At 42.8% G+C, this 144179-nt stretch overlaps 2 protein-coding genes and 1 long non-coding RNA gene across 43 annotated transcripts in view; 2 read left to right on the plus strand and 1 right to left on the minus strand.

The window, feature by feature from the left end:
* Nucleotides 1-28208: 28208 nt before the first annotated feature.
* On the minus strand, nucleotides 28209-69318 carry LOC122459446 (moesin-like). Its single transcript, XM_043511496.1, is given in 5 exon segments — nucleotides 28209-28865; nucleotides 28868-29124; nucleotides 29127-29553; nucleotides 67154-67306; nucleotides 69154-69318. Coding segments are annotated over 5 exon segments (1314 nt in total). The 3' UTR covers nucleotides 28209-28553.
* A 2873-nt stretch (nucleotides 69319-72191) lies between these two features.
* On the plus strand, nucleotides 72192-83339 carry LOC122459144. The gene is made up of 3 exons (XR_006279641.1): nucleotides 72192-72421; nucleotides 76248-76250; nucleotides 83328-83339. It is a non-coding gene; the product is annotated as an uncharacterized LOC122459144 (long non-coding RNA).
* A 30377-nt stretch (nucleotides 83340-113716) lies between these two features.
* NRXN1 (neurexin 1) overlaps nucleotides 113717-144179 on the plus strand; it is a 1286326-nt gene continuing 1255863 nt past the window's right edge. For 38 of the 41 annotated variants that reach the window (XM_038395424.2, XM_043511917.1, XM_043511928.1 and 35 more), the window contains exons 1-2: nucleotides 113717-113853; nucleotides 118501-120045. In XM_038395424.2, the coding sequence (XP_038251352.1) occupies nucleotides 119307-120045 (739 nt within the window). In that variant the 5' untranslated portion in view covers nucleotides 113717-113853; nucleotides 118501-119306. Of the gene's footprint in view, nucleotides 113854-116891; nucleotides 117310-118500; nucleotides 120046-144179 lie in introns of those variants that run through there. The other 3 variants (XM_043511931.1, XM_043511926.1, XM_043511915.1) reach the window with 3 other exon arrangements.

The following is a 144179-nucleotide window of genomic DNA, read 5'->3' on the forward strand; positions in this document are numbered from 1 at the left end:
AATATATAGATGTATCTGGAAAATTCCATGTAGCTGGAAAATATAGTGAAATAATAGCCTGACACTGGAGTCAAACCTTTCTGCAGTATCATCAGCTGAGAATGCAAAGGTCATTCTCTTTTAGTATTGAGGCAGGTTTTTTATTGATTGTTTCTATGCCAAAAAAAAATCAGATTAAAATAAAAAGAGTTTTTTACTCCCAGACAGAAATGAAAAATAGCTCTTGGGGAGAACAAAAGGAAGGCAGTCAAAATTACTGTATTTTGCCAAACGCAGTCAATTTCAACCTGTCTTGAAAGACACATTCACATAATTGTAAAAGAAGATCTTAAAACAATGGCACAATTATAGTAATTGTTCTTTTTTGTCTAAAAATAGATCATTAATATGAATATTAGATGAGATTAACATTGCCACATAATTGTTTTGTCCTAGTTTAGCTTATTTTCTACATATGTCCGCTTCCAGAAATAATTCCAAACAATAAGAAAGAAGCTAGAATGCAACAAAATAATCAGAGGGAAGGTTAAAACTCTTTCATTGTGTCTAGACATTTCACGGGTGCTCTACTGCCCTTTTCATGCCAAAAAGTGCATACAAGAAAATCATTTGGCAAAAAGCTGTGAACTGTAAGGGAAAGATACATTTAAATCTATCTTTCCCTTTTGGGGACTGTTCCACATGTGAAGAACTAGCTACTCGCAGTGTTATTCTTCTGGAAATATGGGCCTCAATGTTGCAAGCTATTCCATGTGACTGCTGTGACTGGAAAAAAACAAACAACAATATCAAAGTCTCCATGACACAAAATAGGAACCCTAGCTCTAGGGCAGCCTGCCTGATGGGCTGCTGAGGAGTCAAGAGCCTGGAAGCCCAGGCTGCTAAGCCCTGGCAAGTTTAGGAGTCAGGACTCCCAAGGCTTCTTGGCTCTCCATCAGCATACCAGGAGGGCTGTGAACAAGGCCAGTGGCTGGCAGGAAACCAGTCAGGTTTCTGAGGAGTTTTGTTGTAATGGAACAGTCTCCATGGAACATATCAATTTTGACAAGTTGAGAAATTCTGATGAAAAAATGTTTCATTCAATTTTTTTTGTCCAGTACTAGCAATAATAATATCCATAAGTTACTTGCGTGTTGAGACATTACATATAAAGGTCCAGCCTGAAGATATGCTTTGTGGCTATGTTATAAACTCCTGATAAAACCTTAACTAGTGGGCACCACTATAGGAATTAAGCACCTATATCTGCCAAGCTAACACAGTAGCTGAATAAATTTATTCTTCAGTGTGTTTATCCTGCTGCACTTCAATGACTGCAGGTTTTTGCCTGACAGCACCAGCTGGGTTGGAAATCATAACCACTGTTTATACTGTAGTTCAGAATGTCTAAGCTTCATTGTGCCTGATGAAATTATCGCTCTTTAGTGAAGCGATGAGAAGCTGTCTTCTCCTACCAATGTTGCTGTGCTATTGTACATTACAGCTACCAGGCATTTTTGTAATTCTCTAGTGTTGACAGGCATCATGAGAGGTTGCAGTGATGATAATCAACATCAGGATAGAATCAGAAATCAAGTTGTCTCTTACCTTCTAAAAGCCTATTCTTACCTTAAGACTCAAAATACTATAATGAAGTTGGTCACTTATAATGAACTTCACCAATATTCATAACAAGTGGGCCCAATTATTGAATGCCTTGAGCTTTGGGTAGTCATTTACACCTCTGCAAAATGGGTATCAAATGCTGCCGTTCTGCTCTGGTAGCCTTTTGCTGACAGTATGCATTTACTTTGCCCATGTGAACATGGCAGCACAAGGTGCAAGGCAGTGGAGAATCAGTCTCACTATCTTTGCAAGGCTACATATTACTATAAATTATTTTTTGTAGTACCTTAACTGTGCATGATGCTTCAGAGACACATAAAATATGAAAGATGCTGTTCTGGGGAGCTCAAAATTGAAGGCACTGCTCCCAACCCTATTGAAGGCATTGGACGGGAATTCAATCCTGTGCTAAAGCTAGGCCAGCACAGGAACCAAGAAGAGACAGGCTTGTGTCCCCCTATTTCAGAGCTGCTGAGGGATGGTCATCCCCTGACACAGGCAAGGGCAACCTTTTTGAGTCACCAGTTGCTAAAACTCTGTGCAGCTTCCAGAGGCAGAGACTTGCTGGGGCTTAGGGGGTGCCTTGGCCAAGCCTCTTCCAGCCATACTCTGGCCCATCCCAGAATGCTCCTGACATGCCCTGTGCACTGAAAGCTCCCACAGAAAACCCGCTTCTGAGGCTGGCTCTGTAACTGGCAGAAAAGACTCCTGCTCCTGTGTTATTCACCGGGGGCCCTTTATGTTGCCATTGCAGTGGGGTGACAGAACAACATTAAATCTTGCCTATTGACTTCAATAGGAACAGGTCCTAAATTAGATATGATTTAAGAAGTCATTGATCTAAGAAATTAACACCACTGTCTGTCAGGAGTAACTCCACTCAAATGAATGGAGTCACAAGTCACACAGGTGTAAAAGCCACAGAGCTGTAAGTGAGATCAGAATAAGGCCTAGAGGGTTAGAGTGAGAAATCACCACATACTTATACCTTTGCAATACTAACATCTTAAACTGACTCAGACTTCCCCCTGAAATGTCTTTCTGGAGGTAGTGGGGGGAGGAAGCAAACTACACATCAGTCTCCTGAAATGGTTTAGGATAGGTTACCATTTTTGTTTTTTTGCGGCAATAATCTCTTTTCTTTCCGCTGAACAAATGTGTGGAAACTCTGAATTTTAAAAAGCCTTGATTTTTTTGTGTGGTTTGGAAAAATATATCTGAAGCTCAGATAAATCATAACCATATAAAACTATTTTTCTTGAGCAAATATATATCAGGACTACTGAGGCAAGAGACAGTCACTCATACTCTTGGTTTAGCCATCTGCTTCACTGTTTTCAGACTAGAAATGACTGTTGCTTAATTCATTTTATGCAAATACATATACTTTACAAGGAATGACCTATAACTATTCATGTATAATTGTCTGATGAAGAAATTAGTCAGTCTATTAATGCCGATAAAATATCATTAATGATCTTGACCAGCCCAAGAGTGTAGGCAGGGTACATTCTCTCTGGCACCAGAGGTATAGGGCAGGGCACATACATCTAGTCTCTAATGGCCCATTCCTGTAGTGGACTGAGCACATTCTATGAGCTGCTATATTCTCCCCTAGGGAGTTGAGGGCACTCAAGACTTTGCAGGATCAAATTTGCAGATAGTGCTACATAAGAATTATGCTCTGTGTTTAGTGTGGGAAGGCTTTTTGGCTTTAAAGAACTAATGCAAACTGGCACAGTGGGGCCAGATTGTGACACAAGCTTATGTGGGCTCAAAGCAGGTTGTGTAGAGCTGTGGCTCTCAACCTTTCCAGACTACTGTACCCCTTTCAGGAGTCTGATTTGTCTTGCCAACTCCCAAGTTTCACCTCACTTAAAAACTACTTGCTTACAACATCAGATATAGAAATTCAAAAGTGTCACAGCACACTAGTACTGAAAAATTGCTTACTTTTTCATTTTTTACCACATAATTATAAAATAAATCAATTGGAATATAAATATTATACTTACATTTCAGTGTATAGTATAGAGAGCAGTATAAACAAGTAATTGTATGTATGAAATTTTAGTAAGTTTGCTAGTTTTTATGTAGTCTGTTGTAAAACTAGATAAATATTGATGTAGCTCCTGGAAGACCTCTGCGTACTCCCGTGGTACACATACTCGTGGTTGAGAACCACTGGTATAGAGCACTCAAGAGGCATCCTTTCCCCATCACACAACCCATACAGAGGCTGTTGCAACTCCAGTCCTGGCATTCAGTGGAGCACAGGGACTACTCCCTCTGTTCTTTCAGGGATACACAGAGCCCCAAAGGGGTCAAAGATGTGTGGGGAAATGGAAGAGATTTTACTCCCTCACCAACAAACATTCAGTGGGAATAAATCTCAGCCCCTCCCAAAGGAAAGTGCAGACTGTGCAGTCCATGAGCAATGGGTTGTTCAGAGAGGGAGAGTATAAATATTCCATCTGTGAAAAAGAGGAGAACAGGATGCAAGAGAAGGCAAGGAAAGGGGAGTAGGAGGTATCATTAATGACATAATTTCAGTAACTTCTAAATCATTATGATCAGCTCAATATTTGTTGCTCCTGTGAGAAGGATCAGCTAATAAAAGATATTAATTCACCCACTTTGTCTCTCTAATCAGCTATTTAATCATTCACCAGTCTTTACTGTGCAGATGTAAAGGCCTAGATTCTTCACTCTGCCCATTGTCCTGCCTCAGCGTGGGAGAATGGATTAGATGATCTTTTAAGGTCCCTTCCAGCACAACTTTTCTATGATTCCATATCCAGTTTTAGCTCCCTGATTCTGGGGCTGGTTTTAGGTCAGTGCCAGCATAGTTCAGAACAAATTTGGGGTGCTGTAGCATACATTGGCTGGCTACAGTACCCATGGGATTGGCTTTGCCATCAAAAATAAGATTGCCAGTCAGCTTTTTGGAGCTTCCCGTAAGGATCAGTGAGCGTCTCATGACTGTTCATTTCAAGCTCAGCAACAACCAATATGCCACACTCATCTGTGCATGTGCCCCAATGTTTGATGATCAGGAAGACAACAAGGAGCATTTTACAGCACTCTCGATGCAGTCCTCATAGCCACATCTAAGGCAGACAAACTCATCCTCCTGGGAGATTCACAACTCTAGAGCAGCATGATAGGCAAAGAAGGGGTGGGAAATGTAAACCCAAATGGTATTCTCCTCCTCAGCAAATGTGTGGAGCATGACCTGCTTATCACAAATACCATCTTTAGGCAGAGTAACAAATTTAAGACAACCTGGAAGCATCCTAGGTCCAAACACTGGCACCTCCTTTTTATGTTATAGTCAGAGCCCAAAATTATGCGAACTTTCGTATAACACAAGTCATGAGAAGTACAGATCATTGTTAGACAGACCATCGATTAGTAAGATCAATCATGTACTTGCAGCTTGCTCCACCTCACTGCAAACACCCAAAGACTAATCGAAACCATACAACATCAAAGTACTTCAAGACCAAGCCAGCTGCAAGACTTTCCAGCAGCACCTGTCTGAGAAACTCTCTAACTTGCCTGATAATATCATTGACATTCAAGAGCACTGGGATCAACTTAAAAATACCATTCAGTGCATGTGCTGAAACCATAGGATATTTCAATCATCGGCACCAAGACTGTTTTGATGAAAACAACAAGGAAATCCTAATTCAACAGAAAAGAAATGCATTCTGTAACGGGCAAATGATTCCTATAACCAACAAAACCAGGAGTCGCATCACCTGCTCAAATCTGAAGTCCAAAGGAGGCTATGTGACATCAAAAACAAGTGTTGGCAAGAGAAGGCCTCTGAAATCCAGGGTTTCATAGACCAGGATGACATGAGAAGTTCCTTTCAAGCAATGAAAGCTATATATGGGCCAAGCTCCAAAAGTCCAACCCCCTTATGTTTCCAAGATGGCTCCATCCTTCTCAAGGACAATGCAGCCATTAAACAATGCAGGTAGGAGCACTTTGAGAGCCTGCTAAACCGTGAATCCATGGTCTCAGAAGACACCAACAAGTCTATTCCACAATGCTCAGCAATGGAACACTTTGCTGATCCCCCTTCTTCTGAGGAAGCTTGGCGTGCTATCACCCTGACAAAAAGTCACAACTTGTCAGGCTCAGATGGCATCCCAGCTGAGGTTTTTAAAGCTGATGGAACAATGCTCCAGCACAAACTTTGCCAACTCCTTGACAAAATCTGCATCTCCAAAGAAATTCCACCTGATTTCAAGAATGCCAACATTGTTACAGTATTCAACAAAGGGGACAAATCATTGTACAGGAACTACAACTCCTCTCTATCACAGGGAAGATCCTTGCCCAGAAGCAACTAAACTGCCTCCTCTCCCTTGCTGAGGAACTCCTCCCCAAATTGTAGTGTGGCTTCAGACCATCCCGATACACAACTGACATGATCTTTGTGGCACGAAAGATTCAGGAAAAGTGCAGAGAGCAATACAGGAACTATTCATGGCATTCATCAACCTAACCAAGGCCTTTGACTCTATTGTGATGCCCTATGAAAGGAGTTGTGTGGGTTTGGCTATCAACAGAAATTAATTTCTTCATCAGACTACTCTATGATGGGATGACTGCCACCATTCTTTGCAATGGCTCAAAGTCTGAACCATTCATCATTCGCATTGTTGTCAAGCAGGGCTGTGCCATTGCTCCAACACTCTTCTCTATTTACCTTGCCGTGATCCTGATTCTCATCTGCAACCGCCTTCCTGAAAGATGGAATCGGGATTGTGTATCATATGGATGGCCAACTCCTCAATCTCCGATGTCTCCAAACAAAATCTAAAATCATAAGAAATGGCATCACTGACCTTCAGTATGAAGATGATTGTATCATTCTTGCATACACAGAAGCCAACCTGCAAAACACCCTAAATCTTTTTTACAGATGACTCTTACAGCCTGGGTCTCTCTCTCAACATCGGGAAAACCAAAGTACTCTACCAGTCCTCACCTGCACAAACTACTCTTCATACTCCACAAATCATCGTCAGCGGAGAACCCCTGGAAAATGCAGGCCATTTTCCATACCTTGGCATCCACCTCTCCCAAACACCCAACATTGACACAGAAATTGAACACAGGATCCGCTGTGCCAGCACATCCTTGGAAGACTACTCAATGAGTCTTCAATGATAGGGATCTGCAAACAGGCACCAAAATATTGATTTACAAGGCAGTTGTCATCCCCACCCTTGTTTATGGATGTGAGACCTGGGTAACCTACAGATGACATCTCAAGTGGCTGGAATGGTTCCAGCAGCACTGTCTCAGGAGGATTCTCAGGATCATCTGGGAAGATCAATACACTAACATCAATGTTTTCTCTGCGGCCAACATCAGCAGTATAGAAGCTCTGCCGGGCTGTTCACTGTGTACGTATGCCTGACACTTGCCTCCCGAAGCAAGTACTCTTCTCTCAGTTAAGTCAAGGAAGAAGGGCTCATGGCAGGCAGGAGAAGCACTTCAAAGACATATTGAAAGTACATCTTAAAAAGGGAGTCATTGACCCAACAAACTGGGATGACTTGTTGCAGAACAGAACACAGTGGCCCCACACCATACACCAAGCCACAGCTCAGTTTGTGGGGAATAGACATGCTCATGAGACAGAGAAGCAACAAAGGAGGAAAGAAAGAGCACAAAAGTCCAGCCAACAACTATGTCTCCTCCAGGATTACACCTGTCACTTCTGTGGGAAAATCTGCAGGGCATGAATTGGGCTCCTCAGCCACTTTAAAAGCCACCAATGAACCCCCTTGGCAGACAACATCCTTGCATCGAGGGATAGCTGAAGAAGAAGAAGACCATGACTGGGCTGCAACTCCTAGGCTCTGCCCCCTGCCAGTTCAGGGTAAGAGCTGCATGGGCAGCTGTGGGCAACCATGGCACAGACTCTCCAACTACCCTGGGTGGGGGGTTCCAGGGGCAGGGACATGGGCAGTGCCCCACCACACTCTGGCTTCTGGATTGGCTGGGAGTGGGGCCTCCAGGGGAAGAGAGGGTGGTATGACAGGACGGGTGGGGATTTGGGGGGGAAGAGAAGAGGTTTCAGAAGAAGAGGAAGGGTGGAGCCTTGGGGCAAGTGGAGAGGCAGGGCCTCAGAAAGGCAGGGGCCCCTGGCCCCTCACTTCTGTGAAGACTCTGCCACCCCTACTTCCAGGGTCCTTTATATCTTTTTCCATGTGGAGGGAATACTCTGAGTCTTAGTTTGTGGAAAATTACAGGCACAGGATGGAGTCCAGGGTCATATGACCTTGTCACATGCCCTTGGATGCTTTGATATTAGGATACACTATTTCACTAGGAGGATGGTGAAGCACTGGAATGGTTACTTAGGGAAGTGGTGGAATCTCCATCCTTAGAGGTATTTAAGGCATGGCTTGACAAAGCCTTGGCTGGGAAGATTTAATTGGTGCTGGTCCTGCTTTGAGCAGGGCATTGGACTAGATGACTTCCTGAGGTTTCTTCCAACCCTATTATTCTATGATTCTATGATAACTCACTTGAGTAGCCATTACCTGTATTATGGCTAAAGTGTCCACAGGAAGACTTGCTGGGCAGTATGAGTTTCTTTGATGATCCATTGTGAGATCCAAGTGTTCTTTGATGGGCCATCAACTTGAATAGCTCATTCGCAATGTGCTGTCTGGCATCAATATAGATTTTACCTGTTGGGTGTTACTCAGGAATACAGTATATAGAAAGGATGGCAGCACATAGTCGAAATCTATAACTTCAGATACAAAAATTATACATGCAAATAAACAGGATAATCATACTCACAAATCATAACTTTTCCATTGACTCCTTGAATGATATACTTTGTAAAAGATTTGTTGCAATTATCTAATAGTGGCAATATAAATTAGATATATAGTCATGTTTCAATCATACAGCATCACAACCCTTCACTAATATATTATATCCTAGAAATTTCAAGACTGTAAGCATTTCTTTATAATGTTTTAAATGCCACTAACATAGAATCATAGAATCACAGGATATCACGGTTGGAAGGGACCTCAGGAGGTCATCTAGTCCAACACTCTGCTCAGAGCAGGACCAATCCCCAACTAAATCATCGCAGACAGGGCTTTGTCAAGCCTGACCTTAAAAACCTCACAGGAAGGAGATTCCACCACCTCCCTAGGTAATGCATTCCAGTGCTTCACCACCCTCCTAGTGAAAAAGTTTTTCCTAATATCTAACCTAAACCTCCCCCACTGCAACTTGAGACCATTACTCCTTGTTCTGTCATCTGCTGCCACTGAGAACAGTCTAGATCCAGCCTCTTTGAAACCTTCTTTCAGGTAGTTGAAAGCATCTATCAAATCCTTCCTCATTCTTCTTTTCTGCAGACTAAACAATCCCAGTTCCCACAGCCTCTCCTCAAAAAGTCATGCGTTACAGTCCCCAGCCTTCTGCTGCATGCTTTCCAATTTTTCCACATCCTTCTTGTAGTGTGGGGCCCAAAACTGGACACTGTACTCCAGATGAGGCCTCACCAATGTCGAATAGAGGGGAATGATCACGTCCCTCGATCTGATGGCAATGCCCCTACTTATACAGCCCAAAATGCCATTAGCCTTCTTGGCAACAAGGGCACGCTGTTAAGTCATATCCAGCTTCTCGTCCACTGTAATCCCTAGGTCCTTTTCTGCAGAACTGCTGCCAAGCCATTCAGTCCCTAGTCTGTAGCAGTGCATGGGATTCTTCTATTGTAATTACTGGCAGTGCAAAGACAATATCACAATATCATTCAAATACTGTTTTATGGAACAGGAGAGAAAATAATCTATTTTTTTCTCATCTTGTCAGATAAAGGAAAAATATATTTTATGTGAGAAACAATACTTTTCCAATTCATCTTTAACTTTCCTGCTTTAAAACCACATCTATAGTGATCTTTGCAATGTTCACCTTTTATTGTGCTGTGCTGCTTTAGTAAATTTCAGCAAGAAAACATCAAATTCTTTGCATCGAATTATGATTCTTATGTTAAAGTTCAAGTCAGTTACAAGCCCAATGGACTTGCAGAGGTGTTTTAAAATATTTTCCAGTAAAAACTAGAGTGCTTTGACAATTAATGGCCCAGCTAAAATATTATCCAATGATCATATAAAACTCAGAGGATTAATTTACTTTTAGATTCCATGGTCCCTGAAGGGTTCATTTGCTAACTAGCTCTTGGAAATAACTAATGCCAGAGGTCATGTGATCATTACATTAAAATGTCAGAGAAAAAAAAATTCCTTTAGCACAACACAAAATAGCATGCAATGCAATCTATACTTTCTCACATTTTGCACCATGTTTTTTTACTAAATATCTTTCATTTAACTCAGGTCGTTTGGGTATATATCAAAACATGAATTAATATTTAATTTTACAAGGCATTTCATAATTATAGCTGCAGTTGATTTTATAGAAAAACAAGTAGATAATGCAAGTATTTGTGAACATGTAAATCCTGATGCTCCCCTGCCCTAGTGCACAAAGAGATGGGGGAAAAGCTTTGTTTCACTTGCATAAGAAATAGGACAGGATTTCTCCAAAGCCCTCTGGAGAGTGCTGGGTAGATGCCTAATTAATGCAACTTCAGTTTGGGTGGACTCAAACCAAAAATGTTTTGAAATTTTCAGTGAATTGAAATGTCAAAAAAAGTTTTGTTTTGATTTTCCAGATTTATTAACATTTGTAAATGTTTTTTAAAATAAAATATAGGGAAAATCCTAAACAAACTGTCTTTCTAAAATAAAAATTCAAAATATTTTATTAGAAATGCCAAATGAAACATTTTCACATTCCTGGAAAAAATGTTTTTTGTTTTTTTAACTGAAAAAATTAGCCGATATTGGATTGATTTCATTACTTGAACATTCAACCAAAATCTGCATTTTTGGCACAGAAAGAAAGAAAGAAAGAAAGAAAGAAAGAAAGAAAGAAAGAAAGAAAGAAAGAAAGAAACGGTTTTGCACTTGTTCAAATAGGCAACCTTAATTCTAGTATTTCCTAACTTTTGAGTGCTTGACTTTATAACTTTAAGAATCTTTTAACATATGGGTTTTGTTTTTTCCTTTTTTTTTTTTTTGGATGTGTAATTTCCTAGAGTTTTACTAAAAGCAAACTGAAGAAGCAGAAATTCCATCATGTGGCAACATATTCACATCCAGATGGGTCATCAGCAGGGCTGGTACATTTAGATTCAACACACAAACCTCTGCCTCCTGAACTAACAAAGAAACTGATAGCAGCATTCATTTGTATTCCTTTCTGTGGAGCAGCAGTAAATGGGGATGAGATTTGCCAGTGGATTTCACAGATATTTGCTGACAGCAGAGGAATGGTGAATCTTGGGTTCCATTCCAAACTCTGGAGGGAAGTGTTCTCTAGTTGTACAGACTCTTCTGAACATTTCCTCCAAACTTGACTTCCTCTTCTCTGTCCCTACAATCTGTCCTGTCCCTTCCCTATCCCAGCTCCTCATTTTAAGTTATGTCTGAATTATGAGCTAGGGATGGAAATATCCTGCCTTTGTAAACATACTCATGCTAGCTCTCATCAAGTTAGCACAAATATAAATTGTGGTGTAGCCAGTGTAGCATGGGTAGGAGCAGCAGAAGCACAGTTTAGCCTTGCTGAGAATGTACACCCCAGTTTCATGTGGTTTTTTACTCGGCAGAGCTGAGCCATGCCTCCGCTGCCTTTACACACACTACTGCAGCTACACTACTATTTACGCTCATGCCAGCGCGATGAAACCTAGTGCGACTATGTGTACATGAGGAGGTGGAACATTCCCTTGGTCTCATTCTCCTTACCTAGCCTACCTCCTCAGGCTTCTCATCCCAGTTCCAGTCTCCTTTCCCAGCATGTTCTATTCTCAGCCTATCCCCATTCCAGTCACAGTCTTCCCCTCCACTCCCAGGCCCATTCTCCTTGCTCACCCATTCACAGTTCCCCTTTCCTGTCTCCACATCCAATCTGTCTCTTTGACCCCCAGCTTTTTAGTTGCCCCCTCTCCACCCGCATTCCCCATCACCACTGGTTCCTAGTTCCAATCACCCTCTGCAACTCCCCATCCAAGCTAGTCCCCCTCATCCTATCCCTGGATCCTTGAACAACCTGGGTACTCAATAAAGCTGTCTCCTTTCCCCCACCTTCCAAGTCTCACTGGTTCCAAGTCCCATTCTCCTTGCCTATCCAGTCTCAATGTCCCCCAGCTCCCCATCCAATCTCAGTTTCTCCCAACCCCGCATTTCCCTCCCTGGATCTCTCTCCCAGTCTCCTTGCCCAGCTAATTCTATTCTCCTCTGCTCCCCCTGGGCTTGTAGTCTTCCCTACATACCAACTCCCAGTCCTAGTTTCCCTCTACCACAACCCCAGCCTCTATAGACCCAGTTCTCTCTTCCCAGGCTCATCTCCATGCCCTTCCTCCAATTCAGCTCTTCTCCCCTCTGCATTCAATTCATGTAGCTTTCTCCTCCAAGCTGCCTCGGCCCCAGGAGCTCTAACAAGTCTCTGTTTAGCATCTGTAAACTGAGATTTTTGCAAGGCTTATAACTTGGGCAGATTTTTTTGCAGAAATGGCAAATAGCTCCTTCTTGATAAGAAGTCCACCCTTCTGCTAAACTGAAGTCTCTGCTCCAAAGCATGTGGGTGCTAATGCTTTTCAAAGTAATGGTCACCAGAATTTTTAACAGTTTTTTAAATCTGACCCTAAACTTCTCCTGTTTCTCTCATCCATAGTGACTGCAGTCATTTCCTCTTCACTGCTAAAAATGCACTCCTACTATACAGAAAAAAAGCTATTTTATTCACTGTTCTGGTGTCTTAGAATGATGTATTCTTCTTCCCGGTGAAAAGGAATCACAAAAGGAAATTAACCAAATGGATTAGGGCACCCACTATCTCCAACAAGACAAAAATAGAGACATAAATTGATGCAATATGCTACACTTGCAATACTCACAAAATTAGAGTGATTGCTTTAATCAAAAACAACAAAATGCTTATGTTAATGAGAAACTCTCCTGCTCCCTCAGGGAAAGGGCATGATGATCAGCTGAGCTAAATGAGCAGGGAGGTTTATATTTAAACACACCCACATAGGGAGGGAGAGAGAGAGAAAATAAGTGAGAAGTAGCGTTTCCAGTGAAAGGCAAATGTACTGATTTCATACAATTGCACATTCATGTTGTGATAATCATATCTGTTTGAGGAAAGCTTTTTGTTTTAAGAGATTATGGAAATCATATGTATGTAGTTAATGGTCCCATTTCATTTGGGAGCATGTGGAAGTCTCCAATAACTGCTGCAAGCAGAGTGAGAAGTTTGTCTGAATGATACCATAGGGATTACCTGTCATTTTCTGAAAGGCTATAAGAGACAGGGCTATGTTTCTTCCGGAATGATGGTAGTGTGACTTCTTTTGCTGATAAAGCCTAGCTTTCTGTAAAATAGGTGACACAGACCTAAGATGGTTCCTATCTTAAATGCACCAGCACTTATCCATGATGTGAATGATGCCAACAATAAAAATTGCTCACAGGGATGGCATTGGCAGCTGCCTCAATCTTGCAGGGGATGCTTGGTTTGAACTTATTAATGCCCCTTCTCCCAGCTGTAGAGTCTTGTACCACAAAGCAGCCTAGTTAACAGTTCTGAAAATTTCTAGTGGAATAACTTGCATAATTAAATATAATGATATAAGGCACCTTTGATGAACTATGAAATTCACTTACATGGATTCCAAAGACCAAATTCAGATCTAATTTAAGGAGGTGCAATTCCCTCTGAAGTCAATGGGAATTGTGCTTGCTTATATGAAGGTTGAATTTAGTCTTTTGTCTCTGTCACTCGTTCTCACTAACTTAAACAAATACCAATAGGTTAATAGGGTCTCTATTCCTGCAATTCATAGTAGGGAAAATGACCATTGAAGTGAATGGAAGTTTTACCAGAATGACTATAGGTTATGGCCCATATTAGACACATATGTGACTAGGGTGACCAGACGTCCCCTTTTTAAAGGGGCAGTCCTGTATTTAAGCCCTCCTCCAGATGTCCCAACTTTTCTTAAAAATGGGCAAATTGTCCCGTATTTTCTGTCCCCCCCCCATCAGGACTGGTGGTTCCTGCTGCTGGCCAGATCCTTGCTTGCCAACCGCCCGCCCACAAGCAGTGAGTAGGGTGGAGGGGGTCCATTGGCTGAAGATAGGGGGTGGGTGTGCAAGGCTGGTGGCACGGTGAAGATGAAGTCTTCATTTTCCCTCCTGCTGGTCTGTCAGTGCAGCCCTTGCTGTGTGCCAGCTCTAGGTGCAGGGCCCCGCCCCCCGTCCCGTTTCCAGCCAGTGCTGGCTGCATGCTGCAAGCTGCAGTGGCTGGTGAGTGTGGGCAGGCGGCCAGTTACACGTCGTCTCTGCTGCCCACCCATTGGACCTTTACGTCCTCCCCCTCTTGCTGTTCTCTCTCTGCTTTGCCCCTTTGCCCCTCTGCATCTCCCCTGGTGGGGCACATCCCACTCCCAGTGCTGATCGGAGCACTCAACTTACCAGCAGCCTGGCTAGCAGGCTCCTTCCTTCTCTCACTGCCTCTGGCTGGGCCAGTGACCTAGGAAAGCCCAATACTGACAGCCAGGAGGAGCTGAGCCCTGTGTGTGCCAAATCTCTGCACAGCGCTGGCATGGGGAAGCCTCTCCACCCCTCAGCTAAGCTCTGGAGTGGCAGGGGGAGGAGGAGCGATTTCCAGCCTGTTCGCGCCCCGACCCTGCAGCCTCTACAGCAGCCCCCAGGGCAGAGGCTTAGTAACCTTTTCAACCCCGGTCCTGGGTCCTGTCTCCAGGGAGTGCAGAGCTGCTCCATCTTCTAGGCATCCTCCACTGCTGAGCCACTTCTCTGCCCAGGTTTGCTGAAGCCTCTACAGTCAGGTTCCATGGGTCCTGGTGCACAATGTATCCTTAGGGCTTAACCCCTTCCTGCCGCACTGTAACCAGAGGTAGCTGGGTTATGTCGGTGGCCAGCAGTAGCCTTGAGGTATTAGCTGCCTTTCGATACTGTGCAGGCAGGAAGGGACAAGCTGCTTCCAGCCACACAGAGGGGGAGGGGGAGCGGGAGGGAGGGAAGGGGAAGAAGAGATGACACAGGTAGATCATCCCTACCCCCCTGATGTCTGATAATGCTTGTACTTCTCAGTCTTCCAATAGTATGCCTTCTCACTCTCAGTTTCTTGCGCCTCTTGCTCTCAGCTCCTCACACACACCACAAACTGAAGTGAGATCTTTTTTAAACCCAGGTGCCCTGATTAGCCTGCCTTAATTGATTCTAGCAGCTTCTTGATTGGTTGCAGGTGTTCTAATCAGCCTGTCTGCCTTAATTGTTTCCAGAAAGATCCTGATTGTTCTGGAACCTTCCCTGTTATGTTACCCAGGGAAAAGGGATCTACTTAACCTGGGGCTAATATATCTGCCTTCTGTCACTTTCCTGTAGCCATCGGGCCCGACCCTGTCACACTTGGTATTGTCTGCAAACTTTATACCCTCTATACCATTATCTAAATCATTGATGAAGATATTGAACAGAATAGAACCCAGAACTAATCCCTGCAGGACCCCACTCATATGCTCTTCCAGTATGACTGTGAACCACTGATAACTACTCTCTGGGAATGGTTTTCCAACCAGTTTTACACCCACCTTATAGTAGCTCCATCTATGTTGCATTTCCCTAGTTTGTTTATGAGAAGGTCATGTGAGACAGTATCAAAAGCTTTACTAAAGTCAAGATATATCACATCTACCGCTTTCCCCCCCATCCACAAGGCTTGTTACCCTGTCAAAGAAAGCTATCAGGTTGGTTTGACATGATTTGTTCTTGACAAATCCATGCTAACTGTTACTTATCACCATATTATCTTCTAGATGTTTGCAAATTGATTTCTTTATTATTTGCTCCATTATCTTTTTGGGTACAGAAGTTAATCTGACTGGTTTGTAATTCCTCAGGTTGTCCTTATTTCCTTTTTTTATAGACTGGCACTATATTTGCCCTTTTTCGGTCTTCTGGAATCTCTCCCATCTTCCATGACTTTTCAAAGATAATCTCTAATGTCTCAGATATCTCCTCAGTCAGCTCCTTGAGTATTCTAGGATGCATTTCTTCAGGCCTTGGTGACTTAAAGACATATAACTTGTCTATGTAATTTTTAACTTGTTCTTTTCCTATTTTAGCCTCTGATCCTACCTCATTTTCATTGACATTCACTATGTGAGACTTCCAATCACCACCTATCTTCTTTTTGAAAACCGAAACAAAGAAATCATTAAGCACTTCTGCCATGTCCAATTTTTTTTATATTATTTTTCACCCCTCATTAGGTAACAGGCATACCCTGTCTTTGGTCTTCCTCTTGCTTCTAATGTGTTTGTAGAATGTTTTCTTGTTCGCTTTATGTCTCTAGATAGTTTGATCTCGTTTTGTGCTTTGGCCTTTCTAATTTTGTCCCTACATACTTTTTGCTATTTGTTTATATTCATCCTTTGTAATTTGACCTAGTTTCCACTTTTTGTAGAACTCTTTTTTTTTATTTTTAGGTTTTTGAAGATCTCCTAGTTAAGCCAGGGTGTGCTCTTGCCATACTTCTTATCTTTCCTGTGCGGTAGGATAGTTTGCTTTTGTACCCTTAATAATGTCTCTGCCAACTGTCTTCAGTTGTTTTTCCCCTTAGACTTGCTTCCCATTGGATCTTACCTACCAACTCCCTAAGTCTGCTAAAGTCTGCCTTCTTGAAATCCATTGTCTTTATTTTGCTGTTCTCCATCCTACCATTCCTTAGAATCATGAACTCTATCATTTCATGATCACTTTTACCCAAGCTGCCTTCCACTTTTAAATTCTCAGCCAGTTCCTCCCTATTTGTCAAAATCAAATCTAGAACAGCCTCTCCCCTAGTAGCTTTCTCCACCTTCTGAAATAAAAAACGGTCTCCAATACATTCCAATAACTTGTTGGATAATCTGTGCCCTGCTGTGTTATTTTCCCAACAGATGTCTGAATAGTTGAAGTCCCCCATCACCAACAAGTCCTATGCTGTGGATAATTTTGTTAGTTGTTTAAAAAAAGCCTCATCCACCTCTTATTCCTGGTTAGGTGGTCTGTCATAGATCCCTACCTTGACATCACCCTTGTTTTTTACCCCTTTTATCTTTACCCAGAGACTTTCAACAAGTTTGTCTCCTATTTCCATCTCAACCTTAGTCCAAGTGTATACATTTTTTATATATATGGCAACAGATAATGGGTCCTTTGGACTTAAAAGTTAAGAATCTATGATACATTTAACAGAATTATTGTGTTGGCTGAATGAGTGAGTGTTTCTTATCACTCCCAAGCACAACCCCTAAAGGATGTGGTTCCTCCAAGATGCTTGGAAGGACACCTGTCTCTGGAAATAACTCTGAGAGAAAGCTGAGAGTGGGGTGTGCTTCCTGCCTGCGGAGAAAGCAAAACTGTTTGCACAGCAACACCAGCAGAAAGAGGGGAGCTGCCTTTGTACCCTCTGCCACTAATAAATATGGTGCTAATTTCAACTAATTTCAAAGCCTGATAAAGGACAACAGCTTCCCACCTGCAGGATGAGGAGCTGAGGACCTTGTGAATCATTTCCATTCTACACTGGCCTCAGCAATTGACACGCTAGCCCCTAAATGGCCCTTTTTTGACATCACCCACACAGAGCTCCTTGATTTACTGACACCCTGCACTGGATGAAGAGAGGGAAGTGGAGGCTCAAGAACTGATGGCAGTAACAAAGGGCTGAATCAAACAAGATGAAACATAGCAAATTCCTCAAAGTATATTCTGTCTATACTCATGAACCAACAGTGTTCCCAGAGTTCAGTATATTCATTCATCAAGAAGTTCTGAACATGCTAAAAGAATCTCAACCCAACACTTGTGAATCTGAGCTATGCCCTTTCTGGCTTATGAAAGAGAATCATGAACAACTGGTGCCACTTCTGATCAAAATATCTAGTTCCTCATTCAGAGAAGGAATCTTCCCTTGTTCCTTCAAACATTCATTAGTGCAACCAATACTGAAGAAAACCTCCCTGGATACTTCAGTCCTCGCCAAGTACCACCCAGGGTCAAACCTTCCATTCCTGAGCAAGCTCAAAGAGAAGCTAACAAAGAAGCTCATTTAACTGAAGCTAACATTCTAGATCCAGCACATTCTGGATTCCAGCCAGCACATGGAACTTAAATGATCTTAGTGGCACTGATGGATGGTCTCCTCCTGTCAAAAGATAGAGGACAAACATACATTCTCATCCTTCTAGACTCTCTACAGAATTTGACACTGTTGACCATAACATACTGCTGTCTCACCTGAGAGAGGTGGCAGTGATCCAGGGTAATGCATTAAAATGGGTTGATTGAGTCCTTCCTGGAGGGATTCACCCAACAAGTAGTGACAGGAAACTGTACCTCCATCACTAGACCCCTCATTTGTGGAGTTCCACAAAGATCAGTTCTCTCTCTGATCATTTTCAACATATATATGTAACTATTAGGGGAACAGGTCAGACAACATGGAAGCAAGTGCCAGCACTATGCTGATGATACACATATCTACCTTTCCTTCACCACATACAGACACACCTTTACTACCAATATGGCCCAGTGTTTGGATGAGATCAGCTCATGGATGAAGAACAGCTGAAACTGAACCCACGCAAAACAGAGGTGATGCTGGTGTACAGAGGAAAGCATTTTAAAGTGTTTGGAGCTACAGTGAAGCCTCCATTGGCTAAATATACATAATTGGTCAATTCAGTTCATAGTCCAGGAGTGCTCTTGGATTCCTCATTAATGCTGAGCTCTCAAAATACAGCATCCATAAGTAACACATTTTACCATCTCCTCTTGGCTAGAAACCCTGTTCCAGTCTAGCAGTTGAAGATTTGACCTTAGTTATTCATGCCTTCATCACTTGTTGACTATGTGATAGCAATGCAATATAAATGGCATGAAACCTTCAGCACTTAGGAAACTCCAAATAGTTCAGAATGATACAGCATGTCTCCTCAACAATACAGGCTACCATGAATATATCAGATCTGCTTCCCATACACTAGCTTCCCATAGAATTTCAAATCTTGTTCAATGCTTCCATCCTTATCCTCAAATACTGCATATTCTAGGCACAGAATATCTAAGGCCTGGTCTACACTGGGGGGTGAGGTGCCGAGGGGGGGGGGAATCGATCTAAGTGAATAACATAGCCAAAGTCAACATACTTAGATCTACTTACCACAGTGTCTTCACTGTGGTAAGTTAACAGCTGATGCTCCCACGTCAACTCCGCCTACACCTCTCACTCCAGTGGAGTATCAGAGTCGGCGGGAGAGTGCTCGGCAGTTGATTTATTGCGTCTAGACTAGAATTAGCTCACACAGGAACTAAGGACTAGCACAAACCTCACTACTTTCTGCTCAAAGTGTGAGGCACACTTCTTTGACCTTGCTTTCTCTAATATAAACACACAGCAACAGGTATATTTACATATATATATATATATATTTTTTTTTTAAAAGACATACACTATCAAAACAAGACACTCCACTGCACAAACGTCTTTGTCTGGGGAGAGGATGAGAAAACAAACAACATGTGACAGATGAGTAGTCACTTTGTTTAATGTACTTCTGGAAGGGGCTCAGATACTGTGGTAATGAGTGCAGTATAAAAACTATATAGCAGGGACCGGCAACCTTTGGCACACAGCTGGGATGGTTTGTTTACCTGCAGCATCCGCAGGTTCAGCTGATTGCAGCTACCACTGACTGCGGTTCGCCATTCCAGGCCAATCTGGGCTGCGGGAAGCAGTATAGGCCAAGTATTGCTTCCCACAGTCTGAATTGGCCTGGAACAGTGAACCACAACCAGTGGGAGCTGTGATCGGCTGAACCTGCAGATGCTGCAGGTAAACAAACCATCCTGGCCCGCCAGTGGATTTCCCTGATGGGCTACGTGCCAAAGGTTGGTGATCCCTGCTATATAGAATAGATTAGAATCTTTTAAAGTCTAAGGAAAATTAACTAATTTGGACAACATTGTTTGGTGTTCCAGATTGTGCCCATTTGTTATTTCCTTCCTGCCCATTTGTCCCAGTACTGAAGAAAGCGCAGACACAGCCACCTTGTGATACATAGTTCTTGTAAATATTCCCAGACATAAACCTAGCTTAATCAAGAGAAGTGTGAAATCACAGCAAGCCAGTATTTCCTGTTTTGCAGATGGTGAGCTGCCAGAAAGGATCAGCACAGACTTAATTACAAGAATGATCAGAAAAATCAGGAAGGATGGGAAGCTATGTGTTATAATGTAGGCGAACTATTACATAACAGCAAGGCTGTTACCCATGCAGTGCCATATGAATCAGAGCAGAAAAAATGACACCATACTGTTTTTTTTCCCCTCTCCCAAAGTGATGATATAAAATAATCTTATCATGTGCTGTAAGGCAGTCAGGTACTGAACAGGAAGATGCAGTTTCCTCTTCTGGGTCTCGTTCATGGCTCCCCGCCTGTTCATTATTCTCAGATAGCAGAGAAACCATTAATAGGTACTGTGCTTGTGGGATAACTTGGCTGAGTCACAACAGTAAATGCAGTGCACAAACTCCTTTACAATCTTAGAAAATACTGGAAAAGGAGGCAACGTTCTACTTGCCTCTATACAAACTGCTTTATATTCAGAGGGCTAAATTCTACTATTGCAGCAATCATGCTCTGTTTGCTATCAGTGGAACCACACTGCATTTATACTGGGGTAACAGTTGAGTTTGGTCCAGAATGAGTTTTTGGTACTAAGTGGATATAAGTACAGTCTTAAAATCAAGCTTACTTTAAAAAAATAAGCTTCTCTCTTGTAGGACTAGATTATGTCACAAGACACTGATTGAAATAAGGGAAAACATTGTTGTATCACCTTAGGAACATCTCAGAGAAGGAACTGTGGCTCCGAGAACTGTGTATTCCTGCCCCTGTTCTTACTCCCCCTTTGTCTTCTATATGGGCATGTAGTCACAACATGACATTTAATTGTAAACTCCTTGGGGCAGAGGCCTCTCTATCTCTGTGTTTTGTAAAGCAATAAGTACAATGCTGGCACTAAATAAATAATAAAAATGCTGAGTGCATGAAATTTATTCAAACAAAGAAAGAAAGAAATGAAGTCAAGATCAGCAAATATCTGGCCAAAGTGTAATACCTTTTTGGTAAGGATATCAAGCAATTAAAAAAATTAATCATGATTAATTGTGCGATTAAAAAAATATTCTTGATTAATCTTGCTGTTAAACAATAGAATACAATTTATTTAAATATTTTTGGACGTTTTCTACATTTTCAAATATATTGATTTCAATTACAACACAGAATACAAAGTGTACAGTGCTCACTTTATATATATATTTGATTACAAATATTTGCACTGTAAAAAAGAAACCAAAGAAATAGTATTTTTCAATTCACCTAATACAAGTACAGTAGTGCAATCTCTTTATCATGAAAGTTGAACTTACAAATGTAGAATTATGTACAAAAAATAACTGCATTCAAAAATAAAAAAATATAAAATTTTAGAGCCTACAAGTCCACTCAGTCCTACTCCTTGTTCAGCCAATCACTCAGACAAACAAGTTTGCTTACAGTTGCAGGAGATACTGCTGCCTATTTCTTGTTTATAATGTCACCTGAAAGTGAGAACAGGCATTTGCATGGCACTGTTGTAGCCTACGTCACAAGATATTTATGTGCCAGATACAATAAAGATTCATATGCCCCTTCGTGCTTCAACCCCCATTCCAGAAGACATGCATCAACACATCTCCAAATATTCTTCATTACAATCTATCACAAGCTTTCAAAAAACAGATGAAATTCTCCAGGCCACAAGAAATCTTTAGCAAGTAGTCTATAAAGGTGCCAAAGTATTTATATCCCTCTTGGTCCTGAGCTAAACTATCCATCACAAAGGAAAGCATTTGAATGAGTAAAGTGAAAAGTGCAGTACTTGGACCAATGTTTTACTTGGCTCTTTCCAGCCAGCTTGAAAATGGGAGAGAGTGTGGTCTAAAGGTTAGAAGAGGGGTTTGTGTCAGAATACCTAGGTTCTCTAATTGCATTATATCCACTGATTTGATCTGTGGCTGAGGGTAAATCACAGAAGACCTCTGTCTCAGACTAGTTCTCTGTACAGTAGATATAATACTTACTATACCAACACCACAGGAGTCTTATGAGATTTAATGTTTGCAATATGCTTTGAAATCCTTAAATGAAGAACATTGCATTAGTGACCAGTATTATATAACAGAAAAGGGGGATATCATTTCTGCTTCCAAACATGTGAAATATATTTTAAAATGTACACAGTATAAAATGAGAAAATTTTAATTTTGTGGATAACAGTGAGGAACCCACAAAGTGGATAATTGGCATTTCTATATATTAGAAGCTGGTTGGCCTTTTTATTCATGATATTGGACTTGACTTCAATGGTAGAATAGAAGATGAATTTAGGAAATTATGATTAATCAGTGTTTCCAGTTTTATTAAAATTACACTTTTCTTAATTTTATTTTTTCCATTAAAAGCACAGATGGGCCAATGGATAATTATCTGGCTAGATTTCATTATAAAAATATATAATTGATGTATCGTTCAGTAAACTACTCATATCTTAGTTCTTCTTCCTTCTCCTCAGGAAGGCAAAAGTGGCTTACGGTGGTATTTTTATACCCATTGATTATATTTTTGGAGTATTTCTTTGATTTATACTTAACTCTTCTGTGATTATTAGTTTACATTGATTTTTAATTTATAAATCAGCAAATACAAAGTTTTAAACTATGCTCATCAGAATTTTTTTTATGAATGGAGCAAAACATCAGGCACTGGGATTGAAAGAGAAAGATATCAGATTTTATCCGCTATTTCTGAAATGGATGAGAAGAGGGAGGCTTCTTCAGCTAAAAGTTGTAATTTCAGCTGAACGTTTTTGTAATGGACAGTCTTTCTTTTGCCACAAGTGTATTCTCAGGTATACCTATAGCCTAATATTATAAAATTAATCTAATCCATTTATTCTGATGAACTTTTTCTACTTCCCTAAGCAACAATATTTCATTTTGTAAATCCCTGTAAGAATACTATAAGAATGCTCTTACACCATAGGCTTTGATACTTTCAGAACCAAGGAGGTCATTAATCTCATTCCTCACATGAGAAATAAGAATCTGGTATATTTAGCTTCTCCTTTCTCTAATATGCTGACTGCCTTGAACTATAGTTCTGTCAGAGTACTCGCTCCTGAGGACCCTAGAAGTGAGTTCTAACTTCCAAAGTATTCAGGAGGAGTATTCTCTGAACTAATTGAACCTAACTGAACCACCAAACTAACTTCTCAAATGCTACAGTAATGGTGGAGTTATAATATAGATAGATCTGAGTAAAGAGTAAATATGTTAAGAATTCACACGGGAAAGTATAAAATAGAGACAAAAAATACTAGCAAAGCTTTTTAATGCCAACTAAAGAATACTGTGAGTTAATATAGTGAAACAAATGTAAAATATTATTCAAATGGAATATTACTAGTGTGATTTGTCAACCGTTCAAGATACTATTTATCAGTATGTGACAGGAAATCTGACCCTTATGGGCAATATTGCCTAATAATGGTCAGTCCAACCCACCATCTGGCATGGCTCTTTAAGAACTGAAAGGTCCAATTGTAGGTAAAAGGATCTGGGAGGTATTAAGAGAGAGGAAGTGATCCCAAGAGTAAGAAGTGTTAGGAGGAAGTCTAGCTACCATATCTTTAAGGGCCAGCAGCCCTGCAGAGAGGTGAGGGCAAGGTTCCCCTCCCCTCTCATCTAACCAGTTAGAAATGTGCTGGGAGAAGGCCCAGCATAAATGACGCCAGCAGGAAGAGGCTCACAAATGCTTTGAGGACTTAGTGAGCCAGCTGTGGAAGAAGATGACTAAGGACCTACTGAAGGCTGAAGGACACCCAGGAGAGCTAGGGACTTCTTGTTTGAGGGAGTGACCAGTTGAAATAGGAAGGGGGCTGGGGGACTCTCATGAGCAGGTGACACTGACCATGACTCATATATGATCCCTGAGTAGGGTGACCTGAGGCCATTAATAAAGTAAGTTATATTTTACAGAAAAACTCAATAAATCAGACCCTAAGATGTGGGTACATGTTTGAACCAATAATTGATTGGGAAGGACTTAAGTGAGAGTAATGCAGCTACAGGGCCATGAGGGGACACAACAGGGTGTACTGGAGAGGCTCACCCCATGACTCAATATAATACACATAATTATAAAGAATAAAAGTTGGATTATCTGAATATTTCTGTCTTAAGCAATGTGGAAGTGGTAGTAACAATCATAATAGTCCAGCTGAGAGGATTGAAGCTAGGGTACCCAGTAATCCCAATTTTCCATAAACTGTCTCAGTCTTGATAGAGCAGTCCAATATCTTATTATGTGTTGATACAGTGCTTAATGCTGGAGAGGACTCAAAATAAAGATAGTCCCTGCCATCAAGAGCTTTACAAATGAAAATGCCTGATAATTAAGACTTTCAAAACATTCAAAAAGACACAAAACATCTGTGAAGATGATGAAATGTCATGACCTGCTTTTTCATCATTGCATGTGTGTTATCACATTGCAGAGCAACAGCTCCTGAAAGAAACAAATAATAATCAAAGCTTCATAATGTTGTAATTCAACAGTATGTCCCAGAAGAAAACATTTTAGAAATGCTTGTAGCAGGTAGGCCACTGAAGATAGTCAGAAATAACCAGGCAGGGCCTCTAAGGAGAGAGATTTCTTTAGTCCCTGGCCTACAAAGCTTACAAAATATAATATATAAACCCAGGCCAGAATAGTCCTATGGGCTAAAAAGTGCATTTGCAGTACACTCCTGAAAGCAACAGTTATAAGCTAGAGAAGACAGAGAAAACCACTGAAAGATGTGTTTTCAATGTCCAGGAATAAGCATCTAAAATTAGATGGAGGTATGTGGAGATGAACCCACCCCAGGGGATTAGCTCCAACAAACCCCAAACTTCTACATGCTTTTTCATCCCCTAAAATGTTAAGGAATAAACAGTTTAATAAAAATAGAGTAGGAAAGGAGAGACAGAATGGTGCCATTGCAAGAAAAAGCTGGTAGTCAATGACAGCAATCAGTCAGAAGGATCACTCTAATAGTGATTTAACAAAGAACTTTAGAACAATTGTTTTTGTCCTCAATTAATGATATAGTGGCCCCTGGTTATCCTCTTACAGAGCCCCTTTCTTATAGATAACCATGGTTTACAGATGGCCTGTGACAAGATAAGCAGGAGGAAAGACAATTTGAGTATTGGGATAAACCTGACCAGTTGTAAAAAGAAAAGGAGTACTTATGGCACCTTAGAGACTAACAAATTTATTAGAGCATAAGCTTTCGTGAGCTACAGCTCACTTCATCAGATGAGCTGTAGCTCACGAAAGCTTATGCTCTAATACATTTGTTAGTCTCTAAGGTGCCACAAGTACTCCTTTTCTTTTTGCGAATACAGACTAACATGGCTGCTACTCTGAAACCTGACCAGTTGTGTCATTGACTTTTTCAAATCATATGCCATGGATAGTCAAACTCTTCTTTGCCTCCTCAGTAACATCCACAGAATCTCAATCAGCAGATTTGACAGACTGATTAATCCTGGCTATTTTAGCATCGTTGATGATTTGTGTACCTCCTACTGTGAGGAAATCTTCTGTCATTTTGAACAGATAATTGTTTGGATTCAGACTGATCTCTCTGTGTCTGTGACTACACAGCAGTATTTTGAAGGCACAAAAACTAAGCCTTCTATGCTTCATTTTTGGCTTGTTATTCAGGTACTGGAATTGTTGGGTGGACTTTGGACTACACCCTCTAATTTAGACCCATGACCTCTTCTGGCTGGTGAAGACCAGTGGAGAAGTGCTGGGTCAGTCATTAGTTGCGATTATTATTGTCCCCTTTAAGGAGGGCAGAATCCATGTGCTCTGAAAGAAGTCTGTATACAGCATGCACTCAAGAAACCACGGCTTAATGTTAACAATATGACCAATTATCAACCTATTTCAACTCTTTCCCTTTTGAGTAAAATCACTTACAAAGTTGTGATTAGACAACTTGCATAGTATTATGTTGCCTTGGGTATCCTTGATCATGCCAATCTGTTATCATTTCTGAATATGACACAAAAACTGAACTTATTGCTTTGGTTGATGTTCCCTAATTAGTGAAGGAGAAAGAGCTAAAATCAGGATGGATACATAATCAATCAGCCTCCTTCAAAACCACTCATCATGAGGTATTGTTGAGTTGCCTGCAGTTATATGTGGGAATGATCACAGCTGCTTTTCACTGACAGTGCAAAATTTTCATAACACAATATATCTTTGCCAAACTAACCTCTTCTGAAAATCTCTAAAAATCATTTTGGAGATTACCAGGGTCCCAATCCCAAAAAGTGGTGAACATCTCCCTGAATCATTCTAGTGGGACTTAGTTTATGCAAGGAGGTGCTCAGCATCTTGCAAGATGATAACCTTTAAAAGAGTATCCAGGATGGCAGAGGCAGTGAACTAAACTGCAGCAGTTTGTCATATTGACTGAAAGCATTGGCATCGGAATGAGGGGATCAGGGAGCCATGGCCTTCCCACTTTTTGAAAGTGGATGGGTCTGACCCATCAACTCTTCAGCAGGGGCCCCACCCCACTTCTCCTCTCCCGTCACAAGGACCTGCTCCTACCCTTACCCCTCCTGGCCAGGTCAGCAAGGAGATCCTGGGCAGCTGTGATGCACTGCAAACCCTTCACCTACCTGGGATGGAGGGGTTGAGAGTAGCCCCCAGTCCGTGTCCCCACCCCATGGGCATCTGCCCCCCCACTCAGGGCAGGAGGATCCATGGCTCCCTACAGCTGCTGCACGTCGCAGCCCAGCCCTGGTAAGATCCGTGTGGGCAGCTGTGGGGAACCACACTTGAGCCATCCACCTACTCTGGGCAGGGGGCCTGCGGATAGGAACATGGGCCTGGGGCTCCTCTCGAACCCACCACTCCCAGGCAGGTGGAGGGTCCATGGCTCCCAGCCCACTCTGGTTTACATTCTGGCTTGGCCAGAGGTGGGGCCTGTGGTGGAAGAGGAAGGGCGGAGGGCCCTGACCCATGACACACAAACACACACTTTTGGACAGGCTCTGCTGCCCATGACAGACAGTCTTTGGAACCAAGTAGGACACTGTGCTTTGGTGAATTTGATTGACACAAAGATGGAGAGGATATATTTGAGAAGCAAGTTTGTTCACTGCACTGTTGGTATAAATACCTAATTTTACATATATACTAGCAGTACGCTAGCAAAGTGTTTGCATGACAGAGTTTATAGGGGAGCATTTACTGCAACTGATACATTATAAAATACTCACTAGCTTATTATGAACATACTCACCGAAAAAGAAAATGTTACCTTCTTGCATTGATACTGACTTGTTATGAAATTACATTCTAGCAACAGGGGAAAATTATGCCTTATTGTGTTAAAATCTTTATTGTAATAAGAAAATAATATTTATTTTAATGTAAACCACAGTCTTCTGAACATTCCAACTACCTTTCTTCCACACACTTCTGGTCTGATGCTTTCATTTCAAATCCTTCAAACTAAATTAGAGAATTTGTTTTGATAAGAGCTGCTGTGCAAGGGGTGCTCTTGAATTTTACCGTCAATGCACTAATTAAATTGTATATAATAGTGACAGCCTATTGACATTGCTGAAGTAAATGACTAAATCTGTTTGGCGTCAAAAAACATAGTGAGCTGACTTAATTTCATTAAACTTGACCAATCTGAGCAGTATGAAGTCCATTTTTTCAGAATGTCCTGAAGCAGCACTGTAGTAATTTTTTTTTTCTGGACAGGTTTTATGTGTTAAGGATGTTCTATTTGGAAAAATCAGATATTACACACTTAGACAAACATTTTACCAAATACCAAATCTTTACTATTTGCATTGTGGTAGCAGCCAAAGGCTCTAATTAAAATAGGGACTCTATTAAACTAGTCATGGACAAGCATGTAGGCCAGCATGTAGGCCTGCCCTGGAAAGTTTACAGTCTAATCTAGGATGTGTCAAGGGAGTGTGATAAACAACAGGAAGGAAGCAAGAGAAAGGATGAGGGTAACAGTACCCATTTTCACATCATCGCATAGACTAACAGTTTGTTGGATGGATCATTTAAAAGATCTGAGGGGTTTGCTTGTTTGTTTCTGACATAACTATATAACTGGTTGGCTAATTTATTGCAGGCATCATGGTAAAAGTGGCTCTTAATTATAAAGATGAGTGGGCAATACAGACTAATTCAGAGAACTTGTTCCATGCATAATACTGAAATACTGTTATAAGGCATGTGTGTCAGACTGCTGTCTTTTACCATATGTAGCTCAGTGGAAGTATCTGGTTGCATCTCCTCCCAGTGGACCCAGGGAGCAATGCAATTATTTCAGTGAACAGTACAAAGCCATGTGCAATTGAGACTTTACCCAGCTAAGCAAAAATAATTTCAGATTTGGAGTTCTGCCCCCCGCCCCCAAGACAACATGGATATTTTGTTTGTTCCTCTGTTGCTGAACTGCAGACACTGCACGAACTCGATAAATAAAGACCATGGTCACTCTTCTGTAGTGGTTCCAGCGTAGCACAATTACATGTGAATGATGAGAGAGGACAAGAAAGAGGGCAAAGTACAGGGACAGCAGGTGCAGGAGAGTTTACATGGACTCAAACTCATCAATGCGCTGCTTAGTATTGCCCTGCCGGATCTGGCAGAGGGTCTTGTACTTGTCATGGCCCTGCCGCATGTTCTCAGTGTAGATCATGTCATTGGCTGTCTTCTTGGTTTCATCCCTCGCAGTTGCCAGCTCTGCGGTAAGAGCCTTCAAGTGTTTCTGAATCCGTTTGTTCTTCTCCGTCTCAGTGGTGCGATCCTCCTCGCTGTGGTCCTTGATGGTGGTATCTGCCTTCAGTTCAGCACTGGCCTCTGCAGCATTCTCATCCTGTTCATCATCATGCTCGTTCTCAGACTGCTCTCACTGGGTTCAGTGACATGAGGGGTGCTCATGGACATCTTCAGTTCCTCTTTGGTCTTCTCTAGGTCTTCCTGCATGGTCTGAGCCTTCTGTTGCCACTCCATGGCTTCACTCTCCTTCTTCTGCCTGGCTATTTCCAGCTGTGAGATTTTGGATGTGAGTTCTGACATCTCAGCTGCCAGCTGCTCCTGGGTCTTTTTCTGATCATGGGATGCTTTCAGCAGGGCTTCCTTTGCCTCCTCTGCCCTTTGCATTCCTTAGCCAGCTTCTCTGCTTCTTCCTGGGCTCGTTTCCTTTCCTGCTCTAGCTCCAATGCCCTGCGGGTCCGTTCTTCTAATTCTAGTTGAGTTTTCTTGGTTTGCTCCTCAGTTTGTCTCAGTCGTTCCATCAGCTCTTCCTTCTCACACTCAATCTTTTCTTTCTCCTTTTCTGCCAGTTCCCTCTTTTTCTTCTCATTCTCCAGCTGAGCTCTCTCCATCTGTTTCTGATGCTTCTCTTCCCGAGCCTGTGCCTTCATCTGCTGCACCTCAATGATGTCTGGTTTACATCTGCACATATAGAGCTCATGGTTCCCCATGCACAGAACCAGGATTCGTTTGGAAAGCCCAAATACAGGGATAGGAGAAATGGCCAAAAGGATGTTCAGGACTGGCCTCAGAGTCAGAGCAAAGGAGGGTTGAGGCTAGGAAATACCAAACATGAGTGGATGAGTAGAGCTTTAAAGGTGAGATGCTATGTAAAACAGGAAGCCCACTAGGGGGGCCGGGTGGGGGGTGTTTAGCATTGTGGAGTGATGTTGTCAGAGTGACAGAGAAAGGAGATGATCTTATCAGTTGTGCTTTGTAAGGCCTGGAGAAAAGAAGTATTGATGGTTGGGAAGAACAGAGAGCGGAACATTACAGTAGTCAAGGCAGAAGATGTGGATGTGGGCCTCAAAGAGCATTTTAGTGATGTGGAAAGACAGAAAGGGTTAGATTTGGAAATGTCATAAATTAGAAAAGAGGAAAATGCAGTCAGGAGTCAAAGATACTCCCTAGGTTGCAGATCTGGGTGACAGGGAGGATGGTAGTATATTCACAGTGACAGGGCATGGAAGTGTGGGGGTCTTGAAATAGCATGAACACCAGCTGATTCTCCTCCACGGCTGTCACTTAACTGCCGTCTGCCACTGCAGTAATCCTGAAGGCGCTGGGTTGGGGGGAGGGGCAGCTGAGTGTTAGTGAAGAGGAAGAGGCCCATGTGGTTTTCATGAGTACTGCTGGTTTAGGGGACTAACTTAGCTGCCAAGTTCTGTGAGATTCTGTACATATACTATATAACCTAAACTTCAGCTCTCAAAAATCATGCCTACTTACTGCTGGTGAGAGGCAGCTCTGGTGAATGAAATCCCCCATGTCTCTATGCGGCTGCAGCTGTGCAAACCTTCCACTCATGCTGTCCTGACAGCATGTCTCAAACCTGATCTGGGAGGACCTCTTACAAGGGTGACAGGGAGGTCATTCTCCATGGCCTATGCAGTTCTTAACATCTGCACTAAGTCTGCCAACTGATACAGTGTGTAACGGTGAGTTTGAGATTTCGGAACTGAACTGACACTGAACAAACTCAGACTGGGGAGGGGGTGCTTGGGGGAAAGGAAGGGTTGCAGGCACCTACCACACTGTCCCTGCTTCCCTTTAGCCTCCTGCATTCAGTCAGCCAAATTCTGCCCCCTCTCTCCTATCCTATATCCTATACCTTTATTAGATCCATTCCCCATTCTGTTCTCCCCCTATCCCACTGGCTCCAATGTATACTCTGGCTCCTGTATTCCCCTGCTGGGATGCTGACACAGATGTTGCTGCTGCTGCCACCTGCTTCCCTCTCTCTTTGATTTCTTGCTAGCTGGAAACTGGCAGGAATAGTCCCCAGAGAGGAGGGAAAGAGCAGACAGGCTGCCTGACTATGCTCAGCAGGGGGCCACATGGGGGGTGCGGGAGGATCAACTGCATCCCAAGTCCTTCTGCTTCCCAAAGCCAAGCTGAATGCATGATATCACTTGGATTGGGAAAATGCATGAGCAAGGGTAGACCTCCAGATGTTAGTCTGATGCAGGATGCCTGACATTTGGCAGGACTGGAACAAACCAACTGTCCGAACTGTTCCCACACAAACATTGGAATGATGAGCAAGAAATTCTACAGGATAAAAACCTCATTATGCAGGTATGGAAATATGGCCCATTCTCTCTATATCTCCCCCAGCTCTCACTCATAATTCTTAATCATTTTTCCAAAGCTTGAAACTGAAATCTGTTTCTGGCTGAAATATTTGTTTGCATGAGAAAATAGATTTACTATAGGGTTTAATTGGGTTCTTTGGGGCTGTGGTGGTGATATTTTGGGTAAGACTGTTTTGTTTTTAGGTATGCAAACATTTTGTAAATACATATAAGAAATTTGCATAGACCACATTCCATGATGTCATGCTAGTGCTTTCTTCTTCTCTGCTTCCCCTGCACTTCACTGAGGTATGTGAGCACTGTTTAAGGGATAACCTCAAGTTGGAGGCACCATGGAGTTGCACTGTCCTAACAGGGGCCCTAGGAGGCAGTATATTCGAGCAGGCATCTGGAGCTCCCGGAGCTTCCAAAGTGTGCAGGAGGAGGGCTCACACTAAAGGCTCTTCCCATTCTTACTCCACAGGTTTAGGTGCATGGCAGGCATGGCTAGAGCCCTGATTCCCCTGCCCTACCCATATTTAGGGTATGTCTACATTGCAGCTTAGAGGTGTGATTCCCAGTTTGGGTGGACATGCCCACGCTAGATCTCCTCAAGCTAGTGTGCTAAAAACAGCAGTGTAGCAGGATAGCATAGGTGGTAGCTTGGGCTACCTGCTTGAGTACATACCCAGGAGATTAGGTGGGTTTGTATTTGTGTGGCTAGTATCAGCTGCTGCCTGTGTTACCCTGGCTACACTGCTATTTCTAGCACACTAGCTCAACCAGAGTTGGCATCGGTATGACTACATGAGCTGGGAATACCACCTTCCATTATACACATTATTGGGCCATAATCTGGTGTAAATCATCACAGCTCCATTAATTTCAGTGGAACTATGCCAATTTATAATTTCTATAGATTTGGTCATGTTATATTTACCAGGTACCTAGCACATTAACACTCAAAATAAATATTATAAAGAACTGGAAAAAGAATTAGACAAAAGGGGAACTGCTAGAAGGATTTTTTTTTCATCTTTTCATGTCACATCTAAGTGCAAATGAAAATATTTCACTTTCCTCCAAATATTCTTCATAATAAATAGCTCACAGAAATGTGAGTATATGCAGCAAGTAGGAACCATTTACTGCCTCAGAAATGCACAACCAAGTGAAACTGTCACTTAGAAGAACAATTAATTTTTTTTTCTGTTCCATAAGAAGGTATAAGGCATTTCTGAAAACTATAAACTTGCACTAAAGGAAAGTTGATCATATGTTTAATACAAATGTTAAAACTTCATTAATGTTGAGGCTACCTTGCAAACCTTTAAATTGCCTAGATTTTTCTGTTCCTTGTAGTTTGTGATCTAATTACCATATCTCGCTATGTGTACTAGTGAAAGACAGAATAAACAAATAATAATAATAAACAAATGAGCATTTTCATAACTAATTTGTCACCTGGGTGCAACCTATACAGTCAAAGTCTTGTTAAGAGGCTATTGCTGGAGCTGGTAGAGGAATGAAGAAAAAAAGTTACAATTAAGGTGCTCTAAATAGCATGTCATTAACTTGAAGGGGAAGAAGTAAGAAAACACCTTTGAACCCTGCAGAAATCTGACAACAAAGGATCCTATAAAAATTGCTGCCACAACCACAATATTATCAAAATGGATGATGTAGCACTAGGTCTGTTTCTTTAATCCTTTTCATGCTATTCCCCAGGACATTGTCTTTTATAGACTGGTCTTTTATTTTCAGAGCAGTAGCTAGTCATATAGTGCACTCAATGGACCCGTAAAGTGTCTATTCATTGGACATATGCTTCCTGCAGAACTAAAATGATTAAACAGGCATTTGAACTGCTGTAGCTGCCATGTGGTATTGCAGCCACTTTGGTGATTATGTAGTTTTATGTGACTAGCAGAGTAGTAAACAAGCACATACAGTAAGCATATACTGTGATTGTGCAAACTATCTGCTTGTGATTTCTTTTTCTTGTACACCCTTCATATTTCCTAGCAAAAATATTTTTATATGGACAGGAGTGTATATATACACTTGTGCAAGAGAAACTTTATCAGATCTCTGGGAAATGGACAATACTGTGAACCTTAAAATCATAAAGCCAAATCCTGTAGTTCTTTCTCAGATTGTGGTTGGAACCTGTACATATGCACAAAGGAGGAATGTCATAAGCAGCCTGTCTCCCATTTGCACTCCCTATGCAAGGGCCTGCCACCAATGTAGTGGGAAGTGTGTGTTACAGGTGCCCCTCTGTGCGAAACTGCAGAAGATATGATCTCTGGCCATCTCCAGTTTCAAAGGCTTGGCTCTGTAGCTCAGACTATAGCAGCTGATGCTCTTAGCCCTGGGGGTCCCTCATTCAAGTTCCAGTGTGTCCACCAAGATGGTGGGTGTCACACAAAGACTTCATGAGATTACTGCTACTGGCACAGTGTCTTTTAGAGCACCTACTGGAATGATCCCTCTTTGTACTGTCCCCAATGCAAAGCTGTGGCTATGATGCACACAGCCATCTGTCCATACCCATGTAAATCTCTGATGGAAATAGAAGAACTAAATAACGACTGATGGAGTTAATCCATTGAACTATGAGACAAAAAAAAAACCCTATTAGGTAATTTAGTCCACTTCTCTTTTACAGCAGGGCAGTGAATATTATAGTAGGCACAGTTGTGGGGGTCTACTCTACTCTTTCCATTGATGGTAGGTAGCATGAGTGACAATGTTAGTGTCAACATAAGGGGTCTCTTTGGTCACAAGCATTTTAAGTACTGTGCTATCCCTATCAAGGCTAGTCTGTTCAATATGGCGATTAAAATGCTGGTGGCCTACACTAGCATTGCCACTTTTGCTACTATCCATGGAGCTGAATCAGAGGTAGCAATGTTGGGAAATTTTGGAGAAGTAAGGCTAGTGTAGACAAGGCCAGGAGATCCTTATTTGTGTTTTGGGAAGAGTATTAATAGGTGCATAACATATAGTGTAAAACTTCATTCTATACAAACCTTTTGAACCCTATAGAGACAGATACAAGATTCACCTGAATCACATGTCCGAGTATATGGCACGCTTTAAATCCAATTAGTGTCAGAGGGAGACATATAAATGTATCACAGGCAAGACCCTCCCCCTAATTTATTAATTATGGTTCCTAATAATTCAGTGAATAAAAAGGATTAACATGTACAATAGAAAAATATTAAGTAGCATTGTATATCAATGATGAGGTAGACTGTAAAGAAATAAGAAGTGATGGAATGGATAAGAGAGTCTGTCTGGGCAAAAATCACATTGGGGACGAAAGCTACTAGAGCATCCCCTGGGATAGTGCTTGGGGTGTGCTATAGACCTCTGGGATCTGATTTGGATATGGATAGAGACCTCTTTAATGTTTTTAATGAAGTAAATACTAATGGGAATTGTGTGATCATGGGAGATTTTAACTTCCCAGATATAGACAGAAGGATAAGTGTTAGTAATAATAACAGGGCTCAGATTTTCCTGGATGCGATAGCTGATGGATTCCTTCACCAAGTAGTTGCTGAACCAACAAGAGGGGATGCCATTTTAGATTTGGTTTTGGTGAGTAGTGAAGACTTCATAGAAGAAATGTTGTAGGGGATCATGAAATAATTGAGTTCAAACTGAATGGAAGGATAAACAAAAATAGATCTGTGACTAGGGTTTTTGATTTCAAAAGGGCTAACTTAAAAAAAATTAAGGAAATTAGTTAGGGAAGTGGATTGGACTGAAGAACTTGTTGATCTAAAAGCAGAGGAGGCCTGGAATTACTTCAAGTCAAAGTTGCAGAAACTATCAGAAGCCTGCATCCCAAGAAAGGGAAAAAATTCATAGGCAGGAGTTGTAGACCAAGCTGGATGAGCAAGCATTTTAGAGCGGAGATTAAGAAAAAGCAGAAAGCCTACAAGGAGTGGAAGATGGGAGGGATCAGCAAGCAAAGCTACCTTATTGAGGTCAGAACATGTAGGGTAAAGTGAGAAAGGCCAAAAGCCATGTAGAGTTGGGCCTTGCAAAGGGAATTAAAACCAATAGTAAAAGATTCTATAGCCATATAAATAAGAAGAAAACAAAGAAAGAAGAAGTGGGAGCACTAAACACTGAGGATGGAGTGGAGGTTAAGGATAATCTAGGCATGGCCCAATATCTAAACAAATGAGACTAAAGAGGAGCTTAGGGATAATGGCAGGATGACAAATGGGAATGAGGATATGGAGGTAGATATTACCACATCCGAGGTAGAAGGCAAACTCGAGCATCTTAATGGGACTAAATTGGGGGGCCCAGATAATCTTCATCCAAGAATATTAAAGGAACCGGCACATGAAATTGCAAGCCAATTAGCAAGAATTTTTAATGAATCTGTAAACTCAGGGGTTGTACCATATGACTAGAGAATTGCTAACATAGTTCCTATTTTTAAGAAAGGGGGAAAAAAAGTGAACCAGATAACTACAGGCTTGTTAGTTTGACCTCTGTAGTATGCAAGGTCTTGGAAAAAAAATTGAAGGAGAAAGTAGTTAAGGAGATTGAGGTCAATGGTAATTAGGACAAAATACAACATGGTTTTACAAAAGGTAGATCATGCCAAACCAACCTGATCTCCTTCTTTGAGAAGGTAACAGATTTTTTAGACAAAGGAAACACAGTGGATCAAATTTACCTCAATTTCAGTAAGGCATTTGATACGGTTCCACAAGGGGAATTATTAGTTAAATTGGAAAAGATGGGGATCAATATGAAAATTGAAAGGTAGATAAGGAACTGGTTAAAGGGGAGACTACAACGGGTCATACTGAAAGGTGAACTGTCAGGCTGGAGGGAGGTTACTAGTGGAGTTCCTCAGGGATCGGTTTTGGGACCAATCATATTTAATCTTTTTATTACTGACCTCAGCACAAAAAGTGGGAGTGTGCTAATAAAGTTTGCACATGACACAAAGCTGGGAGGTATTGCCTATACAGAGAAGGACTGGGATATCATACAGGTCTGGATGACCTTATAAACTGGAGTAATAGTAATAGGATGAAATTTAATAGTGAAAAGTGCAAGGTCATGCATTTAGGGATTAATAACAAGAATTTTTGTTATAAACTGGGGACTCATCATTTGGAAGAAACAGAGGAGGAGAAGGACCTTGGAGTATTGGTTGATCACAGGATGACTATGAACCGCCAATGTGATATGGCCATGAAAAAAGCTAATGCGGTCTTGGGATGCATCATGTGAGGTATCTCCAGTAGAGATAAGGAGGTGTTAGAACCATTATACAAGGCACTGGTGAGACCTCATCTGGAATATTATGTGCAGTTCTGGTCTCCCATGTTTAAGAAGGATGAATTCAAACTAGAACAGTTACAGAGAAAGGCTACTAAGGTGATCTGAGGAATGGAAAACCTGTCTTATGAAAGGAGACTCAAAGAGCTTGGCTTGTTTAGCCTAACCAAAAGAAGGCTGAGGGGAGATATGATTGCTCTCTATAAATATATCAGAGGGATAAATACCAGGGAGGGAGAGGAATTATTTAAGCTCAGTACCAATGTGGACACCAAAACAAATAGATATAAACTGGCCATCAGGAAGTTTAGACTTGAAAATAGACGAAGGTTTCTAACCGTCAGAGGAGTGAAGTTCTGGAACAGCCTTCCAAGGGGAGCAGTGGGGGAAAAAGACATATCTGGCTTCAAGACTAAGCTTGATACATTTATGGAGGAGATGGTATGATGGGATAGCCTAATTTTGGCAATTAATCAATCTTTGACTATTAGCAGTAAATATGCCCAATGGCTTGTGATGGTATGTTAGATGGCGTGGGATCTGAGTTACTACAGAGAATTCTTTCCTGGGTGTCTCGCTGGTGACACATATGCTCAGAGTTTAGCTGATCGCCATATTTGGGGTCGGGAAGGAATTTTCCTCCAGGGCAGATTGGAAGAGGCCCTGGAGGTTTTTTGCCTTCCCCTGTAGCATGGGGCACAGGTCACTTGCTGGAGGATTCTCTGCATCTGGAAGTCTTTAAACCATGATTTGAGGACTTCAATAGCTCAAACATAGGTTAGGATTTATTACAGGAGTGGGTGAGTGAGATTCTGTGGCCTGCGTTGTGAAGGAGGTCAGACTAGACAACGATCATTATGGTTCCTTCAGACCTTAAAGTCTATGAATCTATGAACCTATGAAAACATTCAAAATGCACTGTATTTCACCATGCACTGTACTTTTCTAATCTAATTTATTTTATCATAGAAATATCTTTAATTAAAATTAACCCTCTTGCCCAGTTTAGTATTTATTCTATTAATCTACAAAAAGTGTTTTATGTTTTGTTGAATGCTCTCTTCTGAGCACCATATTGATTTTTGTAGTGGAAGTAAAGAGTTCCCAGATGTTAGCTGCTCCAGTTGTTGATATTTCAGAGTTTTAAGCAAAAAGATCATAGGTCTATGATATGCCAAACTTTATTACACATGGTCAAAACCCAAGCAGTGGCAAGTTGTTATTGTGTATGGTGTGTTTTTTTTAATCCCATTGGAAATAATAGGCTCAAAGAGTATTTGTAACTTGAATGACTGTGGTTTAAAAGGTAGGATGTAACTATAGTATAGTAATAAATGGCTTAATCCAATCTCCCTGTATGAAACAAATTTCTAAAGAGATGTGCATGCAAACCCTGTTATTTCTTCACGGGTTTGTGAATACTCCTCTTCTCATGCAGTGTTACAAAATTATAACACTCCATGTCCATTATAAAGTTAAAGTATTTCACTCTTTATGCCAATTATTCTAAAAGCTTTTCTGTGCAGTACTGTTAGAATATTGTACAAACCATATTAGAAAAGATAAAGAGATTGGCTTCTAAGCACAACCTATTAAACAGATAACTATGCACAATCACAGTGAGGATCAGTAACTGCCTCTTTTTTTTTTTAAATGAAGTTTTTTTGGACAGTTTGGTTCTGTGCCATTCATTAGCATCCTGCTGCTTATCTTGCAATTAAAATATAAACAAATGGTTAAGGTTTTGGGCCCAGATCTGAAAGCAAAGTTACAGTGTACTCAGTGAAGTCATTTAGATTCCTTTAACTGAGTACAAAGTCTCTTAGATTTATCTGTGTCATTAATATAATTTGCCAGGAAGAGTCTTTTCTGTTTGAATACAGAACTTTGTTGCTGTGCTTTGCCTAGTTAAACCTGACTCTCTATTTTTTCATATTTGGTCTAAATTGTTCATCAGAAAAAGAAAAATGTCTTTCTTAGATGTCTGAACAGTGTGCTTTTAAGTTCTGAATTCTATAAAATAAATTCAAGAATATTTCAAAAACTGATTAACATGGGAGTGTAACTGCTTAATTTCAGATAAAGCAAAGAGCAGGATGCTACTATTGTATTGTTTTCACCATCCAACCCTTCCCCCATGAATAAATGTATGATCAGGTATATTAATCTGTAAAAAATAACTCTTTAACAAAGATATCCAGATGGTGCCATGGCATTCTAAATGTTCCTAATGGAATTATATGATGTCTGAGCTATTGATGTCAAGGCATTTTATCTTCTCATGGCTTCAAATAGGCTCTGTAGTCTCACAAAGTATAACTAAAATAATACTTTTGTAGCATGTCTCTTAACAGCTACTCATGACCAAGTGAAAAAGGGAAATTACAGTTTAGCTGCAACTGAAATCTGTTTTAAACTGGAACATTTCAGGTAAAATGCAATGTAAAAAATCATAGTTCTTTATATATTTCAGTATAATGTACTGTGAATCAAGTATAATAGCTATCCATGATAGTACATATACTGTGTTAATTACACAGACTGTACCACAAATAAAACTCTGTAACTTATAACACATTTTATGTTTTATAGAGGGAGAATGAACTAGTTTGATTTAAATAACACATACACTTTAATCAAAATTTTACCCATCCCTTTGACTGAATTGCACCTAAGCCTCTTGTAAAAGTAAGAGAAGTTTGGTTAATCTTTAACTTACAACTGACTCTTTACCTTTTTCATTTAGGTAGCAGTCTGCTGCTCCTGTCAAAGCCTTCCCCATTAGTGATGCCCCACAGTGCACAATGTACAGTCTGGAGCTGCCCAGCTGTTCTGTGCCATCTGTGCCCTCTCTAATAGAGAAGTCCCATAGGCATGGAATTCAAAAGGGATAACAGTGGATGGACCCAATACTGATGCCTTCTGCTACTGTGCATAGAGCAGCAGAGTCTCCTAATCAAATGTGCTGCCACTGGGGAAGCAGGGAACCATCTCCCCAAGAAAGGGCTGCTGTAGAGGAAATTATACAGATCCTTTCTCACAAAGACTGCTGCTGGAGAGTGGAAGAGAATCTCCCAAGAAGATTCCTATGGATGGCAGGGATGACTGCCAAGCCTTCCTTAAACATACTGTTCCTGCCAGCGGGAAAGAAGTGGTACAGGGAAAGGACGAGATGGAGTACTGGGTGTGGGGAGACCTCCAGTAGTTTAGATAGATTCAGAATCGCATTCAAACTGACTTCAGTGTAGCTACATGGGTTTACATAAACAGAGGTTCTGGCTCTGTGAACATCTGAATGATTATAACATGGTAAGATTTGTAAAGTGTCATACACCGAATAATGAAATTCCACACAGAATGCACAAGTTATACACACAGATTTTTGCACATGCAGTTTTACAAATCTGGCAATATTTTATATATATACTGTAAGGGACTGCGGAAGACTTTGTTACGGCCTAGCCAGGGAACTTCCGCTTTCTTGAGCCAAGAGGCTACTGTGGGACATAGATAGCTGCTTCGTTACTGTGGAATAGAGATAGTTTTTGAAGGACACAGCTGCTTTGTTATTGTAGGAGATAGTTCTTGAAGGACACAGCTGCTTTGCATGGTCCTTCACCAGGTAGTAGAAACCCCCCTTTAAGAAGCACCTAACTTTATATACATAAGCTGTTTTTGTGTAATGCTTATTAATGCTGACTGTCTGCCCCTCCGTCGGACTCCGTCCCAGGCAAAGCTCCGGTGTGCTGGGTTCCCCGCCTCCGTGACTGCAACGCTTGGAGTTCCCGTTGCGGGTGGGTCACTAACCTTCAATAAAGCCAATAACTCACAGCTGTGTGTAAACCTCATTTTTCTCAGAGTACTCCTGCCGGACCTGTGGTACTTCGAGCACCTTGGCCCAGAACATTTGGCGCAGCGAGCAGGGTACTCTGAGAAGCGATGACGCTTTGGCCAAAAGTAGGGGAAGTGGGGAAGCTGTCGCTGTCCCTACAGCGCATACCAGGATGGCCCTCGACGGAGCGCTGGGGGCCGGTAGCGCGGGTTATGGCCGGGTGGGCTGCCCCGGCGGACTGGCCGAAGTTCCAACAGGCTGCAGGGGTCACGCCCGTGCAGCTGGTAGAGGGGTTAGAACGGTTACGAGCGAACCAGCGCTCTGGGACGGAGCGGCAGGCGATGGGAGAGCTAGGGTGGTTCCTGCTGACCGCTGACTGGGCCCAGGACGAGGAGGTGCTCCACAAGTGGCAGCCGGTCACCATCACCCAAGTGCCTGCAGTGACCGCTGCCCCCTCCTGGGACCCCGAAACTTGGAATGGGAATATTTGGAACTCCTCATCCATGGACGAGGGGGGGGAGAGGAGCCCCCTGCTGTGGCTCTGGCACGCCCAGTCCGGGAGTTACAGGTGCAAGGAGGCGCCCTACAACCAGAAATTGTCCGCACGTTTAAAACAAGTGAGTTGCAGGAAATTGTGAAGACGTTCCAACAGGAGCCCGGGGAGAGCATCCTGCAGTGGCTCGTGAGGGTCTGGGACAATTCAGGTAATACGGTTTTGTTGCTTGCTTATGAATTTCAACAGTTGGGGGTCCTATCGCAAGATTCTCAGGTACATGCACAATTGGCAAACCTGCCGTGGCCGCAGGCTGGGGGACAAGACATCGAAAGCCCCTCTTTGTACCACTGGCTGGCAGTTGCAGTGGAGGCGGCCTACCCCTTGGAGTGGGAGTTGGAGGCACAGGGGCACCCCTGGAAGACCGTTCCAGAAGGGATGCAAACCTTCCGTCAACTGGGAATGGCCTGGGCTGCCTCCACGGGCGGGGAGATGGGGCCGAATGATATACCAGTGACAAAATCGATTAAAGTCACAGTGTTACGCCTGGCCCCTGATGAGTTAAAACCTTCCCTCCTCGCCGTCATCATGGCAGAAAATGGGCGCGTGGGAGACTTGGCAGCCACCCTTATGCAATTGGAAGCCACCTTGGCGGGTGCTAGGCCAAGAGCCATACGGGCTGCAAAGGGACAGCAAGGTGGGGGACAGGAGAAAAGGGAGTTGCAGGTGCCCTGGAAGACCTTGTGGCTAGATCTCTTGCAGGCTGGTGTCCCTCGTGAGGAAATCAATGGAAAGCCGACTGCGGACTTATAAAAGCAGTGGATGCAGCTGCCCCCTACCAAACGTAGTGTTGGAGGAAAAGGGGAGAAGAGTGTGGAGCAACCCAAGCCCATGGAGCCCTCTGCTCCGCCAGCCGAGTGGAAACTGACACACCCATATTGAGGGCGTGGCAGGTCCTCCATTCCGTGTGTTGCGGCGGCCACACACGGGAGGGAGGCGGGGGACCGACGCCCCTATGTACTCCTAGCGATTCGCTGGCCGAGGGGAGGAGTCCAACATGTGTTGGCGTTGATAGATACGGGCGCTGAGGTCACCATCTTGCGCTCCGCGCAGACCTAGGGCCGAGCCACTGTCATTAAAGGTCTTGGAGGAGCAGAGACCCCGGCGTATGAGGTTACTGTCACTCTGACCCTGGGGAAGGCTCCCCTGTTCCGGGCCACTGTTTTGGTGGCCACTATTGGAGAATACATACTGGGCATTGACATCCTGCGGGGTCACTCTGTGGATACCCTCTTCGCGTTGTGACATCGTATGTAAGTGCGCCTCAGGTACGGGAGGTACGGGCGTTGACAATCCTACGGAGCTCCCCTCGTTGGGAGCCCATGGTGTTGCCTCTCCCAACTGCTGTAGTATCTAAACGACAGTATCCCCTCCCTGCAGGGGAGGAGGAGATCACCCAGACAATCAGCGCACTGTTAGAGGCCAAGATTATTCGGCCCACCTTAAGCCCGTACAATAGCCCCCTTTGGCCAGTGCGGAAACCGGATGGGACTTGGAGTATAGACTTGGTAGACTATTGCGAGCTGAACAGAGTCACCCCTCCACTGACGGCGGTCATGCCAGATATGGTGACCTTGATTGAGCACATCGCGGCAGCTGTCTTGTCCTGGCATGCCATAATTGACCTCGCGAATGCCTTCTTTTCTATCGCCATCGCCCCTGAGAGTCAGGAGCAGTTTGTCTTTTCATGGCAGGCCCGCCAATATACTTTCTGTGTTCTCCCACAGGGCTGGAAGCACTCCCAAACTATTTGCCATCAGTTGGTGAGTGCTGACCTTGCCTGAATACGGCTGCCGGACATGACCAGTTGTTACCATTACATTGACGACGTGATGGTATCCAGCCCCTCCCGTGAACTGGTGGCAGATGCATTACACGCAGTTGTTACTGGCTTGGAGGTGCGCAGATGGACTCTGAACCTACAGAAAATACAGGGCCCCGCTCAGACAGTCGTCTATCTAGGTATTATGTGGGTGGGACCAGATCGGCAAATTCCTCGGAAGATGCAACAAACGGTGCAGGGTTATTCCCCACCCCAGATGAAAAAAGAGTTGCATGCTTTCCTAGGTCTACTTGGGTTCTGGCATGCCTTCATTCCTCATCTAGCCTTCCTTATGCGGCCTTTGCAGGCCTTAGTACGAAAGGCGGCACCCTGTCAATGGCAGCGGAGCCATCAAACTGCCTTTGACCTGTATAAAGAGGCCCTGCTCACTCATGCTCGGCTCCACACTCCACAGCCTGGGGTCCCCTTCGAGCTCAAGGTCACCACGGTGGAGGACGTGGCCTCTTGGGGGTTATGGCAGCAGGTAGGGGCCCAGCAAAAGGAACCGATCGGGTTCCGGTCCCGTACTTTGAAGGGGGCTGAACCCGAATACACCCCACTGGAAAAACAGATCCTGGCGGTGGTCTGGGCGTTGCAGGATACTGAGAGCATAACGGGCCCTACCCCAGTCATCGTGCGCACGCCCATTCCCCTGGGGCACTGGATACGGGCAGAATCAGCCCAAACGCAGACGGGTTGCATAGAGCGCAACCCACTTTAAGTGGAAGCATTATGTGCAACAACGTGCGCTGCTAGGCCGGCCCTCCCTTTCTACTCTACATGCCCTGTTACTGGGGGCCGTCACGTTCGAGCATGTGCCCTCCCTCATGGAGGAGCTGCCCCCCAGTGGAAGACCCCGTGCCCACCTCTCCAATAGAGGAGGCCCCCTCGGTGGACCAACTGTCCACCGAGGAGCAAGAACATGCATGGTTCACGGATGGTCAGCCTCCTATACAGCGCAGGGAGCCAGGCAATAGCGGGCCATAGCCTATGCCCCCTATGCAGATGTTGTGGCAATGGCTTGGGGAATGGCCGGCTCCAGCCAGTGGGCTCAATTGCGGGCCGCTGCCCTATTTGAGGGCACCCCACCACGGGTTTACCTTTATATGGACAGCTGGGTATTATATAAGGGCCTCCAGACCTGGATAACTGCGTGGGAGGTGAAGGGTTGGGAACTTGCAGTCCGACCCCTGTGGGGAGCGGCGCTCTGGCAGCAGCTCCTGCGCTATGCCCAACAGGCCCCTCTGGCCGTGCAGCATGTAGACACCCACACAAAAGCTAAAACCTCCGAGGCCCACTGGAATGCCGATGCCATGGCGCGGGGGAAGTCCTGCAGCTGGCGGAATGGTACCATGTGAAAGGAGGCCACCGAGGAGCCCGAGCAACGCAAATCACGTCCCTCCACCAAGGCGTCTCCCTGCCCTTGGCAGCCTGTTGGACGGTTCGTGCCAGTTGTCCGGTTTGCTCCCGCTTGGCGCCCATTGCCCTCCCGGGACCAACCGGCATAATTGCTCGGGCTGCAGGTCCCTGTCAGGATTGGCAAGTGGACTATATTGGCCCCTTGCCTCAAGAGCGGCACTGGCAGTATGCCTTTACGGCTGTGGATATATATACTGGCCTGCTGTTTGTATATCCCAGCGCCATCACGGCTGCAGCTACTACGTTGGCTGCGCTACAGCAACTGTGCTCCCGCTATCGAACTCCATGCACTCTATAGAGCAATCAGGGAACCCACTTTACGGCCCAGGCCGTATGGACCTGGGCCGCAGACGTGGCAGTGGACTGACACTACCACCTTCCATATATGCCTACAGTGAGCGGCCTTATTGAGTGCCTGAATGGGCTCTTGAAGGATCAGATCCATCGCCTCACCCCCACCCATACGCTCTGCGAGTGGTCTGGGGTGCTGGAGCAGGCTGTCTGGCTACTCAACAATCGTTCGTTGGGTAGCCAGACGCCCTTCCAGCATCTGGTCTTTCCCCCTGCTGTACATGCCCACCTATGGGTGAGTCTCATACAGGCGCCGGGTGTGATCGACCCCATGCAAGGCGTAATTACCCTTTACGCACCACACCCTTATGCCCTGCAGCCCGGACAGGAGGTGAACCCCTGGTCTGCCCAGTTGCAGCTCCAATGTGAGCCACCATGCTTATTTTTTATCACACCATTGATTTCAGGCTTACGATTTTATCCTCCACATTGGTTACGTTTGGACCGCTTGTTGGGCGCCCTCTCTTGCACCAGCACTGCAACAGAGCCACTGCAATGGGAGCAAGGGGAGGCCCTGTGTAACCTGTTTCCTTTACCTCCCGCAGGCCTAGAAACCAGAGCCCCAAGTGAGACCGAGTGGCACGTATTGGCTAATGTGTGGTGGACAGTATCACAGCGGGAATCACAAGCCGCCATAGTTCTTACCACTGGAGAAGGATGGGCATACATACTCCCGGAGGGGGAAGACTATCCTCACATGGTCTCACTCTCCCGCTTGTCGCAGCGCTCCTTATGAGCCTCACTGCTGAAGGAGCTGCCACCTCCTCCGTGAATGCCTGGTTGGTGTTAGCCCAAAGTGCTGTTAATGCAACATCATTTTGCTTACAGCGTACGTATGCCGTGGGTGCTGTGATGGAAACCTGTTTTATCGGTGTCTGCACGGACCTGATCCTTGTCCAGCACTATTCCTTACTGAAGACAATTGATAAGACTTGGATCTTAGATATGGATTTGTATGCTTTGGGTCCCGCCCAATATAATCTAGATGTATCTGAGTATTCATTTCATCTGGCCAATGTAACTGTTGCCTCCTTTTGTATGTTTTTTGTAAATGCCAGGCACATTGGGGCAAATCACACCAGTGTGGAATTAATCTGTAATGACAGCACTGAGGTTTCATTTGCATACGGGCATATGAAATTGCCCACAGGATGGTTTCTCTTATGTGGCAGGACCGCTTATTCTTTCATTCCAGCCAATAGTTCAGGGGGCCCCTGTACCCTTGGCCATGTGCCCCCCCTCATTTTTCCTCATCCTTCACAAGTCTCTGCCCGCCACCAGAGTGACACCATCCCTCTTGACTCCACCTGTACAGCCGATGTGACATTATTTTCTGAGGCTGAACCTTGCTTTTTTGTTGATTGGCATTCCTGGGTTGGTGGTGCATAATTATCATGCAGTGGAACACCTTGCGTGTGCTGTCGCAAAAGCCATCAACCTCACCTCTACAGTCCTCACACTCCTTTCGCACGCGTTAGGCGAGGTACGCCAGGGAATGCTGCAAAATAGGCTAGCTATTGATTATTTGTTAGTCCGACACGGCCATCCATGCCAGGAGTTTGCTGGTATGTGCTGCTTTAATGTGATGGACGCTGGACCCTCCATTGAGGCTGATTTACAACGACTCCATCAGTTGGTGGTAGGGATCTGCCAACAGCAAGGGGATACCTGGCTTTGGTCCTGGCTCTTCACGTTACGGGGTTGGGCCGCCCATCTTGTTCAAGGCCTACTTATTGGCCTTATTTGCCTTATTGGCTTATATTTTTGCTGCCTTTGCAGTTGTGGCCTAGTCTCCCAGCGCTGTGTGCTGTTTTTTCTCCACACTGCATCCTCATGGTCCTTAGCGTCGTTCGAGAAAGCGAGGGGAGGAGTGTAAGGGACTGTGGAAGACTTTGTTATGGCCTAGCCAGGGAACTTCCACTTTCTCGAGACGAGAGGCTACTGTGGGACATAGATAGCTGCTTCGTTACTGTGGGATAGAGATAGTTCTTGAAGGACAAGCCGCTTTGCATGGCCCTTCGCCAGGTAGTAGAAAGCCCCCCTTTAAGAAGCACCTAACTTTATATTCATGAACTGTTTTTGTGTAATGTTTATTAATGCTGACTGTCTGCCCCTCCGTCAGACTCCGTCCCAGGCAAAGCTCCGGTGTGCTAGGTTCCCCGCCTCCGTGACTGCAACGCTTGGAGTCCCCGTTGCGGGTGGGTCACTAACCTTCAATAAAGCCAATAACTCACAGCTGTGTGTAAGCCTCATTTTTCTCAGAGTACTCCTGCCTGACCTGTGGTGCTTTGAGCACTGTGGCCCAGAACATTTACATATACAGTAGAACCTCAGAGTTACAAACACCAGATTTAGGAACTGACAGGTCAACCACACACCTCATTTGGAACTGAAAGTATCCAATCAGGCAGCAGCAGAGACAAAATAAAGCAAATACAGTACAGTACTGTATTAAATGTAAACTATTAAAAAAATAAAGGGAAAGTTTTAAAAAATCATTTGACAAAATAAGGAAACTGTTTCTGTGCTTGTTTCATTTAAATTAACATGGTTAAAAGAAGCATTTTTCTTCAGCATAGTAAAGTTTTAAGCTGTATTAAAGTCAATGTTCAGTTGTAAACTTTTGAAAGAACAACCATATGTTTGTTCAGAGTTACGAACATTTCAGAGTTACGAACAAGCTCCATTCCCATTGGTAACTGTGAAGTTCTACTGTAAATATATTTTTAATATAGACACATTTTAAACTCTTGTGTATAAAATAGGCACTGTGCAGTTTTCACACTTACCCTTACAATTTAGCATAAGCTTAGGCATGGTGAGATTTACAAATTACACATATGCTAGTCAGGGATTAGACCAGCCATGCTTCTTTCAGTATGTACCAGAAGCAAAAACTCTATATAAGTAATTTTTCTTCTATTTATGGTGCTTAGCTGTGCTCAAATTAGGGTAATCGTTTCAGCTCTAGTGGCTAAACCTATTCATACTCAATTTAAGAAAGATAGCAATTCTCTTGGATAAGAATATTCATAGATGACAGAGATATTGTTCTGAGTTTCTCACCCGGTTTGTAGGCCAAACAGTGACAACCATCTATCTTCCTCTGCTCTGTTTTATTTATTTATATATGTATAAATATTCAGTTCTTTTCTTTGGATACATGACAGAGGGCTGAATCTTGCTTGCTTGAATCATGAGGTATTCCAAGGAAGCCAGTTGGATGACTTGTGAGAGTAAGGTAGTCTGGGCTAAGCCAATAATAACATATCTACTTGATAGATATTATCATTGTCAGTACTGTTTTACTTTTCATACCCTTTTGTTTATTGGTTGGATGACTATTGTACAGCTCTAGGAGCTGATCCATCTATTACAGTTTAATGATATAAACAGTGAAGATAGACAAAGATATACTACAAATCTGGATGGTTGAATGAATGAACCATAAGTAATACAAGTCATAATCAAATGTTCTTTTATGTTCAAGATAATCACAGTACCAGGAGGGAAAGCATATAAACTACACTGATATTATATTATACTGGTTACAAACAAAAGCAGTATGCTCTCTCTAAGCCACAGATACAGGAGTAGGTGAATATAACTACACTGAATGTTCCATAAATTGGTTGTCTTTCCTTAAGTTGAGTTCTGAAGTGTCCAAAATCAAATAGTATGTGCAACATTTCTTTTATTATATAAATCACAAGCACATTTATTTGAAATATTTCAGAAACATCAGAAGCATTTGGATAAACAGGGATACAAACAACTCAGGGAGTGATTTGGGGAAATGCTTCATGCCAAGGACAGGAATATGAAATTTGAATAAGAAAGAATTTTAGCTATATAAATTTTGGATAAAATAGGTCGTACTATGATAGGGCCTGGTTTGATGAGATGCTAGGTGCTTCCTGTGAAAATCCTTTAACTCCATTTAAGCTTTTTTGGAGCCAAAATTTTACGTAAGAATGTCCACACTGGGTCAGACCAATGATCCACTTAGCCCAATATCCTGTTACTAGCAGTGGCCAGATGCTTCAGAGGGAAAGGGGAACACAGCAATTTCAAGTGATCCATCCCAACCTCTGGCAGTCAGAGGTTTAGGGACACCTGCAGCATGGATTGCATCACTGATCATCTTGGCTAATATCCAATAATGGAGCTGTCCTCTATGAACCTACCTAATTCTTTTTTGAACCCAGTCATACTTTTGACCTTTACAACATCCCCTGCCAATGAGTTCCACAGGTTGACTGTGCATTGTTTGAAGAGTTATGTTTGTTTTAAACCTTCTGCCTATTAATTTCATTGGATGATCTCTCATTCTTGTGTTATGTGAAGGGATAAATAACACTTTTTTATTCACTTTCTCCACACCATTCATGATTGTATAGACCTCTATCATATTCCCTTTTCCAAGCCGAAGGAATGGAAATTACTCTATATTTCAATAGTTAGGGCACTCACCTGTGAGGTTGGAGACCCTTGGTGATGTCCTCCTGGTCCAATCACTCTTCCATTATTTATCTGCCATGGAACAGTTTAAATAGGAGAGACTGAGGGAGTCCCACATCAGGATATTCCATAGCCCAGTGGTTACAGAACTGTCCTGAAGCAAGATTTGAACAGGTAGTCTCCCTTCTCAAAATTTTGTTGGGCGGGGGGGGGAGAGGAGGGAATTGAACTTGGTTTCTCACTTCCCATGCAAGTGCCCTACAATGGGGCTAAAATAATAAAGTGGGTGTACCACCAGCAGCTGCATTTTGACTGGGACCTAATCCAGTGAGCAGCCTCTGAGCACACCTACCAGATTGGGCCCCACATGCGATTAAGGAGGATGAACACCTATGTCCCCCTGGTTTGTGAGTTGCTCTTGGGCTTAGTCAAGGGGTAGATGTCCAGAAGCCTAGGGGGAAGCAATAGTGCACATCCCAAGAGGCAGAAACATAGGTGCCTAGGGAACTTTTACTATGAAAACTTAGGTGCCAAGTCAGTTTAGGCACCTACAGGGTGCAGAGAGAGTCTTGTGCATCACAGTGATCCTGAAATTGGGACTTAGGCATCTAACTTCTTTTGGGCATCCAGTCTTAGGTGCCTAGGCACTTTCGAAAATCCCATTAAGTACCTATCTGCATCGTTATGTGTTTTAACAACCTTTGAAAATCTGGCCTTGAATACTTTGGGTCTCCAGCCAAAGCAGAAATCCTCCAATTCTAGAGTAATCAAAAATCCAAGAGTAAATAACACAGATTTTCTCCCCTCAGAGCAGGAGCTTCATGAGAGCCTTCGCCTTGCCTGGACTGAAGTGAGCTGTAGCTCACGAAAGCTTATGCTCTAATAAATTTGTTAGTCTCTAAGGTGCCACAAGTACTCCTTTTCTTTTAGCCTTCTCTCTGGTGTCTTGACTCTTTCCTCTCCGGACAGGGGCTTGTTAAAGTCCTTTGTTCCTTAATCACAAGCGTATTCATTTGCCCTCTCCAAGTGTAGCTGGAGTGTCGGGGACCCCAGTGTGAGTGTCCTTGCTGTGCACACAACAGTTCCCAACCTGATATTGGACTTGATAACTTTGATTTTGTTCTGCCTGGTTCTGGGACTAGAACCCTACAATCTCCTAGCTCTTTAAACTAGAGTTAATTGTAATTCAATAATAATCAACAACCACCAAAGAATCGGGCAACAAATGTGAAATAGGTGTTCCTTTTATTCACAAACCACTATTGCTTCACTCTTCACAAGTTCATTTCTTCCACTGCCTCTGTTAGGGGGCTTATTCCTTCACCCACTTACTTCCCTGGTCCTTCTCACATGAACAGAGAGCAACAATACCCGAAGTCCAAAGGTGCAAACAATTTGATGTTTATTGGGGTGAACTTCCAGCCAGTCTGATTCCAGTTTCCTTCCTTAGTGTAGCCCTTCCCAGCTCTGACACCACAGAGCCCCACCCCTGTCCCTGTTCCCATTCCTGACCTTAGCTAAACATGATTCCCATTCCCCCCCACCACACACTTCCTGATTGACTGCAGACTATATAGTAAAACTTGAGTTCTGCTTCGCTATACCTTAACCAATCATTTTCATGAAATTTAACCAATCCTAACATACTGTAACATGATTATTTAACCAATTATATCCCACCACCTTAATTAGTTTACACCCAGCAAAATTAATTATACAGCAGACAGGAACAATCACAGAACCAGACAGAGATTATGCAGACACAAAAATAGGGAAATGGGGACTACAGTGATAGAACAAACACAGAAATGAGGATTTTACATCCCAGCTATTGGTAAGTGAGTTCTTGCCAGACAGGATGCTATCAAACTAAGTTTCCTTTTACATCTTCTAAGCACTACCCTTTCTCTGGAGGCGATAGGCATTATCAGGACAGGATTGTATTCCTAACAGCCCAATAGCACCTTATTTCAATGTAACTAGTTTGGAATGTGAGGATGTGACCATTCGCTTCCCAACTTATGGCTGCCTCTGCTGCTTAGCGAAAGGACTTAGCCTAAGAAGAGGGCCTCAGACTGTCACAGTAAGAGAAGGCCCTTACACCGGCAGACAGGGATTTTGATTCTTTCTTTTATATCTCTATAACTAGCCAAGTGATAAAAATATACCTAAATTCTTAGAGTATAGGCCTTTACAGACAGGCCTGAATATCTATATCCTAACAGCCTCCTCTTAAGCTTTCATGCTTCTTTAGCTGAGATACATGAAGCCTCCATTACCAGCACCCTCTCAACAAGTGGGCCTGTTGGTCCACGGAGAACTGTCTGACTCACTCCCAGCAGGGAATCCTCCACCAATCCTTCAACAAAACCCTGGTCATTGAGAACCTCCCAGCACACTGCAGCTCTTTCCATCTTTCTTTCTTACCAATCAGACACACTTCCTTTTCATTCATCCTGCTTCCTTCTTCCCAAGAGGTCTTGATCCCAACCCATAATCACATCATGGGGGTGGGAATGAACTCAGGCACAGATTGAGTTGGAGTAGGAAGGATTGTCTAGTAGATTGGACTGAGAATTAGGAAAGCTGAATTCAGTCTCTGAATCAGCCAGAGACAGTCTCTGTGACATTTGGCAACTTGCTAAATCTACCCTGCCTCAGTGCCCATCTGGAAGACAGAGGCAATATTTTCTTACCTAGATATTGTGAGGATAAAATCCATTTACTGTGAGGTGCTGAAATACTATTTTGATGAGTGGTATATAAGCATCTAGATTACAGCTGTGACTTGGGCCCCTTAAAGTTCCAGCTCACACTGTGACAGAAGGGAACAAGAAATGTGTTCCACCATATTTCCCTCACCTCCATATGTTTTCTCCCCTCTCTTCACTCCTAAGCTCCTTCATGTCTGCCATCCAGAAGCCCAACAGCAGAATTCAGACATATTAGAATAATAGTGATAGAGATTGTCAAGGTTCCTTCCCCATTCTGAACTCTCGGGTACAGATGTGGGGGCCTGCATGAAAAACCCCCTAAACTTATTCTTACCAGCTTAGGTTAAAATTTCCCCAAGGTACAAACTTTTACCTTTTGTCCTTGAACCCTATACTGTCACCACCAAGCATGTTTATCATAAATATAAAGGGAAGGGTAAACGCCTTTAAAATCCCTTCTGGCCAGAGGAAAAACCCTTGCACCTCTAAAGGGTTAAGAAGCTAGGATAACCTTGCTGGCACCTGACCACAATGACCAATGAAGAGACAAGATACTTTCAAAGCTGGAGGGGAGGAGAAACAAAGGGTTTGTGTCTGTCTGTGTGATGCTTTTGCTGGGGACAGAACAGGAATGGAGTCTTAGAATTTAGTAAATAATCTAGCTAGATATGCCTTAGATTATGATTTCTTTAAATGGATAAGAAAATTAAGCTATGCTGAATAGAATGGATATTCCTGTCTTTGTGTCTTTTTGTAACTTAAGGTTTTGTCTAGAGGGATTCTCTATGTTTTGAATCTAATTACCCTGTAAGGTATTTACCATCCTGATTTTACAGAGGTGATTCTTTTTACCTTTTCTTCTATTAAAATTCTTCTTGTAAGAAATTGAATGCTTTTTTCATTGTTCTTAAGATCCAAGGGTTTGGGTCTGTGTTCACCTATGCAAAATGGTGAGGATTTTTATCAAGCCTTCCCCAGGCGGGGGGTGCAAGGTTTTGGTGATGATTTTGGGGGGAAAGATGTTTCCAAACAAGTCTTTCCCTGTAACCAGTTAAACGTTTGGTGGTAGCAGTGGAAGTCCAAGGGCAAAGGGTAAAATAGTTTGTAACTTCGGGAAGTTTTAACCTAAGCTGGTAAAAGTAATCTTAGGAGGTTTTCATGCAGGTCCCCACATCTGTACCCTAGAGTTCAGAGTGGGGAAGGAACCTTGACAATATTAAACAAAGAAAGGGAAAGAGCTCACTTGGAGATGTCTTCCCCACAAAATATCCCCCCAAGCCTTACACCCCCTTTCCTGGGGAAGGCTTGATAAAATCCTCACCAATTTGCATAGGTGAACATAGACCCAAACCCTTGGATCTTAAGAACAATGAAAAAACAATCAGATTCTTAAAAGAAGAATTTTAATTAAAGAAAAAGTAAAAGAATCACCTCTGTAAAATCAGGATGGTAAATACCTTACAGGGTAAATATATTCAAAACATAGAGAATCCCTTTAGGCAAAACCTTAAGTTACAAAAAACCAGAAATATACATTCCATTCAGCACAGCTATTTTATCAGACATTTAAACAAAACAGAATCTAATGCATATCTAGCTAGATTACTTACTGAGTTCTAAGACTCCTTTCTTTTTCTGTTCCCAGCAAAAGCATCACACAGACAGACAGACCCTTTGTTTCCCCCCATCAGCTTTGAAAGTAACTTGTCTCCTCATTGGTCATTTTGCTCAGGTGCCAGTGAGGTTATCCAAGCTTCTTAACCCTTTACAGGTGAAAGGGTTTTTTCTCTGTCCAGGAGGGATTTTATAGTTCTGTATACAGAAAGATGGTTACCCTTCCCTCTATATTTATGACAGAGATTATTTAAACATCTGTCTGACTCAAATTCCTGGTACATCCCTAAGCAGTTGCAACATATCTGGTGATAAACCTTGGCTCAACTCTGGGAACAGAGTTGAGTTGGTTGGTTTCAAGTTAGGGAAATAATATTGCTAATGAGATTGCCTTACAGAAAACTCACTGTGCTTTATAAAGGCTTCTAACTTGTGGGGGGGGGAGAACAATTAATTATCCTGATATGGGGTCAATTCCTGCAAAACAGGATAAAAAAAGTGTTCATGAGCAGAGAGCAATGAGCTCCAACAACCTATGCTGTGGTATCTACTGTAATAACTGAAGCACTGCTTGGCAATGGCTGCAATGCAAATGTGGGTATGAGCTGAAAGAATATGTGGCAAGTACTGCTCTTGCTGCTAGTTCAGGGTTTCCTGCCTGCTGTAATTGTATTTGAACTGCTGGGAAGGAGATCTGGAGGTAGGATCTTTAGGACAGTTATTATGAGCTGTACCTGATCCCTTCATCCCTTTATGGTGAGCAGAAATCTTGGGAACAAAAACAGCCTGATTCCTGTGTGAAGAGGATCCCTGTCAGCTGTGATTGTCAACACCTTGGCAGTTGCTGAGGAGTCCAGATTCATCTCTGAAACAAGGATCAATCGTGGAGTTGTCAATGCACCGTCTTTTAGTTAGCTAAGTCAGGGAAATTGTTTGGGAGACCTTCTATTCCCTGAACTGTGTCCTCCGGCCAAGGGGTAGGGATTTGGGTATTTTATTACCTACTGCCTAGTAAATCTGTGGAGGGACTTAATAGTTTATCCCATATGAGAGGTTTTTCTGGACTGTAATGAACCAAGTCAGCCAAGTTATTGCTGCAACAGAAGGTATTATCACAGGTCATCAAAGGTCCCCATGAAGTGCCCATACCAACAGGCCACTAAATTTTATTCTTGTGATATCAGGTCACGTGACTAGGGAAATTGATGGGTATTATTGACATGGACACTGGTGATATGGGCACTGGTGACTCTGAGAGTAGTGTTTTACCCTGTTATATTTACTTCCTGTTTAATATAATTACTCTGTTGAATATATTGTGTGTTTGTTATTTCTTGGGAGTCTCCAACAATCTAGCAAGTTATTCTGTGGTTAGAATTTTCCTTCCGAGCTGCCCTGATGAGTCACTGACAAATAAATTCATATGGGAAGGAAATAAGGAAGTTACACTCTGCTGAGCTGGAGGCAGAATCCAGATGAACCCAGGCCTATCCATCAAAACCAGTAAAGAATTTGGCATTAAAGGAGGTAACTGGGTGGAACGGGGCATTACACAAACATAACAAAAAGAGGGTCCCTACCCACAGAGCTTACAATTAAAGGATAAGACAAGAGACAACTGGTAGATGCAGACAGTGAGGGAAGACCAAGGAAACTAGACAATAATAGCTAGCATGATGGGAAGTGCTTTCAGCCCACCAGCTGTCTGACCATTCGCAAGGTTTTTTTTCTTCTAGGCATCATAGCAAAGAAGAATTTTAAGAAGAGATTTGAGTGAAGTGACAGGACACCCTGCAGTAGAAATTCCACCTGGAAGAAGGTTTTGGAAGATCATGGCCTGGAGCCAGCAAATGTAAGATTCTTGACACCCCACTGATAAGCTCTCTCTACAGTCTACCAGAAGAGCACCCATGGACCCAGCATGCAATTTTAAGCTTGTTGGTGGAACTTCCTGGACAGGACAGAAGTTCAAATATTATCTAATTGTTCAGGGTGGAGGGTGTAGCTGCTCCTGCTGTGTGAGCATGGGGTTGAATCAAGGCTGCTCTTTATACCTGTATTAATTGTTATTACTAATAAAGATTTATATAGTTATATAAATTTGCACAGCACTTTACAAACATTGATTTGACATTTTCTCTGCCCCAAAAATTTTATAACCTAAATAAATGTATTCCCATTAGGGAATTTATTAAACAATGGGGAAAAAACAGTATGATATGTAAACAGCTTAGTTTTAATGCAGATTGATTATAAAAGGAACTCATAAGCCCATGAACAGATTGACAAATTGTATGGTGTACATGGTTGTAGATTAGAATCCTGCTGGGTGCCACTAGATCAAGCTACTCATTTAAAGAGAAATAGTATCTTTCTTTCACCAGAAGAGGTTGTCACAGCCAGGTCATGTGCAGCCATACCTACTAGTCAGAGCCAGAGTCTCCAGTCACAAGACAGGAGTGAAGAGTTGGCTGGGTCAGGACACAGGGTTGGGGGCAGCAGACATAGTGGAGGTCAGGGACCACAAGTCAGATGCCAGGTCTGTATGTCAGGGAAGCAGGATGCACTCAGTCCAAAACATGGTGGAACCCAGTTGTTCAGATAGCTTCCTATTCCTGCTGCTAGCTTAAGCATAGCCAGTGGGCCAGTCAGCCACTCCAGGACTCCACCAATTGGACCTCAGGTGTGGAGATTCATGGGTATCAGATAAGTATTGCCAGTAGGCTACCACAAACTTTGCATGCCACAGTTTGACAGCTGTGGGTCATGATGTAGATTCTGTATCTTCTTTAACAAATGAGTAAGTGTAACTGGAGATCATATGCCTAGTAACTTTGAAAAGTGCTGGCTTTTCAATTAATGAGAAATTATAGCACCCATGAAATATCATAACAAACCAATCTATTCCAAAGCAGGAAAGCATTCAATTTTCCTTCTGATTGAAATTGTTCACAAAAATTGGTTTCAGAGTAGCAGCCATGTTAGTCTGTATTCGCAAAAAGAAAAGGAGTACTTGTGGCACCTTAGAGACTAACGAATTTATTAGAGCATAAGCTTTCGTGAGCTACAGCTCACTTCATCAGATGCATCTGATGAAGTGAGCTGTAGCTCACGAAAGCTTATGCTCTAATAAATTTGTTAGTCTCTAAGGTGCCACAAGTACTCCTCTTCTTTTCACAAAAATTGTGAGTATCGTGAAACTAAAAACATTTTTGCAACAAACAACATCTACCTATTAAGTAATGTTATTTGATAGCATGGTCTCAAATTGCTATTAGCGGTCTCAATAGCAATTAATAAGAAAAAAGGAGGGCCATTTAATTAGGAGTTTACTAAAACTAAAAACTATGTTCTTAAAACAAGGTTTCTAGTTGCTGAATAAAAATGCTGGGTTGTCCATGCACTCAATTCAGTGTTATGGAATGTCACTTTTCTGAGTTATTCAAGTGCCACCCACTAAAGAGCCAACAGAAGCTGTGGAAGGGGAATGATAAAAAAACTAAGCTTCTTCACAACTGATTGTCTCTCTCCTGATTCTCACTGTTCTCACCTGTGAACATGTTTGTTTGCTTTCCCCTGCTTCTGAAATTCAAATTAAATCCAATTAAAGCAAGATTCACTGCTATGGAAATAAAATGAAGCAATGGAGCAACAGTTAGATGCTTGTTTCTATTGCCACCTGAAATATTTTAAAATAAAGGACAAAACTGTTACTTTCCCCACACAGTCATGCGGGGGTTTAAGGAGGTATAAGCCTTTTACTCTGCTGTGCAGCATCACTACATTATTAGTCTGTGCATGAGAGCAGAGCATGCTCAGTGGTGTGGCTGCTGCCCCCAACATGAGTAGGTCTAGAGTGGGTGCAGGTGGGGCTCTCACCTACCGCCATGCACTGGCCTGTGCACCTAAGCATGCATGAGGTGGGAAAGTCATGCTACTGGTATGGGCTATTACTTTCCCACTGAGCAAAGGGGGAAGCAAGGAAGGATTGTGACTCTGGGTTAAAATTATTTCCCTGGACCTCCCCTGGGAAAGTCATTTTTATTTCTTCCACTAATAATTAACAGATAATTTTAAGCAATTTGTTTCTCTTGTACTCACCCCACAAAAAAGGGAACTTTTTTTTGGCAGGGTATGTGGGAACGAGGGAATGGTTGGCACAATTAAACCCTATGTGATATTTGTCCTTTTAAAACAAGGCCTAATGAGGTTTTACATAGAATGCAGGCAGCATAATAGGAAAATAGTTTAGCAGGTTCTGGGGCAGGAGGGCTGACGTTATGAAGAGAAAGATCTGAGTCTCCTTTGCTAGCTGGGAAGGAATTGTTGGACTGACCCATGTCTTTATGGGTCTGGTTGTGCAGGCCTGAGAGCTGCCGATGTAGGTTTGATTTGCCTGACCTGCCGATTCACCTCCCTCGAATCTCTATCTCCTTACAGGCAGCTCAGCATTCCGCATATTATTTGCTTTTCTCTTCAGTCATTTCTTTACCTTTTCCTCAGCTTTTAGGACATTTTCTGCTCAGGTACTGCTCCCTGACATTTTCTCTGTGATAGGTAGAAGTTCTGAGAATAGGAGGTCGCAAAAGAAGGGAACTGTAGTGGGCACCAAAATAATTACTGGTGTTTGATTGCTGCTGCTGCCTGTAGAGGTGATAGAAAGTACTGCAATGCAAATTTGTGTAATGAGGTTGGAGGAATGTAATATTTCTAGAGGGATTATTTGTGTAGATACCATTTTGTCTGCTTTATACCTTGAAGAGCAGTGTGTCAGAAATGCTTATTGCCATGTGAAGCCAAAACTGTAGAAACCAATTTATTTATAACAATATGAATTCTGAATTTTAATTTATCTTGGTCTTCATTTAACTATTAAAGTAATTAAAAGTTAGAAAACAAAACAACTCAACTCTCCAAGAACAATCAAATGTATTTTAGGGAATTTGGGGTAAAATGAAATGCATATGTGAGAGCCCATAGTACCATTATAAAAAGTATGAACATCTAGAATGTGAATTCATTCTGCAGTCCATAAAATATATGAACTGTGGATTCAATATCTTTTTGTCCCTAATTATGATGCATATCGTTCAGAATAAAAGGTTTATGCAATAACAAGTTATGCTACAATGGTAAAGTAATGGTGCAAATGTCATTTCTGTCTTCAGTAAATATAATTGGATATCTATTTTTCAAAAAAATAAATGTTTAAATTCTTTCTTTGTGGATACTGTCAAGCTTTTCTCTAAAGCTAGTCATGCCTTTTGTTTGAAACAACTTCCTCTACCTTTTCTTTTTTTTCCTAGACATTCTGTGGAATATTTTTAATTCATTGTTAGTGAAAGAGGGTACTTAAAATAAAGGAACTTTGCACAGAATTTATTCAGAATTCGTTTTTAATATGAACACTTCTTGTTTATCCAAGTACATGTAGAAAAGTGTGAATCCACCTCTCTGAATAGATGCCAATGAGTGACAGGTGAACCTCAAAAAGTTAAGAGGTTCACTTTGGATAGGCATCCAGTTCTAATGCTGATTTGGAATTTTTACAGCCATTTTGGTTTGGAAGGAAGGCTAGAAATATTGTAATGTCATACTCTTATGAAATTCTTGTACCTCTTGGTTTTAGCCAGCATGAACCTATCCTGAGACATTATGCCCTTCCTCTTCCAGTCAAGGGGAAAAAAACTTATATTTCAAGAAGCAGGCATAAATTAAAGACCTGAGCCAACAAGATGTTGAACACCCACCACTTCCATTGAAGTTATTTGGAACAGAAGACCAAGAGGTTCTCAGGACATTTGCAGGATAGAGTTATAAAATAAGAAAAAGGCAATTAAGCTTTTTCAAACTTCAAATTTTTGTTCCAGTTTAGGGCATTGATTTGAATTAGTTTTGTTTTACCTAAACTTCTTCACCTCTCCATATATAACCATAAGATTTAGAATTGTTAGCTATAATTAAGTATACACTTAGGACGGAAGAATCCCATGCACTGCTACAGGCCGGGGACCAACTGGCTAAGCAGCTGTTCTACAGAAAACGACCTGGAGATTACAGTGCATGAGAAGCTGGATATGAGTCAGCTGTGTGCCCTTGTTGCCAAGGCTAATGGCATATTGGGCTGCATTAGTAGAAGCATTGCCAGCAGATTGAGGGAAGTGATTATTCCCCTCTATTCAGCACTGTTGAGGTCACACCTGGAGTATTGTGTGCAGTTTTGGGCCCCCCACTACAGAAAGGATGTGAACAAATTGGAGCGAGTCCAGCGGAGGGCAACAAAAATGATCAGGGGGCTGTGGCACATGACTTACAAGGAGAGGCTGATGGAACTGGGCTTTTTTAGTCTGCAGAAGAGAAGAATGAGAGGGGATTTGATAGCAGCCTTCAACTATCTGAAGGAGGGTTCCAAAGAGGATGGAGCTAGACTGTTCTCAGTGGTGACAGATGATAGAACAAGGAGCAATGGTCTCAAGTTGCAGTGTGGGAGGTCTAGGTTGGATATTAGGAAAAACTTTTTCACTAGGAGGGTGGTGAAGCACTGGAATGGGTTACCTAGGGAGGTGGTGAAATCTCCATCCTTAGAGGTTTTTAAGGCCCAGCTTGACAAAGCCCTGGCTGGGATGATTTAGTTGGGGTTGGTCTTGCTTTGAGCAGGGGGTTGCACTAGATGATCTCCTGAGGTCTCTTCCAACCCTAATCTTCTATGATTCTATGATTAGCACTGACTACAAACTGTTGGAAAGTATTCCTCGCTCAACAATGAGTAAAAACGTTCAAATGGAGAAGTGTTTATTTGGTGTGGCTGTTCTTCTATGTATGATTAGCAGAATAAAAAAAAGTTGTGTGCCATTCAAATCCTTCTTGAGGTAACTGCTAGCTTCATAACTGCAATTCAACCACTAAAGCAGGAGGATCTTACATACAGTAAAAAATAATCAGTTTGGTTAAAATGATTAAATGGGGATTGCTTTCTGGTGTACAGTTGTCATATGTAGAGTCTATAAAGTGGATATATAATGCATGTATTAAAACAATCAGCTGATGTTAAAATGTTATGTTTCATGACATACAAATAGACAAGTTAAATAAAAACATAAATACTCTTCCTGAAAGGTTGTAACATATCTTTTTTTGCTTAGAATTCAGAATGATAACACACAAGAACCCTAAAACACAGAGAGACAAAGCAGGCTTCTCCCTAAAACAGAGAGGCACAATTCATCCCGCCTTATTCTGTGGTGACTTTCTTCAGACTGTTTCTGAATGCACATTTTCCTACAAAAACCTTTCCTAGCTCTTATAATGATAGTTTCCAATTTCAACACAGACCTTAATACACTGTACAAAACACCAGTGTTCTGATGCCAGCTTTAAGACACAACTAGAAGAGCTTCATGTGCATCTGTCTGGATTCCTAAAATAATCCTAGGATGTCCCTGACATATTTTCATTATGATCTTCTTCTTTAAAAGTCTTTAAAAAATAAAACAGGGAGAACATACAGTTCTCCAGGCCATACAGGAGAATATACATGTGACAGTGACTCACCAGCTGGCTTGGTGCCTTGTGGCTGAGCTTGGCATTATAGGGTATTCCTCTCAGTCACCCTGCTGAGCAGCCATTCAGGTCTGTTGGTGGTCATCTTACTCATGTGACTGAGTCTAATTCAATTAAAGCCCCATAACCTCATACCAGGTCTTTGTCCTGACTCTAGGCTTGACAGCTCTCTTTGACCTTGTCTGGAGTCTTCACCCCACTTTCCTTGAAAGGCCTGTAGGTGATCCCAGTCCCTCCCTTTATCTTAGGTTCCAGCTCAGGGACCCTGTAGTAGTTAAGTGCTGCATCTCCAGACCTCTTGCATCTTCCCTGGATGACTTCCTATCTCAGCCTATCTCTTGTCCTTTTTCCCAGCCACCTTTAGATCTTCGGGGAGTTGTGCCTTGTTACCTTAGGGAGCAGCCTCTTTTATCTCTCTCTGGTCTGAGAAAGAAAGTGTAGTGTGTGTTCTGAATGTGTGTAATTCTGAATTCTGAGAAAGAAAGTAGTGTTATGTTGCAACCTTCCAGCAAGAGTATTTGTGTTTATCTAATTTCTCTGTGTGTATGACATGAACATAAATGTTTTTCTCAAGTTTTTTAGTTTGGTTTGAAAGATTTTTCTTGGTTTATTAAGTTATTTATTAAGTTAATTTCTGCTGAATCTTGGAGGTAGCTGTGCAAAGAAGATACTCCAGTCAACTGGCTGACATGAAAAAAATCAGTGGATATACAAAGATGGAGTTATATTTAAAAACTACTGATGATTCATTCATTGTGGGCAGTGGAAAGGGAAGAGCTAACGTGCATGAATAGAGTGGTTCCGTACCCTCCCTCTGCAGCTTGGTATTTCATGGGGTGGGGGGAATGAAAATTGGAAAAGCTTCCCATGGACTACCTGGTTTTTTTCCCCTGAAATCTGAATAAAGGGCAAAGCTATGCTGATCTATTGGCCAAATAAGGAAAATTAAAGGGCTCAAGAATATGGCCATCCTTGGGCAACTCTTAAACTGTCAACTGCATAGCTCTGGATAAATATGGTAAACAGTGGGTGGATGTTTGCAGAAGGCAGCGAACCAGCGGAGCAGCGGGGACAGCAGAGCAGCTCACAGCAGGAGTTTGCCTGGGACTGGTAAGTATCCGAGTGTGTGTGTTTGCTTGCTGAGGAAGTATCCGAGCGTGTGTTTGCTGGGAGGGAGCCTGAGTGAGTGTCTGATTGGCTGCTAGCCTGCAGGGGGCGGGCATTAGGGTGTCTGTGTGTTTGCGTCAGGGAAGCCTGGCTGTTTAAAAATAGCCGGAGCCTCGCGAACCAGCTGAGCGGCAGCGGAGCAGCGGGGACAGCAGAGCAGCTCACAGCAGGAGTTTGCCTGGGAGTTTGCCTGGAGCGAGCCCAGTGAGGCTTACATCTTGCCAACGTCTCTGAGGAAGCTCCGTAGTAGGTAGGTGATATGGAAGGGGGGAATTCAGCTGTTGTGACCTGCACTGGATGTGCCATGTTTGTCTTTCTTCCACAGGACAGAAGCGACTTTGTCTGTACAAAGTGCAAGCTGGTCTCCATATTGGAAGAGAAGATTGAAGGTCTGGAGCAACAGGTAACGACCCTGCGTTGTATACGAGAGACTGAGGATTTTCTGGACCAAACTCAGGATAGCCTTCTAGGGGCACAAAGCTCTAAAGATGTAGAGCAGGTTGCACAGAGGAGCCAAGAGGCCAGTGAAGAAGCTTGGCAACATGTGACCTCCAGAAGAGGTAAGCGGAATGTCCGGGTTCCAGTAACACAGACACAGGTAACTAACCGCTTTCATGTTCTCTCCACAGGTACCAATGCGGAGAGTGGACCAGATGATATGTCTGGGGGGAGAAAGCGGAAGGAGACTCCGCTGGTTGGGAGGCATGAGATGCGATGTCCTGAGGTTGGAGGTTCCACGACCACCACTCCCAAGAGGAGAAGGCGGGTGGTGGTGGTCGGGGACTCTCTCCTCCGGGGGACTGAGTCATCTATCTGCCGCCCTGACCGGGAAAACCGAGAAGTCTGCTGCTTGCCAGGGGCTAAGATTCGTGATGTGACGGAGAGACTGCCGAGACTCATCAAGCCCTCGGATCGCTACCCCTTCCTGCTTCTCCACGTGGGCACCAATGATACTGCCAAGAATGACCTTGAGCGGATCACTGCGGACTATGTGGCTCTGGGAAGAAGGATAAAGGAGTTGGAGGCGCAAGTGGTGTTCTCGTCCATCCTCCCCGTGGAAGGAAAAGGCCTGGGTAGGGACCGTCGAATCGTGGAGGTCAACGAATGGCTACGCAGGTGGTGTCGGAGAGAAGGCTTTGGATTCTTTGACCATGGGATGGTGTTCCATGAAGGAGGAGTGCTGGGCAGAGACGGGCTCCATCTTACGAAGAGAGGGAAGAACATCTTTGCCAGCAGGCTGGCTAACCTAGTGAGGAGGGCTTTAAACTAGGTTCACCGGGGGAAGGAGACCAAAGCCCTGAGGTAAGTGGGAAAGCGGGATACCGGGAGGAAGCACAGGCAGGAAGGTCTGTGAGGGGAGGGCTCCTGCCTCATACTGGGAATGAGGGGCGATCAACAGGTTATCTCAAGTGCTTATATACAAATGCACAAAGCCTTGGAAACAAGCAGGGAGAACTGGAGGTCCTGGTGATGTCAAGGAATTATGACGTGATTGGAATAACAGAGACTTGGTGGGATAACTCACATGACTGGAGTACAGTCATGGATGGTTATAAACTGTTCAGGAAGGACAGGCAGGGCAGAAAAGGTGGGGGAGTAGCACTGTATGTAAGGGAGCAGTATGACTGCTCAGAGCTCCGGTACGAAACTGTGGAAAAACCTGAGTGTCTCTGGATTAAGTTTAGAAGTGTGTGCAACAAGAGTGATGTCATGGTGGGAGTCTGCTATAGACCACCGGACCAGGGGGATGAGGTGGATGAGGCTTTCTTCCGGCAACTCACGGAAGCTACTAGATCGCATGCCCTGATTCTCATGGGTGACTTTAATTTTCCTGATATCTGCTGGGAGAGCAATACAGCGGTGCATAGACAATCCAGGAAGTTTTTGGAAAGCGTAGGGGACAATTTCCTGGTGCAAGTGCTAGGGGAGCCAACTAGGGGGAGCGCTTTTCTTGACCTGCTGCTCACAAACCGGGTAGAATTAGTGGGGGAAGCAAAAGTGGATGGGAATCTGGGAGGCAGTGACCATGAGTTGGTTGAGTTCAGGATCCTGACGCAGGGAAGAAAGGTAAGCAGCAGGATACGGACCCTGGACTTCAGGAAAGCAGACTTTGACTCCCTCAGGGAACAGATGGCCAGGATCCCCTGGGGGACTAACATGAAAGGGAAGGGAGTCCAGGAGAGCTGGCTGTATTTCAAGGAATCCCTGTTGAGGTTACAGGGACAAACCATCCCGATGAGTCGAAAGAATAGTAAATATGGCAGGCGACCAGCTTGGCTTAATGGTGAAATCCTAGCGGATCTTAAACATAAAAAAGAAGCTTACAAGAAGTGGAAGCTTGGACATATGACCAGGGAAGAGTATAAAAATATTGCTCGGGCATGTAGGAAAGATATCAGGAGGGCCAAATCGCACCTGGAGCTGCAGCTAGCAAGAGATGTCAAGAGTAACAAGAAGGGTTTCTTCAGGTATGTTGGCAACAAGAAGAAAGCCAAGGAAAGTGTGGGCCCCTTACTGAATGAGGGAGGCAAGCTAGTGACAGAGGATGTGGAAAAAGCTAATGTACTCAATGCTTTTTTTGCCTCTGTTTTCACTAACAAGGTCAGCTCCCAGACTGCTGTGCTGGGCAACACAAAATGGGGAAGAGATGGCCAGCCCTCTGTAGAGATAGAGGTGGTTAGGGACTATTTAGAAAAGCTGGACGTGCACAAGTCCATGGGGCCGGACGAATTGCATCCGAGAGTGCTGAAGGAATTGGCGGCTGTGATTGCAGAGCCCTTAGCCATTATCTTTGAAAACTCGTGGCGAACGGGGGAAGTCCCGGATGACTGGAAAAAGGCTAATGTAGTGCCCATCTTTAAAAAAGGGAAGAAGGAGGATCCTGGGAACTACAGGCCGGTCAGCCTCACCTCAGTCCCTGGAAAAATCATGGAGCAGGTCCTCAAAGAATCAATCCTGAAGCACTTAGAGGAGAGGAAAGTGATCAGGAACAGTCAGCATGGATTCACCAAGGGAAGGTCATGCCTGACTAATCTAATCGCCTTTTATGATGAGATTACTGGTTCTGTGGATGAAGGGAAAGCAGTGGATGTATTGTTTCTTGACTTTAGCAAAGCTTTTGACACGGTCTCCCACAGCATTCTTGTCAGCAAGTTAAGGAAGTATGGGCTGGATGAATGCACTATAAGGTGGGTAGAAAGCTGGCTAGATTGTCGGGCTCAACGGGTAGTGATCAATGGCTCCATGTCTAGTTGGCAGCCGGTGTCAAGTGGAGTGCCCCAGGGGTCGGTCCTGGGGCCCGTTTTGTTCAATATCTTCATAAATGATCTGGAGGATGGTGTGGATTGCACTCTCAGCAAATTTGCGGATGATACTAAACTGGGAGGAGTGGTAGATACGCTGGAGGGGAGGGATAGGATACAGAAGGACCTAGACAAATTGGAGGATTGGGCCAAAAGAAATCTAATGAGGTTCAATAAGGATAAATGCAGGGTCCTGCACTTAGGATGGAAGAATCCAATGCACCGCTACAGACTAGGGACCGAATGGCTCGGCAGCAGTTCTGCGGAAAAGGACCTAGGGGTGACAGTGGACGAGAAGCTGGATATGAGTCAGCAGTGTGCCCTTGTTGCCAAGAAGGCCAATGGCATTTTGGGTTGTATAAGTAGGGGCATAGCGAGCAGATCGAGGGACGTGATCGTTCCCCTCTATTCGACACTGGTGAGGCCTCATCTGGAGTACTGTGTCCAGTTTTGGGCCCCACACTACAGGAAGGATGTGGATAAATTGGAAAGAGTACAACGAAGGGCAACGAAAATGATTAGGGGTCTAGAGCACATGACTTATGAGGAGAGGCTGAGGGAGCTGGGATTGTTTAGTCTGGAGAAGAGAAGAATGAGGGGGGATTTGATAGCTGCTTTCAACTACCTGAAAGGGGGTTTCAAAGAGGATGGCTCTAGACTGTTCTCAATGGTAGCAGATGACAGAACGAGGAGTAATGGTCTCAAGTTGCAATGGGGGAGGTTTAGATTGGATATTAGGAAAAACTTTTTCACTAAGAGGGTGGTGAAACACTGGAATGCGTTACCTAGGGAGGTGGTAGAATCTCCTTCCTTAGAGGTTTTTAAGGTCAGGCTTGACAAAGCCCTAGCTGGGATGATTTAACTGGGACTTGGTCCTGCTTTGAGCAGGGGGTTGGACTAGATGACCTTCTGGGGTCCCTTCCAACCCTGATATTCTATGATTCTATGATTCTATGATTCTAAGGTTGCAGCTTTTGGATTTCTACTGCATGCAAATGTTCTCTACTGCAGAGTCAGAATCTATAGCCTTCACAGTTTGCATGACTTGAAAGGCCACAGAGATTGTTGGGCACCCAATATTGGGCCCCAAACAATCCTATTTAGATGTTTCAACATGTAGAGCTATTTGTTTTTGTTTATTTATTTATGAGAAACCTGGAAACCCCAGGTCCAGATATTATCCTCTCAGCTATGAGAGCCTAATTAGTGTTTCCAGAAGCAAAGTATAATTATTCTAAGTAACGTGCAAGAAGTGACAAAGGAACTCCCATTAACCTCAACAACTAAGCAATTTTCCTTATGTCTTAGCTAGAATCCCAAGTTCAAAGTTTTTCCCTACTTTTTTATAGAATGTCTACAGAAAAAATGATTTTTCTAAAAACAACATTCTTTATTTAAACCACAATTATGATGTAGTACAATACTATGTAATGCAACCATTTATCAAACTGAGGAAATGGAACAAAGATGGCAGCACTTATTCAAGAGAACTTCTTTGTCACAGTCTTATTTTAATCCCTCTACTGTTCCTACATTGTGCAGTAGAATTTATACCATGGGGCTTATGTCTTGGAGTGAGTTTGTCCATTATTGTTTTTGTATTATTAAACATCTTCAGTGCTTTAATGATGGCAATGTAATAAAACCTGTTTTTAAAGGTTAATGAATTAGCATGTAATCAAAATCAAGGGTACAAAACTTTGCTGTTAAAAATAATGTTATCTGTGGCTCTATGTCTTACACATAAAGGGTTCTGCTCACTATGAGCTATGTGAGGGTGAATTTTCACTTCAGCATGTGTTTTGTATGTGGCATGAAGAGTGCACTAGAAAAGGATTTAAGAAATGTAAAATATGGACTGTGGTCCTGTTGAAGTTCATGGTGAAAGTCCCCCTGACACCACTGGGAATAGAATCAGTCTGTAATATCTGTGTATATGAATCTTGGTGGAAAGTCATCTACCATAGGCTTGGCTGTGGTGGTGAGTACTGCATCAAGAGCAGAGTAGAACTCCTCCTTTTTGTCTTCATCAGTGTCAAGTGTGGGAACATACACATTGATGACCGTGGCATACTGGTTGTTACTAAGCTTAAGAAGAAGAATGTTAATACTGATCTATTGGCCAAATAAGGAAAATTAAAGGGCTCAAGAATATGGCCATCCTTGGGCAACTCTTAAACTGTCAACTGCATAGCTCTGGGTAAATATGGTAAACAGTGGGTGGATGTTTGCAGATGGTTGCAGGTTTTGGATTTCTACTGCATACAAATGTTCTCTACTGCAGAGTCAGAATTAAGACATCGAGTTAATACCCATATGGATTTCTAAAAGCTGGCTAGCAATCTTGTTCTTGATGGCAAAACCAACCCCATGAATACACCTTTCTTCAGATGGCTTTCCTTTCCAAAAAAAGATACAGCTACCTCCATCTTCTTTCCATTGGCCTTCATCTGCCCAACAGGTCTCATTTAGGGCAGCAATATCAATATCATACCTTGCAAATTCTCTAGCTATTAAGGCACTTCTTCTTTCAGGACAGTCACTGCTTGCGGAATCCATGAAAGTGCAAATATTCCAAGTGACGAATTTCATTTCTTTGCTTCGTACATTCTGACTATAGGTAGAGTGATCCAGCTGGACGTGGCCATCAAGCCATGGGAGGAGAGGATGAGTCAGCTTATGTTTAGGGTAGCTTTTCTAGGCCCTTCCCCACTCAGGGTGAGCAGAGGTGATCCTGAAAAGGACTGCTCAGTCACGGCTGCAGCTGTCAAATTGTGCTTTTGTCTCACATGTCCAAGCACAAGATGATCAACACACAGCCACCTGCATGCAGATTTGTGACTAGAGACTCACAGGAACACTGCTTCTGTCCCCAACACCACTCATCCATCACCACAGGACTTTATTAGTGTGAGATGTTAACATCTTTGGCAAAGGCTTGAGCATGAAATCTTTTAATATGGGGGAGGTGGTGAGCAGATGACAACCTCGCTAAATTTGACAGAATGGGGCCCTGGATTTGATGGCGGGAAAGTACAACAAAGCCAGATGTCTCTGTCCTGATGCAGCCCTCATCCGCCTTCACAGCCACAGAAAATTGCAGAAATGTTCACCAAGGGTGACCCTACTAGGAGTACAAGACTCCGTACAAAATAGGGACACACAAGCCTCTCCACCACAAGATAGTGGTCCAAGGAGCCAAGGAAGACAGCCTTATCCTTATGGATTAGAATCATAGAATCATAGAATCATAGAATATCAGGGTTGGAAGGGACCCCAGAAGGTCATCTAGTCCAACCCCCTGCTCAAAGCAGGACCAAGTCCCAGTTAAATCATCCCAGCTAGGGCTTTGTCAAGCCTGACCTTAAAAACCTCTAAGGAAGGAGATTCTACCACCTCCCTAGGTAACGCATTCCAGTGTTTCACCACCCTCTTAGTGAAAAAGTTTTTCCTAATATCCAATCTAAACCTCCCCCATTGCAACTTGAGACCATTACTCCTCGTTCTGTCATCTGCTACCATTGAGAACAGTCTAGAGCCATCCTCTTTGAAACCCCCTTTCAGGTAGTTGAAAGCAGCTATCAAATCCCCCCTCATTCTTCTCTTCTGCAGACTAAACAATCCCAGCTCCCTCAGCCTCTCCTCATAAGTCATGTGCTCTAGACCCCTAATCATTTTCGTTGCCCTTCGTTGTACTCTTTCCAATTTATCCACATCCTTCCTGTAGTGTGGGGCCCAAAACTGGACACAGTACTCCAGATGAGGCCTCACCAGTGTCGAATAGAGGGGAACGATCACGTCCCTCGATCTGCTCGCTATGCCCCTACTTATACATCCCAAAATGCCATTGGCCTTCTTGGCAACAAGGGCACACTGCTGACTACTTGATTACTTCAATGCAACATCCCAAACTCTGGCGAGGCACCACTGGGAAAGAAGGGGTGGGGAAAGTTAACTCTAACAGCATTCTTCTCCTCAGCAAATGTGTGGTGCATGATTTGCTTATCACAAATACCATCTTTAGACAGTGGGACAAATATAAGACCACTTGGAAACATCCATGTTCCAAACACTGGTACCTTCTTGACTATGTCATTGTCAGAGCCCGTGATTGTACTGATGTCCATATTACATGAGCCATGAGAGGTATGGATGACTGTTGGACAGACCATCATTTAATCAGATCAATCATGAGTATACAGCTTGCACCACAACACTATAAGCAACTAAAAGGAATGCGGACAAGATTTAACATCAAGGCACTACAAAATCATGTTAGTCACAAGACTCTTTAGCAACACCTCAGTGAGACCTACCTGGCAACATGAATGACATCCATATACACTGGGAGGAGTTGCAGACGATTATTCACAAGGTGTGTGCTGAATCAACTGGATATTCCACTCATGCCATCAGGATTGGCTTAATGAGAACAATGAGATAATCTTGGTACTTATTCATCATCACTTATTCATTTGCACTTGGCAAAATGAACCCTGTAATCAACAAAAATGAAAAATGTATAGTCTTAAAACTATATAGTTCAAAGGAGACTGTGTGACATCAAAAATCATAGAATCATAGAATAACAGTGTTGGAAGGGACCTCAGGAGGTCATCTAATCCAACCCCCTGCTCAAAGCAGTACCAATCCCCAACTAAATCATCCCAGACAGGGCTTTGTCAAGCCTGACCTTAAAAACTTCTAAGGAAGGAGATTCCACCACCTCCCTAGGTAACCCATTCCAGTGCTTCACCACCCTCTTAGTGAAAAAGTTTTTCATAATATGCAACCTAAACCTCCCCCACTGCAACTTGAAACCTTTACTCCTTGTTCTGTCATCTGCTACCACTGAGAACATTCTAGATTCATCCTCTTTGGAACCCCCTTTCAGGTAATTGAAAGCAGCTATCAAATCCCCTCTCATTCCTCTCTTTTGCCGGCTAAACAATCCCAGTTCCCTCAGCCTCTCCTAATAAGTCATGTGTTCCAGTCCACTAATAATTTTTATTACCCTTCGCTGAACTCTTTCCAATTTTTCCACATCCTTCTTGTAGTGTGGGGCCCAAAACTGGACACAGTACTCCAAATGAGGCCTCACCAATGTTGAATAGAGAGGAACAATCATGTCCCTCGATCTGCTGGCAATATCCCTACTTATACAGCCCAAAATGCCATTGGCCTTCTTGGCAACAACGGCACACGGTTGACTCATATCCAGCTTCTCGTCCACTGTAACCCCTAGGTCCTTTTCTGCAGAACTGTTGCTGAGCCATTCGGTCCCTAGTCTGTAGTGGTGCATGGGATTCTTCCGTCCTAAGTGCAGGACTCTGCACTTGTCCTTGTTGAACCTCATCAGATTTCTTTTGGCCCCCAATCCTTTAATTTGTCCAGGTCCCTCTATATCCTATCCCTACCCTTCAGTGTATCTACCTCTCCTCCCAGGTTAGTGTCATCTGCAAACTTGCTGAGGGTGCAATCCACGCCATCCTCCAGATTATTAATGAAGATATTGAACAAAACCGGCCCCAGGACCGACCCTTGGGGCACTCCGCATGATTCTGGCTGCCAACTAGACATGGAACCATTGATCATCGCCATTGTGCCTGGTGATCTAGCCAGCTTTCTGTCCACGTTATAATCCATTCATCGAGCCCATACTTCTTTAACTTGCTGGCATGGGAGATCATGTCAAAAGCTTTGCTAAAGTCAAGGAATAACACATCCATCACTTTCCCCTCATCCACAGAGTCAGTTATCTCATCACAGAAGGCAATTAGATAGTCAGGCATGACTTGCCCTTGGTGAATCCATGCTGACTGTTCCTGATCACTTTCCTCTCCTCTAAGTGCTTCAGAATTGATTCCTTGAGGACCTGCTCCACGATTTTTCCAGGGACTGAGGTGAGGCTGACTGGCCTGTAGTTCCCAGGGTCCTCCTTCTTCCCTTTTTTAAAGATGGGCACTACATTAGCCTTTTTCCAGTCGTCCGGGACCTCCGCCGGCTGCCATGAGTTTTCAAAGATAATGGCCAATGGTTCTGCAATCACATCCACCAACTCCTTTAGCACTCTCGGATGCAGCACATCCGGCCCCATGGACTTGTGCTCATCCAGCTTTTCTAAATAGTCCTGAACCACTTCTTTCTCCACAGATGGCTGGTCGCCTCCCCCCCATGCTGTGCTGCCCAGTGCAGTAGTCTGGGAGCTGACCTTGTTTGTGAAAACAGAGGCCAAAAAAGGCATGCAGCTGATGAAGTGAGCTGTAGCTCACGAAAGCTTATGCTCAAATAAATTTGTTAGTCTCTAAGGTGCCACAAGTACTCCTTTTCTTTTTGCGGATACAGACTAACACGGCTGCTACTCTGAAAAAAAGCACTGAGTACATTAGCTTTTTCCACATCCTCTGTCACTAGATTCCATCCCTCATTCAAGGGACCCAAACTTTCCTTGGCATTCTTCTTGTTGCTAACATCCCTGAAGAAACCCTTCTTGTTACTCTTAAAATCTCTTGCTAGTTGCAACTCCAAGTGTGATTTGGCCTTCCTGATTTCACTCCTGCATCTTTTTTGTGTTTAAGATCAGCAAGGATTTCACTGTTAAGCCAAGCTGGTCACCTGCCTTATTTACTATTCTTTCTATACATTGGGGTAGTTTGTCCCTGTAACCTCAATAATGATTCTTTAAAAGACAGCCAGCTCTCCTGGACTCCTTTTCCCCTCATGTTATTCTCCCAGGGGATCCTGCCCATCAGTTCCCTGTGGGAGTCAAAGTCTGCTTTTCTGAAGTCCAGTGTCCGTATTCTGCTGTTCTCCTTTCTTCCTTGTGTCAGGATCCTGAACTCGACCATCTCATGGTCACTGCCTCCCAGGTTCCCATCCACTTTTGCTTCCCCTGCTAATTCTTCCTGGTTTGTGAGCAGCAGGTCAAGAAGAGCTCTGCCCCTAATTGGTTCCTTCCACTCTTGCACCAGAAAATTGTCTCCTACACTTTCCAAAATCTTCCTGGATTGTCTGTGTACTGCTGTATTGCTCTCCCAGGAGACCTCAGGGTGATTGAAGTCTCCCATGAGAACCAGGGCCTGCGATCTAGTAACTTCCGTTAATTGCCAGAAGAAAGTCTCTTCCACCTCATCCCCCTGGTCTGGTAGTCCATAGCAAACTCCCACCACGACATTACCCTTGTTCCTCACACTTCTAAACTTAATCCAGAGACTCTCAGGTTTTTCTGCAGTTTCATACCGGAGCTCTGAGCAGTCATACTGCTCTCTTACATACAGTGTAACTCCCCCTCCTTTTCTGCCCTGCCTGTCCTTCCTGAACAGTTTATGTCCCTCCATGACAGTACTCCAATTATTTGAATTATCCCACCAAGTCTCTGTTATTCCAATCACATCATAATTCCTTGACCTGCCAGGTCTTCCAGGTCTCCCTGCTTGTTTCCCAGGCTTCTTGCATTTGTGTATAGGCACTTAAGATAACTTACTGATCATCCCGCTTTCTCAGTATGAGGCAGGATCCCTCCCCTCTCACGCTGTCCTGCTCATCCATGCTGCCATGATTCCTCCCAGTATCCCACTTCTCCACTTACCTCAGGGCTTTGGTCTCCTTCCTCCAGTGAACCTAGTTTAAAGCCCTCCTCACTAGGTTAGCCAGCCTGCTTGGGAAGATGCTCTTCCCTCTCTTCATTAGGTGGAGCCCGTCTCTGCCTAGCACTCCTTCTTGGAACACCATCCCATGGTCAAAGAATCCAAAGCCTTCTCTCCGAGACCACCTGTGTAGCCATTCGTTGACTTCCACAATTCGACGGTCTCTATCCAGGCCTTTTCCTTCCACAGGGAAGATGGACAAGAACACCACTTGCACCTCAAACTCCTTTTTCCTTCTTCCCAGAGCCACATAGTCTGCAGTGATCACCTCAACATCATTCTTGGCAGTATCATTGGTGCCCACATGGAGAAGCAGGAAGGGGTAGTGATCCAAAGGCTTGATAAGTCTTGGCAGTCTCTCAGACACATTGTGAATCCTAGCTCCTGGCATGCAGCAGACTTCTCAGTTTTCCCAGCCGGGGCGGCAGATAAATGATTCAGTCACCCTGAGGAGGGAGTCCCTGACCACCACCCACCTCCTTTTCTTGGGAGCGGTGGTCGTGGAACCCCTATCCCTAGGACAGTGAATCTCATGCCTTCCAATCGGCAGAGTATCCTTCTGCTCCCTTCCCTCAGATGTGTCATCTAGTCCACTCTCCGCATTAGTACCTGTGGAGAGAACATGAAAACAGTTGCTTACCTGTATCTGCATTGCTGGTACATGGACGCTCCCCTTTCTTCTTCTGGAGGTCACATGCTGCCAAATTTCTTCACCGTCCTTCTCTCCCCACTGTGCAGCCTGCTCTGAATCTTCAGAATGTTGTGTCCATAGAAGCATATACTGATGTCTGTCCAGGAAATCTTCAGTTTCTCTTATTCAACGCAGGGTCAATATTTGTTTCTCCAGACCTTGAACCTCTTTCTCCAGACCTTGAACCTTGAGTCAATGATGGCAAGCAAAAGCTCTAGAGATCCAGAGTTTCCCTGATCAACATGTCACAAAAAGTTTTTTTCAAGCAATGAAAGCCATCTTCTGGCCAACCTGAAATGGCACAACTCCTCTGTGATGCCATAACTCCACCCTTCTTAAGGACAATGTAGCCCTCAAGCAACATTGGAAGGAATATTTTGAGACTCTATCTAACCACGAATCTGAAGTCTCAACTGCCACCATCAATTCCATTCCTCAGCATTAAGTAATAGAATCTCTTGCTGACCCCTCATTTTCTGAGAAAGTTTGGCAAGCCATCACTCAGACTAGAAACAACTAGGCACCAGACCCAGATGGCATCCTGTGGAGGTCTTCAAAGCTGATGAAATAGCACTCATGCAAAAAACTTCATCAACAACTTATTAGAATTTGGGTTAATGAGGAAATTCCACCTGATCTAAAGAATGCCAATATTGTGGCCATTTTTTAAAAAAGGGAGAAGTCAATGTACAGGAATTACATAGGCATTACCTTCCTCTCCACTTCCGGGAAAATCCTTGCTTGCATTCTTTTGAACCATCTCCTTCCACTTGCCGGAGATGTCCTTCCAGAATACCAATGTGATTTCAGACTATCTCAGGCACCACCAACATGATTTATGTTGCACAGCAGATCCAAGAAAAGTGTAGAGAACAATCCCAGACATTACTTATGGCATTTATTGACCTAACTAAGACCTTTGATTCCATCAATCATGGAGCATTATGGAAGGTGTTGTCTAGGTTTAGTTGTCCATTGAAGTTCATTTGTGTTCTCAGGCTAGTTCATGACTGAACAATCACCACCATCATCTGTAATGGGTTGGAGACAGAACCATTCATCATCTGTACTGGTGTTCAGCAAGACTGTAAAAAGAAAAGGAGTACTTGTGGCACCTTAGAGACTAACAAATTTATTAGAGCATAAGCTTTCGTGAGCTACAGCTCACTTCATCGGATGCATTTGGTGGAAAAAACAGAGGAGAGATTTATATACACACACACAGAGAACATGAAACAATGGGTTTATCATACACACTGTAAGGAGAGTGATCACTTAAGATAAGCCATCACCCACAGCAGGGGGGGAAAGGAGGAAAACCTTCCATGGTGACAAGCAGGTAGGCTAATTCCAGCAGTTAACAAGAATATCAGAGGAACAGTGGGGGGTGGGGTGGGGGGGAGAAATACCATGGGGAAATAGTTTTACTTTGTGTAATGACTCATCCATTCCCAGTCTCTATTCAAGCCTAAGTTAATTGTATCCAGTTTGCAAATTAATTCCAATTCAGCAGTCTCTCGTTGGAGTCTGTTTTTGAAGCTTTTTTGTTGAAGTATAGCCACTCTTAGGTCTGTGATCGAGTGACCAGAGAGATTGAAGTGTTCTCCAACTGGTTTTTGAATGTTATAATTCTTGACGTCTGATTTGTGTCCATTCATTCTTTTACGTAGAGACTGTCCAGTTTGGCCAATGTACATGGCAGAGGGGCATTGCTGGCACATGATGGCATATATCACATTGGTAGATGCGCAGGTGCTCCAACCCCTCAGACAGAGACAAACACCTACAAGATCTCTATCATGCATTCCTACAACTACAGTACCCACCTGCTGAAGTGAAGAAACAGATTGACAGAGCCAGAAGAGTACCCAGAAGTCACCTACTACAGGACAGGCCCAACAAAGAAAACAACAGAACGCCACTAGCCATCACCTTCAGCCCCCAACTAAAACCTCTCCAACGCATCATCAAGGATCTACAACCTATCCTGAAGGACGACCCATCGCTCTCTCAGATCTTGGGAGATAGACCAGTCCTTGCTTACAGACAGCCCCCCAATCTGAAGCAAATACTCACCAGCAACCACACACCACACAACAGAACCACTAACCCAGGAACCTATCCTTGCAACAAAGCCCGTTGCCAACTCTGTCCACATATCTAGTCAGGGGATACCATCATAGGGCCTAATCACATCAGCCACACTATCAGAGGCTCGTTCACCTGCGCATCTACCAATGTGATATATGCCATCATGTGCCAGCAATGCCCCTCTGCCATGTACATTGGCCAAACTGGACAGTCTCTACGTAAAAGAATGAATGGACACAAATCAGACGTCAAGAATTATAACATTCAAAAACCAGTTGGAGAACACTTCAATCTCTCTGGTCACTCGATCACAGACCTAAGAGTGGCTATACTTCAACAAAAAAGCTTCAAAAACAGACTCCAACGAGAGACTGCTGAATTGGAATTAATTTGCAAACTGGATACAATTAACTTAGGCTTGAATAGAGACTGGGAATGGATGAGTCATTACACAAAGTAAAACTATTTCCCCATGGTATTTCTCCCCCCCACCCCACCCCCCACTGTTCCTCTGATATTCTTGTTAACTGCTGGAATTAGCCTACCTGCTTGTCACCATGGAAGGTTTTCCTCCTTTCCCCCCCTGCTGTGGGTGATGGCTTATCTTAAGTGATCACTCTCCTTACAGTGTGTATGATAAACCCATTGTTTCATGTTCTCTGTGTGTGTGTATATAAATCTCTCCTCTGTTTTTTCCACCAAATGCATCCGATGAAGTGAGCTGTAGCTCACGAAAGCTTATGCTCTAATAAATTTGTTAGTCTCTAAGGTGCCACAAGTACTCCTTTTCTTTTTGCGAATACAGACTAACACGGCTGCTACTCTGAAACCAGCAAGACTGTGTTATTGCCTCCAACCCTTTTTTCCAAATATCTTGCCGTAATTTTGATTATTATTCATGCCCACCTTTCTTCTGGAATCGTGATTGAGTATCTCATGGACAGCCAGCTCTTCAATCTATGGCATTTTCATTCTAAAACTAAATCACTAGGACTATTATTATTGACCTTCAGTATGCTGACAACTTGCTATCCTTGCACACACCAATGCTGACTTGCAATCCACCCTAGATCTGTTCTCAGGCACCTATCATAACCTGGGACTTTCCCTCAACATTAGGAAGATCAAGATGCTCCACCAGCCTGCCCCAGCACAAGTTGTCCCCCTTCTCCCACAAATTATCATCAGTGGTGAACCTCTGAAAACATTGAGCATTTCCCTTATGTTGGTGACCACCTCTCCCAAACAGCCAATCTTGATGTGGAGATTGAACATAGGATCCGTTGTGCCAGCATATCCCTTGGAAAGTTTCTCTATTGTGTCTTTTTTAACAGATATCTGTGGATGGAAACTAAAAACCTGTCTACAATGCAGTAGTCATCCCCACTCTTCTTTAAGGGTGAGAGACATGGGTCACATACTGAAGCCATCTTAAGCATCTGGAGTGGTACCAAGAGTGCTGCCTTAGGAAGATTCTCTGTACCACACCAATGCCAGCATTCTCTCTGCAGATAACATCACCAGTTGAAGATTATGCAACTTCAACTTTGCTTGGCTACTCATTATGTGGATGGCTGATACTCATCTTTCAGAGCAAGTCCTCTTTTCTCAACTTAGTAATGGTAAGAGAACCTGGGGAGGGGACAGAGGAAACACTACAAGGGCCCCCTGAAAGTATATCTTAAGAAGGGAGGCACTGACCCCACGAATTGGGAAGAGCTGTCTGGCAATAGACTGCAATGGTGTTGCATCACACATCAAGCCTGAGTCCATTTTGAAGAGAATTGCTTTGCCCAAGAGGCTTAGAGGAAGAAGTAAAGGGTACAGCATCCTGGCCAGCAGTTGTACTCTCTCTAAGCAACCACATGTCACAAATGTGGAAAAACTTGTAAAGCATGAATTGGACTCCTCAGCCATCTTAAGACCCATCAATGACCAATCTGGATCCCAGAGAGGGATAGCCAATGATCATAGGTTTGACATGGGCTTCTGTCACCCTGGGAAGAGTTTCCCATGTTTACAATTCCTCCACTGGGTTAGGTGTATATACTGTGACTTTAAGAGCAGAGCATATTGTGATGGGTTGGACCCCTCCATTCCCGGATGCCATCTGATGTACTGGGGTCCCACTGAGCTCTCCTGTCCCACCAGCCTGTGTCCCCCACACACACATGCTGTGCTGCTGTGTCAGGTTCTCCAGCTCCTTTCCAAGCACACACATCAGTAGGAACACCCCAGCTGCAGAATCACATAAAGTCTGCAATCAGCTCTTTTTGGGAGGACTCAGCTCAGGGAATTGCCCAGCACTTTGGTGCACACCTGCTCTGGAGTGTAAACCCAAGATTATATTGTCTTGCACTGTATAAAAATGTATTCATTAAATTCACCTCCTCCTTCAATGTGGAGGAAGGTTTGCACAGCTTCTCCCCCCCCCCCACCCCCACCAGTTATGAATTGTACAAACTGATTTTGGAATAAACAAAGAACAAGTTTATTAACTACAAAAGGTAAATTTTAAGGGACTATAAGAGATAGCAAACAGAACAAAGCAGATTACTGAGCAAATAAAACAAAACGTGCAAACTAAGCTTAATACACTAAGGGATCATCATCATCACAATCATCATCACTCCCATAACCGCATTGGTCATTGGGGCACCATCACTGATAAGCAGTCAAACAGTTGTCTCCACCCCTGACAATTGTGTGTCAGTGCTTGAGTCCACAAAGTACATTCTTGTCCACTCTTTTATGTTGTCAATCCATCTCTTCTTCTGTCTACCTCTTCTTCTCTTCCCCTGTACTGTCCCTTGGAGGATGATCTTGGATAGGCTAGATGATCTTCTTACGTGGCTGCTTCTTCATGGTCATCAGGAGGTCTTCATATGACCCACCGCATTGGGTGATGATGTTGCAGACTTCTTCATTAGTGACGTGATTGAAGTAGGAAATGCCTGGGAGTTTATGGAAATATCTCACCTCTACTACCTGTATTTTCCATTCAAGTTCTGCCATAAGGGTCCAAGCCTTGCACACATACAGAAAAATGGAGATGACCAATTCATGCCACAGTTTCAGTTTGGATTCCAGAGAGATGTTCTTGTTCCTCCAAATTGGCTTTAGTTTTGCCACTGTTGCTGTTGTTTGTGCAGTTCTTGCCAGAATTTCTGCCTTTGATCCTTCATCAGTAATGATTGCCTCCAAATGCTTGAACTATTTCACTGTTTTCATCTCTTGTCCACTCACAATGATATATGAGCTGATCCCATCACGTTTGTTTGTCATCAGCTTGGTTTTCTCTGCACTGATTTCCATATCATATTTTGTGGAGGTTTCATCCAATCATTTCACAAGGTTGGCAAGTTCATCTTCACTGCCTGCCAGGCTGTCAATGTCATCAGCAATCTGAAGATTTGAGATTCTTCACCCCCTAGTGCTGACTGTGCATATGTGACCTTCCAGGGCATCAGTCATTATGTGCTCCAAGTAGATGTTGAACAGTGTGGGCGAAAGAAGGCAGCCTTGCTAGACGCCAACAGAGTACAAAACCACACTCCTATTGTGCCATTGACAAGAACTGCACTGCTGGCCTTGGCATACAGTTGTTTAATGGTAAGAATAAGCTTACAACCAACATTGTACTTCTTCATGGTTGCCCAGAGAGCTTCGTGCCATATTCTGTCAAATGCCTTCTTGAAGTCAACAAAGACGTGGAAGATGTCCTGCTGGTGTTGTAAGTACTTCTCACATAGAACACAAAGATTAAAAATCTTGTCTGTGATACATCTTCCAGCACGAAAGCCAGCCTGTTCTTCAGTGATATTCTCTGCTTGTGGCTTCAATCTGTTCAATATAACTTTCAACATCACTTTGCTGGGATGGATAATTAAGTTTGTAGTCCGGTAATTTTGACACAATTGCTGGTTGCTTTTCTTTGGCAGAGTGATCATTAGTGACTGTGTCCAAGTGGATGGCCACTCACCAGTCTGCCAGATCTCATTGCAGATCTTGGTGAATACATCTATTACTATTTCTCCTCCAAATTTCATCAGTTAAGCTGGGATGTTGTCAATACCTGTAGTCTTTCCGTTCTTGAGTGATTTCACAGCTGTCTCCACTTCTTCATGCAGTATTGGAAAGACATCCTTCTCCGTTGAATCTAGGCTGTCTAGGACACTAAGATCTCCATTTGTCTGGTGACTGTATAGATCAAAGCAATATTTTTTCCACCTATTCATGATGTCCTTGTCTTCTGTAAGACTGTTCCCTTCTTTGTCTTGAATTGCATTAGCTTTGGTCCATCATTCCTTCGTCAGATCTTTTACAATACAGAAGGCTCATTTGCTACTTTTATTATTGATATACCCTTCAATTTTAGAGCATTTTTTTCTGATCCATATCTCTTTGGCCACCTTCATTCCTTTCTTGATCTTTCTGCCAATCGCTCTGCATTTATCAGCTCCCTCAGTGCTGTTCTTGTCTCTCTTGAGTTCTCTTCTAATGTCAAACATTTGTAATATTTCATTTGTTACCCAAGGTTTTATCTTCTTACAGTGTTTCCCAAGAACATCCATTGCTGCCTCATTCATTACAGCATTGAAATTGTTGGTCATTGTTTCTATTTTCCTCTAGAGCAAGCAACAGAGCAAAGTTTCCACCGATAATTACTTGGAATGACTCTGTAATGCTTTGGTCTCTAAGTCTTTCTAAGTCAAACTTGATTCTGGTGAACTTTGGCCTAACGATTTTCCTTACCTGCAGCCAAAAGTTTAGCATCACAAGGCCATGATCACTTCCAATATCAGCACTGGGAAGCTCCTTGTTTTAGCTCTGTTGATCCCAGAATGAAATTGGTTTTGCACCATGATGTAGTCAATCTCACTGTGATGTAAACCATCAGATGCATGCAACCTTGATCATCTCAATGTTTTATGTACTCCTAATGTGTTTGCAAGAACCAAATTTTTATAGCTGGCAAACTCCAAAAGTCTCAGTCCTCTCTCATTGGGTACCACATTACAGAAAGGGCCACAATAATCTCGCCAATCTGCCTGAGTGTCAGTACCCACTTTAGCATTCCAAGCTCCCTGTACAATCAGGATATCTTTCTTGTGTACCTTATCGATGTCTTGGAGCTGATTATAAAAATCTTCAGTTTGCCCATTGTCATCGTCTGTTGTAGGGGTGTAGACTTGTACCACTGTGATATTGAACAGTACTGCCTTTAGATGGATGGAAATAAGCTTGCTGGATGTTGGGTGACATCCTAATAATGAATTATTGATATCCTTATGCACAAGAAATCCAATGTCATTGACATGTTTATCATCTCCACTGTAATAGAGTACAAGGCCTTCTTCCATTAGTGCCTCTCCAAAGTTCTTCCATCTGACCTCAGAGATACCTAGGAGATGTCAGGTATATTGCTCCATTTCGTACGAGAGTTCTTTCAACCTCCCTATTTGTCTCAATGTCCTTACATTCCATGTGGCTATGGTGATGTTATCTCTTCCATGGATCCTCTTTGTTGGGGTTACACCAGTAGTATACTTGTCGCATCCACCCTGGTGGGAGACGGTTGGCGTGGTTATTATTAACCTGGGCTGTGACCAATCCGGTATGGACATGGTTGACTTGCTCATCATATGGTGTGTCTTGGCAAATTTCTAACCTGGTGGAGCCCATCCCAATCCAGGCAGCGCCCTTTTAGTTGCCTCTAATGACATGCAGAAGGAGCAGTGGGCCCATTCTGTCCCCGATCCCATAGAGGCTAATAATAATTTCTCACCCTAAATGTTGTTTCAAGCAGGTTGCAGAGGTTCTTGAAGGTAAACTGCACTTCTTGCAGCTTAAATCGCCAGTGATTCCTTTTACAGGCTGATTTGTCTCGCCTGTACTCAGCCCCCAAACCCCACCTTAGTTCTTTTTTTTCTTCAGGTGTTTTCAGCAATCTTCCTTCTTGGGCAGGGAGGCAGTGGAGAAGAGCCTCAAGTAATTCACTCCCCAGCGTTAAATAGGATTTATATATGTTTCCCAGTCTGACCCCACCCCCTCTTTTAATGGAAAAACACTGGAAACACAAGATGGGGTCTAGTACCAGGTGACACAATCACAAGATTTTTCAATGTTAAAGCAGCAACCCAGGAAGTTTCTAAGGAAGGTGGGAGATTAGTATCTTCAAAGTCTTATTGTTCTTCCTAATAGCCCATTCAGGCTGATTGCCTACTGTATGGTGAGCATTTCCCAGATGTAAACACTTTTGTAATTGTTACATAGTCAATATTCATAACTTCAGATACAGAAATGATACATGCATACAAATTGGAAAATTACATTCAGTAAATCATAATCTTTCCAATGATACCTTACATGACTCCTCTTGCATAAAATACACCTATTTATGCCATATTCATATCATAAGCATATGTCTATGAAGAATAAGGGACATAATGTGACTCATATGTTAGAGAAAACTGGATTAGAGCTAGTGAGAACTGGTTGGAAAAAATCTAGTGGCAACTTCACCAAACACACAGCTAGGAGCTCATGACTCTTTTAACTTATGTAACTCTGTTTGTTTTAGTTCTAATAAACCCTCACTTCTTAGAGTCTAAATTGTTTCCCCTCCCTGAGAATTCACAAGACAACACAGCCTGCTCCCCCTTAGTCTGTGGAGATATTAAATTATTTCACCCTTTTTGATATGCAGCTTACTCCCTTACTCTACTGGTCAGTATGTGTGTATAACATTTAGTATGTATAGCTGTATCTTTATACTATCTGTGACAAAGCTCTGTCCTTGCCTCTGTGGGTCCCACATTTCCTGGCAGATTTTGCTAGCCTCAGAGGCTCACTGTGACCCTCCATGTAACCCTTCTTTCTCTAGAGACAAGGGTCACAGTCTACTGAGCCATTTTCATCATAAGCCCATGAGGGAGGTGAGGAGAAGTTATTTTTCCTTGCACAGTCTCTGTTGTCTCCCAGTCTCAGTGATTAAACAGGGGGAAAAGGTGGGGGGGGGAGCCCGGGCCCATTCTCTACTCCGGGCTCCAGCCCAGAGACCCTAATAGTATCAGCTATGGTAGCTGAACTTTTAGAAACATGACATGTACAATTCCCTGGGCTACTTCCCCGACAGCAGGCCTCACTTCCTCAAGCTCCACTTCACCCTTACCTCAGGGCCTCCTTCCTAGTGCCTGATATGGTGTGTACTACTCAGTCTCTCCAACCGCGCAACTTCTTCCCACAGCTCCTGACATGCACACCCACCTGACTAACTGGGAGGCTTTTAACTAGTTTCAGCCAGCCCTTGATTGGCTTCAGGTGTCCCAATCAACCTAGCCTTCTCCCTGCCTTGCGGAAAGTTCTTAATTGGCCCCAGGTGTCTTAATTGACCTGGAGCAGCTGCCATTTCACTTATCCTGGTACCAGGGATTTGTTTAGCCTGGAGCGAATCTCTCTCTCTCCCACGACTCTCCCATAGCCTTCTAGCTTGGAGGGAGGTGGGAAGCTGGTACTCCTGCTGCTGCTAGGCCCTAAGCTCTCCCTGCTGCTCCAGCTGCTCCCCTGGCTGGGCCAGACACCACCCCCCTGTTCTCTGCTACCTGGTTGCTGGACCCCCCACTCTCAGGTGCTGCTACTGCTCCAACTGCACCCCGGGGGGGGGGGGAGAGGGCTGCTAGCCCACTCCCCAGAGAGGAGGAGTGAGGGACCCCAGCCACTGCTGTTGTGGACACCACCACCACCACCACCTGAGAGGGGTCCTTTCTGCCTGCCTGGACCACCACCTGGAGTTCCTGGAGCTGCTGCTGCTGCTGTGGAGTCTGCTGGCTGGAGCTGCTGAAGCCCGAGGAGGAGAAGAAGAGGACCATCTACCAGTGGGGGAGCACCTAGAGACTTTGCAGACCACCGTGGAGGGAGTCTAAGACTGAGTAATTTTCAAACTGTGCTCTTGTGGTGGGGGTCTTGACTGTGTTTCCAGGGACACAGGGGGTGTGGCGTGGAGCTGCCCCCCGATCCATCTGTGTGTCCCCCCAACCCCCACCACTACTACCACCATCACTGCCCCGTCCACCACCCACACTGGCTGTATACCATCTGCCTCAGCTCCTGCCTCTGGACTCAGCAGCTTGCTTGGCTTGCCACGCCCCATTTCCACCCTTTGGGCCAGAAGCAGCAGCCAGCTTAAAAAGACTTGTGCAAGTGCATGTGGGTGCATGTGACCCCCCCCTGGACTGTCTACCCCCCAGCTTGCCCTTTACTACCTGCCCCATTTGCCACTTGTAGCTTTGCCCCCCCTTTTGTCCCAGCTTCCCGTACTAGCTTCAGTTTGTTTGCCTGCCCCGCCCATTTCCTTCTGCAGCCTTTGATTGTTTGCCCCGCCCCAGCCTGTGAAGCTAGCCCCTTGGTTTCCCTGTTCTACCTCCAGACCACTTAGCCCCTCGCTCCGTGTGCCCATGCCCCCTCCCATGCGCTTGTGCAATTCCCCATTTTAGTTGCAACCCTCTTCACTGCACCCCCAATGTTGTTGTATCCCCCCCTCCCCTAGTGCACCAAGAGGAGCCGGAATTCCACCTTGTGTCGGTGATTGACCCCTAACCCCTGATTGCCCCCCGTCCAGCCCACCCCTTTTGGCGCCCTCCTCCCCTGCCTGCAGCCTAGCGGGGAGGAGTGGTCGACCTGCTTCCCCTCTCCCCTCCTCCTTCTGGTGTCCCCCCTTCCCTCCTTGCTCATGATGGTGGGGGATAAAATGGGTGGGGCCCCTCCAGCAGCCCGAGCTCTCACTCCCCCGCCTACCCCTCCGTCACTCCCCCCAAGCTTCTACCTCTACTTCCGAACCATCTGCCACCACCCCCGCGGGGGCATCAGCAGCGATGGGCACCGGGGTGACCTCCACTGCTGCCACGTCTCTCACCCCCTCAGATTTGGGGGGAGCCCCCCCAGATGGTGGGAAGGGCCAGGGGAAGAAGAAAGGGAAGGGCCCTGCTAAGAAGACCAGGCCCTCCATGGCAGGGGCTGCCCCCAATACCCTGGCCCCACCAACAGCTGGGGCATCCCTCCCCACTGTTCCCTCCACCAGCTCTGCGGGTGTCCCTCCCCCGGCCCGCAGGGCGTATGCTCAGGTGGTGGCAGCCACCCTGCCTGCCGCTATGTCATCTCTCCTGCCCACCGCCTCCACTACCATCTATAGTGGCTGGGGCCCCTTTCCCACCATGACCAGGAAGCACAGCGTCCGTTGCCTCCTGGTGCCCGCCTCCCCCACGTGGAGACCTATGTGCGGGCGTTGGCGAGGGTGGTGGGGCCCACGGCCATTGTGGCGGCCTCCAAAATGTATGGCAAGGTCGTCTTCTTCTTAACATCGGAGGCTGCCGCCCAGGAGGCAGTGGAGAAGGGCCTGGCAGTAGGGGGCATCTTTGTCCCCTTAGAGCCTCTAGAGGACCTGGGCGTCTGCCTGGTCCTGACCTCCGTCCTTCCCTTTCTCCCCAATGCCGCCCTGTTACCCGCCCTTTCTACCTTGGGGAAGCCCATCTCTGTCATCAGCCCTCTCCCGTTGGGCTGCAAAGACCCCGCCCTCCGTCACGTCCTCTCGTTCCACCGGCAAGTGCAGCTTCAACTGCCGCCGGTGGCGTGTGACGGAGAGGCACTGGAGGGGTTCTTCCTAGTCCCCTACCAGGGGGCCCATTACCGGGTGCATTATTCCACGGGGGAGGCCCGGTGCTACCTCTGCCGGGCGATGGGACACATCCGGAGGGACTGCCCCTTGGCCCGGCAAGGAGGGGCATCCGGGACCCCCGAGCCCCGGCAGGGCACCGGCCCCGTCATCGCTGGTGCCCCTGGCTGCCCGGCGCCTGAAACCACCCTTCCTCCTTCCCAGTCCACCATTGCTCCCACTCGGGCCCAAGGGGCACCTCCCCAACTATGCCCAGACGAGCGGGAGAGCCCCGCCCCCGCTGCTTGCAATCTGGTGGGACCTGTGGAGGAGGGTGTGGAAGGGACACCGCTGGGCACGAGAGAGGGCCCGCCCCAAGGGGAATCTTCCCTCCCTTGTGCTGCCCCACCATTACCCCCTCGAGTCCCTGAGCCATTGCCTCTGCCCCCTGACATAACCCCTGCTAGCCAGCCCCCGGAGGATGCCATGGAGGGCTGGGCCATAGTCCAGGGGGAGCGAGGCAAGTGGAAGGCTCGAGCTCCGCTCCTTTCATCTGATGCGGAGGACCCCCGGAAGACCAGGAAGGGGGGCACCGATGCCGAGCCTTCCGCTCTACCCACGGTTGTGTTCCATCCACCAGTGCTGGCTGGGGAAGACATGGCAGCACTGGAAGGCAGTATCTCCCCTCCATGGGAGTCCCTCCCCTCCAAGACCCCCGAGGCACCATCTGAAACCCCAGTGTGCCCCGAAGCAATCATCGCGTCAGGTGCCAGCGGGGAGAATCCTGGGGTAGCGGAAAACAATTTCCCGTCTATATATGAGGAGATCGAGTCCCTGGGTCTGACTCCGGTCACGCAGGGGGAGGACGATCCTATGCCAGCGGGCCTCGATCTGGGCGACCTCACTCCAGCCCCCCTTTCCCCATGTTCCCTCCCCTTAACCGTTGCTTCCACTCCCACCTCCGAGGAGCCCCTGGACTCCTCCATCAACCTGGCTGCAGAGGGCACCCCGCTGAGAGCCGCCGAGCCTGTTGAGGCGACGGCCAGTGCCACGCGGCTGGAACCTGAGCCACCAGGGGCACCCCTTGTTGGTGAGGAGCATTCGACCTCCTTCCCGGGAGAGGGCCCTACAGAAGAGAGTCCACCTCCTGATGCCGTGGCTGCCAAATCCACCAGAGAGCTTGCGCCTGTCATCACTGAGAGCCCTTTCCCCGCCCAGACTCTCACCTCTACCCCTGTCCCTGCCCTTATCCCATCCACCTCCCGAGATGTTATTGCCACCCCTGGGACTGTCTCCTTCCCCTTTCCAACAGATGACTCCCAGGGAGTGGCCTTTGTGTTTCCCCGTCCCGACCCACCAGGGGCTGCTATCCTCCCTCCACCACCCCCTATCACCCCAGCATTCAGGTCAACCCATCAGGAGCCCCGGCGGGGTTCCGCATCCTGTCTGCCTGTCTCGGTGGGCCACGGGGCTGTACCAAGGGCCCCGTCGGGGAGTAACCAGACCGTAACCCCCGCCACTCATGCGCTGCGAGAGGAGTTGCAGGAGTTTCTAGAAGACGTCCGTGGCTCCCGCAACGAAGTCCAGCTTGCCCTCCAGCGATGGGGGGACTTTAATCAAATCCTCCGGGCCGCAAGGGCCCTCATGGGGAAGGGTAAAAGGACCGGGAGGCAGGGCGCCGCGGCCTACCAGCAGGTCTGCCTCTTCCGTGACTCCTTACTCACCTACGGGGTGGGTCACGGACTGCTGCCGCCGTCCTCCAGGAGATAGTCGAACACCACTCCCTGGTGGATGTCTGGCGCGACCACCACCCCGATGAGACTTCCACGTTCACCTTTGTCCGGGTGGAGGCCCATCGATCACGCCACTCCCGGTTAGACCGCATTTATTTATCACGCTTTCATCTTTCACGAGCCCACTCCTCCACCATCCGTCCAGCCCCATTTTCTGACCATCATTTAGCCACCGTGACAGTCTCCCTCTGCGCGGGGAGCCCAGGGATGGCCTATTGGCATTTTAACAACAGCTTGCTGGAGGATGCGGGCTTCGTGGCTTCCTTCCGGGCGTTCTGGCTAGCCTGGCAAGGGCAGCGGTGTGCCTTTCCCTCGGCGCGCCTTTCCCTCGGCGCGATGATGGTGGGACCTAGGGAAGGTGCGCGCCCGGCCCTTCTGCCGTGACTACACCTGGGCGCCAGCCGACGGAGGGATGTGGCGACAGCAGTTGGAACGGGAGGTCTTAGAGCTGGAGAGCCATCTGGCCGCCAACCCCAAGGATTCACCCCCTGTGGAGCGTGCCAAGAGAAGCCTGCCCACTTCCCGGATCCCAATAAGACTAGTCTTCCATAGCCATCTGGCCTTGTCCCGTCACATATCTCTTACTATACAGTATCCCTTAATGAAATAAAGGATTCTCTTATTCATAGTTCTATTTCTTCTTAACTATCTGAAGCATGTGAATGATAAACCTACTTCATTAGGCCAGTCTTGTTAGGTTTGTATTCCCAGATCAAATCTCTTGCTAGAAATAGAAGTGGGTGAATATTGCAAACAAAATTTACAAATATTAATTTAAATTAAAAAAAAATCCTGAATTCCCTTTTATGATGTTTATAACTCCTTTTTTGCTAACATTTATGCCCATAATTTGATGTTCACAAACATATTTGTGGAAAGAGTTGTGAATACACATACCGATATGTCTATTCATGAGAATATTTGCACAAATTTAGTTCAAGTACTAATACCGCTGAATAATTTGCATGTAAGCAATAGGTTTAAATGCATTTACATAACCAATCAGTTGAAAAACTTTAAATAACAAATACCTTTTTAAAAAACCAAGTCATTTACAGATAGTTTCTAAATAGAAAAAAGGGGCTACATTTGTTGAATAAATAGCGCATTGAATGTACTTATACCATCTTTAGCTAGGAGAGCTACTGTACCATCCACAGAGCCACTGTACCATCCATTCACAGTGGTGGCAGGGGTGTCTTGCATCACTTCCGAGTGACCCCGGTGGCTGATTAAGAATCTTCAGAGCTTTGATATGCAGAAGAGAAGGACATATCCCTCTGGGAGGGAAAGAACACATACACAATTCTCAATATTACAGGAATTGCCAGATTGAATAAGAACCAAGGGAATCAATTACCTTGTTTCTAATGGTGGCCAGAACCAGATCTGAGAGGAATCAGATTCAGAGGAAGATGTAAAATCCACCACCACCACCACCACCACAGTAGGAAGATATAGGATAATCTGTCCCTTCTCCCCACTCCACATATTAGATAGCATCATAATGTCTAAATAAGGTTTAATATTTCTTCTATTAACTATTGTAACTCTGGATAGTCTTGTTACCTGTATAAATGTCCAGTTCTGCTTTAAATCTTGCTAGGTTTTTGGCTTAAATGTCATCCTGTGGCAATGAGTTCGACAGTCTAATTACAATTGTGTTAAAAGGAAATAAATCGGTTTTGAATTGGACTCATTCAGTTTCATTGAATATCCTCTTGTGCTTGTACTATGAGAAAGAAAAATAGTAACTCCTGATGTGCTTTTCCTAGTGTGATGTTGCACTCTATATGATTTTATTAAAATAAGTTAATGAGTGTGAATATAATGTAACTGGAATATGCTTCCTGTAAAAGGTCTCTTGTAAGGTATCATTACAAAGCTTATAATCTACTGAGTGTGGTCATCCAATTTGCATAAATGTATCATTCTTGTATCTGAAACTAGAAATATGATATATAACTCTGAGGTCCTATTATAATTATGCAAAGTGTGGGCCATTAATGGTGGCTTGGAATCTTAATGGTGGCTCCCATTAACCAGGACAATAGGTTGTAAATGGCTCTGTTTACTTGCAAGTCTTCCAGTATACATGTGTGCTGGCATGTGGGTAATGAAGTCTTGCAGTGACATGTGATCATGTCACCTGAACTGGAATCCATCTTTAACCTAGTGCTTTTCCATTTAGAAGGAGGGGTAGGAACCCAGAGAGGGACAAGGATCCCGCCTTGTGCAAAAGATATATAAAGGGGTAGAACAGAACAAATGGGGATGAAGTCATGAGAAATCCCCTAGCTACCGCCTGAGCTGGAACAAGGACTGTACCAGGGGAAAGGATTGGGCCCAGACTAGAAAGGCGTATAGTCTTTGAAAGAAGCTTATTTGAACATCTCTGAGGGTGAAATGTCATCTGTATTCAGTTTCCTACTGAATTAGGCTTAGACTTGTGTGTTTTATTTTATTTTACTTGGTAACTTACTCTGTTCTGTCTGTTACTACTTCGAACCACTTAAGTCCTACTTTTTATATTGAATAAAATCACTTTTTGCTTATTAATTCACCCAGACTAAGTAATTAATACCTGAGGGAGCAAACAGCTGTGCATATCTCTCTATCAGTGTTATAGAGGGTGGACAATTTATGAGTTTACCCTGTATAAGCTTTATACAGAGTAAAACAGATTTGTTTGGATCCCGTTGGGAACTGGGTATCTGGGTGCTAGAGACGGGGCACTTCTTAAACTGTTTTCAGTTAAGTCTGCAGATTGTGGGGGATGTGATTCAGACCTGGGTCTGTGTTTGTAGCAGGCTAGTGTGTCTGGCTCAACAAAGCAGGGTACTGAATTCCCAAGCTGACAGGGAAAATGGGCTCAGAGGTAGTCTCAGCACAAGGGGGTCTCTGTGATCCAACCCGTCACACCTAGTACATCAGCTCTTATTTGTCTCCTTTCTAAGGTAAACAATCCTGATCTTTTCAATTTCCCTTCATATGAAAGCTTTTCCATACTTCTAATCATTCTCATCACCCATCTTTGAATCCTCTGTAATACTGCAATATCCTTTTTACAGTGGGGTAATCAGTAGTATGAGTCTACATCATTCACTTACATGATGGAATTGTTGCATGTCTGAGTTGATGACTGAAAATTGTAAAATAATCAAAGATTAATACAGCACTATACAGAATACAGAAAGAATAGATACATTGCCCCCTTGATATGTTAAAAGAGTTGGCTTTATATTTCTTCTTCAGTGTATCTGGTGGGATGCAGCAGTTTCACTCTCCAACTAAGTTCCAACACTAGTGTCATTATATAGGGTTTTTAAACAAAGAAACCCCCTTTTTTGGCCAAAAGAAATATGTTTTGATGTAATTTCTATACATTCTCAGTTTACTTGATTTATGTGTGAACACATAATTATTTACAGCTGAAAGGACTACAATTCATCGAGATCATATCTTTCAGTTGGTCTTTCTCTCCCCAAAATCATTCTTTCCTGTTGATTCCCTAATTGGAAACATCTGCTATAACAATAATCTCTTATCAGTTTCCCTATATACATATAGATAGATACTAGATTCATAGATTCATAGATACTAAGGTCAGAAGGGACCACTCTGATCATCTAGTCCGACCTCCTGCACAGCGCAGGCCACAGAATGTCACCCACCCACTCCTATGAGAAACCTCACCCATATCTGAGTTATTGAAGTCCTCAAATCATGGTTCAAAACTTCAAGGAGCAGAGAAGCCTCCCTCCAGTCAACCATGCCCCATGCTACAGAGGAAGGCAAAAAGACCTCCAGGGCCTCTCCAATCTGCCCTGGAGGAAAACTCCCTCCCGACCCCAAACATGGCAATGAGCCAAACCCTGAGCACATGGGCAAGATTCACCAGCCAGATACCCAGGAAAGAGTTTTCTATAGTACATCAGATCCCATCCATCTAATATCCCATCTCAGGGGATTTGGCCTATTTACCCTGAATATTTAAAGATCAATTACTTACCAAAATCCCATTATCCCATCATACCATCTCCTCCATAAACTTATCGAGTAGAATCTTAAAACCAGATAGATCTTTTGCCCCCACTGCTTCCCTTGGAAGGTTATTCCAAAACTTCACTCCTCTGATGGTTAAAAACCTTCGTCTGATTTCAAGTCTAAACTTCCTGGTGGCCAGTTTATACCCATTTGTTCTTGTGTCCACATTGGTGCTGAGCTTAAATAATTCCTCTCCCTCTCCTATATTTATCCCTCTGATATATTTATAGAGAGCAATCATATCTCCCCTCAACCTTCTTTTAGTTAGGCTAAACAAGCCCAGCTCCTTAAGTCTCCTTTCATAAGACAAGTTTTCCATTCCTCGGATCATCCTAGTAGCCCTTCTCTGTACCTGCTCCAGTTTGAATTCATCCTTTTTAAACATGGGAGACCAGAACTGCACACAGTATTCTAGGTGAATGTCTCACCAGTGCCTTGTATAACGGTACTAAAACCTCCTTATCCCTACTGGAAATGCCTCTCCTGATGCATCCCAAAACCGCATTAGCTTTTTTCACAGCCATATCACATTGGCAGCTCATAGTCATCCTATGATCAACCAATACTCCAAGGTCCTTCTCCTCTTCCGTTACTTCTAATTGATGCGTCCCCAACTTATAACTAAAATTCTTGTTATTAATCCTTAAATGCATAACCTTACACTTCTCACTATTAAATTTCATCCTATTACTATTACTCCAGTTTACAAGGTCATCCGGATCCTCCTGTATAATATCCCGATCCTTCTCCGAATTGGCAATACCTCCCAGCTTTGTATCATTTGCAAACTTTATTAGCACACTCCCACTTTTTGTGCCAAGTTCAGTAACAAAAAGATTAAATAAGATTGGTCCCAAAACCGATCCCTGAGGAACTCCACTGGTAACCTCCCTCCAACCTGACAGTTCGCCTTTCAGTAGGACCCGTTGCAGTCTCCCCTTTAACCAAATCCTTATCCACCTTCTGATGTTCATATTGATCCCCATCTTCTCCAATTTAACTAATAATTCCCCATGTGGCACGGTATCAAATGCCTTACTGAAATCTAGGTAAATTAGATCCACTGCATTTCCTTTATCTAAAAAATCTGTTACTTTTTCAAAAAAGGAGATTAGGTTGGTTTGGCGCGATCTACCTTTTGTAAAACCATGTTGTATTTTGTCCCATTTACCATTGACTTCAATGTCCTTAACTAATTTCTCCTTCAACATTTTTTCCAGGACCTTGCATACTACAGATGTCAAACTAACTGGCCTGTAGTTACCCGGATCACTTTTTTTTCCTTTCTTAAAAATAGGAACTATATTAGCAATTCTCCAATCATTCGGTACTATTCCTGAGTTTACAGATTCATTAAAAATTCTTGCTAATGGGCTTGCAATTTCAGGTGCCAATTCCTTTAATATTCTTGGATGAAGATTATCTGGGCCCCCTGATTTAGTCCCATTAAGCTGTTTCAGTTTCGCTTCTACCTCTGATATGGTAATATCTACCTCTATATCCTCCTTCCCATTTGTCATGCTACCATTATCTCCAAGATCCTCTTTAGCCTTATTAAAGACTGAGGCAAAGTATTTGTTTAGATATTGGACCATGCCTAGATTATCTTTAAACTCCGCTCCATCCTCAGTGTTAAGCGGCCCCACTTCTTCCTTCATAGTTTTCTTCTTATTCATATGGCTATAGAACCTTTTACTATTGGTTTTAATTCCCTTTGCAAGGTCCAACTCTACTCGACTTTTAGCCTCTCTCACTTTATCCCTACATCTTCTAACCTCAATTAGGTAGCTTTCCTTGCTGATCCCTCCCATCTTCCACTCCCTGTATGCTTTCTGCTTCTTCATAATCACCTCTCTAAGATGCTTGCTCCTCCAGCTTGGTCTACAACTCCTTCCTATGAATTTTTCCCCTTTCTTGGGATACAGGCTTCCGATAGCTTCTGCAGTTTTGATTTAAAGTAATCCCAGGCCTCCTCTACCTTTAGATCCATAAGTTCTTCAGTCCAATCCACTTCCCTAACTAATTTCCTTAATTTTTGAAAGTCAGCCCTTTTGAAATCAAAAACCCTAGTTGCAGATTTATTTTTGTTAATCCTTCCATTTAGTTTGAACTGAATTAGCTCATGATCACTTGAGCCAAGGTTGTCCCCTACAACCATTTCTTCTATGAGGTCCTCGCTACTCTCCAAAATTAAATCTAAAATGGCATCCCCTCTAGTCGGTTCAGCAACTACTTGATGAAGGAATCTATCAGCTATCGCATCTAGGAAAATCTGAGCCCTATTATTATTACTAGCACTGGTCCTCCAGTCTATATCTGGGAAGTTAAAGTCTCCCATGATCACGCAGTTTCCATTAGTATTTACTTGATTAAAGACATTAAAAATTAGATAGATAGATATAGATAGATTAGATAGATGATATAGACATTAAGGGGATGGTGTCCAAGAATATCTGGAGTTTTATAGACAAGAAGGCACCACACATTATTAGATACAGTCTAACACACAGAATTCCTCAATAGGGTTACTTATTAGTCAAGGACCAGTGTTCTGGGCCTTAGAAATCAACAAACGCTTTGTTAATATCATAAGATTCTAAAGGATATTGGATATATAAATGAATCAAATATACAGAAAAAAAAGGACTAAAAGGGTTAATATTTACTAACAGATACTATCAGCATTGTAATATTTTCCATATCATTCTCCATCCCATTCCTTGTGCATCCGAATATCTTATTGGCTTTTTTAAACAGATCTGCACATTGAGCAGATGTCTTCACTTATCTGTCCATAATGATAGTGATGTACCTTTCTTGGGCTAATAGTTCATCATTAAGGGTGACAGTTATTAACATAGTTCTAAATGTATTTAATAAGGTGTCTAATGTGCATATTCTCTAATATACTCCCTGCTAAGGGGATACAACTGTCTCCCTGTTCCAGTTTCAAAATATTCAAATGATATATTTTTCACATTGGAAGAATGTCTGTCTTAGGCTACCAGTCAAGAGCACATCTAGCTTCTACAATGGCTGTTGTAGACTTAACAAAATGAACTGATGAACATATGTCAGCCAAAGAAAAATCTACATATTGAAGAGGCTTACTAAAAATGGTAAACACGCACACAACTAAAAAAAAAAGTTGAAAGCCAAAATTAAGCTTGGAAAGGAATGTAACAGTGAGCATTGAGAGCAGACAAAGACATTATTAATAGCATCTGAATATTTTCACTGATCTAATTAATGGACACCCTTTACTTGACATCCTTTAGAACAGTAGTCTTCACATATGATAATGAATCTTGCAATACATGTGTTGCCAAGGTAAGTGAGCAGAGAACTTAAGCTAAAACACTTCCAAGTCCTTAACCTTTTTTAATTCAAGAACATGAGAAAAAAAATAGCATTTTGGGGAAAACCAAAAACTAAATGTGCAGATATACACTATAACACTCTCCACCTTTTATTTGTGATATTAAGGTGAACACCAGTTTATGGGTCTTTAAGCACTCATTTGCCCCTCAATCCCCAAAGAGGTCATATGCCTAATGGTAACCATGTGTAAGGATGAGAGCCAGTAGGGGGACTTTCAGTTTTCCCTTCTTTGAGCCTGCTCCATCTCCTATTGAGCTTCATTTACTTCAATGGGAGCTGGATCATACCCTTTCTGAGGATCCTTTTTATTCCCAGAACAACTTAGTCCTCCCTTCCAAAATGCAGCTTCAAATGTTCTGAACAGGTGCTTTATATCCCAGCTGCTAGTAACAACAAGCAACTGCATCCAAAGCTGCAGTGCTACAGATCCAGCCAGTCCAACTCTGGGAAGGGCTCTTCCTTGGTACCCCAAGCAGTCAGAGTGACAAAGCATTTTTTAGACTCCCATGTAGTAATTCACACTGCAAATGACTGAGCCATTGGGTTGGCTTCTCAACATTTTTCATAGTAATTTGTTTAGTTTTGACTAATTTTTTAATCGACAATTATAAAGTGGCCATGGATGCCAGCAACAGTGCTTGCAATGATAAAGAATTAAGACACTGCTACCTCCCGAGTGCTAGTGAGGTAAAATTGTGCTGAATGTTCAAACTTTATCTGAAATATATATATTCTATTTGCTACAGGTACATAATACTAATTTGCTCTTTGTGCAAACTGTGCTTAATTTGAATAATTTCAATATCCTAAAATCTGCAAACATCAGGAAAATCCATGTGTTTTTCTGCCTATAGCATTAATTCACTGAACTCCTGACAATCTAGATGAGCTCTCAGAACCAGGTGAGAAATTAGAGTGGAATCCTACATTAGTTGAAGTGCAGGATCAAAACATTGGTGCATACCACAACTTTTATTTTTTCCTGCAACCAGCATAACAATGCCAACCTCTTATTGCAAGACCCAGGGCTACTACTCTCCCACAATGGGCATTTAAATTTGGCATTTACTAGTTATCCCTCCACATGGAAGACACTTCTGTGATATCATTTAATAAATACAGTACTAAAAATAAATATTATTTTGGAAGGCAAGCTAAGGAGTAATTCTTAGTTTCTAATTTGCTGTAACAATTAATCCAGTGATTTCAGAGTAGCAGCCGTGTTAGTCTGTATTCGCAAAAAGAAAAGGAGTACTTGTGGCACCTTAGAGACTAACAAATTTATTAGAGCATAAGCTTTCGTGAGCTACAGCTCACTTCATCGGACACCAAATGCATCCGATGAAGTGAGCTGTAGCTCACGAAAGCTTATGCTCTAATAAATTCGTTAGTCTCTAAGGTGCCACAAGTACTCCTTTTCTTTTTAATTAATCCACTGTAATCCAGTAGGTAAAGCTTGAATATATATTCCATCTTGTTATCATTTATCAAATAGGGGCTTTCATTCATGTTAAATATACTTAAAACTATTTATTATTATTATTATTCCAAAACTATCTTCCCCAATCTGAGCAACCTAAAAATGTTGTGATGTTGGATATCAGAATCCAAACTGAAATGTAAATATTAATTTAATATTAATTCTCCATTGCTATCCCCCATAGCCATTGTACACAGTGCACCTGATTCTGACATCATGTACCAGGATAAATCATGAGTAATGTCTGAACACACTGAAGTTGCACCGGTGTAAAATCAAAATAAATGAGAGCAGGATCAGGCTCCTTCTCACTAGGATTTCCTCACTTATAGGTGGATTCTGATACCCTTACCTGTGTTGAGTAGCACCATAACCATGAATAGTCCAATTGACTTCAAAGAGACCACTCACGGATTAAGGCACTATTCACCATTAGAAACTGGGTTTCACAATCTCACCCTTATCTTTTCCTTTTTGGCTTTCATGTTCTTGTTTACTCCCACTATTCCTCTTCCATGTTTAAACGACATGTCATTTCCCCAGCCCCCAATTCTGGACCCAAGACCTCTGTTACTTAGTTGCTTTTTATTTCAGCATCACCTATTCTTTCTCCTCTCTAAACCCTCCAAAATCTTCATTTCATCTCTACCTCATTCTCTGCTTTTTGTTCCTCCCCATGAACATGTCAGTCCCACATCAAGTTTACACTCCATACTTATTTCTCCCGCTCCTTGTTCCATTCAACAGCCATAGGCCAGCCACATGAACTCATCTACTGCTTCTGTGCTGATATAAGAATCATGTCATAGATTCATAGATACTAAGGTCAGAAGGGACCATTATGATCTTCTAGTCCGATCTCCTGCACGACGCAGGTCACAGAATCTCACCCACCCATGTCCCTCTTGTCTTTTCCAGCTGACGCCAGTTCCTTCTTACACTCCATCGCCTCCTTCTGAATTTCAATGCTCTTCAGCTTTTATTTCCTTTATCCTTCCATAAGACCATTATCCCTCCCCCCACTCTTTCTTCCCTGATTTGATGGCTAGCTCTCCTTTCCAACTCAGCTCAACTCCCCTTTCCTACATGTCTTCAGCCTTCACTTGGGTGACTAGCTTGTCTCCTCCCTTTTTTGCTTCCTTAATCTTGTTGGGTTGCACTCTGGAGTGACTCCCACACCTGCTTTGACTTCCTTTGTCCTCCAACTCTCTCCCTCCTCTTCAACTTAGCTTCTGCTCTCTCCACTTGACAGAAAACACCTAGGAAGGACACTAAGTAATAATGTTCACATAACAAAGTCAAAGGAGATTTTCTAGTTAGCCTGTGTTGCCTTTAACCCCACTGATCATTTCCTCTTCCTCCACTTGATCTCCTTACAATTTAATTAATGTCTCTGTTTTCTCATGGTTTTTTTCTTTCTCTACTCACTACAACTTCAACATAATCTTTGGTTGATCTTCCTCCTTCCTTCTCTCCATCTTTATTAGTGTACTTGAGTATTCTATCATCAGTCTCCTCCTATTGTATTTTTTTGTTCTTTCTTCCTAGAAAATCTCATCTGCTCCCATACTTTCATTTACCATCTCAGGCTTGGAAGAATCTCAAATCTAACTCTGTACTGTTTCAGCCTCTAACTCCCTCAGACACCTTTTGGATGTCTCACTGCCATCTCTATCTTTATGGCCAGAGGAACAGTCCCAAGGGTAAAGCTTTTGGCTACCTCCAGTATGTAGCTTCCCCCATCCAAAGTATAGGGGAAACAGGAAGTTGTTTTAAAGCCTTGTCCCTCCCTCCCCCATTACCACACTGAGAATAACTTGGTTGGACAGAGAATCAGAGCCATTTTGTCTAAATTCTGTGATGACTGGGAATTCTAAGGAGCTTTTCTGCACTTCCCCCTATTGCTTAGGTATCTATAGTATTTTCACACAGATATAATTAAATGATAAACATTAACAACAGGTACTCTGGTTCAAATGGCTAGAAAGAATCAAAGAGAAAGAGCAACATAAGAGAACAATTGTGTTCATTGAACAAAGCAATGCAAGGGCTATAGCAAAAGAAACAATATGAAATGTACCAATATGACTCAAACAAATTATTTTTGCGGGGAGAGGCATATTTAAAAATCTAATTGCAACCTATGTTATGACTGGTGCATTGTTTCTGGGGAATAGGTGCACAAATGGATGCCAACTTTTGAGCTGAAAAGGGAGGCTTTTGAAAATGTGTAAGAAACAAACTCATGGCTGCAGGCATATGGCAGAAAACCTGCTGGGATATCACTCATTCTGCTGTTTACTGTTGTTTACAAATGGCTCTAAAAAAAGAAGTGAAATAAAGATAAAACATTTGAATGCAATTGTGTGTTTATGTGTGGCAAACATATTAGCATATTTAGTGCCTACTACATGGGCTTCTCTCTCATAAGATCCACTAGGCCAGGCACAAACTTACCTCTTACACTGCTTCATTAATTATTTTTGTCCATTGGCCCTGGCTCTACCATATTGTTTCATCATACCATACACATTTGCTTCCTGGAACCTGGTTTTTGTTTGTCTTTAAATTTGTTTTTCATTCTTCTCTGCTCACTCTTCCCTCACCCCATCTCCATCTGCATTTCCTTATTCCCTTCTCCCCAAATTTCTACTGCCTTCTTTCCTCCCATCATCACTTCAACTATCCCCACAAAAATTCTTTCTCTGTCTTCTTTTCTTTGTGTCTTTCAATTTCTCTTCCAATCCCAACCCCTCTTTCATATCCCTACTTTCCTCCTCTCATACTCTCTACTACTGCACTATATTGCAGGCACCTGGGAACACTGACACTCCAGAGCCTCAAGACAGGTTGTATGGACTAAACAAAAGTAAAATGAATGAAGATTTTAAAATAATCAAAATTAACATTCCACTTACAGTAAAGGACACGTCTCTCCTCCCTTATTGAAAGGTTTTTAAGTTAGACATTTTGATAACAAAGCTGCCCTGGAATGTAAAAATATTAGCCATCTGGCACACCGCAGTATTCCCTTAGTGAGTATTTCTTGAGCAGGTGCATCCTTTACAGTTTAAACACTGCTCTCAAGAACCTCACTGTATGCTTTCTAACCACAAATATTCCTCTACTTTGATGTGTTAGTAATTCTCACCAACATTAACACTTGCAGCAATTTTTGAATCAGAGTATATCTTCTGATTACTGGAAAATTATACCCTTATGAAAAGTAGTATATTTTTAGTATACTTGGCAGACTTTTAGTATAGCCACGTATCTGTAGACTGCTTGAATTATACCAAGTATACTCATTTTTCCATAAGGGTAAAGTGACACTATAAAACAAATTATTATAATCAGGGTTTTTCTTTTAGCTCTCAAAGGACTTGATCCTAAAAGGGATAAGCATTTGCTAGGACCCTCAGCTTGCATTAAGCTTCAGTGGAAGTTAAGGGTGCTCAGCACCCCACAGTGTAAGGTCCAAATATAGAATCGTGCAGCTGTGATGAGCTATGATTTCGTTGATTGCTGCTGCTTATTTGTTTACAACATCTATGAAGTGTTCACACAGCTAGTCTACACCAAAACATCTTCTTATTACTGTTACTTCTTCCTCCCTCCTCCTGCCTGTTAGTCTCACTGTTAGAGAATGAGCAGGCTGACCCAGAGGCTGATTGAGTTAAGCAGGCTTCTTTATTGTGGTACTTGTTCCCCTCGACCCAATTGTCGAGTAAGCACTGAGTTAATCACCTCACGGTCTTTTATCAAAGTTAATATGTAAATACTCACATTTATTACAATACCCCCAATATTTGGAGGTTGGAGGGGTTTGAAATATATATTTTTCTATGTTTAAGTATATTCCAGCATCTCCAATTGCCTTCATAATCTGTCCTGACAGGGTTTGAATTAGGCAAGTATACACTGTAGCCTGATCAAAGTTGGGAATATATAATTGTAATTGGAGGATTAGCAGGTTCTTGTAACAAGATCAGGCCCAGTAAGATTACTGTAAAATTATCATATAATTTGGGAACCCCGATGTGCACAGGTGCAACACTCACACTATAGGAACTCTCTCTGTATATATACAAATCTATATATTTATTAATAATTTAGCAAAGTTATACACACACTTAAACTCAACAAGGCAAATAGAGATAATACAGAAAGTACATTTGGACATCCATACTTACACCCTTATCTTTCATACATAACCATTATCTTTCTCATCACCGTCATCATCCTCATCTAACCTGGTAGCCATCATTCTGGACGCTCCCAAGGTCTACATCTTTCCAACCTATCTGCTGCCCCTGGGATGTTACTTTTATAGCAGGTTATGCTGACGCTGCCATGGCCAATGCCTATTCAATGGAGGTCCTTATTTGTATTTCCTCCCCAAAGCTGTCCGTTTTCAATAGGTTACTATATGTATGATGTTACCCTATTAGCATACATGTCAATTTGCTCTCATGGCACCTTTGCAGTTGGAGGTTCTGTCTGAAACCTTCCAGATGCTGGTGTCAGCAATGTTCTGTGCTCGGAGCCACCCAGACAGGGGGGCAAGTGGGGCAATTTGCCCCATGCCTCGGGCCCTGCAGAAGCCCTCACGAGAAAGTCTGAAGTCTGAGGTTTGAGACAGGGAAGGGGCCAGTAGCATAGCTAGCAGGGGAGCGGGGCAACGGCTGCTCTCCCACTGAGCACAAGTGGCGCCTTTTAAATTTTTTGGTGCCTTTTTAATTTTTACTCACCTGGCGGCATTCCGGGTCTTTGGCGGCATTTTGGCGGTGAGTCCTTCAGTGCCACCGAAAACCCGGAGCGAGTGAAGGACCTGCCGCCGAAGTGCTGCCGAAGACCTGGAGTACTGTTGGGTGAGTACAAGCAGCTGGCACTTTTTTTTATGTTCGCTCCACCTGGCTGCACCACTGAAAGGGGCCCCCGATATTGCTTTGCCCCAGGCCCCCTGAATCCTCTGGGTGGCCCTGTCTGTGCTGGTGTCAGTTATGTGTTCTGTGGGTGGCTGATGTCAGTATTCTGGACAAAATTCCCCACTTGCATGCTACTTTCAGTTCCCTATAACTTATGAGTTACTTAAGTTTATCTCTACCAAAGGTTATAGGCCTCAAGCCTCACACTATCTACTAAAGCCAAATCTTACAGTATAAAAGCCTGTAGGTTACTTGCATTACTACTAAATATAATAAAACAGGATAACAAAGCAATGAATATAATACAGGTAAGCTGGCCCACTGGGCTACAACACCTATACACTATGTCAGTATCTCCTTCAAATTAAATGCCATATTGCCTCTTCCCTTTCGCTGAACCTCAGTTGTGATAGGCCAGTGATGTGCCATTCAAAACTGCAGCTTACAGGATGGGGCATAAAAACCCCTGTCTCAGCCAGCTGCTGCATCACATTGCCTCATAAGCAAAGTCACAACTCAGTCTCCCAGAGGGCAGGAGAGAACCAACTACCTAGCAAGCCACCACCATTAGCCCTGCAGACCCCTCCTAACACGGCTGCTCCTGGACTAGAAGGACTTCAGTGTTCCTCTTTCCTCCCCACTATGGACTATGCTGCCTCCTTATGGTTGTTGGTGGGGGACTCCTTGGCTACTCTCTGCTTTTCATCTCCATTCTCTCTCCTGCTCTGTTTCTTCAGCTTAACTTTCCATTTCCTCCCCACACATGCTTTTTCTCTCCTCCTTTCTCCTCCTCCTCCCCACCTTAACCCCCCACCCCAAGGAATAAAGGAGGGAGTAACCACCAGATGGGATGAAGAGTGGCATGTCTAGGAAAGGAGTCATGCAAATGCTGTGAGAACAGATCATGATCAATACTGTGGATGTAGACTGGGTGAGTATTGTCACCTGGCGGTTTTTTTTCCCCAGTTTGCACCCTGATTAAAACCTTTTTAACATTATGTTCCATTCTTCCTCAGATCTCCCATAAATTAAAGAGTCATCTATATAACATTCTACTCTCTCCAGGACTTGCAGAGTCTTGTTCATTTTCCCTCAGAAGATTTCTGGATTACTTGTGAGACCTAAAAGTGAGACCGAAAAGTAGCTGACAAAAAGCACTATCTTCTGAAAGACACTATAAAAGTTGTCAGTTTGTACTGTCACTCTGAGGTGGGGCTCACCAGAATCCTCTATGAGCACCTCAGGCCTGATCAGTGCCCACTGAAGTCAACGGAAGGACTCCCAATGATTTTAGTGAGCCCTGGATTGGATCTGTAGTAAGGAGAATATTGTTACACCAATTAACTTGGAGAGTATATATTTCCTGTTGAATCCATCACTGAGTCTCTGTATGTGTATACAGATATGGACATGCTGTCAAGGTTCCTTCCCCATTCTGAACTCTAGGGTACAGATGTGGGGACCTGCATGAAAACCTCCTAAGCTTACTTTTACCAGCTTAGGTTAAAACTTCCCCAAGATACAAACTATTTTACCTTTAGCCCTGGGACTTCCACTGCCAACACCAAACATCTGGGTTTATTTTTTGAGAAAGAGTTGTTTGGAAACATCTTTCCCCCAAAAATCATCACCAAAACCTTGCACCCCCTTGCCTGGGGAAGGATTGATAAAAATCCTCACCATTTTGCATAGGTGACCACAGACCCAAACCCTTAGATCTTAAGAACAATGAAAAAAACATTCAATTTCTTACAAGAAGAATGTTAATATAAGAAAAGGTAAAAAGAATCACCTCTGTAAAAGCAGGATGGTAAATACCTTACAGGGTAAATAGATTCAAAACACAGAGAATCCCTCTAGGCAAAACCTTAAGTTACAAAAAGACACAAAGACAGGAATATCCATTCCATTCAGCACAGCTTATTTCCTCAGCCATTTAAAGAAATCATAATCTAACACATATCTGGCTAGATTACTTACTAAATTCTAAGACTCCATTCCTGTTCTGTCCCCGGCAAAAGCATCACCCAGACAGACAGACCCTTTGTTTCTCCCTTCTTCCAGCTTTGAAAGTATCTTGTCTCCTCATTGGTCATTGTGGTCAGGTGCCAGCGAGGTTATCCTAGCTTCTTAACCCTTTACAGGTGAAAGGGTTTTTTCCTCTGGCCAGGAGGAATTTTAAAGGTGTTTACCCTTCCCTTTATTTTTATGACACGCCCCCCCCAAATCATAGCTAGGGTGAAACGCTGGCTGAGATTTCCTCCTGGAGCTCTAGGAAAAAACAGAGTTAATAAGACACATGCACCTCTAAATATACTACCAAGTATATAAAGACTAACAGTATTTTCTACATCTCAAAGACAATTTTAACTAGTTGATTCTGGGAAACTTTCACGGGAGAGTGCATCAGGCACTTTGTTAGGAGCTCCTGAGATGTGTTGGATGTCGAAATCAAAATCTTGGAGAGCTAACCTCTACCCAATAGTTTTTTTCTTATTTCCCGTGGCCGTATGAAGCCTCTGTTATGCAGCATGGTCGGTTTGCAGGTGGAAATGCCTTCCCCAAACATATGGGCATAGCTTTTCCAGAGCGTAGACAATGGTGTAACATTCTTTTTTTCACTGACTGACCAGCTGCTTTCCCTCTCAGACAGTTTTTTGTTGAGAAACACTACAGGGTGGAATTCTTGATCCGGTCCTTCCTGCATTAAAACTGCTCCCACACCACGCTCGGATGTACCTGTGGTTACTAGGAACTGTTTGTCAAAGTCTGGGGCCCTAATCACAGGGTCAGACATGAGTGTCACTTTAAGATGGTTAAAGGCCTTCTGACACTCTTTGGTCCACTGAACGGCATTTGGCTGTTTCTTTTTGGTTAGGTCTGACAGTGGGGCGGCGATTTGGCTGTATTGAAGTACAAATCGTCTGTAATAACCGGCCAAGCCTAAAGAGGAATGAAGCTGTCTCTTTGACTTTGGGACAGACCACTTTTGGATAGCATCCACTTTGACCTGTAGGGGGTTGATAGTTCCTTGACCCACCTGGTGTCTAAGGTAAGTCACTCTGTTTAGGCCTATTTGACACTTCTTAGCCTTAACAGTTAGTCCTGCCTCCCTTATGCTCTCGAAGACTTTTTGTAGATGTTCCAGGTGTTCTGCCTAGGAATCTAAAAATGTGGCCACATCATCAAGGTAGACGACTGCATATTCTCCTAATCCCACTAGGAGACCATCTACAAGTCTTTGGAAGGTGGCAGATGCATTCCGCAGCCTGAAAGGAAGTACATTAAATTCATACAGCCAGATATGGGTGGTGAAGGCTGACCTTTCCTTGGCAGATTCATCTAGCGGTACCTGCCAGTACCCATTGGTTAAGTCCAAGGTAGAGATGAACTGGGCCCATCCCAGTTTGTCTAATAGTTCATCTATGCGTGGCATTGGATAGTTGTCTGCGCGAGTTACAGCATTTAGCTTACGGTAGTCCACGCAAAAATGTATCTCCCCATCTAGTTTGGGAACTAGAACCACTGGAGAGGCCCATGCACTGCCACCTGGGTGGATTACACCCATCTGTAACATATCCTGGATCTCCCGTTCTATAGCAGTTTTAGCTTGAGGAGACATCCGGTAAGGTTGGACTTTAATTGTGTCAATGGAGTGGTATGCCCGTTCAGTCAGTCCTGGGGTGGCTGAGAACGTCGGCGCATAGCTAGTGCACAGCTCCTGGATCTGCTGTTGCTGCATACACCCGAGGGTCATGGAGAGGTTCAGCTCTTCCACGCCACTAGCCCTTTTCCCTTCATAGTAGACACCTTCATGCCACTCAGCGTCATCTCCTCCCTGAACTGTAAACTGATAAACTTTTAATTCTCTGGAATAAAAAGGCTTTAGAAAATTAATATGGTATACCTTAGGCTTTCAGTTGGAGGTGGGGAATGCTATGAGGTAATTAACAGCTCCCAGGTGCTCCTGGACCATAAATGGCCCTTCTCACAACGCTTCCATTTTATGGGCCTGGAGCACCTTTAAGACCATAACCTGTCTCCTACTTTGAAGGAATGCTCTCTGGCATGTTTATCATACAAGGCTTTTTGCTCTTTTTGAGCATCCTGTAGGTTTTCTTTAGCAAGGGCTAGAGAGGTTTGGAGGGTGTTTTGTAGGTTGGTTACAAAGTCCAGAATGTTAGCTCCTGGAGAAGGTATAAATCCCTCCCATTGGTGCTTCACCAATTGTAACAGCCCCTTAACCTTGTGGCCATATACAAATTCAAATGGTGAAAACCCTAAACTAGGACGTGGTACAGCTCTGTAGGCAAAGAGCCACTGCTGCAACACTAGGTCCCAATCATTGGAGTGCTCATTTATGAATTTACGTATCATGGCCCCAAAAGTTCCATTAAACTTCTCCACCATGCCATTTCTTTGATGGTGGTAAAGAGTGGCAACCAAGTGATTTACCACATGAGCTTCCCAAAGGCTTTCCATAGTTCTTGCCAGGAAATTAGTTCCTGCATCTGTGAAGATGTCGGAGGGCCAACCTACCCTGGCAAAAATGTCTGCTAGTGCCTGGAACACACTTTTAGCCCTGGTGTTGATTAGAGCTACTGCTTCCGGCCATCGGGTGGCAAAATCCATGAAAGTCAGTATGTACTGCTTTCCTCTGGGTGTCTTTTTCGGAAAAGGACCCAGAGTATCCACATCTACTCGCTGAAATGGAACGTCAATAATGGGGAGTGGCTGGAGAGGGGCTTTGACCTGGTCTTGGGGTTTTCCCACTCTTTGGCATACTTCACAAGATCGGACATAGGTAGAAACATCCTTGCCCATTCCCTCCCAGTGGAATGACCCCCCCAAATGGTCTTTGGTCCTGTTCACCCCAGCATGGCCACTAGGATGATCATGGGCTAAGCTCAAGAGCTTGGCCTGGTACTTAGTTGGAACTACCAACTGTCTCTGAGGATGCCAGTCTTTCTGGTGTCCACCAGAAAGAGTTTCCTTGTATAAAAGTCCTCTTTCTACCACAAACCTGGATTGATTAGAAGAGCTGAGAGGCGGTGGGTTGCTCCATGCCACCATCCAAGCTCTCTGGAGGCTTTCATCTGCTTCCTGTTTGGTCTGGATCTGTTCCCTTGATGCTGGAGACATCAGTTCCTCATTGGGTTGTGGACCTATGCTTGGTCCCTCTGGAAGCGATGTAGGAGATGAGGCTGTTTCCATTGACTGTGAACCGCTCTCCGCTGGAGCACTATGTTGGGGTTCAGGCTCCAGCTGAGCCTCTTGTGTAGGGTTATGGACTGCTGCCAGTTCAGGTTCGATGGGGCTCTCTGGTGTTGGGGTTGCAAGTACTGGATTCAGTGCTGACAATGTGTCTGGTGCTGGTTGTTCCGCCAGTTCCGGTTCTGGGACTGGCTCTGTCTGGGTCTCTGGGACCGTATCCACTACTGCTGTTGCAGACATTGGCCTGGGGTCCGGGTCCATCACCTCTGACCGGGTCCTGGTAGAAGTTTCCGGAACATAGCTAGGTGTCACGACTTGTTTAGCCTGGCTGCGGGTAACCATTCCCACCCTCTTGGCTAGCTTCATATAACTGGTCAAGTCTTCCCCCAACAGCATGGGGATGGGATAATCATCATAGACTGCAAAAGTCCACGTTCCTGACCAACCCCTTTGTACTGGACAGGCAACTTGGCTGCAGGCAAATTGAAAGAGTTGGACTTGAAGGGTTGAATCGTCACTTGGATGTCTGGGTTGATTAAATTGGGGTCCGCTAAGGAAGGATGGATAGCCGACACCTGGGCTCCGGTGTCCCTCCACGCGATGACCTTCTTCCCTCCCACACTCACAGTTTCCCTGTGCTCCGAGGGTATCTGGGTGATATCTGGTCCTGAGGACCTCTGGTGTGAGTCCGCTGCAATGAACTGTAATCGGTTGGGATTCTTGGGGCAGTTGGCCTTCACATGCCCCGACTCGTTACATTTAAAACATCGTCCAGCTGACGGGTCACTGGGGCAAGGTGGGTTTCTGGAGAACGGTGTGGCTGGATGATAAGGTAGCTGGAGGGTTCCTTGGGGGGTAGGTGGGGCCGTTAGTAGGGGGTGGTCTGAGGTTGTCCCTTCTGGTATCCACTCCAACTGTGACCAGATTTTTTCTTCTCTGCCACCTCCACACATGGCACTCTGCCAGGTTCCAATCTCCCCCATCTCGATTACAGTTTTGGGCTTCCCATCTAGGATGTATCTTTCTATTTCCTCAGGAACACCCTCTAAGAACTGTTCCATTTGCATTAGAAAGGGCAAATCTGCTGGAGATTTAACACTTGCTCCTGATATCCAGGCATCCCAATGTTTCACAATGTGGTAGGCATGTTGGGTAAATGACATGTCTGGTTTCCACCTTAGGGCTCTGAACTGCCGACAGGAATGCTCGGCGGTTAGCCCCATTCTGACTCTCGCCTTGGTTTTAAACAGTTCATACTGGTTCATGCGTTCCTTAGGCATTTCAGCCACCACCTCAGCTAAGGGTCCACTGAGCTGCAGCCTCAGCTCTACCATGTATTGGTCTGTAGAGATGCTCTACCCAAGGCAGGCCCTTTGGAAGTTTTCTAAGAAGGCCTCATCATCGCCTGCCTTATAGGTGGAGAACTTTCTGGGGTGGGAAGTAGTACCTGGAGAAGGATTGCTAGGGTTTGTTGGTATATTCTGCTGAGCCTTTCCTTCTCCATCTCCAGTGCATGCTTCCTCTCTTTTTTCTTCTCCTCCTTCACATGCTTCCTCTCTTTTTCCTTCTCCTCCAGTTCTTTGGCCCTTGCCTCCATTCCCATCCACATGAGTTCTATCTGTCTTTCATGTTCCTTTTGTTTTTCCTCAGCCTCAAAACTGGCTAATTCCATCTTTTGTTGAACCATGAAGTCTGTCATCCTAACCTCTCTGTTTTTAACTAACTTTACACCCGAGAATTAGAGAGAAAACCAAAACAAAAAAAAACCCTTAGCTTGTAAAATTTTGCTGTGCTGAATATAATACCTATATTCTCTGATATTGATTGTCAACCTACAGAGAAATCCCCCCCATACACAAAAAACCTAACACCTTTGTCTCCAGGCAAATAGGCAGAAAACACCTCTAGTTGCACTTAGGAAAAAAAAAACCTTCAGGTCCCTGAAGACTTGTGAATTTCCCTGCAGGAGGTTAACTACCCTGCCTTTAGGTAGAGAAAACTCCAGCTCACAAAAGACAATTCCCTTTTGTCTCTGCTCTGGCCCCAATGCAGAGAAAGAGACACTCCAACTACTTCCAGTTGGAAACCTGCTTTCCAGCAGCCCAAAGGAAAAAAAAAATCCCCTTTAAAATCTGTGTTTCTGGTTCAAAAAATCTCAAATTGATCTTAAAATGATTTCAAGTTCATCCCACCGCTCTGCCACCATGTCAAGATTCCTTCCCCACTCTGAACTCTAGGGTACAGATGTGGGGACCTGCATGAAAGCCTCCTAAACTTACTTTTACCAGCTTAGGTTAAAACTTCCCCAAGATACAAACTATTTTACCTTTTGCCCTGGGACTTCCACTGCCAACACCAAACATCTGGGTTTATTTTTTGAGAAAGAGTTGTTTGGAAACATCTTTCCCCCAAAAATCATCACCAAAACCTTGCACCCCCTTGCCTGGGGAAGGATTGATAAAAATCCTCACCATTTTGCATAGGTGACCACAGACCCAAACCCTTAGATCTTAAGAACAATGAAAAAAACATTCAATTTCTTACAAGAAGAATGTTAATATAAGAAAAGGTAAAAAGAATCACCTCTGTAAAAGCAGGATGGTAAATACCTTACAGGGTAATTAGATCCAAAACATAGAATATCCCTCTAGGCAAAACCTTAAGTTACAAAAAGACACAAAGACAGGAATATCCATTCCATTCAGCACAGCTTATTTCCTCAGCCATTTAAAGAAATCGTAATCTAACACATATCTGGCTAGATTACTTACTAAATTCTAAGACTCCATTCCTGTTCTGTCCCCGGCAAAAGCATCACCCAGACAGACAGACCCTTTGTTTCTCCCTTCCTCCAGCTTTGAAAATATCTTGTCTCCTCATTGGTCATTGTGGTCAGGTGCCAGCGAGATTATCCTAGCTTCTTAACCCTTTACAGGTGCAAGGTTTTTTCCTCTGGCCAGGAGGAATTTTAAAGGTGTTTACCCTTCCCTTTATTTTTATGACACATGCCCTTAACAGACACTATAAATTCATATCCTCTGTTGGTTCAGTAGTACACTCTATTATATCATTTGTCTCTCTCCTGTCCAGTTCTTCCTTCACTTTGGGCTGTGCTAAGTGCAAAGAGTACTGCTCACTCTTTCAATAGAATCTGCACTGATTGTCCTGTAAACAAGCTGTTATCACTAAACACCATTCCAACTTCTTCTATACTTTTTATGAAGCCCTTTTCAATGGCTGTGGTATGGTCTAAGAGGCTAATTGTGGTTTATTGACAGAGATGTCATACAAATATTCAATGTCTTTTTAAGTAGTGCAGGCTTTGAATTTACCCAGTAAATATATCTTTCCCCTTGTGCTATTGACTACTACACAGGGCCATTTTAATTTAGAGGTAAATTTCATCTCAAGTACAAACCACAGCCACCTCAGGCCCTGAAATATCCTTTTTTCCCTTTTCATACCTTCCATATTTCCAGTGGTCTTATGATTTGTTGTTAGGTGCTTGTTTATTGCGCATGAGAATGCTTTACTTTTATACTAAGCTTCTGCTACTTCTTTGCTGGATGAGTTGCATTTTCAAAAGGTCTGATGGCCATGTCATGTACACTGCCTTTTCCAGAGTCAGCTCTGGTATTAACTGAAATTTGTCCAATTCCTTGTTTAAAATCTCAACTACTAGATGATCTTATATGTACTTCCTAATGACACCAAAGTCATAATCCTCTACATATTCCCTTTATAAAGACTTCCATATCTCTGAATCTGAGTGTTTGATAATGTTGAGACTGAAATGCTCCCCTGATTTTTCACAAATATCATTCACTCTTGATTAACTTTCATAGAGTAAGGAGAAAAGATTTATAAATATTTTCATCCTCCCTTTCCATTGCATAAATCCCTCTGCATTTCATAAATGAATGTTTTGTGTTAACTTTCATTGAGATTAGGAAGCCGGTGAAGCACTCCTTTCACTTAGGTCATTCCATAGGTTTACAGAACTGAAAGATTTGTGGAGTGATATATTTTGGCAGTTGTTTTTCCACTTATTCATATTGTTTTAAAATGAGTCAACATCTTCTGCTATGCCACGTGACTAAGGTAAAAAATCATAGATAGACACACTTTATTCTAACACTGAACAAGGATCTTCATCAGAAAAAGGAAAATAGTATTTAAATAATCTACTTTTTCTCTGACTCAGTACATTGCTTCTGCCTAGAACTTTCCCCAGCCACCTCTTGCCTGGCTTCCATTAACAGATTTAAGAAACAGTACTCATGCTTAGGCTACATTGGAAGCTGCTGCCATTCCTCAGCCCGGTAATCAAAGAATTCCTATCCTCTGCCCACATATTTCTTCAGTGTCTGGTATTTCTATGTGAGCTAGGTGTTGGCTTTGTCACCAAGCACCTGATGCTGTCTCTCTGAAGTCAGTAAAAGTTTCGCCATTGACTTGAGTAGGGTAAAAATGGGGTCAAAATTAGAAAATGCTTAACAGTGCTAAAAGAAACACACAATAACTTAAGTGTTACATAAAAGCAATTTTGATATTTTCAAAATATCCACAAGACTGTTACATTTTAAAGAAATAAAATAGTAATTCATCTCTACAAATGCCTTGTTGCAACCTACTTTTTATATGTTTTTTCCTAGCAAAGGAGAAGTTTGTTCATTGCTCTGTTCATAGAGGTCAAGCTATTAGAACTGTCTAGAGAAATTCCCACTTCCTTAATTTGAAAATAACCGGATGTGATTCTCATGTGGCTGAACAAAAGGAATGTCTGATTAAGCTGTAAGTATTGAAGATATGTTACATATCTAACAAAGCTCTCATTCACATTACTTAACATGTTGCTTGGTAACCTCCTCAAACCTGTCATCTATGAGGAAGGCTGCCTTAAATAATTACATGGATAACAGTGGGATTTAACAATGGGAATGAAATAATATTTTTCTGACATTATTTGTTTTGTGGGTTTTATCCAAACTGAGTTTTTAGTGTCCTGGAAGGCTGACAGTAGAACTGTACAAACAGTTTTCAAAGAACTCTTTCAAAGAACAAAGTGAAAAAAAGAAAAGGAGTACTTGTGGCACCTTAGAGACTAACAAATTTATTTGAACATAAGCTTTCGTGAGCTACAGCTCACTTCATCAGATGCATTCCTCATGAACTCAGTGATGGCCCAATATCAAACTGCCTTTCAGGTTCTTTTGATATTACAAATCTCAGTCTATGTTTGCAAAAGATTCCAGACCCTAGGCAGAGGTTCCCATATACAAACCACTCACAAGCACCTCATTCTTAATTCTTCAAGATCCTGTGTAATAAATCCATGGCTACAGATAATAAACATTATAGTCACCCCAAACTATGTGGCATCAGGAATAGAACCTAGGACAAGAGCTGGGTTAAATCTGGACAAATATGATGAATAGTTTCAGACAAAACATAAAATTAAAAAAAGAAGAAGAAATCAGAAATGTCTAAATATTTTGACATTTTTTAGATGAATTGTTTCAACATTTCATTTTGAAACAACACTTTGGAATCAACGTTTTGTTTCAAAATGTCATTTCAAATCAACATTTTATTTAAAAATGCACTTCAGAACAATGTTCAAAACATTTTGTTGGACTCAAATGAAATTATTTTTGTTTTTTGTTTCAGCAAGATAAAGCAACAACAACAATCCGTTTTGATTTGAAATTAACCAAATTTATGTATTTATTTTATTTTAATTTTTTGGTTCAACCACCAAACTCAAAAATCAATATATTCACTCATCTCTACCAGAACTTTCAATCCCAAACACAGTTTGAAACAAAGAACAGTCTTTAAAAGGGCATATATTTTCTGTAGACTGCAAACATTAGAGGGCAACATAGTCATACATTCTAATAGGGCTGATGTTACATCCATAAGAGGGCAGTGATACATATACAAACTAGCCAATTGATGCTTCCATCCCTTTGGATTTATATCTAACAGCTGTAACAAATCCATGACAGCAAACAGTGAACACATTTCACCACATATATTATCTGGGGCAGGAGCTTTGACTTAAAAAAACCCCGGTCTTTTACATCCAAACTAAAGTGGGAGCTCTTCTGACTGTGTTAGTAGTAGGGCTTTCATCCTGTTTAGACTACAGCCACCAAACTTGACAGTGGCATATACAGCTGTCATCCAGTAGGAGGCAAGCACTCTAGGTAGTATATTACAGTAGGATCCTCTTCTTATATTTGATGAGTTAATAGTTTCTTCCCATGTGTGATAGATTGCCACTCCACTGCTCTTCCAGGGCTCTAAGGGGTGTCATGTGATCATCCCTTTCTTCCCCCCCCCCCCAACAGTTCAAGTATATGTGGCTTGATTTAATTAGTGCAGTACAGGATGTGGCCTTATCCCTACAGTGCAGCTGGAGCAACCAACAAGCTGCTTCCATTGTCTGCTCTCCCATCTTCTTTCTTTTAGGGGTACACCGGGCAAGGTGAGGGTGACTTCAACCCCCCCAAGTTGCTGGAAGGCTTTGAAGGAACAAGCTCTCCTTTTCCTTCCTCTGCAACAGGAAAACACACAGTGCTTCAAGCAAGGCTGATGAGAGGGGGCACAAGGGGAAACAACTGTACCAGGGCCACAAGCTCTGGAACCCTCTCCCCAAATATCAGTAACATCTGAGTAAATAAAGTAAAATGGGAGGGGATGGGGGCACAGCAAACATGATGTACTGGGTCCCAAATTTCTCTCAACAAGTCTGGCTACAAGAAACAGCATCCATACCCCTCCCCACTTTGGGCAGGGTTTCCAGAGCTGGGGGAAAGTCTATGTATAGTGTGCTGCCACTCCACCAGGCTCAGAGTGAGTTAACTATTGTTACTACAGGAGGGAAAAGGGGCCAGGGGCTCATTTTCCAGAAGATTTCCTGTGGCTTTGAGGCAGCAGGCCTTACAGTGCTAGCCCCTCTAAGAAAGGAGATAGGGGAAGGGCCTCAGACTTTCCCCAAAGACCCAAGGAAAGGTCAGACTCATCAGCAGCCACCCAAACATAAGGGGAGATGAGAATAAAGGCCACTGGCCTTGTTACCCACACCTAAGATACTGCAAGTGCTGTGGGTTCTAGATACTAGGTGGGGTAGTGCCTGAATGCAAGAGCTGGGGATTAATGCAGTGTTCTGGAACTCCCTAAAGGCTAACCTTGTGGAACTTGGGGGACAAGGTGGGACTTTTGTCTCCTACAGACAGAGGCTGAGCTGTGGAGGAGCATGGCAGGCCTTGCAGCACGGGGTGGGGCTAGCCAGTGCCTATTGTGGAAAGCCTATGAAGTTGGTCTGAGAGTTCAGTTCTCTGATCCATACAAACTGAGCCCTGAAGAATTTACAGCCACCTAGGGACAGGCTCACATCTTGGTGCAACTCCCCTGATTCCGCTGTGTTTACACCTGGGAGGCATTTGGCCCGTTTGAAAAGGTGCAGGTCCTTCTGCTCAGATTGATGTGATGGCTCTGGCTAGAGTCTGTGTAGGGAGATACTGCTCCTCCCTCCTTTTGCAGACAGGCAGCACCAGGCATCATGTGACCGTCCCCTCCTTTCTGTTCACCTCCCTCCCTCCTGGAGACAGAAGCTCAAGCCTGACGCCGCTGAAAAGGCAACTGCACTTGCCTTATTCAAAGACCTAAGGAAATTCTCTTTGACCGACACATGCTTCGAGCTCTGTTACAAGCTAAAGAGAAAATCCATGCAGGTAAATGGCTGGCTCCTGGTTTGTGGGATATGGGGAAAGGAGGTTGGGGAGGAAAGCCCTCATTTAACAGAGCTTGAATCTGCCGTATGCACAAGGGGCTGGTTGATTTGCGTGCAGCGTTTTGAATAGGTAGATGGCAAGGAGATGAGATGGTGGAACTGAGGTAGTAAGTTAAAGGTTGGATGCGGTGATTTCTGATCAATTGCAAGGCAGACTAGTGGTTTGGAGACTCAAAAAATGAAATCAATCTTCTGCAATTTTTCTGTGTCTGCTGCTTTGATTAAATGTGTGAAGTCAGAGCGGCAATGGAAAAGAAGATATTTTGTAGGGGCGGGAGGTGACAGAAACAGCGGGCGTATGCAGGGAGTGCATTGATATTTTTTTGGGACGTTTTTCTTTGGGAGACAGAAAAAGAGGACACCCAGCTGCATTTATATAGGTTTGGAACTGTTAAGGTCCCTGCTGATGGCATGCGTTCTTAGAGGGGAAGAAATTATATCATAAACATATTAAAATAAATATAACTGCAGACTGTACGGTAGCAAAATCGATCATTCCAGTCGCTTAGGAAAGAATTTGGTTCTAGAAATTAGTAGAAATGAAAGAAAAAGATTAATGATGCTGTTAAGACTGCTTTTGAATTAGAGTGCTTCTCTCTTTAGCTGAAGCAAGGTTGTTTTTCAGATCCTTTTATTTCATCCTGTAATTTGTGAACTCTCTAGGTCTTCCCCGCACCAAGTGACAACCCTATGGATATTTATACAATAAGGATTCCGCCAAGGGTTATATATGCATACTGACCTGCGATTTATTAAGGATTGATTGACCTATGGGTGTCTCTCCTTTCAAAAAGCTCAGTTGGGGCATCTGTGGCTAAAACAGATTTTTTTTTTAAGAATAAAATGGTTATGAAGGGGAGGCAGGAAAGCATTTTATTTAACCGATGAGCAACAGTATCCAGTATTCTCACCTTATATTTTTATATGGGGGGGGAGGTCTTGTAACCGAGAGCCCACTTAGAACATGTATGCTAAATAATTTGCCCTCTTTTATAATAAAGCTGCCTCTCCTGCTTTCAAAATGACTAGACACACTGACTATGCTGTTTATCGATAGTATATGAAATGTATCAGTCATAATAAATAAGCAGTTAGGGTTTTTTCTACCCTTTCTCTTTCTTTCTTTCTCTCCCTCTCTCCCCTGTTGTTGTGATATGTGCGTATATGTATGAAAGAGAGAGAGAAGCAGCATAGATAGATAGGCAGAGAGAGAGAGAGAGAGAGAGAGAGAGAGAGAAAGAGAGTCATCAATTTCATCCAGAAAAGATCTTCAAGTGGGATCCCCTGGCTCTGTGGCTCTTAGCTGACAGCTGTAGGCATCGCTCTGTCATTCACTCCCAGCTCACCCTTTCCCTATGCGCGCGCGCACACACACACACACACACACCAGCTGGTCGTTTTCCCCGTCCTCCTCCTCCTGATCTCCACCTTCTCTACACGTTCACACTACACACTGAACCACTCCTGCTGTACATCCCTCCTCCCCCTCAACACACGCGCACACATACATATACAGGCTTTTTTCACACTCCCTCTGGACGTGCACCTCGCTTGGTGTCCTCACTCACACACAGGACGCCTTCCCACACAAAATCAATCCCATTCATGTGGCTCCCCCACATACACAAAATCACCCACATTTGCCCCTTCCTGAAGCCCTGTTCCTGGGCCCCCACCTGACATACATAATCATCCCCTCCCTGCACTCACTACTCCCTCCCTCCCGCTACACACAAACACACACACACAATTATCACAATTACCCTACAGTGAACCCCTGTGCCTCTCCCCACCTCCCACGCACACACCTCTCTCTCTTACGGTGTCACATGCTCACAATCTCTCCCATTCTTCACTCCTCCCCTCCATACATATGCAGACACACAACTCATCACCACGACGCCCCCAAAACAAAAAATGACTCCCCCATACACAGTTAATCCACTTCCACGTTATAACCCCCACACAGCTCCACCCGTCCCTTTCACACACATATGAAACCAATCTAAACAGTGCCCCATCAGTCGCACAGGGACCCACAATCACAATGTCACATGCACACACAAGGCTCCTCCGCTCATACATCCCTTTCGAGTCCTAAACACACATACACAAACGCATACAGTAACACACACATTCGTCCCGTTCCCTTCACTTACACATAGTAACCTCCTACTGATCTGTCTCATTCAGACACAAAATTACCCCGTTTTTCTTTCTCGCACAAAATGTCCCATACACAATGACGCTTTCATACAAGTACTGTAGTAAATTGACACCCCCAAGTGATCCCCTCTCTTACCCACACAACCCCCTCTACACAAACACACACACCGACTCCACAAAAACACACTGCTGCTATCTCTCTTTCACCCACGCACTGACCTAACAATCATACACATTTCTTCTTACCTCCCCAAATACAGATGACCCACAATCTCACATACACTGACCCTCACACATTCGCCCGCGCGCACACACACACACACACATTGCCCCCCCCCACAGACCCACAGTCTCACACACATACTGACACCCCACAGAGCCACAGTCACAAACACACCGACACCCCAACAGACCCGCGGCACAGTCACACACACTGACACCCTCCCCCCCGCCCCCCCAAGTCCCTCAGACTGGCCCAGTCACGCGCACTGTTCTCTCCCCCCCCGACTCACAGTCACATACGCACACTGCCCCCCACACGCATACAGACCCTCCAGTCACGCACACGCAGAGAGACGCCTCCCCCCTCCGAACACGAGTGGGGGGGGGGGCTGGGGGCTGCGGCCGGAGGGAGGCAGGCAGGGGATGCCGCGGCAGTAGACGGGCAGCGGCGGGACCTGCAGGGATGCGTCCCGCTTGGGCAGCCGCGGGGTGGGTAGGGGAATCTTTTCTCTGGCCCCGGCTGCAGGGAGGGGCGGGGCGGGGCGGGGCGAGCGGAGGAGGCCGGGCAGGGCTGAGCGGCCTCGGGTGCTGAAGCCCGAGCGCAGGGGCCGGTGCGCGCGGAGCAGCCGCTCAATGCGGCACGATAAATTAATGCCGGATACGAGGAAAGGGCGTTAATTGGACCCTGCGCTGCGGGGTCCGGACGCTCCGTGCCCGGGCTGGGGCAGGCACAAGCAGGGCGGACGTGGCTGGGGCTTGCCATCTCCTGGGGTGACACGTTTCCATTAGGCGCTACCCAGTGTCTCCCACGGCTGGCCCCGACTAGGGGGATAAGCCTCGCTGGTGCCCGCCTGCTCTTCACTGCGTGGTGCTCGCAGTAGGTGACCGCCGATTCGTCGCTGTCGCTGCTCTCCATGAAGTTTCCAGTCCCCCTGCTCCCCTTGGGGTGCTGGTTCCTCTGGGGAAAAACAAGCAAACATCGCTGAAGTTGAGAAGAGGCAAATAACATGTAAAGGGGGGGCGGCACGTAGCGGCTCTGCACACACCGGGCGCGTGGGGCTGCGGGGTGTGAGCGCCCCGGGGAAGGTCCGCTCGGGGAGGGTTGTGCCCCGGAGCCACACGCCCAAAAGCTACGGGGAAGGCTCAGCACCAGCCGTAGAGAGGAAATTCGCTCTGCCTGGCGGCTGCGGGCCCACAACGAGAATGGAGGTGGGCGGGGGAGGAGGGTCGCTCGTTGGCAGAGTCCTTAAAGCTGAGGGAGCGATTAGCAAATACGTATCTGCCGGGAAACATATACATAGGAGTTGGGGGCGGGGGGAGAGAGAAATATGGGGGACGCTCCTGGAATGCTTTGGCTTGAGAGAGCTCTTCGGAGGAATAGCCTGGATTGTGGCAAATACATCGTTCATTTTATTTTTTTTTTGAAAAGGGGGGGGGTTGCCCCTCTTAAATAGGGATATTTAGGTATCTATGCAAAATACTGGAGCCTAGCCCAGAGGGATTAAACACCTGATATTAGCTGAACTGTGCATAACGTCAACAGCAAAGCTGATGCCATTCGGATGTTCTCTGCCGTAACAGATAATTTAAGTAGCAAAAGAGGTCAGGTGGCAGAGAAAAATATAGTTTGAAAATTTCAGAACACCTCTAAGAAACCATTAGAATTCTGCCTCACCCTGTGAAAATAATGCCATATAAATTCAAACCAGCTGATCCCTGCAGGGAGTTTGATCTACTTTACATGTTCTTAAACATACTGGAAATAATCAGAACCAGCCTAGGTGGCATGACATGCATTAATATTGCCCTATAGTGTCACAGATGCAGATATTCTATTAAATGAATTAAGTTAAAGGGAAACTCGGGTATCAATAAGAATAATTAACACCTTTTAACAGTCCTTCCCTTTTGAGCATAACAAATTCTACAAAAATGAAATCTGGTACTAAAAGGTTTCAGTGTTTGAAACAGTAAGTAGCAATCTTTACAGAGGCAATAGCACAAAAAGCTTATTTTAGCATGAGTACAATAAGATATAACAAGATAGAAATTCTCAGTACCTCCAAATGTATTTACAAGTTTCTTTCCCCAATTTTAAGCAATGGTTCCAGTTAAGCATAAACTCAGATAAATTATTAGTCATGTGATTTAAATGTTTGTAGGATATAATTTGATATTGGTTTGTTTTAATTCTTTGCAGATTAAAAAAAACCCACAAACCCCTTGGATCATAGGTTTGGCCTTGTACAGGAGAATAGAAGAGAAGCTGTCACGCTTTGCATGTCAAGTAGCTACTGAGCTGCTTGACAGCTTCTGGATTCCAGCCCCCCGGGAATGAGGCAGCATAGGAAACCATGAGCAATGAGTCCTGTGGTCTGCTTCTCCGGCGGTAACACCATGGCAGGCAGTCCGTGATCCGACAGGAGGATCTGTCCTAGGAAGGCAGCGCTGGAATTGGTAATTTATTCCCTGAGAAAGGAGAGGAAAAACGCTTGGGAAAATACAGTTGGTGGATAACGTAAAAAAAAAAAAGTCCACACGCATTAGGATACTGATGCATTCTTGCTGGGTTTGTGGTTCCACTTGGAGAAAGGTTTTTTGACATTATTCCCCCATTCCAAAGTTGGTAATGTGGGGTTTTGGTAAAATTTCTGCTGACTCGTACATCCCTAGATACCTTTTGAGAAACCAAGTTGATCAGTGAGTAAGCCTATTGGTGCCTTCTTTTTTGCTGAAGATCTCTTGCAGTTCAGCCAGATTGACCACGCAACACGTGGGTCATTCCTTCTAGGGGATCCCAGCTCACACGTGCATCTTGGGCACTCACATCCTGAGCCTCTCAGACCAGGGAGGCATTTACAATAACCACAGTGTAAAGGGGAAATAAGAGTGAGTCAACTGTCTAGTCTGAGAGGTGACTGGAAAGATTTTACCCTGTCTGCTCCAGCCCCCCCACCACCTCTCCCCCCTCCACACACCCCTATCCCCTGCCCAACCCCACAAAGCATGGGGGCTGTGCTTCTCAAGCGTGGGGGCTGTCTCCTGCTGTGGCTGGCCCTGCTGCTGGGCTGCTGGGCTGAGCTTGGCAGTGGTCTGGAGTTCCCAGGGGCTGAGGGCCAATGGACCCGCTTTCCCAAGTGGAATGCCTGCTGTGAGAGTGAAATGAGCTTCAATATGAAGACACGCAGCTCCAGTGGGTTGGTCCTCTATTTTGACGATGAGGGGTTCTGTGACTTCCTGGAGCTGATCTTGACCCAAGGGGGAAGGCTTCAGCTCAGCTTCTCTATCTTCTGTGCTGAACCTGCCACTCTGCTGACTGACACATCTGTCAATGACAACCTCTGGCACACTGTGGTCATCCGCCGCCATTTTAAGAACACAACAGTGCTCATTGACCAGACTGAGGCAAAGTGGGTGGAAGTGAAGTCCAAACGGCGTGACATGACTGTCTTCAGTGGTCTCTTCTTGGGTGGGCTCCCACCCGAGCTGCGCTCAGCAACCCTGAAACTGACGCTGTCCTCGGTGAAGGACCGGGAGCCTTTCAAGGGCTGGATAACTGATGTCAGGGTCAACTATACACAGGTCTCACCTGTAGAAAGTCAGGAGGTGCGGCTGGATGAGGAGCAGAGCCGCCAGTGTGCCAGGGATGATGTTTGCCTCAATGGTGGCATCTGCTCGGTGCTCAATGACCAGGCTGTCTGCGACTGCTCCCAAACTGGCTTTCGGGGGAAGGACTGCAGTGAAGGTAAGACTTCACTTTAGTTTGACCTACCAACTGCTCCCTTAACGGAGGGGAAGGGTAGCAAATAAAGACTGCATGGTGTTTCCTCCATAAAAGTGAATCTCTCTCAATCTGATCTGTACTTTCTCCCTCCCCACCTCATCCCTGACCCCTCTGTTATGTCTCAGTCCTCCCTCGACCATCCTCCAAGTGTTTCCATGACAGAATATGGTGCAATTATTTTCTCCAAAATTGGGAGAGAGGAAAGTGTAATCTGGGATTCTTTTTGAGCCAGGGTGTAATCTGGGGTTCTCCTTCACGGTAAACTAGGGTTGTTCCTGTTGATGGTGACCTAGTGGTTATTTGTGGTGTGGGAGGGAGTAATATGGGGTATTCATGGTGGAGGAAAGGGCAATCTGAGTTTACTCTTAAGAAGTGGGTAATGTAGAATTATCCTTGGGTAGGAACCTTATTTGATTTTTGGTAGGTAGAGCGGAGAAATTATCTGGGTTTATTTTTTGTTGGGAGTAGGGAAGGCCTGGATTTATTCATCCTCCATACTGGTATATTTATTGATATCAGCGTCTGCTACATGCTTGAAGTACAATAGTGATTTATTTGTGAAATGCCTTAACTGATGAAATAAGTTAAACAAGGGGCTTATAGTTTCACACCAAGGGGAATGCATAGTATTGTAATATGTTTAGCAAGTCTAATGCCAATCACATAGACAGAGGGTAACAAGGGAAGTGGAAAATATTTACCCCAAAGCTGGGAAATAATTGAATATTTATAACCAGTAATAGAGCTAAGAAAAGGAGATGTTCCCTGGTTTCTTTCTTACAAATAAATCACTTAGGAAATGAGACTCATCTTCAGTGTCCATTATTATTGGGGATTTTGAAGCAATGTCAACATTTATTTTGCAAACATATCTAGAGCTTTTTAACAATACATTATTCTTAATTTTGCTAGTTCACGTGCAACTACTTTGCAGTTGTGTAAAATGAGAGAAAATTTGTGTGTGTGTATCTAGAACAGAATTTAGGGATATGTGAATGAGAATTATGAAAAATGACAGAATATATTAAAGGAAATAATAAAACTTCATATCAAAATTATAATGTAAAAACATAAAAAGAAGGTAAAATAGGCATTATGTATGCCAAATGAAGGTGGTCATTGAGCAGCTGCATGAGATTTATGGCTGAGTAATCTGTCTATCATTTTTATCAAATTAATTTACTATAGAAAAGAAGAAAATGTTATTTGTGGGTGATCTTTATTATGTAACACCTTCTGTCCTTAGTGTCAATACTTATATATACAGTCATTCTGCATCTTGTTTACTTTGTCAGGTCTGCCATTTGTTTGGGAAAAAAATTCAAGTCTTTTTACATTTGTAAATATCATTACAATGAAAGAACAATAAAGGATAGTTTCACAATGTAACCAACTTGTACTTTCACTAGCACATAATTCAAGACACTGTAGGATGAGAACATCTTTTATACCGATCTAAATAATGTTCATTTTTTTAATATGTGGTACCAGATACCACTAGGCATGTGTGAAATATTGAGGTTTCCTTGTTTCTGTAAGTTAGCTCCTCTTATAAATCATGGAGAAAATGATCAAGTATTACAGTTTGGTTACTGCAACAATGGCAATTACAGTTTGTTATAAGATTAATAGATGAGAATACTCTATAAAAACAAATTATTTGGGCACACATTGCTCTTAACACCTCAAAGCAGTTTATTGAAATATTAATATAGATAAAACAATTACATGTAGAATAAACAGAAAGTGAAAAATCTCTTCTTTAAGTTAGGGAAGTAAAATAAAATGATGGCAGGTATTTTTAAAGGCAAACCATATTACTCTATTAATATTAGAAACAAATAAGAAACAATATATATTGCAAAATGTCTGATTAACACATATAATAGAGAAACTATGTAGTAAATAGCATTTTGAAGCCCAACATTTGGGTGAAATCGTGGCCCCATTGAGGTCAATGGGAATTCTGCCATTGACTTCAAAGGGGCTAGTATTTTACACGTTATGTTTTGTAATCTCTAAGAAGCCTTATAAAATACTCAGAAGAAATATAATTTTAGCATAATACATATGTGCTCAGTACTGAATAATTATATAGAACCTAATCCTGTTTCCATTGAAGTAAAGGGCCAAAGTATCATTTATATCAGTGGGACAGGACTGGGCGTATCATTTTTATTTGTTAATTAACCATTCAGAAGCAAACCTGTCAGCTTTTGAGGAAGGAAATAGTGGCTGTTTGTATCCACTTTCAAAGATTTGAACTACTATGTAATTACCTTGTTTTTATTATGAGAAATTAGATGGCACAGAAAATGGAGAGGGAGAAGGTGATACCATTGTGCCATCAAATCCTGCTATTGATCTTTACGTTCTTTATGATCATGGCAATTATAGCAATAACTTATTCTATTACCCAATAACTTTATTAAGGGTCAGATCTGGCATTTCTTGTGCATGTGAGTTTCCCAAAGGAGTAATCTAGGAATGCAGAATTGGTACTTGGAATGGAGTGATCTAGATGGATATGTTTCAGAGTAGCAGCCGTGTTAGTCTGTATTCGCAAAAAAGAAAAGGAGTACTTGTGGCACCTTAGAGATGAACAAATTTATTTGAGCATAAGCTTTCGTGAGCTACAGCTCACGAAAGCTTATGCTCAAATAAATTTGTTAGTCTCTAAGGTGCCACAAGTACTCCTTTTCTTTTTTTCTAGATGGATGTCTTTACTTTGTTCTACATTTTCATATTTTTTTTGACTAGGGATAGTACACCCTCTTCTCATTTCCTTCGGCCTTACTCTTTTATCTGAAACTGTAACCAAACAGGTCCAGTTGCATTTTTTTCCTGAGCAGGAAAAAAGTTCAGTAAATTTATTTTTCATTATTTTTCATTTTATATACCTCTGCACCTTTTGTTCTGGCTCAGGCCAGAGTTCTAAAATACAATGAGATATTTCTAGGCCATAGGAAAATAATAGTAACATAGCTCTTTCAAAATTTCCACTGATATTTTGCAGATTTGAGAGGTCTTGATAATTGACATGATACCATCCCTGCAGTCCTTAGGATGGGATTTTCAATAGCACTTATGAGGTATAAGAACTTTAAGAAAAAAACTACTGACTTTGAATAGGTCCATTGGGAGTTAAGTGCCTAAATACCTTTGAAGATCTGGGTATTAGGCACTTTTGTAAATCCCATTTCTTTAGTCTTTACTGAGGCAAAACTCCAATATAAGTACCAAATTTCACAAAGCCTTATTTGTGTGAGAAATCTTTAGTCAAATAAGTATTCCCATTGGGTTTGACTCCTCTATTTCTTGCTGGTGTAGATCAGGAGTAGCTTCATTTAAGTCAATTGAGTTACACCAGTTTGTAAGTGAGAGAAAATTAGATACACTGGATTCAATTGAATTACCTGCTTGAGTAAAGATTACTCATGGGAGTCAAGGTTACAGACTCAAGACCTCAGTCAGTAAGAGTTTTGGGCCAAGTATGAACAAAAGAACAAGCATTTTGCCTGAGTATAGACGGTATTGGGCCCAAAGGTTAGAAAGGAATTCAAGCTTCCAGACATTTATCTGAACTGGCCCAATCCTCTATACTTTTTAAAGTTGGCCCAATATTATCTGTAACCCCCAGTTATAGCCTTAGAAACTTTGTGGCATGTTATTCCACATGTTTATGGATATTTTCAATATGGATTAGCTTTCTTATAGTGCTTTATGATATTTAGTAATATTTATGGCACTACACTCAAATAAAAAAATACTATTGTGGATTACTTCATCATGTCCCCAAATACTGCAAAGCTTCCAAAATGAAACGATGGAGTCAGTAGTAACATAAGTGTACTTGACATTAATTTTTGCTTTTATTGCATTTCATATGCATTACACCAAAAATATTAGCTTGGGATGTAATTTGCTATTGAAATAGGCAAGGGAAATTTTATTTTACATCATGGAAGTGACTTGACACAAAGAACAATGTGAAAAGTTAGTATAAAAAGTTTATCTGAGGAATATGACTCAGGGTAAAAATATTATAGTGATTCTATTCAATACTAACAGTATGCAGGTTTGCATCGAGAAAAACTGGTGCATTTTAGTTCTGGGATTGGGGAAAACTATTCATCAGAAAGACTGGTCTTTAAAATCTGATTTTTGGTAAAGTGAATTAGGATCCTGGACAGCTACAGAGGAAAGAGAATATATGTTCAAGAACTTTCATCTCTCCTTCCTATTTTGCTCCTTATTTTGGAAATTCATAACCTAGAAATAAGAAAGCTTTTTAAAATATTGAATTAGTCTAGCAAAACAGGAATTTTATTTAAATATATATGCAAAGCCAGAACAGTCAAATGTATCATTTAGTTCAGTATTCTGTCTCTGACAGTAGCCTATGCCAGATGCTCCTGAAGAAGGATGAAATAAAACAAACACATAATGCACCTAAAAACTTTGCACTGGCAGAAATTTCCTGCTCACCCCAGAAAATATGTATACCCTCATACTTTTTTAGTTATTTAATTACTAGACTGATCTTCATATATATGCCTTCTTTTTTTGAATATTGCTAATACTTTTGTCTCAGTCATATCCTGATGTGGTGAGTTCCAAACATAATTATTCTTTGGATTAAAAATTATTTCCTGTTAATATTCATTCATTTTTAATTTTGACTGTCCTCTTGTTTTTCTGTTAAGGGAAAGAATAAGGAATAACCATGTAGCCATTCACAGGAAGGGACTCCTTATGATTAAATCTTCAGCAATTGATTCCAGCTGTGGATTGTGATCTGTGGAGGTGATTTTTCAGTGATTCAAGCCCATATGGCTCAAACTAGCCAGCCTTTAGATATTTTTGTTTAGGTGGTAAAATAAGTATTTTACTAGTCTGTGTTTATATTTGCTTCTCCATATTGGCCTGTTTTTAAAGTAATCTACTATTCCAAGTCCCCATTTGAAATCCCTCATGTTCTAATTTCACTCCTGTCATGCCTTGCTTTTGAGCATAATATGGAAAACATGTCGGTATTAATAATCTTTGCAAGGTGCATGTTTGCCTGCAAAGCTGTTCCATAGTCTTTTGAGAGCCCTCAGTTTTATATTGGAGGGAATCATAGCCACCTTCGTTGCATCCTCATTGAACTCATAGGTAATATTGTGGTCTCTGAAAAACACAGCATATGACCATAAAATTTACCATGGGCAAAATTTTTCTCCTTCCTCCTTCAGATCCCTTATCTTCAGTATGCATCTCTGTTACATTATCAGTACTTTTTCCACCTGTGGAATCCCCATCACTGGCAATGGCTATCGGGTGTTCTGCATGTGAGATGAGTGCAGCATGTGCTATAGAGATCCACAGCTGACTGAGTTAAGGATAGCTTTATAGGAAGCTTGGAATTTACTTTAAATCAAAACCTTTTAATATTTTAAAATAGTTTCTTTTTTATAATTACAATAAAACATTTTTTACAAAATAAACATTTAGGAAAATAGTCCCACAAGCCCTTTTAATTAGAATTCAAAACAGTGGATCCTTTGCACTCAGTAGTATGTAAATAGAACTATTATGATACCATTTTAAGCTATGATTTTGCATGTTTTTGTAAATGCAATTTGATGCATTAGTTTGTTTGCCAGGACTTTACATAGTAAGATATTGATTTCACTGTGTTCCTCATGTAACATCACAGCAATTCAAATACTGTGTCATTGGTTACAAGAAACTGACAGGCAGTTTTATATCGTCTTGTAAGAGGGCTGCTTGTTGCACATTGCTAATCGTGTATTGTAATTCTTCCAAAGGACCCCTTACTGTATAGCATGAATCTTAGTACCCCAAAACCAATATTTTTTTATATAGTGGGGCAGATGTTCCCCTCTGTTCCAATCCCCAGTGCATGTGATATTTCACTCGAGAGTCCATATTGCAAACCTATGGAAAAGTAAGATTCTAGAAAAATATGGCAAGAAATTTCAATCCTAGTGGTTTTATATAGGAGCTTTTATTAGGCTGGTTATTCAGAAGTCCCCAGTTATATAATAGATTAGTATAATTGTCAACATATGTAACAACTGCTGATTAAAAATAGCTGTTGTGAGGTCATTAAAGGCTAACTTTAGGTATTTGGTACATTTAGGTCTTTCAGCTTTTTTGTATATATAACGAAAGTGCTGGTAATAACTTTAAAATAAAGGTCCTGATCCAGCGACCATTGAAATCAATGGGAGTATCTGAACTGACTACAATGGCAGTTGAATCAGGGCCCTGTAAACTTTGAATATGTTGTCTTTTAAAAAGTGAGCTGTTATTTACTAGGAACACATAAAAACTTTCCAGGGTGTAGAAAAACATTTTCTCTCTTTTGCTACATTCTAACTGAAAATTGTATAAACTGATTTATGAAATTTGATTTTACTGGATTGTGAAGGGTATACCAAGAATTTGTGTGCAAAATTGAAGCTGAGGGCTAATTAAGATGACTGAGTTAAAGCCTTTCAGAAATGGGGTTTATGCTAGAAATGTGACAAACCCATAACTTTTCTGCTGCTGCCAGTGCCACCATAATAAAGAAAAAACTGCCAGACAGAATCCAGAATATTTTTTTTCTTAACACTTAGATGTTATTTATTTATTACACTGAACTGGAAGCTAAGTTTTAATATTACCCCTTGAATAAAATAGTTTTGGTTCTTCCCACCAAGTTTGATCCTTTCTCCACTCCCTCCCTCCCTCCCTATGCTCCATTCATGGGATCTCAGATCATAGATAGCGCTTTTCTGGACCAACATCGCAATATGCAGCATTCAAACTTGCAGAAGTTTAAGTTTAGTTTTGTCATGCTAGAAAGCAGTACTTTTTTGAGAGTTCAAATTAATGTCTGAACCATTCTCTTGGCCACAGATGTATCCATTATAACCAGCATTCACAAAAAGTCAGTAGCTAATATAAGCATAGAAGGGTGGAGCACAAGATTTTGAGCCAGCCTTGATACTGTGTAGTACTGGACAAGCTGCATCATCTCTTTGGTTTTAATTTCCCCACTGTAAGATAAGGTATGATGAAACCTAATGATACCCAACTACCCACCTCACAGGAACACTGGGGATTTTCTGTCTGATCTTCAGCCTTTGAAGGATTAGACCTTATATTATTAACCCCCCGCTGTGAAATCAAAGGTTTGCAGCTCACTCTAACATCCTGCAACATTTTCATTCCACATAGCCAGCTCTCATCAGTTTGCTCTCCAGTTGCTCCCCATCCCCACCATCTGTATTAAACTCACCATCCAGCATGTTGCTCATCTACTGTGTATAGCATCTCTTCCACTAGGTAGGCTGGAAATATGGAATATTAGATGTGAGCTAATAGGCAGGGGAGACCCAGGTAGCAGTTGGCCAATCTGGTTTTCCTCACTGCTGTTACACTCCCATTCTGCCACCCTCTCCAATATTACTGTGCTCTAGGCTTGCCCCGTGCATCAATGAGGACCTAATAGTCAGTGTTAAGAGCACAGAGGAGAACCCAGACTCCCCGTAGTACATATATAGCATATTCTCTATGCAGGGGTGGGCAAACTTTTTGGCTCGAGGGCCACATTGGGGTTCCAAAACTGTATGGAGGGCCGGGTAGGGAAGGCTGTGCCTCCCCAAACATTCCCCCTCAATACCCCCCACCCCGCTCCTTATCCCCTGATCGTCCTCTAACCGCCCCCTAGGACTCCATCCCCTCTCCAACCCCCCTGCTCCCTGTCTCCTGACTGCCCTGACCCCTATCCACACCCCCACCCCCTGACACCCCCCAGGACTCCCACGTCCTATCCAACCCCCCTGTTCCCTGTCCTCTGCCCTGCCCCGAACCTCTGTCCCATCCAACTGCTCCCTGTCCCCTGATTGCCCCCCAAGACTCCCTGCCCCTTATTCAACCCTTGCCCCCACCCCCCGCCCCCTCACCATGCCGCTCAGAGCAGCATGTCTGGCAGCCACGCCGCCCGGCCCGAGCCAGACACACTCCCGTGCTGCCCCGCAGGAGCGTGCAGCCCCGCCGCGCAGAGCACTGCCCACGCGGCGCCATGCCTGTGGGGGAGAGGGGACTGTGGGGGAGGGGCCGGGAGCAAGCCTCCCAGGCCAGGAGCTCAGGGGCCAGGCAGGACGGGCGAGAGGCCGGGCCGGATGTGGCCCACGGACCGTAGTTTGCCGACCTCTGCTCTATGCTGTGCTCCTTTGTTTTTTTTATGGTGACATTTCATTCCCTTTGACCCTGATACTGCCCCAGGATCTGCTAGCATGGAGCTGTGTACTCGTATAGAGATCCATTGATTTCAGTGGGTCTCCACACCAGCACAGGGAATCCATGCTAGGGGATCCTCATGTAGAATCAGAACCTTTATTAGTTTCTGATTAACAGTTGGAATTTAAAAAAAAATAACCTTTAGTGTCTCTAATTTTTTGACTCCTATTAGTGTTTATCAATAACAACTTTTATTTAGCTAGATTCTTCCTATTCATGTATTATTTTCCTGTACAGTTAACCATGAGAGAGAGAGAGAGCCATCAATCAATCAGTAGTAAACATACAGAGAAATCCTTGCGTTCCTGAGTTACACCAAACATATTCAGCTAATCCAGTTTGGCTTGGATGAAGGCAATAACCTGGTATTTTACGATAAAGAGGGGTTTAGATACTAGTGTTTTAGATCACTGATTGTTCTGTGTTACTTTAGCCATGCCTTGAACCTTGAGCCATTGAGTTACACTCCAGTAAGCAAAAAGAAAAGCAGTACTTGTGGCACCTTAGAGACTAACAAATTTATTAGAGCATAAGCTTTCGTGAGCTACAGCTCACTTCATCGGATGCAAGTACTGCTTTTCTTTTTGCGAATACAGACTAACACGGCTGCTACTTTGAAACCTGTCATTATGCAAGACTCCAGTAAGCAGTGAATTCAGTAGTCCTGGTAGATAGTAGATAGGGAGCAATCCTGCAAGGAGCTGAGAGCCCTCAACTTCCATTAAAGTCAATTTGAAGTCCCATTGACTCATGTTTAGAATTATGGCAAACCCAGTAACCTGTTGATTCCGAACATAATATTCAACTGGGGACACGAAAGGAGAGGAGGTCTGGGGTGAAATAAGTAAACTGCTGATTCTGATTGTAGGTGTAGTATTCATCTGGAAACTCTATAGAGAGAAGGTCTTTCATAGATTCAAGTATTTTAAAATATTATTTTAAAAATCATGCTTACAAACCATTGCATAAACTGAAAAGTTGTGAGTAATTTTGTTTTAAATTTAAAGGACTCAATAGTTTATTGGAAAACAGGTGCTTTACCAGAAGTGAGATTTTTATAGTGGTGATAATACACGTCTAATTTGATATGGACTTGTATCCAATAAAAGCAACATGGCCATTGTTTCCCACCATCGATTGTGAATTTTGTATATTATGCTTAACTATATTATGCTGTAACCCAAATCAGACCTGTGCTTACTCTGTGGCCCATTGCATGAGATTATGAAAAGCACTACCCTGTTGATTTTGACCTCATTTTACTTAAAAGCATAAATGCTAGGTTCCTGTTATTCTTCTAAAGTCTCTCTGTAGTTAAGAATACATGTGCAGCCATTAACAAAGTGTTTGACATTACACTATGCAACTGGAGATATATATATAGCAGTTCCAAAATTTCAGAATAACTTCTTAATTTCGGGTGCATCTTGACTCTGCCTTGCTGTTTGTCTTATGTATTTTAAGTGTTTATAAAAATGACATTTATTTAGCAGAAATCTCCTTGAATATTTTCATTCTTAAAAAATTAATATTGAGGCAAGCATACTGTATGTTCCATAAAAAATAGAGATATGCTTTGCAGTTCAGGGATCTTACAAATATATAAGTCCTAAGTACTTATTATCAGCTATATCCTGAAAATCTTTGTGTGTAGAGATAATCAGATGAATCAGGGATACAGGATGAGGCCCTGTATACTTACATTCTAATTCTCTCAAAACTGAGTCCTTGATTCTGCAAACACTTATGCATGTGCTTAACTTTAAGCATGTGACTGCAGTGAAAATACCTAAATAAACTTAGCACACATGTGTAAGTATTTGCTGAGTAGTGGTTTACCCTGGGCAGTTCCAGTCTTGTACAGTAAAGGAATTGATTCAGTATGCATAAAGTTGGCAGAATCAAGTCCTAATTGATGCAAATAAGACAATGAGTAGCACACTTCAAAGAGCATTTTAAGTCAGAGAGGAATCATCATCCTAGCCTCTGAATCATGCAGAGACAATGAAAACCGCATTAATACAAGCTAAGGGCCTAATGCTGTGAACACTTCTGCATATGAATAAAACTTTATCTATGTAAGTGTTTGCAAGATTAAGTTATTAACCTGGAAAGTATGGGCACAAGAGGAGGAGGGGAAAGTGGGGAGGAATATAGCATTTTCTTTCAAGACTACAAATGCCTCTGTGCATAAACACCATGCATTTGGGACTTGGGGTTATCCGGAGGTGTGCTTGGGTAGATGAGGTCAGAAAAGGGAAAAGCTGCTCTAGATGGCATAATTCCCTGGAAAGCCAGTGGACTTTCCTCTGGAAAATCTCAAGAATGTTAATGCTGACCCTGTTGTCATTGCCTCCTCTAAAATTTGCCATCTTTCTTCATTGGACTAGAGATGGGTGAGAATGATTAAGACACTGGCACAACCTAGAAGCAAATAGCAGTGTGCCACCTGACACAGTGAGGCTGCTTGGGGAGGGCATCATGGGAGCAGTTCTGTGGTGTTAGGCTTCCACCTGGATGACCTGAAAGCTGCAGGCTTCCCTGCTACAGATCTCAGGTCATCTCTGTTTAGATGGCCATGCCCACTGCCTCTTCTGCAGACCCACAAATTCCTCTGTTGCTCAAGGAGATGATGCTTTGTGAACACAAATTTAGGTTTCCTATAGGGTTTCCTGCAGGTAGGGAGAAACTAGCATTTTTTATTTTGTAGTGTCATTAAATTGCTATATACAGATTTTCTCAGAGTTACAATGTAGAATATAATAAGGTATCAGCCTGATTCAGAAAATAATTCTTTTGTTCATAATGTTTACTGAAGATTATAATTCTGTACAAACAGATCTTATGTCACTACAGACAAAAATAAGTATTACACAACCTGTTTTATTTAAGGGGTGGTGCATAGCTGTGCTGTCCCACGAGTGCCCCAGGGACAGAGCATGACTAACTCTTTTCTTTCTTGGCCCATGTTGATTACTACCCATGTGTGCTAATTGCTGGTTTGGGTGGATGCAGAACCAAAACTCTGCCCATTCCCCCATTCCTGCTGGCCCTGAGTGTCATGGGAGGGGAGTGGAGGAAAGTTGGGCATGCAACCCTGCTTATCTCTCTGCCTCTATGCCAGTGAGGCCATTAGGAGAAGCAATGAGCAGAAGCAGTATTTGGGTTTTTTTAATTTCAGTTTTCATTGCAGAGTTCAAAAATTAGAGGGAATCCCTGCATCAGTTTCAAAGTTCTAGTATAAAAAATACTGTTCCAGTCTGTTTCTTTTTCACACTGCTGTAACTCAACAATGACTTTTTTCAGTAATTGAAAATTTTATAGGCCACAATGTAGATTTCATGATGCCATTAACACAAATCCATTCATAAAGTTTTAAATGTTCAATAATTGTTTATTGTGCAGTGGTTTTTCTTCATGTATCTATCTACCTTTTAAAAATATCCACCCTTATATCAGCATCTAATTCCCATTTTACGGTTTCAGGTAGTATTGGAGTCTGTAAAAAAAGAATGTCATGTTGCATATCCATTAAATAACAGTTGATGATTAAAACTCTTACAAAGGATTATGAGTAAATCATCAATATGCAGTCACACTTCAAAACTTCACTGACATTTACCAAGGACCCGAATCTCCCACTAAGTCCTTGTAATTGGTAGACTTTGATGGACCTTTAATCACAAGATGGAAATGGAATTGAATCCTGTTTCTTTCTAATCCTGAATCAAAACAAAAAAGAAAAAACACTAAAATTGGTTAGCATAATGTTATTGCTTTAATTTAAAAGCACAAAAGTAAAGACATTCAGAATTAAAATTCATACTAATGGCCAAATTCCATGTGTGTGATTGATACACACTGATAACAGTATGTTAGCTGTCCTAAGGGCAGAATTTGTCCCTTTGTGTTTAACTCATGCTAATATGCCTTCAAGTACTGAAGAGATCTGTAAGCAGTATATGTTGCTGTATATGTTGCAATTAGAGATGGAGCCAAGCTGAAAAGTTTGAATATGTTACTGAGATTTTACCATGATAGAAGTTGTTTTGATCTGGGATTTTGATTTGGGCCTACCTTTGTTTGCAACACCTGAGCATATGAAGGCAGACTAAGGACAGAGTTAAAGGCCCCATTTCAGAGCATTTCTCAACCTCTTTGCACTCCAATTTCTCCACCTGGAAACTGGAAACAATAATACTTTCCTATCTCTGAGGCCCAGTCCTTCAGTTCTTACACACCCAAAACTGTCACTGACTTCAAATAAATTTGGGGTTGTACAGGGAATGCAGGAATAGGACTCAGGTGTTATGAGGATTAGTTAGTTAATATTTGTGAAGCACTTTAAAGATGAAAAGTGCTTTAGAAATGCTAAGTATTATCAATATTAATAAAATAGTTCTAAAACTCTTTGCTTTTGAAGGTTTGCTATATTCAACAGCCTTTGCTAGCCAATTAATGGAGTGAAATCACTGTGCCTGATACTTATCTCCCATCAATGTAAATCAGGATTAATATCCCTGAAGTTAATAGAGCTAAATCGTTGAAAATGGGTCTGAGATCAAAATTAGGTCCACAGATATTGGATGAAATTTTACCTGCTACCTCTGGTCATAAAGAACAGTGTTACAATTGTATAACTATTAAAGCACTCAACAACCAAAGTCCAAATAGGATTAACCTTGCCTACTACTGCGTGATATTACCCTCTGATCCTTGTAGGGAGATTTTCCTTTCTCATCCAAATGCACAGCAGCATGTTAGTAGCTCAAAAATGAATGGCAAGAGGCTTTCCTGCCTTGATTCACACACGTTATCTATAATTACTTATTCCACCCTTTAATTTGCCTGTATTTGTGCAGGCATAACAAAGTGACAATGCAATTTTCAATTGAAAATTACAAAAGAATGACTATGAGAATCACATACTTTACCCCTGCCCTCGCCCTTCTGCAAATGTGTACTAGGCTGCACTAAAATACCTGCCCTTTGAAACAAACATGTCTGTTTTTTTTCCACCAGTGCATTTGAACTGATTTTCATGCGTCTTTTGCTGTTTTCAGATACCCATTTGCTGCATAGTTTTTAAAACCTAGCCCCATATGGCCAGTTAAATTCTCTCTAAATACAAACAACCTGACTGTTGCAAAGCTATTTATATATAACAAAAAAAACCCTCTGTTTAAAAACATAATTAAGGTTGCAAAGTCAAGGATGTCAGAATTAAAGTTGCTTGTGCAATCTTAATTGAACCCTCTTGTGCATAAATATTGAGATACAATCTTTAATTACATGGTCACATACTAGTTTTTCTACAGGACCCCTGCTTCATTCAGTGCAGGTCGGATGGTGCTCACTTAGTGAAGTGAACTTAATGAACTTAATGAGTCAATATTTTGTTTTCTCCTCTATTCGTTGTGTTTTCCCAAGTGTATTTGCTGCACACTATTCACGCACAGCTCTGAAGTCAGAATTATTCACTTCCTTGAGGGTTTTTTTATAGCACTCTTCACTACAGTATCTGAGTGCTACTCAAATATTAATTAATATAATTCCAAAACAGCCCTTTAAGGTGAGATGGTGGTACTATCTCTGTTTGACAGACGGGGAACTAAGTTACAGGCAGATTAAAGTCAAAAGCATCTGCTTATTTTTGGGTGCCCAATTCAAGACATGAAGGACTGATTATTTTTAAGAGAGTATTTAGCATTATATAGCACTGTATAGATTCAAAGTACAGCTCCCATTGACTTCAGTTGCAGCTATAAGTGCTCAGCCCTTCTGGAACTCAGACTCCAGGGTCTCAAGTCAAGCAACAAGAAAATGAGGAACACACAATTAGTCGCCACCTCTGCAACGTATTTGGTTCAGGTGACTTGACTAGTATCCCATAGGAACTCTATTACAGAGACAGAAATAAAATCCAGTTCTTCAAGGCAACATTTAACTGCCTTAACCATGAGAACCTCCTTTCTCTTCTTGCAATCCCTTTCCTCATTCACTACATCTTCCAACTTCTGCAAACTAATGAGGCAGGGGTCCTACAGAAAACAGCCTCCTGATTCATGCCCAGATCAAGTTTATGCTGTGTTTATGCACTTTATCAAGTGCACTGAATGGGGTTCTGTGGGAAAATAGTATGTGAGCATGTAATTAAATACATGTGGGTATCATAATATGCACAAGTGAAACAAATTAAGGTTGAAAAGGCATCCTTAATTCTGACATTTTCTAATTTATGAGTGCTTGATTTTGCAACTGTAAAAATGTTATTTTAATGTAGGTTTTGTGTGTGATTTCTAGGTTTTTCAAAAGCAAACTGAAACAAACCCAGAAATATTATGTGGCATCATTTTGATACTCGCATGTAATCATCAGGGTCGGAAACTTTACATCCACCACACAGATCTCTGACACTTGAGCTAACAGAGTAAATGACAGCAGCATCTTGTATATGCACCAGCAAGTGTGAGACTTAAGAATTTTGGGTTCCATTTCAGGCTTTTGAGGGTGGTAATTTCTAGTGCGTACAGACGTTTGACCATTTCCTTCAAGTGTGTGTTCTGGTGCCCGGTCCCAGCACACAGCAGCCCACAACTTCAGTTGCAGGGAAAATACTGTTCAGCCCTGAGCTGGAGTACAGCCAGTGTAGATGGAATCTTTGGAGAATTTAACTGTAAAGTCTAGAAAGTCTGAACCTATCATGTGTGAACTGTGATTTTTCAAATGCTTATTATTTGGCCAAATTTCATCAGATTTCTATGGAGATGGCAAAAGGCACAACTCCCACAAAAATGCCACCCCCTGCCAAATTTCAAGTCCCTGCTCAAAAATATAGGGGCACTCAAGCTTCCCACAGAAAGGTCAGTAACCACAGTTGCTAATATTTAACAGCTCATGAGAGAGTTCAAATATCTACAAAATCTTAACAAAATTCACACTAACATATATCTCTAATCTATCTGTCTATCAATAGACAGATATACAGTCCATCCAAGTCTTTGCTGTAATGCAGTGGTTTTCAAACTGCGGTACTGGATCATGGAAAGTAGGGCACTTGGTTGCGGTGGCTCTGGTCAGCACCGCCGACTGGGCAGTGAAAAGTCCTGTTGGTGGTGCTGGCCATCTAAGGCAGGTTAGTCCCTACCCGTTCTGACAGTGCTGCGCCCCAGAAGTGGCCAGCAGCAGGTCTGGCTCCTAGGTGGCGGGGCCACAGAGCTCCGTGCACTGCCCCCACCCCGAACACCAATTTTGCACTCCCATTGGCTGGGAGCTGGCCAGTGGAAGCTGGGGTGGGGGAGTGCCTGTGGATGAGAACTGCGCGGAGCCGCTTGCGCGCCTCTACCTAGGAGCTGGACCTGCTGCTGGCCGCTTCCAGGGTGCAGTGCCATCCGTGGTGACAGGACAGTCAAGAAGCCTGCCTTAGCATTCCCGTTGCACCTCTGACTGGGAGCTGCCCAAGGTAAGCCTGTGTCCCAACCTTGCACCCCAATCCTCTGCCCCATCCCTGAGCCCCCCCAAACCTGGAGCCCCTTCCTACACCCCAAGCCCCTCATCCCTGGCCCCACCCCAGAGCCCTGATCCCCTCCATCACCTCAATCCCCTGCCCCAGTCCTGAGACCCCCAAACCAGGAGCCCCCTCCTGCACCCAAACCCCTCATCCTTGGCCCCACCCTGCAGCCCTCACTCCCGCACCTCAGCCCTCTGCCCCAGTCCTGAGCCCCTCCCAAACCCCAAACCCCTCATCCCCAGCTCCACTGGGTCTCCGGCATCAACAATTTTCTTCAACTAGGTCTCCAGAAAAAAAGTTTGAAAACCACTGCTGTAATGGGTTTTTCTCTACCTCTTTGTTAAACTGATCCTTAAAACAGCCAACCTCTTTTACATGCAGAGCTGTTCCCTATAGGAAATAAATAGCACCGGACATAATCAGATCCCAGTTGTCTCCAGTGCTATTTGATATCTCTGAAAGCTGTTTTGTTTTTGTTTTTGTTCTGGCCAGTGAGGAGAGTATAAATTGAAGCAACCTGATCTTAGAGTCACTTAAAGTATGTCCCCAGCCCAACAGCACTCTGCATAAAATATTTTTTCCTTCTCAGTACAGAAATAAAAAATACTGCATGGGGGGTGAGGTACAAATTTACTAACCTGATGAGATTCTAGAATGGCAACAAACATTTGGGTTTTTGTTCTCCATCACATCCAAAAATTGATAATTGGATATTTGACCACCATTTATTCAGAACTCAAAGTACACTCATGCTCAAACAAAATCTTATTTGACATTTTTTAACATTAATACATTAAACAAGATTTGGCTTCTTAATGAGTAAAGACAAAATTGTTTCAGTTTAATAAAATATCCAGAAACAAAATGTCATGAATGGTGTTAGAAGGTTCATGCTCTTACTTGTAAAACCTAGCCAAATAAAAATTATTATTATCTTTACATAAGGTTTCTGTTAATAAACAGTGATAAAATCATTTTTTTCATTGTTAATATTGCATCTCCAATGTTTGTAAAACAATAATACTTTATACATAAACAGCTAATTATTTTTTAACAATTTACTTGACCCTACTTAACCTTGTCATTTCCAGATTAACTAACTTGTGTTTCTTTAAAGTTTATCAAAGTTGCTTAAACTTCTGTCTTTATAGCGGAGATTAATTTCTGAAGGCAATATAGCCTTTTAATAATCATTCAAAAAAGTCCTATAGAGTTTCTTTCAGACTTTTTTAAAATGAAAGATTCCACTGGTAGCACATAATCTTTATGTGAATAGGAAAATGACTTGCCTTGTTTAAAAGGGGTCTATTTGCATATGAACATTTTTTAAAGATAAACTGAGGTAAAGAAGGATCCAAAAAGAAATAGAAGTAAGAACAATAAAAAGCAGCAACATCCTTGAACCAAATTTAGGGGAAAAATGCTGGAACTCTCAGTGCTGAACATTTTGATTGCTGCCAAAAATCTTTTGGGAATTGCCTTGCTTGCATCTTTTGAAAATAGGGACCATGATATTGAGACATATTTACATTAAGTATTTGAAGTAAGGATACGTGTTGTTTGATTTTTCTTTATGGTTTTATGTAGTGTAAGGCACGGAATAGAGATTTCATTTAAGTAACAGAACAGAAGGAATAGACACACACACACACACACACACACACACAAACTTGTAACAGAAGTATCTATCTGAAAAGTTATTAAATGTCACTATAATTTATCATGATCATGCAGCGTTCAGGAAACAGGTAGATAATGTGTCTGGTGTATACTCCTTCTTACTTCTGCAGGAGGCAGAACAGTCAAACCTTATTGGGCCTAGCCCCATAGTTCCACGGATTCAAAGTCAAGTCTTAGAGTGCTCCTCTAAAATATTGGGTTCAGTATGAAAGTGAGTTGGGCTGCAATCATGGTCCTAACCAATTTTACACAACTGCCTTCAGTGCAGGAAAGCTGCTATTGTATAAGGGCTTAACATACACTTTGCAGGATTGGGCCCTAAAATTACTGTCAGGGGTGCTGGAATAATTTGTATACTGGGGTGGTGAGAGCCATTGAACCAAACTGTAAACCCTGTATATGATGGAAGCCACTTCAACACCTATGGCTGCTGTAGACCATCTTTCTATTTAGAGGCTGGTACCTTCAAAAGTCCATAGAGTCAAATGAGTAGAAGAAATCTTAAAAAAAGCAATATAAAAACATGCAAAGCAGAAGAGAGGAAGGATGGGCTTGTATTTAGGCACTGGATTAGGGACTCTAGATATCTGAGTTCAGTTCCCTTCTATGCCACAGACTTCTTGTGTGACTGCGAGCTGTTATTCTCTCTGTGCCTTTGTTCCAGATCAGATCTGTAAAAAATGGGTAATAATAACACTCACTCCCTTCTTCTTTTCCTTTGTCTGTACAGTCTATGTATCTCTTGAGTGCAGATGCTATCTCTTACTATGCGTTTGTAAAGTGTCAACACAATAGGGCCTAGGTGTTGGTTAGGGCCTCTACATGCTATTGTAATACAAATAATGATAAATAAGAGAAAGCAATGAAGAAGAAGGTGTTAGAGAAAGAGTACTAGTGATCACTGGAACAATCTTTCTTAATAGTACTACAGATTAATTTCAGACCAAAAATTGTGGGCCACCAAAGGTTCTGATGGGCTACTATAAATTCTTCTGGGTGCTCACTGGAATAACGTGTTCCATACTGACTAATGGTTCATTTCTCTCACAGCATAACATTACAGCAAAATCTGTTAAGATTAATGTGTCCTTAATAAAATTAGATTACGTTAGAAAAAGCACTTTAACAAACATCTAAAGATTCTTTATATTTTACATTTTTATATTATGTATCTTATTTACATGCAGAAAAAATGGTGTGTGTTTTTTTTAAACAAAAAGGAAAACCCTCTAAAATTTGTGTAAGATTGTATTTTCTTGAAATGAGTGTCAGTTGATTAAAAGCTTTTTCTTAGGCACATTGCACTTTAATAGTACTTGCTAATGATATGGTAAAAAGGGGGTTTTAGTGTGTTCTTGCAGAAAGTGTTTATGAAAAGTCATAAAATATAAAACTTTAGTTCTAACAAAGGGGTAAGTGGAAAAACGAGTCGTTTTTATTAATACCTGGTTATGTAAAGGTTATAACTGAATATTAATTTTGTCTGAGTAAAAAAATTAATGTAGATTCTATGCTTGATAAGTTTATTAAAAAGAAAAAACTTCTAATTTTCTAGTATTTTGTTAGCTCTCCTATGCTTTGAAATAATTTAAGATTACAAAGAGATGGTATAATTCATTAAAATTTGAGTTAAAATGAAGATTTGATTTTCAAAAAAGTGATATACTGTCCAGTATAACAATAGTAAACTGATATTTCCTACTAAAATACTTTAGCTCTGATCCAGAGCCTATTGAAGTCAATGGGAGGATTTACATAGATTTTAGTGAGTTTTAGATGATATACTTTTGTCCTGATCTTGCATTCTTTGAGTAATCAAAATTCTCACTGACGTCAGTCAGAATTGTGGGTGTGTACAAAATGTGTATTCCTGTACTTTGCTTTTGTGTGACTATTTATAAAATACAAATATTATTTGCTATTATAGAAATAATACTAATGCTGACCCAATGTTCTAAACTTTCCTGCAATTCTTATAGGCTTGAATTTTAATTTTTTTTTAAATGAGAAATAAAATGTACAATAATTAACTGCTGCAGAAGAGAACACAGAGAATGTAGAAGTACTCAGTTTTGTGTTCCTACTTTAATGTGTGTGCAAACCACTAGTTAAAGAGCAAAGAGGCTTTATATTAGTCATTTTGTCAACTTTCCGCTATTGTACTTCAGTTTCAAGGTGAAGGGAGTAGTATGTTGTAGAATTAAAATTTTCAATGAAACTTAACAATTCTAATTATTGGAAAACACACAGAACTACAATATTAAACTGAAAAATCACTCTACAACTTTAAATAGATGATGGTAGTTAGAAATGTTATAATAGCCAGTGTAAAATATTAAATTTTAACGGATCTGCTTTATGGTGTAAAATTTAAAAGTTGCAAACATTTTATATTCTGACATTTTAATCTCCCTTAAGTAGTATAGAGCAGTAGCTTTGAAGGCTTAATGTTATCCCTAACCTATGCTCTATTGCTTATGTCAGTAAGAAATCATTAGGGGAAAGTGAAGTTTTTATGTACATACTTTTCTGTTGTATGTGTACAATGACTAAATCCCTTTTTAATGTAAAGGAATCCATTCACCTGAACAGACTTTAAGAAGCACTTTCAAATTTCATAAGTACAGAACAACAAGTAAGGAAAAATTTTCAAAGGCACAAAAGAAAAAAGTGAATTCCTATTGAAAGTCAATGGGAGTTGGATGCAAAACTGTCCTTTGTGCCTTTGATAATCCACAACCTCAAAGGTATTCAGGTTCCATACTCCTACTGAAATTTTATGTAAAATCAGTTAGAATTAGGCACTTAATTACATTTGAGGAACTGAGCATGATTCCTTAGTAAAGTACTTATTATAGTTAGTACAGCAATCATATGGAATGATTGGCAATAATTTATATTGCTAATATTATTTAATGAAAATTTTAAAAAAATCTTTTAGCAAGACCTAGACAATTGCGGGCCTGACCACAGCCTGACTGTTCTGATTCTGTATCATCTCTTATTTTTCTACCCTTTGTCTCATTGTGTATTTTAGATGGAAAGTTTTTTGGGACAGGACCATATTTCCTTGTGCATTTTGTACAGCACCTAACACAGGTACTACCTAAAGCAAATAAAATAATATTTTAAATATACCACAATGGTAATGGAAAATATTGTATCTAGAAGTGTGAACTTTATACATCTTTAATCATTAATGAGATTTGGGATTTCAGTAGAAGTATGTTAAATTATCCACAGATGCCCAAAGTCCAGTGCTAATTGTATCATTCTTCTTCTGTGCTTTAACAGAAGCAAATGTGTTCAATAATATTAAGACTTAAAAAAAGAAAGGAAACCCCTCTCATTTCACTTGAAAAGCAGGTGCACTTGGATGTCAGCTGACCTGAGATATTAGTCTAACTCCATCTTAGATATTTCAATATACCGTCTATACTCATTCATTAGCCCATTCGTTTATAAGCCGCCCCCCAAAGATGGATAGGTAAAAATAGTAAAAACCGTATGACCCTTTCATAAGCTGATCCTATATTTCAGGGGTTGGCAAACTTTGGCTCCCAGCCCATCAGGGTAAGCCGCCTGAGGGTCGGGACATTTTGTTTACCTGGAGTGTTCACGGGAACAGAGTCCCCCAGCTCCCAGTGACCGTGGTTTGCTGTTCCCAGCCAATGGGAACTGCAGGAAGTGGTGCACCACTTCCCGCAGCTCCCATTGGCTGGGAACGTTAAACTGCAGCCACAAGGAACTGAGGGGCTCCATGCCTGCAGATAAACAGGTAAACAAAATGTCAATGCATTAGATATTCAATTCAATGATTTCATAGAGTTTAAAATCATCAAATTTGGTGTAGACCCGTTTATAAGCTGACCACCGCTCTTTGATGCATCACCTTTTTACCAAAAATATTCTGCTTATAAACGAGTATATACGGTATAAATGAAGCTTCAGCAAGTGCCTGCTTCAAAGATTATGACTATTTCGAAATTCCCTAAAGCAGAGCTACAATTTTTCCAAGCCCTCTAGAGAAATGGTGTTTTCTTTGTCTGATGTAAGATCAGCTGGTTTTCTGCTTATTGTCTACAGTGTATTTTGTAGTACATTAGAATCCTGCTACCTACTGGCAAATGTGTCTAAATGATGGGGTACTCTGAGGTAATATCTTGGCTCTGTTGAAGTCAATGGAGGTTTTGCATGAATTTGGAGTCTATGAGTTACTGTGTTCTGACCAGCTAGAATGGTCTGGGGTAAAATAAACATGCAAATTGTTTAACTCCTATCTAAATTTTTGTACTTCATGATCTAGTTAGAGTTTTGCTGTGAGCTCCATTTGGGAGCTTGCTAGTTTGTGGTCGTGATCTGTATCACTCAGTGTGGATTTTTGGGTGAGAGTTAAATAAAAGTTAACTGATATATTAAGGAAACCGAAGCTAGCGTTTTTAATTCTTCAGTAGACAGGTTGGATCCAGAGAGAAGATCTGAGGATTTCCTTTTTCATTTCCTGAAGAATATCAGAGAATAGAATCCTCTAAAGAGAACAGACTGTTTTCAGAACGAACAATTAGTAGTACAGCGTTTAGTGTAGCCAGAGTCTTTAGCTTTAATGAAACTTTAGTGCTTGCTATATACTGAATTTTTAACGATTGTCTTGCTAATAGTAAAGCAGTGAAATAAGAAAAGAAAGACAGCATTTTTAATGCATCTGTGGAGAAGTAACTAATATAACTGACATATCCGCATAATCGCTCTCATTATATATACATATACACACACACACACACACACACACACACACACACACACACAGAGAGAGAAAGTAAGTTCATGTGCGGTTAAAAACTTAAGTGACATTTTAGGGAAATACTGTGTTCCAGAAACAATCTTTATTGAAAAAATTTGCAAACTGTGCATGCCAAACCACTTAGAGAGGAACGTCTTGCCAAGTACTTGGTGAATTTGAATAAAATGTCAGGGATAAATCTTTTTGGACCATTCCTGGAAGAAATATTGCATAACACATTTGTGGTACCTGAAGGCCAAAACTGACACAGACCATTTGTTGCAAGCTGCACATAGAGAAAAAAAAACATTAAGCTCTGGCTATGGAGATAAGCCACTTTTCTGAAATGAAAAACACAAGTATGCAATAGTTTAGAAGTTTTCAACTCATTCAGTTAAAAGTCAATGTATCAACAGAGGAAAATGAATGTGTCTGTGCCTCAGATACCATCTTGGAAGCACCAAAGTGATTTGTGCCCCTGCAAGGGCCTAGACTGCTGGAACTGTGGATGACGGGAACATGATGCAAGAGCATGACCTTCACACTAGTTGCACAACAAAATGTGACTACAGAACCTGAAGAGGTGGAAAAGCCAGCACCAAAGTGATAGGACATGGAGGAACTGCATATTGTTCAACTTAGGGAAGATGCTTTATCATTTTACTAGGTACTGATCAAGTACTGATAAATGATTACTAAGTTAAAATCAAAACTGACACTGGGGCTGCAATCTATTTCATTTCAGAGGCTGGGTTATATGATAAGATTCAGAAAGGTTATCCTAAAACAAGCAGAGTGTATATTTAAATCTTAAACAAAAGAAAAAAATAAGGTTTGAGGCACAATGAAAGTAAGGGGCTTGCCTGTGTACTCTGATTGATAAAACATGCACAGTACAAACTAACAGAAGTTATTTTGGTGGCCTAGTTTAGATCCCATATGGCAGGAATTCCCAACCTACGGCCCAGCAGAGAATTTCATAAGGCTCGCACCCGCTTCAACAGAATATACTAATGGCTGATTCATTAGTGTTGTCATGTTTACACCATTTTAGTTTACATGTGTGTAAATAGACAATACTATACATGGAAACAATATCAAAATACATACAAAACAAGCTGAAAATAAAATAAAGGTGACTTCAAGTCTTATTAAAATATGTACAATCTGTTTGATCCACACAAGGTTCTGCTAACATTTACATGGGGCTCCTATGTTATAAATTTGAGCACCACTGCCATTTAGAGTTAGGGAATGCCTGCCCTGAACTCTGTAGTATGCTTCAGATTGCTTCCTGCTCCCCTTGGAAATGGCTTTCAGATGTTAGTATGAATCCTCAGCCTTCACTTTTCAAAAAATGACTCTCTTCCCCAAAGAGCAGCTCCCATTAGTACCACTTTTGGCAAAACAGTGGAAGTTTTGACAAATGTTGCATGGATTTCCAGAAGATGTTATATCAAACAATGGTCCTCAGAAATTCATAAAGAGGAATGTAATTGAGGATATTTCTTCATCTGCTTATCAATATATATCTCTAAAGGCCTGACATTGACCTTTTTTATGACCCATTTTTTTGTCCCCCAAATGCTCAGGAGAGTTCTAATTGGGGGCGTGTTTGGGGCCAATTCCTATGCCAAAATTTTTTTTTTTTAAAAATAAGTGAAATTGGAAGCTATTCAGATATGAGAATGAGCCAATTTGGTTTTGGTCTTATGCTTTCATTCAAATCAGTAGAAATAATGAGAGCAAACGGGTAAAAATTGATAACTTCTCTCCTAAGGAACAGGTGTTAAGGGGAGATTATAGGAGAGGAAAGATGAAAAAATA

Source organism: Dermochelys coriacea, chromosome 3 (assembly GCF_009764565.3).
Source record: "Dermochelys coriacea isolate rDerCor1 chromosome 3, rDerCor1.pri.v4, whole genome shotgun sequence".
Classification (NCBI taxonomy): Eukaryota; Metazoa; Chordata; order Testudines; family Dermochelyidae; genus Dermochelys; species Dermochelys coriacea.